General features: G+C 42.3%; 4 protein-coding genes and 1 long non-coding RNA gene across 10 annotated transcripts; 4 read left to right on the plus strand and 1 right to left on the minus strand.

Moving 5' to 3' along the window:
* Window positions 1–6,104: 6,104 nt before the first annotated feature.
* Window positions 6,105–30,430, plus strand: LOC135234607 (uncharacterized). Of its 3 annotated transcripts, XR_010324147.1 has the most exons (4): window positions 6,105–6,412; window positions 8,146–8,223; window positions 12,478–12,608; window positions 14,707–17,426. It is a non-coding gene; the product is annotated as an uncharacterized LOC135234607 (long non-coding RNA). The 3 variants fall into 3 exon arrangements; XR_010324149.1 differs by lacking the exons at window positions 6,105–6,412; window positions 14,707–17,426 and adding an exon at window positions 30,301–30,430 and having other exon boundaries at window positions 8,143–8,223; XR_010324148.1 differs by lacking the exons at window positions 6,105–6,412; window positions 14,707–17,426 and adding an exon at window positions 30,286–30,395 and having other exon boundaries at window positions 8,143–8,223.
* Window positions 6,591–30,500, minus strand: LOC135234606 (stathmin-3-like). 2 transcript variants are annotated; one of them, XM_064299384.1, is made up of 5 exons: window positions 30,366–30,500; window positions 12,383–12,478; window positions 11,281–11,459; window positions 8,026–8,217; window positions 6,591–7,548 (listed from the first exon to the last, which is right to left on the minus strand). In XM_064299384.1, exons 1-5 carry the CDS (start codon window positions 30,382–30,384, stop codon window positions 7,489–7,491), a joined length of 546 nt encoding a protein of 181 aa, XP_064155454.1. In that variant the 5' UTR covers window positions 30,385–30,500; the 3' UTR covers window positions 6,591–7,488. The 2 variants fall into 2 exon arrangements, with proteins under 2 accessions (XP_064155454.1, XP_064155453.1); XM_064299383.1 differs by having other exon boundaries at window positions 11,281–11,531.
* Window positions 30,501–42,605: 12,105 nt separating this feature from the next.
* rtel1 (regulator of telomere elongation helicase 1) lies at window positions 42,606–87,005 on the plus strand. Its single transcript, XM_064299386.1, has 33 exons — window positions 42,606–42,984; window positions 44,089–44,287; window positions 46,449–46,542; window positions 47,279–47,360; window positions 48,075–48,135; window positions 49,571–49,646; window positions 50,789–50,873; window positions 52,733–52,798; window positions 54,673–54,826; window positions 55,638–55,676; window positions 56,020–56,095; window positions 56,441–56,517; window positions 57,066–57,139; window positions 57,610–57,681; window positions 58,737–58,818; window positions 59,439–59,571; window positions 62,396–62,509; window positions 63,598–63,638; window positions 64,434–64,519; window positions 64,875–64,952; window positions 65,238–65,315; window positions 65,604–65,750; window positions 67,314–67,429; window positions 68,284–68,407; window positions 69,811–70,000; window positions 72,489–72,643; window positions 75,966–76,061; window positions 78,598–78,811; window positions 79,564–79,764; window positions 84,107–84,223; window positions 84,470–84,703; window positions 85,702–85,836; window positions 86,330–87,005. The coding sequence occupies exons 1-33, from the start codon at window positions 42,883–42,885 to the stop codon at window positions 86,398–86,400; spliced, it is 3,669 nt and encodes a 1,222-aa protein (XP_064155456.1). The 5' UTR covers window positions 42,606–42,882; the 3' UTR covers window positions 86,401–87,005.
* A 3,356-nt stretch (window positions 87,006–90,361) lies between these two features.
* Window positions 90,362–93,077, plus strand: LOC135234608 (tumor necrosis factor receptor superfamily member 6B-like). Its single transcript, XM_064299385.1, has 4 exons — window positions 90,362–90,462; window positions 90,933–91,320; window positions 91,715–91,909; window positions 92,079–93,077. Exons 1-4 carry the CDS (start codon window positions 90,454–90,456, stop codon window positions 92,348–92,350), a joined length of 864 nt encoding a protein of 287 aa, XP_064155455.1. The 5' UTR covers window positions 90,362–90,453; the 3' UTR covers window positions 92,351–93,077.
* An 8,110-nt stretch (window positions 93,078–101,187) lies between these two features.
* zgpat (zinc finger, CCCH-type with G patch domain) lies at window positions 101,188–114,298 on the plus strand. 3 transcript variants are annotated; one of them, XM_064299387.1, is made up of 7 exons: window positions 101,188–101,268; window positions 102,512–103,183; window positions 104,382–104,515; window positions 108,279–108,440; window positions 108,688–108,813; window positions 109,600–110,002; window positions 113,972–114,298. In XM_064299387.1, the coding sequence occupies exons 2-7, from the start codon at window positions 102,546–102,548 to the stop codon at window positions 114,108–114,110; spliced, it is 1,602 nt and encodes a 533-aa protein (XP_064155457.1). In that variant the 5' UTR covers window positions 101,188–101,268; window positions 102,512–102,545; the 3' UTR covers window positions 114,111–114,298. The 3 variants fall into 3 exon arrangements, with proteins under 3 accessions (XP_064155457.1, XP_064155460.1, XP_064155458.1); XM_064299390.1 differs by having other exon boundaries at window positions 101,194–101,268; window positions 102,515–103,183; XM_064299388.1 differs by lacking the exon at window positions 101,188–101,268 and adding an exon at window positions 101,403–101,870.
* The last annotated feature ends 12,957 nt before the right edge of the window (window positions 114,299–127,255 follow it).

Genomic DNA, 127,255 nt, shown 5'->3' on the forward strand with positions numbered 1-127,255 from the left:
CCTGAAACTCCAGAAAGTGAGCTTTCGAAATAATTATTTTTACGACTATCATTTATCTATGATCGAATATAAAATGATGTGTGAAATACTTTTTGTGTGTGTTCGCAGTCTCAATTGCAGCAGAGAGCAGAGATTGTATTGAATAAAATATGACTATGTCCCAGATTGATGTTATTAAAGTGAAATGGTAAAATCTTTATATTTATTTGAAAGAAATCTTGACAACTGAATGCCATATTGCTAAGAGAAATTATTCCAAAATAAAGTTGTGTTGTATAATTTGTATATACTGTATATCGTTATCCATCCATCCATTATCTATGCCCGTTTATCCTGGGCAGGGTCACGAGGGGTGCTGGAGACTATCCCAGCATGCACTGGGTGAAAGGTTTCACAGGTGTTTCTGATTAGTCAGGTGTGTTCAATTGATTCCTTAGTGCAGGTATGATAGGTTTTGCAGATGAAGGTCAAATAAGTCATTATGTAGTTGAGAATTAAAAAAAAAAAAAAAAAAAAAAAAAACAGCCAGTGACATTGGCCAAACCATAGGCTAACCAAAGTCAACTGTTTGTAACATCATTAAGAAGAAAGAGAGCATTGGTGAGCTCAGTAATCGTAAAGGGCCTGGTAGGTCAAGAAAGACCTCTCCAGTTAATGGCCGTGGAATTCTGATCATAATGAAGTCCTCGAAACTCCTGTTCGGCAGATCAGGAACACTCATCAAGAGGCAGGCATGGATGTGTCACTGACTACTGTCCACGGAAGACCTCCTTTGCTTACCAGTTTGTGATTTCTAAGCTCACCGTGGATCTCTCTCTTCTTAATTATGTTCCAAACAATTGGTTTTAGTTAGTCTGAGGTTTGGATGTCTCTGACTGTTTTTATTTCTATTTCTCAGCTACATATTGGCTTCCTTGACCTTCATCAGTTGAAGGTCAAGGAAGACCCTCATGTTGACAAATGCCAATTATAGACTCCAAAGTCAATCAAAAGTCTGGAATCAAAACTAGATACTGTAAGCTCTCTTATACCTGCACAAAGGACACAACTGAACACACCTGTCTAAACAGACACACCTATGACTGCATTTGTTCCAAACATTATGATGCCCTGAAATAGGGTGTTTGTGTAGAAAAAGCGCAAGAAAATAGTCACTTCAAAATACCTAAAGACTCACTGAATCAATTAGCTGTTGTGCATATCACTGCCCGTTATTACACTTCTGTCCAGAATCAAGACTGTGTGTGTGTGTCCATGTGTTTGTGTGCGTGTGTGTATGTGTGCGTACATGTGTTTGTGTGTGGGTGTGTGGCAGGGTGGGGGTGGGAGTGGGGGTGGGGGAGGGGGCAGTGCACATGAAAATAGGCCGCTGTATTTACTCTGAAGTTGTCTTTGAGCATGATAATTGAATTGAAGTTTCTTTGAACTACATTTTTAACAAGGCTATCTCAGAGAGGGCTTCAAAAGCTTTGGGGTTATTTATTTATTTGAAAATATATTAAAGAAACATTATAGGAATGCCCGCAAAAGCCAACAGGGACGTCTGGTCCTTTCATCAATAAGGGTGTCCCAGTTTTTAAGAAATAAGATGGTGTGTGCTGTCCTTGTAAACATGTTAATGATTTTCATACTAACATACACGGCTGAATAATGTAATATGATATTAAATTTAAAGGATGAGGGTATTTAAATATCCTACTATTCTTTAAAAATTCTGTAGGTATGCTACAGTTATATTATTACCTGCCAAGGTAATAATTTAACAGTTACAAACTTCATTAAAACTAAGAAAAGTACGGAGAGCAGCAGGTAACCTAACGTGTACTGTACAGCGCCATGTTCTGGTCCATTCGCTTCATCTGCTCAGCTGCAGGTCCTAAATTAAACATGGTATTAAACAATAGGGCTCCAACTAGTGGTGTAATTCAGAACACCACACAAGGGTCGCATTTTGGTTCCCCATCCCTGAACTAACGCACTGAGAGGAAAATTCTAGCGGTCACCCAATGCGTCAAGATTAACTTTTTTCTTAGCAACTTTTGATTAGATATTTCAGATCCCACTGTTTAAAAGGTTCAAGAATTTTACGTCATATAAGTTAACCAACAACTCAAAATGAACAGGACTGACCTCTGCGATTTTTTAAGTAAAGACTGATTGGAAATTAAATTCAGATAAAATAACTCTTTCTCACTCAAGGAAAACGTTAATTAAAAATGGGTCAGTGGAAGTAATTAAATATTATGCAACCATAACAATGTGGCATGTAATTTGCTTTGATAATTCAACTTAAACGCGTTTGTTGATTTGACACTGTAAAGCGATTTCGTTGTGGTGGGTTCTGCGTTTCCATGTTAAATTGTCAAAGGGTTTGAACGCCATCTAGTGGTTTAATTCAGCTCACTATTTCACTGTTACACAAAACTGATTCTAATATAACACAAAAATGTTTATCGATAAATCTGACATTATCTTCCCGATTAAAACTAAATATATATGTATGGTGTATTTGCCACATAAATGCGCCTTTAAAAATGCAAGGAATTGTAAAGCTTTTTATATCTGATCAAACTCTGCCTGTCCAGCACACCCAAGAGCACTGCAGCTGGACTGCAGTGACAATAGTGATTGTTTTACTGTCATGTCTACGGTGTTTTTTCTTTTGCTTGGGTCACGTGTCATTTGTTGCAATCTCCGCAATTACTCCCAACAAAATAAATAAATAAATAAATAATAAAAAGTAAATGGCCCGATGCCGTGGCAACGGCACAGGAACTAGGCTACGGAAAGATGAGGCAGTCCTGCAGAACACGTTCAGTATGCAAGAGAGCGTTATACACGTAGACAACATATGCTAGTGTTAAACCTACAGCAATTTATGCAGCATCAATAGAGAAGACGACTTAAAATCATTCAGGGTCTAATACAACCAAGGTCTGGAAAATTAGAAGCTTGAAAGGTGCAGTAGCCTAGGGCTACGCAATTTTCCCTATAAGATACGACTAATGACCACAACAAATAGTTTTTCTTTTTCTAACGACGAAGATTAAATTCGGCACCTCATATCGTGTTTATGTCGTCTAAATTCACAGTTTATACTTTTGCCTTGAGATCTGCGGTGGACAAAAGCTGCAACGAGGTCAGTAAATCAACTTGGACCTCCGGATGAACAGGTACTGAGGTCCCAAGGCCTTGCGAATGGCAGGTCTCGAAACAAATGAAACTATGGACCGGCACCCCAGAGGGCGAGTGGAACACACAGCAAGTTTGATGAGAAAAAAAAATAATGATGAGAATAATTGCGTGGTAAGTTTCTGAAAGGTTTCTGACTTTGGTGTTGATGCTGTCTAACTATCAAAGCTTGGGTGACATTCATTCGCAGGCAGATTCAGTTTTCATTTGCTGGAAGTTAGAAGCCTTTTTTGAAATGGTTCGTTTGAGTTGAATAATTTGACTTAGCTCTTTGAAGAAAGGATTTTGCAGTAAATTTACATGCTTGTTAAATAGATGAAAGCAAGTTGCAATGAATGACGAGTTTAACAAAAAATTCTTCCCTGTCTGCTTCAAACTGACAAACTCCCATTGCTCATTACAGAAGCACTCAATGGCCGCCCATTCAAGTTTGGGATTTTATTATAATAATAAAAAATCTATTATAAATCTATTATATATTTATGTATAAATAGTGAATAATCATGCATAAATAAACATAAATTATAGTGCTGAAAAAGCCTTGTTTTAACCCATTATAACTAAAGATGGAAAGCATTGGTTGTTAGAAATTGTTCAGGCTTCCCTCTGTATGAAAGCCCAATATTGCTACAGTTCATATGTCATCACACAAAATGTAAACTATTTCAATATGGTATTTACCCTTACGAAAAAATCACATGCTCAAAACCATGTGTCCAAAAACCACATGTGAACACTGAACATGTGAAGAGTACACATGTAGCTGTGAAAAAAATCCCATTTATAAGATGAGAGCAGGAAAAGGTAAACTATGCTATTAACATAACCTATGCTATTTCACATTACATTGTAGTTCATATATAAGTGACTCGTGAAAATGTCACGTGATTATATGTCATGTTTTCATTTTTGCTTGTGGAAATTTTATTTACATGTGAAATAGTTAAATTGACATGTGAAACTGTGACAGCCAATTTCATGTGATGTTTTCATAAGGGTACTGTGGGTATAATAGTACATTTGGGGTTTTTATGATGCCCCCATTCAAATATAAATATAAAAAAATAATAAATATTCCCCAAAAGGTTCCTACCTAATATATGCAGGATTTTTTTGTGCTATTAAGACAGCATACGTTCAACGACTGTAATCACAATCATAAATTCAAAATACAGAAATAACTGGTATTTGACCAACTTTATTGTTTTCTTCATGATCATTTTTATTCACAATAACATTTCCATGTTGATACTGAACTTCTGCTGTTGATACTGGTGAATTTTCCTAAAATATGGTTTGAACACATACAAGCTGTAACTGCATCATTGTTTATAGGTGTGATGTGATCAGAGGAGGGTGCTAACTGGAATAGCCTGAAAAATATGATACAGTGACAGTGTTTTCAGTACGGTGTTGAGAATCTTGTTGTTATATCCACACAGTTACTCAGGCCTGTCTGGCAGGGTTCTCTAGGCCAGCGGGAAATACAGCAGACAGCATGGAACGGCACAGACCTCACAAGGTTCCCCAAAAGCAAGGCCCTAACCTGTGTAACCATTACTATAGCGCACCCGAGCACAGAGCAAGAAAACTAGGGCACACACCGATGGACAAAGCAGGAATCCCCCCATGAGAACTCTAGTATAAGCCTGTGAAGGTATTTATACATTATGATCACAATATTGAGAGAGCTGTTACTATGGGAATGACCCTGGTGTATGACCCATAATGCCCACACATGGTATAAATTATCTAATCCTAGATGTTAACCCCACCTGCCACACACACAGATTGGTCACTGAAGCTATGCTGTGGATGTATGGAAAGTGCCGCAACTCAATGTAACCAGGGGGTGCTATTCATTTTCTGGTCTGATAACGCATTGTCAAAAATCACCATGAACCACAGTACTATTGAGGCACTGTCAAACACTGGCAAATATATTTTAAAAAGTGACATTCATATTCTGTGAATGGTTTTCCATAAGAACTATTTTCAGTCTTCATAAGGGCTATATAACACCTTTATGAGCATGACAAACAACATTCAGAAACAGTTATGCCATTCAACATGCATATGCAAATTATACTATGTCACTGTCCATATTATGAAACTGACTTGGAATGTGGTTTTTTAAATTATGTAAGGATCGTTACATAGTGCACCTAAAGTTACATGTGCTTTGACATGTAACTATTAGTGTAGGATATAATGTATAATGTGTGCAATTAAAGAGTACTAAAAGAGCTGCATTAAAATTATTTCACCATTCGTACTTTAATGTGATGTTGCTATGGGTTATTAAGCACATGACATTGTTTTTCAGTGCCTGTTATTAAAATTAATTTATTAAGTGCCCGTCCAAACGCAGAAAATACTTAACCTTTTTTTTTTTAGAAGCATTCGTGTAATTAATTTTCTGTGCCTGTCTCATTTGGCTAAAAGGCAGCCACCCGGAATTTACATTGGCTTCTATGAATTGCAAAAAATCATGTGCTAAGTTGGAGAAGTCGGCTACATTTAAAAAGGACGCTGTACTCTTTTCATCATTGCTAAGGCTTTGAGTGATTAGAGTCAGGGATAACTAGCTCAGCTAAACTTGCTCATTCAAAAGTGACGGAGTTGAAAATGGTTGGCGAAATAGTCGTCATAAATCTCCCGCAATTTATCCGGTGAGAGTTAGCAGACCTAGTCGTATGTCATGATACCCTCTGTATAACAGGCGTTGCATTGGATTGAAATAATGTATTAATTACATATCACATAATGAATCACTTAACATTCTTATAAAGCGTCGCTAAAGGCAGAATGCATCGTTTCTACAACCTCTTTTTTTTAGAATAAAATTGCCTGGAATGAGTGAGACAGAAGGCAGAGCCTCTCGCTTCTGAGATGTCTTTATCGAACCCGAGCAAGTTTGCCTCCTGTGTTCGGTTCATGTTTGCGTGAAAAGCTTGTCTGAACCATGTCTGAGTATGAACAAGAAAGTTTCAGTCGGCGGCAATTAAACAGCGCTGCGCTTTGCAGCTGGCGAGGAAGCATTCTGCACCCATCTACACCAATCGAATTCCAGAATTCCAACGCCCTGGTTCTTACTCTAGTCTAGCATATTAACTAACTAGTAAACTTGCCTTCGTTGCTGTGAAGACCGGAAACCTGCACTGCATTACAGGGTGTGTCGGAGCGTGTGGCCTCCCAGGGCGAGACACACATTCTAATGGTGAGAATAACCCCCGTCATTGCAGCCTAAACGATGTTGTGCTTCCAAAAGCGTGTGGAACAGTAGAACTCAGCAGCCTGTGAATGAAACGCTGTCTAAAAGACGTGAGACGCAGCGGAGCGGAAAAGCGATGACTGGGTGAATGAGCTGGCAGCGGAGAGGAGTCGTAGGCTTTAGCTTTCAAACAGTAATCCATACATTTATTAAAAGGTATTTACAGGGGTCACGTTAACGAGCTTCGAGTCATTGTTCAACTTCAAGCAAACACTCTTGTACAGATTCACATCTTGCAGGTTTTTTTTTTTTTTTTTTGCTCCTACGTTATACTACCTTTACTGCAGTAATAAGACAAATAAAAACTGGCCCACGCGCACGAATACATACGATCAGTTAATTATTGGAACAGACAGCTACGGTTATATTAAATGGCATGGCTTAACAATGGAACTTGAAAGCTTGTGTAAATGGAATAGTTATCGTCTGTGTGGTTGTGCTTCAGTCTACAATAAGTGGCGAATAAGAACTTCTGTGAATACTTCTTCATTCTAAATCTTGCCTTCATGTTTTGGCTTAAAGATTTGGCCACTAATCACAATTGATCTTAGCCTGACAATAACGTTCTGGCAATTTTCTTTTGATGAAACGCTTTGAAAAAGCCCTAAAGCATGTCTTTCCCATAAAAACAGTACTGACAAGTGTACACTTGCATATCAATATACGGTCCACCACACGGTTTGATTAACGTAGGAGTAATAGTTTATACATTTGAAGCATTGTGTTGTGTTTTAAGATCCAGTAAGCAAAGCAATGGAAACCTAAGGTTGAAAAATTCTGACATTATCAGAGTACAGAGAACCTTAAGAGAGTTCAGATCAGTATAGTGAATGGCGAATGACAGTTGGTGCGATAATCTACCTGGAAAACTCTACAGCATGACAAATGAGCCTAGTGGATGCAGAATGACATATGTATGACCTTGGATACGGAAAGTTTAAAAAAAGTTACATTTTTTTTTCTTTTTTAGCCAAAACTCTTCAGACACAGGTATCTCTCTGGGAAAATTGTAGAAAATGTCTTCAGCCGGAAAGATCTGCTTGCAGCTCCTTATTCCTGCGGACTTCAGCGGCATGTCTCTCCTGTTGGGGGGGTGGGGGGGGGGCGGCGGAGATGTATCAGGTTAAAGTTTCCTACTGGGAAATTCTGATAGCACCAATTAACTTATCAGTAGTTACTGTCTCTTGGTGTAGGCTTCATGAAACCAACAATAATAATTGTTAAAAAATGGATCCAGTCATTAGAACTGCTAAGAATTAGAACCATTCATTATAATTGCTGGGAACCCAGCACAGCCCTAACAGAAATGGCATTTACTGCAATATGTTGCAGTTAAAATATACCATTGAGATATTGAAACCCATAATAGATACAAAAAAGCACACTGCTGTGCATTAATTTATCACTATATTTTGCACAAGTCCACATATTTACACATCTGTGTGTATAAATGTATGCTGCTGTGTTCTGTTTTTCGTAAGGGGAAGACAAGCAAGGAGGGGTGGGATGGGACAGGTTAGGGTGGGGCGAGGTGGGATGGGGCGGGGCAGGGGCCTTGCCTTATCGCGCAGCCGCTGCTTGAGAGCGTTAAGGTGGGCCTCGCGGTTCTCCTTGCTGGTCTCCATCTTGTAGTTAAGCTTCTCTTCTGCCATCTTGCTGAAGTTGTTGTTCTCTTCCAGTGCCTTGTGCAGCACCTCCCTCTCGTGCTCCCTCTTCTCAGACAGCTGCTTCAAGATCTGGGCCTCCTGGAACTGCAGGTACACACACAAATGCACACGCACACACACACACACACACAAACATTTATCCACAAGGGTTTTTCTTAGCCTGTGGGACAGTGAGTCTTTGCTATGCTCTATTTTCCTCCATACTTTTTTTTATTATGATGATATCAATAATAATAATAATAATAATAATAAATATAGCTGCAAGCAGCGATACATGGGGCCCAGGCACACCGCCATTATTAAGCCTATTGTACTCTCGTGTATTTACAAATGTCATTGTGTTGATCTGAGATGTCAACACTGGTTATCCTTGAAAGTTTGGTTAAACATGCTGTCATCATTTTATGTCATTATCTTCATTGCATAGGGATATGTTAAATCCTTTGGGATTTATCGCCATTTTTGACACAAGTCAGGAGCGAATGCAAGTTGATTAGCTGACTGCCACTAAGTGTTTTGATGCAAGACTTTTTGTTTTACTTCAGCGCCTCCTATTGGTTGATTTTCAGGACATTTTGCTGGCTGCTATGAGATTGGAGGTAGAACTTTTGGGAGCCAGTACATTTGTACCAAAAAAAAGTGGTACTGGGATTTATTAGCTTCTTAGTAAAAATCTATGCCCACTTGCAGATTAATTCATTGTGAACACGCTTTTAAGCACAGCAACTTTATTTATATAATTTTTAAAGATATTTGCAAGAACATACTATAATTCAAGTTTCAAACCATCCAGGAGAAAGGTCTATTATGTGTTTTTTATTTATTTATTCAAAATAGTGGTAAATCCATAATCCTGGACTAATGGGTCCTTGAGGCAAATTTATTCTGCATGTAAAGCGGGATCTTGCGTCATTAGTTACTGGTCCCTGTGTCTAACAGACCAGGACTTATTGTTTAATTTGTGGAAATTCAGTTAACTGTTATAGCACACCCACAGGGCCGGTCGGCACCAATTTTGATGAGTAGTGGTTCGGAGGTACCATCTATCAGTGAGCCTGTTTGCATATGAATCAATGATGTGTAAGTCAGAGAAGTGACATGTTAACCAACAAAATTCAAAATGGCCACTCATTCAAGATGGCCGTGACCAAATCATACATAGACAAATTCATACTGATGAGATTGGTCAGAGTGGAAGGTTTAAAATGTCTACGTAAAAAAACTGATTTTTAGTAAAAAAATTAATTTTGAATTAATTCAAACTGAACTGGGCCAATTCTGCATTTTTCCCTGGATGGAGTTATAAATCAACCCATCAAGTGTCATCTCTTTATGTCAGACCTTTTGTTATTTATTAGCTTTGTTGTAAAAAGCCACACCCATATGCAAATTCATTGGATTCCTGTGCGCACATTAGGTGTAGCAGCTTCATTTATATGATTCTTAAAGATATTTTGATATTCGTAGATACTACACGCCATGTTCCATGCAAATAGGTCGGGCATTTTTGGTGTTAGTGTTTTTTTCATTTATTCACAATGGCGGAAAATGTACCCATCACAACTTTTCATAGAAAAGTTGTTCTTTGTCATGAGAGGCATTGATTGGTTTCACGTCTCTAGGGCGAACAGGGCAGCAGCCATGCCCTTTCAGATTTCATATTTTCAGCTGACTGCTATAGCACCAGAAAGTATCTAAGCAGCGTGAAAATCGCTCCTTCTGTAATGTCCGCAATCTTTGACCCTTGTGCAAAGTTTTGTAAAAAGTGCTGTTATGCTAGTCAGAAATGAGATATAATTGCTAATATAATAGAGTGCCAGCAGCATTGCTGCATGGCCCCTAATAATAACAACTTACAGTACAAATACAATAGGATTCCAGCACCTTTGCTGCTTGGCCCCCTAATAATAATAATAATAATAGTAATAATAATAATAATAATAATAATAATAATAATCTATCTCTCCATCATTGTCTCTATAGGTTAAGTGACAGCCTCATTTCTCCCAATAATTTCTAATGAGATTTCCTTGTTTGTTCTGCCTAATCCAATCCACTCTGGTGAGCATTATTAATTCCCTCTCAATTTCAAAAGTAATTGTTATGTGAGAATTTTTTTTTTTTTTTTTTTGAATGGTGCAGCAATGAAAGTGAATGGTTTAGAATAATAGAAGATAATAAAAGATAAATGCTTCATTCCTGGAATGGTACCTGCATTCTTATGGCAGGGCTGTCACCCCCCACCCCTCCCCCCCAACACCCTCTAACACGGGTGGTAATATGCTCCTGATTTTTATATTCAGAGCGGAAGGGGGAGGTGTGTGAGAGAACTGGGGTAATTGGTCTTCAATCTGTTCAATACCATGAAAATGTGCACTTAGCACATGCCATGAAATGATGCTTTTCATCATAATTCCCTGAACATCAAATAAGGGGTGCTGGAGTTTGGAGGGGGTGGAGGGTGGGGTGGGGGCTCTCTGTGATTATCATCAGATTCTGAAATTATTCCTTTTTTTTGCAATACCCTCATTCATATGTATGAGTGGTAGCATCTGAATATCTTAGAAATGAAAGCAGAGGGTCTGTTCTTCCCGTTCTCATTGTTCCCCCACACAGAATTCATGAAACGCTGTAAGCTGTCTAAATGGACTCTCCTTTCCTGCCTTTCATTTCTTCTTTTTTCTCTCCTCCTCTTATCTCTCCGTTTGCAATCCATCAGTAGGATGGGTCTATTGCTGCTGCCTGTGATGAGTCAGAAGCCATCTGGTCTGTGAGGAAAGCAGAACGGTGTCGATGTCGAGGGACTTTCACCATTCGCAGGGTTGTAGGGTTCAGGCAGACCACCACACAGCTAAAATGTACTCTGACGGAGTACATTTTACACTGGTAGTGTACATTTTGCAGCGGTAGCGTACATTTTATAATAGTAATGTACATTTTATTATGCTTGAGCGTTAAATGTGTAGGCTTGACCAGGATTGCTTCAGTCAATACTCAGCTCTATAAATGAGTAGAGCTTAAGCTGTGTGACTGGTGTACGGTTAGGGGTATCCGCCATGCAAGTAAACAGTGTCTGGCCTGTTGTGTCTCATGGTGTCGCCACTCCAGCGCTTTCACCCCCCCCCCCTCCTCCCCGCCCCCGCTTACCCTCCTGCGGTCCTCCGCAGCCTCCAGCCTCTTCTGGAGCTCGTACAGGGACATGTCCTTCTTCTTGGGGGGCGAGGTCAGCGGCAGGGGGCGATCGGGGGACAGGTCGGCGGGGGCTTTGAGGATCACCTCGAAGGACTGTCCCGAGAGGCGCTTGTTAATGGGCTTCACTTCCATGTCTGTTGAGGAGGACGAAGTCGTGGGGGTGGGGAGGGGTGAGACAAAAATAGAGATGGCACCCTCCCTTACACCTAGAGCAGTAAGGTTAGCCACTCAGACATGTATCACCGTACTTGGTCTCGTGCGGCAGTGTGGTGTGATGGTCAAGGGGTTGCAGGTTCAAATCCCCAGGTGAGATACTGCTGGTGTATCCTTGAGAAAGGCAGTGTGACTTTACCTGAATTGCTTCCATATATATCCAGCTATGTGAAGGGATAGTGATGCTGTGTGATTCGCTCGCGATAGAAACATCTGCCTCAGCAAATAAAAGCCCTTTAGTGTGATCTTTGTTACATTTTTTGGACACTAAGTTTGTGGTCTTATTGGACTGTTGTGTTGAAATGGTGGAACAGCTGTACCCCTATCCAGACCTTGACATGGTACCCTTTATTCTTCCAAGGTAATTATGGCTCTCCAGGTTAAGTAATGTAATTTTATTTGAATGGCCTCCATTTTAATTTCCTTCCCATTTCATCCTGTTAACACAGTGATAATCAATTCTGTTACCATCTCCATTTAAAGAATTAAATTTGATAACTACAACTATGTGTGGCGATTTTCATTAGCACAGAAAGCACAACCATTAGGCCTCTTTGTGTCATATTAAAGCAAACACATCTGTGATCTGCTTTTCTGTACCTCTGTGTATGGGAGGCAGTCAGGTTAATGGAATTATTAAATGTTGATGAGTAAAAATTTAAAAGGAGATGTGATTTTATCCTTAAATAAATATGGCAGTTGTCATGCCTTAAACGCAAATGCAAATGTAAATTGCAACAGCCGTAGCCGCATAAACTGGGTCAATTCGGTCACTCAGAGTGAAAGGCGTTTTGCACTTAGATTGAACCCCAGCCCCACGTGTCCGAGGGGGTGCAGTACTGACCTCCGTACTGGTAGGTGCTGTTGGGATGGGGCTGCGCTGTGAAGCAGGAGCAGATCAGAGACAGCACAGACATCTCCTTCATCTTCTCCTTGTAGGCTGAAAGAGAGAAGGCAGGCCGTGAGGATGAGGAAGGGCTCGTAGACGCTCGTCCCGTGAGTCACACAGCCCGACAGGCTCGCTGGAGCTCGGAATGTTGCGAGGGAACACACCAACAGCCTGGAAAACAGTGTGTACCAGCCAAAACGCCCTTTATTTAAAGCACTGTTCGGCCAATGTGTAGGCTTTGTAAATGTCACACACCAGTTTTCTTTTTGTCACTTATGTAGCATTGTGTTTCTTAATACAGCTTCCCTATTTTAGTGCCTGCTGCTTCTATTTTAATTCTGTCCCTTCACTCACCTACGTACCATTTCAAAGTTAACTCTACGGAAGGAAGCAAGTACAGATCAGAATACAGGCTATATTTAAAAAAAAATACATTACGTTAAACAATGAAACCATCAAGTAAATACAGCAGCACAGTGGTGACTACATGTATTATATTTACTAATGAATTCATGGTATGTAAATGAAGTCAATTGTTCCAGCACCTTATTGAATCCATGCCGTGAAGAATTCAAGCTGTTCTAGAGACAAAAGCTAACGCGTGCGGAGAACTATTTGTAAATGCAACAGATTATGAACTGATTGTCATTGTATTCATTAATATGTGATAGAAATAACATTGTAAGATAACATTAGCAAAACAGCCTAGTAGTACTTGTGTGCATAAAATAGAAGGCACTTTCTTAATAAGGTGATGCTTCGATGGAAACGTTGCTCCACCCACTACCGATGCACCCCAACAGGTACTGATGTGCCAACGCCTCCGGCCCCGGCACAGATTCTCTCTGAAACAGTGCGTCGCACCCTAATGCGCTATCAGTATTATTTCTGTGGTACAAGCACCGTGCAACTGGGTCATAAAAATGAACTAACTGTCCCAGACCTCTTGTCCCATCTGTGGGAGTAGTCTCCATCCATTTTGTGCGTTTAGGGAGTTAACGTCCAAATATGCCTGCCGCAGTTTGAAGATTAGCCTCTAACGATTATGTTACCTTCGGCCACATAATTGAAGCTGAGCCGCTCGGTACCTGAGAGTAATGGACACAGATTAAATTAACCGTGAGATTAATGTGATAAAAATTCACTTGCGTGTAGAAGATGTCCTTGAATGTGGGAGACACAGTCACAAATGTGCGTGAGGTGAAATGAAATGCAAAGACAGGATTTTATTTGGCTTTAGCGTTTGAACTGAAGAGAGAAAACCGACTCTTTCAGCTTGAGTCAGCTGAAACCTTGTTTCATATTGTATTTAAATACTAGATAACGACAAGTCCATAATAAGAACTCAAATTCATCCATAATTTTTTATTGTTTTATGATGTATTAAATTCAGTATCAAGTGACTGTACCAGCATAAAGTTTTTTTCATTATATAATTTTTGTCACTGAACCAAATACTGATGTTAGGAAAAACAAAAAAAGACATTATCGCTCCTTATGTGTTACCGTCCATGTTTGCCGAAAAAAAGGCGTAAAGATTAACCTTGTAGATAATGTGGAATGAAACTGACCTTTTAAATCCAATTCTCGGTTCTAAATCTATCTGCCCAAATGGAATCACCTTTTGAGGTCTCCTAATTGGTGAAGAAATCATTGGGCTCCAGCATCTTAGAATAAGTTCCTCATATATATTAATGCTAGCTTTTGTCCTGACCTTTGTAATGTGTCCCATTGTGATGAATCATTTGTAATGTGAAGTGCAAAGTTTAAAATGGAATTCTCCAAGGACTAGACACATTGGAGAAAACCCATTTTACTCAACATCCCCGAAAGAAGATCATTATTGTTTTTGTAAGTGCTATTGTGTGTTCTGAAAAACGAACACTTCAGCTAGCGCTTCAAAACATTTAAAATATGAATGAATATGAACATATAAATCTGTTTTATGTCTGTATATTCAAAATAGCCGATTGGCTGTGGAGAGAACTAATTACGGTCAGGGAAGTCTCCAGTCTTGCGTTAAAAAAAAAATCATTTTATCAGGCAGACGCACACGCGCGAGGCCGTTATCATTTTGCACGCCATGGGACCGTTTTGTACGCTGGAGGTGTCAATCCTACACAAAGGAAACATAAAATGGCGGAGAGCAGATAACGTCAGCCGTTAACGGCACGTGTTTGCCAGCCGTCTGTCGGGAAGAGCGGCTGACGCGTTTCCCGGAGCGTGTGAGATACGGATCCTTCCCTCTGTTATTTAATTTTTTTTTTTTTTTACTACAGGTGATAAAATACAAGCTGTTTGGACATGACTTGAGCAGGGCCTGCTCGTGAACCCCTTGGACCCCGAATGGAGCTCTGACGGGCCTCTCACTCCACGTGTCACAGTGAATGATCATTATACCAGACTGCGGCTGGTTAGCTGAGGTCAGGACTGGGCAGCGGTGCGGTGTGTCTAGACCTGGGTATTTATAAATAAAAGCCTTTTGGCCAGTGCTGATAAGAATTTAGCCTCTCCGCAATACCTCACCCTCCTGACGAAAAGCAATATCCGTCTGCTTGGTCTCATGGCCTTTAAAACTGTCAATATGATAATTAAAGCGAGAAGATTAAGGAGGTGAGAAGGTGGGGACGACGGGCAGATCTGAAGAATTTCATTAAAGGTAATTTAGATAAACCAGATGTGTGGAACAGCAGCAAGGTCACCCACTGAGTAAAAGGCCTTATGCCCCAGAAGTGCTAGATAGCACCACAGACTGGAAGAACCAGTGGTACTGAATTGGATTTGCAATTGCAGATGTTGCATCCAGAAGGAAGGGAACCAGAACGGAACCCTGCAGTACGTAGGACCGTAACCGACGGTGACCCGTTTTCACGAAACCGCGTCATTCCTCCGATCGAGCTTCAGAACTCGGCGAGCGCACGTATGTGCAAACGTCGCAGGGCAAACGTTCGATATTTCATCCCGTCGGTTCCCGTTTGATCTCCCCGTGGCGTTTTGTCATTTCCTGTGAGGGGGGGGATCGATGGCGACGAGGGGCAGAGGGCGCGGAGCGGAAATTAGCGCTGCGACCTCGAGGACCTCAGTTTGCAACGCCACGAGGGCCTTATCTTTGGGCGAACCTTCCGAGACGCATCGGCACATTTTTTTCTCGCCTAGCCAACATTTGTCTGGTTGGGTGACCCGCCACGGCCGCAGGAAGCCGTCTTTCATCCTTACGTTCCTTCGCCAAAGCCAAACCTGCGGCGAATGACCGCGGCGAGTACAGCGGCAATGTGTGATGTGCGCTTCCCATACCTACCGCTCCTGTGCTATGAGCACAGTGGAGCAGGCTGCTTCAGTATGGGAATGTGGGCTGTATTTTACACAATAGGCAAACCATGGTTAAAACACCAAAATATCAGTGCTGAGGAAGTGAAGGTCACGGGCCAGTTGTTTATTTTCTACCGGCCTCTTTAATATCCTGGCTCTGCCACACCGGGTCCACCCTCTGTGTCCCTGTTCCACAGCCTTTCAGTGCTCTTGCAATATTAATTACTACAGCCTGTTGAGGTGGATTGATTCTGTGTTGTTCACATACGAGTGGAAAGGACTTGCTAAGTAGCTGTTGTTTGGGGGAATGGCGAACAATGAGGCCAGGCTGTGGCTGGCTGTCCATTGAAACCTCTCAATTGTCTTCTTGGCCACCAACCCCGCTGTTGAAATGTCAGAGAGAAAAAACCTATTGATTAATTGATGCGCTCTGAGAAATATTGGCTTTCAGTTTGTTCAGGCCTGGGGATACTTGAATTCTCAGTGTCTAAATGATTTCAAATCCAGTAACCCTTTCTAAAGAATACCCATCCCCAAATTTTATCTAACAGGCCTGAAAGAAAAAAGAAAACAAAACCTGGAAGAAACACCATTTTGATTTCATAGCCACACTCACAGTCACTGGACAATGGATCAGTCTGCATGTGAAACAAAACATGCCTCCAATTACACCACTAAAGATCACTTGTCCTTTACAACTGCGCCCGTAATCATAGAACTAAAGGTCAGTCAACCTTTACCACAACTGCTCTCAGAAAATGGACTACTTTAATCAGGCGTAGACTCATGAATACGTGACAGGAACTCACTCTTTTCTGGCCATGCTAAGGTTTAGTGGACATGCAGGTGCTGTGCTTTTATTTAACACGCATATTATGTTAAATTTCCCATATTATTGAGAAATGAAAACAGTCAAATGTCCCCCATGCAGTAATACGCACAACTATTACCTTTAGAATTCCTATAGGTCGCAGCGTAGTTAGTAGCACTACAGCCCAACCTGCACGATCTTTCATTAAGCCTTTTAAAATGGCTGATCCCCTTTATCCCTTCATTCCAATTCTGGAAGCGAGTGAGGCAGATGAAAAGAAACAACCTATTTCAAATCTTAATGAGAGGTGAAAATGAAAGCCTTTTGATCGTTACCCTCCGTGAACACCAGAGCGCTTTAATGACCAATTTCATCCACAAATGGCTTGGGACTGACCTGCCAGGGCACCGCCCCTCCCCCCCCCCCTTCGACCTGTAAATGTGGACATTTTTACTCTCTCTTTCTGTCTCAGGTAAGTGAAAATTCACGAGGCATGATGTGCCTGAAACATAGGCCGACTGCTGTCGCACACCACATAAATAACCCTGAAAGTCACAATGCCAGTCCTGGAGCATATTAACCCACTTTAAATAGCATTTGAGATACCAGTGGTAGGAGCTGCAGGACAAAGTTAAGCACTTTCCCTGCCATTCTGAAGTATAGTGCATTTTTATCATCCTGCTGTGTTGCCCTATAACTTGTCTTAGTCTAAAGCATTCAGGACGCTATTGTATAGCCTTCATAAATGCCAGGGTTTTTTTTTTTTCTAGAATGGATCAACAGTAAGTCATGAGACCAAATGCAGAGCGGTGATTACTGGGAAATTTGTATTTTTTAAACCTTATTTATTTTCTTTCATGCACAGTTTGGCCACAATTTTTTTAAATCTTCAACAGAATTATACAAAAGCAATGTGATTCTGTCTCTATTTGAAATGAAAATGAAAATAACAGGTGATGAAGTAAAGGATAACATCATACTGTATACAGATTCTGCCGCTGTTGTAATTGCCTGTTTTCAGCATTTTAAATAAGATTATATGCCCTTGTCCCGTTCTTTATAAAACCCCCTGTGGTGATTAACATTTAAATGAAATTACTGGGTGATTTAAGTGCAAAGGAAGAAGAGGATAAGGGTAATGCCTATCTGGTGTTTCACCCAAGACGTTCTTTTGCGGGAGTTGAAAACTTTTTTTCAAAAATTGAGTTTGAATGAATCTCATCAGACAAATTTGTTTGAATTTTCTTCTGTCTGAATTAAAATAAAGAATATTAACATTTTACATATAAAAGTGCTGGACATGTTCAAGGTGATTATAAAATTTCCACCAGTAAGATACGTTAAACTGCTCAGTTATGTTGGTATGAACTAATACACATAGGCATCTGTCATGAGTATTAATTGTTTAACTCGATTATGTCTACATTTTTGTTTTATGTTATTATACCAAACATTTATTATACCAAAAAGAGAGATTGCATCAACGACCACATTAATCGTCCCACTCAGTCGATCCATAATCTATTCCAGTACTGTAGCTATCATTTTAACTATGGTCAATTAAAATGAAAAGAGTGTTCAAGTTGCATTAATTGTCATTCTTCTCATTAAAGATGGGTGTAAGAAGAAGAACATTATACAATACCTCAGGTACCACAATGCAATATTAGAACATCCATAGACAATTAAATATAGAAATAAATACAGGAATTAAAATAGTTGGGAAAGCCCTAAAATTAGCAGTCAGCCCTGCGCTGGGCTGCGCCATACGCATTCGAAGTTGTTTGAGCGGGCGGGTGGCGTGGGCATAATCAGATGGACCGGAAAACTGAGCTGCACCAAAAATGGAGCCTGCTTCCCGAGCTTGACTGACACACCCCCAGCAGCGACTCTCCTCCCACTTCGGAGCATGGTGAGTGAGGAAATCACCAAACGGCTCAGGCTCTTCAAAAAAATCCATGGCTAAAATGCTGTTTCGCCAGCGTGACGGCTCGCTACACACCACGAGCCGGCTGGAAAATTGAGCCCGTCGAATCAAACACAGAAGGTCTCAGCGAATTCCATTAAGAACCGTGGGTTCAGAGAGCGGCTGGCTGCTTCGTCCTGTCGAGGCAACGTGACAGCGCCAGGTATTGGATATGTGTTTAGATCTTCAAACCGACTGTCAAAGCAAAGCATCAGATTTCTTGCGTTTGTTCGGCCTCTCTGTGATCAGTTTCTCAGCTCTCGTCCAGAAATGGCACCACAGTCGCTGCCGTGCACGGGGTTTGCTTTTGGCCCTTAGCAAAGATTACAGTCGACCGCCGCACCCTCTTTCCTGGTTCCAAGAACATCGCAGATGTCTCTGGCTTTTGATGCCAGCCTCTTTACTCAAAGGCAATAGATCACATGGCGGTTTGCTATCAGAGCTTCCAAACACAGCCGTGCCGATTTTTACACAGTCGTAGCCGTCGGCTCGAATCTGACCTGCATTTCTTTTTAGAGATAGAGAATACCGCCACTTCTCAAGTCACAAAGCAAACAGCTTCTGTTCTGGCTGTCATTTCCATATTCATTGTAGCCTAACAAAATATATCATATAGAATGTGTAATTCTCACAGCAATCAATGGCGCTGATGAGGCATAACATGTATTTTAAATTTATCAGTGAAATATCTATTTTTCCATTTTAGGGATTAGTCACACAGCCACACTGTTGTATAGATATTTCCCGTTATAGAAAAATAACTTTTTCTATCACAAATGAGATCTCGGTATATTTAAAATACAAAGCATACACATGACATTGACAAATAGTTTTAATTTGGTAGCAGTTACAGACTGCTGTTTGAAATATTCATAAATAAGTATATTCATGAGTTTCATAAAGATACATAATTTCTACTGTTCTAGTCTTTAATGTGCACTGTACATAAGGAACACCTATCTGTTATTTTTTATGCCGTTCCACTCCTGATGCTTTATACTTCCCCAGGCTACCTCAAATTAGATATTGTAATAACCAAGGAAATTCCCCTATATTCTCTAGCAGAGAGTATTATTGCATATAAAAAATTTAAATAATTGTATATTTACTGAGGCAAATACATATTTAGCCTTCATGACTAATAAAAATGAATTATTGGTACGGTCGGGTAAAAGGCTGGTTTGTTCTGATTTATGAGGACAGATTTGATATGTTTCTGTAAGTGAGGGGTAGATAGCTTCTTCAGGCATCGTGTGTCTCATCTTCGTTATAAAGCCTGAACGCCAGTAAATCCTCAGGATAGGTCTCAATTTACCGCGAGTCAGCTTTTCTGCCGTGGAGAGGTGTCTTGGAATTGGATGGATGTGTGCTGGAAATGATAGATGTGCATACATTTGACCAGTGCAGACCACAGGCACAGGTGGCTGGAGAATGTTCCAGAAGGATCTTAAAGGGGGGTGGGCACACCTCTCAACAAAATCAAAACCTATCTTCCTCCTTCCCTTTTAAATGCTGGACTTCACTAAGGCCGTGTGATGTACACATTTCTGTTTTTCATAGCTTGGCTGGACTATGACGGCAGGTTAAATCTATTTTTCAGAACAGCCACATTCTAAATTATTAAACCTCCCCCTCCTCCTCCCCCATCCCCAAATCCAACCCCGCGCCACGCTCCCCTTAAGGCTTGTTAATTATTGAAAGGCTCTTATTCGGGAAAAGTACCTCCGGGGTCTGGCGCTCTTCCAGACTAAAAAAGACGAAGGAAGTGTGGATGGAGGAAGATGCAGAGCTGCATCTGTTTGTTGTGCAGCCAGCAGGATTGCATCCAGGTGTGCACGGAATTCTAGATCAATGGTTTAAAAATCCAGACGTCAGGGTGTGTCTCGTAGCGTAGCCTGCAGAGCGCTGTCCGAACGCTCGTAGCGCGCTGCGATGTCGGCTGCTCAAATCTAGCCGCGCGACCTTTGTTGCGTGGTTCTCCTACTTTCTTGCCCCCCCCCCATCCCCCATTCTTCCTGTCTCGTGTACATTGTCCTGTCTAATTGAGCTGACAAAGCCCTAAACCAAATATTTTTTAAATAATTCAATTGTTTCTGCAATATACATCGGAAGCGTGTGGGCGACTTTCATTATAAATGTTTTCTAGTTAAGGTCTGGACTGTGTAGATGGTCTTGATTCAGTATTTTCCTGTAACATAATTTTCCTGTAGCATTGTGTACTCTTACACTCCCAGGTGTCTCACACACAGAATTACAGTCAGAAAGGGCCGTTTGGGTGGCAATGCAGCGTTAGAATGTACACTGTTCCCCAACACACTACCCTGTTTAGACAAAGAGTACAGGGGGTTGCAGACACAAATATGGTGCAAATAAGTCAGAAAAGGGAGATATCACAATTTGCTGCTGAAACCATAGTGAGTCAGTCATTCTCCCCCCACTAAGCAAGGTTCCAAACAGTGATGCATTAAAATGCCTTTTAGTCTCATTGGACGTGAGAGGGCCCCTGAAGCAAATTTAATGTCTCTGGTCCCTGGATCCTCATACCATTCAGAGAATGAATCTGTCTGGTTTATTGTCAGAGTGTACAGAGACTCTTCTGCATTGCAGCTGTGGGTGGAGGCCAATCAGTACAGTCACTGTCTGCGGTGCTTATTCCCAGCTGCTGTTTGTGGTTCTGATTCCAGCAAAGCTGCTATCTATGGTGCTGATTCCTGCAAAGCTGCTATCTATGGTGCTGATTCCAGCAAAGCTGCTGTCTATGGTGCTGATTCCAGCAAAACTTCTGTCTATGGTTCTGATTCCGGCAAAGCTGCTATCTATGGGGCTTATTCCAGCAAAGCTGCTGTCTGTGGTGCTGATTCCAGCAAAGCTGCTGTCTATGGTGCTGATTCCCGAAAAAATGCTGTCTATGGTTCTGATTCCGGCAACGCTGCTATCTATCGTGCTGATTCCAGCACACCTGCTGCCAGCGATGCTGATTCCAGCACAGCTGCTGTCTGCAATGCTGATTCTACTTCTGCTGTCTATATTCTGACTGTAGCACTGATTCTTGTGGAAGGTAACTACTTTGTTTTGCAATGTACCGACTGCATGCAGACACACAAACACATACACACATGAAATGCACACACACTATATTCCACACTTTAGCAAGTCATGTACAGACATTCTAATCAGTGTCTTATACTGTATATGCACAGCGTTTAATAATGTAATTATACAACTGACAGATTGGAAAATTACCCCAGTCTAGTATGACATAATGCACTATTATAACCTTGGACATTTTTAAATGAAGCGTATCTGAAAACATTCTTGGCTCAATCACACTCACTTCTGTTCACTACATGTGTCTAGCATCATAAATATTTAATTACAATAAGTGACAAATTGCCAAAAACTGGAAATAGCTCCTTCACTAACCTTGTGGTATGGGATATAGAAGACAGGTGGATGATTTGGAAGAATAAACAAATTTGATGAGTTTGCTCTTTGGTATGGGAGTGAATAATTCTAGTCGTTATGTGTGTCTAGGAGGCAGTTCTATGTTGTCAATAAAGCTGTCGCTGACTGCTGTGAAATAAAATATCTTGTCTCTAATTACTATTATTTAACCGCTAAAGAAAGAGAATAAATAATTACAGCTACCAGAAGCTGGAATTTGAGGATTAGTTGTTGAATGATTATTAGGTAGTTCAGCGACTGTTTTGAATATAAAGCAGGTATTATTTTTATTTTCTTGTATAAGCTTTGAAAAGTAAGAATACCTAGCACTGAAGATAACATGCTTTTAAGCACCAAGTCTCTCTTTCCTGGCCAGGCGTACTACCTGCAGTTCAGTGCAATGCGACTTGCATTCCAGTTGCCAGGACTTCTGTTTAAGAGCCCGCATGTGGTCAGTATACCAACGGGGAGGCCTCGTCTAAAAACCTTTTAATGGTGCAACTACATCAAGGGTGTTACGTAGGACAGCAGCCAACCCCTCTGCCAGATCATCAGTAGACAAGGGGCTAGCTGAATCAAAATAGAGTATTGTTAGAGTCTAAGAATTCCTCACTACTTCAGGATGCGAGCTTCCATTTCAGTCTATGTAATATACATTTATTACACACAAAAACTGGGAGGCAAATGCAGCACAGCAAAACACGTCTCAATTCAAGTCGTGAATGCAGGCAGGTGTCCTGGAGAGCCGTAGTCCTGGACGGCCACATTGTCTGCAGGTTTAACTCCAGTCCTGGAGGGCTGCAGTATCTGCAGGTTTAACTCCAGTCCTGGAGGGCCACAGTATCTGCAGGTTTAACTCCAGTTCTGGAGGACTGCAGTGTCTGCAGGTTTAACTCCAGTCCTGGAGGACTGCAGTGTCAGCAGGTTTAACTCCAGTCCTGGAGGGCCACAGTATCTGTAGGTTTAACTCCAGTTCTGGAGGACTGCAGTGTCTGCAGGTTTAACTCCAGTCCTGGAGGGCCGCAGTGTCTGCAGGTTTAACTCCAGTCCTGGAGGACTGCAGTGTCTGCAGGTTTAACTCCAGTCCTGGAGGACTGCAGTGTCTGCAGGTTTAACTCCAGTCCTGGTGGGCCACAGTATCTGCAGGTTTAACTCCAGTTCTGGAGGACTGCAGTGTCTGCCCCAAGTATTTTGTTTCCTTTCAGTCAACAGCCCGTTCGGGCCTTGGAAACTAGGTGTTTGGACTCTAGCATATAAGTGGATATAATTAAGCGTGTAAGTACTAAAACACACCAAATAATAGCAGACACTTTATTTTTATCAACAAAGATAGTCTTAGCATAAAGTCATTTCAATAGTTTTGTAGTTTTTATAGTCAAAATGATTATTTTATTGATTCATTCTGTCTTCTGAAATAGATTTGGATACAGAAAGCATTAACCAAGCATGATTTCACAAATCTGTTTTATTTTGATAATGTTAAACCCCATAAAATGTTGCAGCCCAATGAAATATTATGGATTCTCCATATTCCCTCTGAAAGCACGAGTTTATCACTGTCGGCGTAAAATCTCCACAGGAGAAAGTGGTACAGATCTCCCTCGGTGGTTTACTGCCCTGTACATCTGCTTACAAAACACAGGAGATCTCCAGAACGCACACGGGACTAAACGCTGCAGGAACATCTGTCCCAGAAATGACTCTTCCCCATAAAAACGTAAAGACCGGAACCACAGACAGCAGTTTTGATTCATTAACTCTCTCTCTGCTCTGTTCCTGGTTCCTAAGCAGTAATGCCGCATGATATATGAGTGGGTCTCTTCTCTATTAGATTTGTCTCTCTCGAGTACTGTAGATGGAGTTGCTGACTGAGATCTACCACTGCAGTGGTCTGTTCACGCAGATGCACTGATCTGAATTCAGCAGCTGGCAGTGTGTTTCCATGCTAATCTTAGATATACAATATTTTTTCCCCTCCATTTTAGATATTTAGCAGCCTGTCTTACCCGGAGGAACTTACACTGATTATATTTTTACCGCATCTGCAGCCTCTAACACTTATCTACAGGGCTCTTCAATAATCCAAAATATCATATTTCAAATTAGATCTACCTTCTTTTAGTGACTCACTCACCGAACAGACATGAGTCCTTGTGATAACAATTTGATGTCAGTCCAACATGATTGAATCATTTGCATACCATTCTGGGTGTATAGCACAAAGTACTTGCAAACAGAGAAAAGGGCTGTTTATGTCTTATCTCCACCAGAAGGCCTTCCATACAGTTTTTAACATGTCTCATCGTGGCTTTTATATCTCAAATGATAATTTTGAAAGGATATTTGCTTATTTATTTGTCAGATGCTTTTTTCCAGAGTGTCTTAAAGGCATATAGGGCATGATACATTAAATATATTAGTTATTATACAAACTTATTATTATACAAAAGAATAATGATACAGTGAGTGTTGCAGATGGGTATAAATTACCATCCAAAATGCATAACAATTACCCTTGAGTGGCATAATTCCACCTTTTTAGAACATAAAGCCTACGAGTGTTGTTCAATAACAGTAACATTATCTTTGGTCAATGTGCATTACAGTAGTGTGTGTGAGAGAGGGGGGGGGAGGGAGGGAGGGAGATATATAAATAGAGAGATGATATAATAAATATTGAGCCATGTTACACATGATCAGAATTCATGTAAGGATTGAGAGATCAGTATTTAAGGATTTGTTAATTTAATCTCGAGCTATGGATGTCAATATCCTAGCTAGAGTGGATTATCTTTAAAGTCTATGAAGCAGATTTTGCTGTTAGCCCCCTCAACCCAGGGCTATTAGCCTTCTGAAGCCGACATATCGTTCTGTGGTAACCCATATGTTGTTTTGCAATATCTCAGTATATTTAATTTCAATATATTACAATATATTCTATTTATCTAAGGGAGGGAACCAATATCGCAAGATGTGCCACCTCATTTTAGATGTTTGCAATCAGCCAGCTTTGTTTTTTTATTTATGCTCAGGCTAATAAAATTGTCAAGTTATTGAAGCTGAGAAATCAAGCAACAACAGCACAGCTGGCTGTTTTTCATCAACACCTGTTCCACCTGCACAACTGTAAATATGAAAACAAGACATCATCGCTCAGCTCTAACAGAACCCTGCCTGATTGCGCCTTGATTTTAATCCGCCGAGCTATATTAGGTCCACATCAAATTATCCCCAAACAGAAGCTAATGATGTAAACTAATTTGCGATTTTTAACAGTAAATGAGGACCTCCGCGTGTCGTTACCGTTAAAAAGCCGACCTTAGTTTTCCTCCCCACGCTGAGTTCTCCCGGCCTGAGTCATTCCCTGTCACCGCAGTACTGTCACCGCATTCTGTTAGCGGTCAATAGCGGCCACTGAGCAGAAACGAGCAGGAAGTGCTTCTTACAGCACCTCACCATTTTGATGAGGTCATACATGGAAATGATGGACCTCCAAAATTTTGAGAGATGTTGACGTACCACATAAAAACATGATTAATTAAACAATTAAGCCAGAACATATTTTAGTCGGTTCTCCTCTGTTTCCCTTCAACACAAAAATCCTGTTCACACATTTTAACACTATTTCACATGGGTTTTTATGGAAGGCCACATTAAAATAGGGCATAAAACAATTGAAGGCAATTCATGATTTCTGTAATTATGCACTACATCAGGGCTGCCCGACCCTGTTTCTGAAGATCTATCATCCTCCAGGTTTTTATTTTCAACTCTAATTTGGCGCTCTTGATTCTACTAAATGCAACCTCATCAGCTGTCGAATGTGCTTTGTTAGGGCTGGAGTGGAAATGTCCAGGACGGTGGGTCTCTAGGAACGGGACTGGACATCTACACAAACTACTGCATCTGACTGGAGCTGCTCAGCGACCAGCCGCCCATAGACAATAGTTTGAAAGCGATGGCGGAGAGGGGAAAAAAAGGAGAGATCTTTCTCGTAATGGTTGAGTCACACCCAGAGACCGCGAGTACCGACGCAGTGACGTCACCCTGGCCCAGTTCCGTCTCCGTTCCCAGGCTTCTCGGCCGAAACGTTTGCCTGGGAGTGTATTAATCTTCCTCGGGCGAGCACGGAATCAGCTGACGGAACTCGCGGGGGACCGTCCGCTGGATTCAGAGGCGGACTCTTCCTCAGCGGGGAGGTTTGGGGGGGAGGAGGGAGGAGGTGCAGTGTTATTTCTTACCACTATCTCCTACCTCATACTCCGCTATCTCTGGGGCAACTGTCGGCATCGCGGCAAATGAACAAAAACCCCAATAACAAGGCCTTAGAGGAGTAATCCAATTTTCCTCTGCTCTCCCTGCAGTTCTTCCTCTACCCCTCTGAAATTCCCCTGACTCCCCCCCCCACCCCACCCCACCCCACACATCCCTCTCTCCTCCCCTCCCTCTTCCAACTCACTCCTTCCAACTAATTGTGTTTCCTCTGCAGAACTGGGTCATATTTCCCACACACACACACACGCATACGCTCACACACACACACGCATTTGTGCACACTCACACACACACACGCACGCAAGCACGCCCGCACTCATGCGCACATGTATTTACAATTTTCTTTCTCTCTCTCCCTGTTCCTCTGTTTCTCTCCTTCCCTATGTTATCTCCTCTCCCTTCTCTCTCTCTCTCCATCTCTCCCTGTGCAGCCACTCTTTTCATCTCTTCTCCCTCTTATGTTCTTCTGTCTCTCCTCCTCTCCTGCTATCTCTCCATCTCCCTCCATTGCCACCCCCCCCCTTCTCCCCCCTCTCTCTCTCTCAGGCCCAAGAGGAACTGTTTAATGCTGCCATTATTTCATCATCCCTTCACTCTCTCTCTCCATCTCTCTATCCCCCCACCCCTCCCCCCTCCTCTCTCTCCACTCCCACAGGTTTTGCTTTTCGCTCATTTCTCCCCTCCTCTCCCTCTGTTTTTTTTTCTTCTCCATCCCTGGCTCTAGCTGCAGACAGTCGCTTTCCCTGCACAGACATCCTCCTCTCTTTTATGTGCTGATGTGTCAGCGGAGCGCCTTGGCTTTTTCACAGAGGGGGAAACGAGTGCACCTCAGGGGCCTGGGGGGGGGGGGTGGCAAGGGGGGGCTGTCACCGTTAGCAACGCAGTCTTCCACTGCTGTCAGTATGGCAATTTCATGAACATTCCTGGAAAGTTGGGGGTAAATGTTCCCAGCATGCAAATGTCCCCTGATGTTATATTTCAATTACGAGGATTTCTTTTTTTTTTTTGGCTCAGAACTTGCTTGGAACAATTTATTCAGTTCCGAGACTGAGAACAAACAGGGCAATCTAACCAGAACATTCCCTGAGGTTCTTGAAGTGTTTTGTCTTAGCCGTGGTTGAGCAAGGGCGTGGTTCCAGTTGCCCAGGTAACACCAGGGGCAGTTAAGAGTAGCTTGATTGGGTGGACTATTATCTGGGTACCACCTTGCAAAGAGATGCATGGCTATAAGCTCCCCAGTGGGGTCAAAGGTCAGGCCAGCCCCCCAACAGCACGGCTTTGCCTTTGTGACCCTCACCCTCGGAAAGCAGCGCCGGAAGGTCAATGGAAGGTTAATGATATGCTGACATCCGCTGAGCTGCTTTCACCCTCAGACACCAGGTCAATCAATACAGCCAAATACATCCTCTCTTCTTCAAGGCTAAAAGCAACTGACTGTGCTTCAGTTGGATTTTCTGAGCAATTGTCTGTTCGTCTGGAAAGAATGTCTGTTTCTCCTTTTTGTGAGTTCAGACCGCCTTGTCTTTTGTGCAAGTGACAGTTGCCGATGCGTATGATTTTTAAAATCATAACACGCAGAATAATGTTGGCAGAATCATTGTTTAAAAGCGATGGAAGAATGCATATTCTGTTATTTTTCTTTTTGTTTGGTTTTTTACTCCCCTCCTCGATGTCATTGTGGTTCTTAGAGGAACAGCACTGGGCGTGGCCCAGATCTATTGTGTTTAAGTCATGTTTCTCTGTGCTTCTGGCAACACAAATATCCCAGAATGCTTTTCACCATGATTCATTTAGTGCACATAGTCTATCTGGTGCCAACTGACACTCAAATATCATAGAAATGCATTTCATGTTTCATATTTGGGGTACACCTTCTTTCTGTGAGAGACAGAATGCTAGAATGTGTTCAAGCACACCTCTGCCTGGTGCTTCCAGAGAAATAAAGATCCCACAATGCACTGCTCAATCCTGACTCATCCGTGAAACCCTGGGGTGCGTGTCTGTGTGTGTGTGTGTGTGCATGCATGCGTGTGTCAGAACAGTAAATTTCACTCCCACACAATGAGTTTTTTTTTTTTTCGCACCCAGTCTGACGGATCCTCGGATAACGGCAATCCTCCTGTTGCTTTGAGTTTGGAAGCCTGCCCTTCACACCCCTTTAAATATACCTCCTCTGTTCCCTTCATTTTTATCTTTCCTTGCTTTTGTCTTCGTACGCTTATTTCTTCTTCTATTCAGTAGTTATCGTAAATTCACATACTTCAATGTGTTTAAAATATTACCATTAGAATGTTACGGTCGAATATGTGACAATTAAATAAATGTCAAAATCATATAATGCCATTTAATTAATATATTACAAAATATATTTTAAAGTTACATACAATTGTGCTATGCACAACTGCCATATACAGCTTTGTAAAAAAAGGGAAAATAGATACAAATGTGATAAAATATATACCTTTTATCTTTTTATGTTTATTATTTATTTTTATTATTTTACATTTTTATTATGTTTCCATTTCTCCCATTTCATTTCTACCTCTCATTAATTTAGTCATTGTATGTGCCTTTCTCCATCTCCCTAACCTGTCCTGGTGCTGTGGGTGCGGGTGTGGACCCAGCTGCCTGCTGTCTGGCTGAGTGGGTGGGGTCGCTGGGCCTGTCTGTGTTGCCAGTGCCTGCCAGTGATTTTTCATCAGGCTAATTAAAGGAGACCCGCCTGGCAGACTGCACTGGAGTGTGGACCATCTGAGCACCGCTCTCTCTCTCTCTCTCTCTCTCTCTCTCTCTCTCTCTCTCTCTCTCTCTCTCTCTCTCTCTCTCTCTCTCTCTCTCCCCTCCTCTCTCTCTCTCTCTCTCTCTCTCTCTCTCTCTCCCTCTCTCTCTCTCTCCTCTCTCTCTCTCTCTCTCTCCCTCCCTCTCTCTCTGTCTCTCTTTTCTCTGTTTTAACGGCTATATTACAAGAATTACAGAACTGAGAAGGGAGGCTTTTGTATTAATATATTTCATATATATACATATACACATATATATGTTTTTCCACCCCCTCCCATCCCAGCACACACCCCTCCCTCCACCCCACCATCACACAACTCATTCACACACACCCAACTCAGACTAATATATACAATACAAGACAGGCAGTTATATCTCTCATTCTCCTCTCTACATCATGCTTTTTCTTATATTTCACTTTTTCCCCATTTCTCTCTTTTTTTGTATCTCTCAAACACACACACACACGCACGCACGCACACAGCAGCGAGCAGCAGGGCTCACGGCTGAACACGACCAATCCCCCTGAGCCATCACGTCATCGCCTCGCCGCGTAACTTCCAGAACCGTTTCAAGGAATCCTGCGCGCGGTCCCTCCGCAAAGCCGTATCCCGCGCGCGCTGCTTCCCAAGTCCAAAACCAACCCCGCCGCCGCCGCCACCGCCTCCTCCTTAACGACCGCCGCATCGGCAGCGTCCGCGTGAGAAACGCCCGCGTTCGCGGCTTTGAGTCCGCTCGACCGAGCCGGGATCTTACTGGCGCGGCCGTTTTTAACAGGAGAGAGCGGCAGCCATATCGAAGCTGACGTTTTTACGCCGCGTTCCACCTTGACTGCATTACCTCAGCGTCCGCAAGCGTCTGGCTGCGCTCCGTCACAGCACCTCGGGCAGGGAAAATTAACCCTTCCATGTCATGCGAGGGTAATTTCCAGTGGCTAGCTCCCTGTCACAAATAAATAATCTGCTTATATGTATGCTTTATTATACAGTATCATTATAAAGAGCAGACTAAATATTGCTCTCAAGATGGCTGCATATTAAATATGAAAGAACAGATTTGCGAAAAGGCTGGCATAGTCAAATTTGTCAAATGTCCTTTAGGGACACACAAGCATAAAGATATCAAAACTGTTTTGTGTATCATGCAAATATGCACATAATGTAATTGTAATAACTGAAATCAGAGAATTATGATCATATCATAATCTCAACCTGCAGCCAGAAACTGAATGTCATATAACTTGTGCATAACTGTAATTGCCTGCCGGACTTTCAGATTTTTCACCCTCAGAGCCTGCGCAGATTTCCAGCCTCGGCAGAAAATGGAGAAAATCCGTCTCTCATTCAGAGTCCTACCTGATACGGTGTTCGCCATGGCGACCGGCGGCTCGGAGCGGAGCGGAGCTGATGGGGGGAGAATCGCGGAGCGGGAGGAGCGGACGGGGCCGGCGGCTGGGTGCGTCTCCGCGTCTCTGCGGTGCCTGAGAGGTGGGAAACAATGAGGAGCCGGAGAGAGAGAGCGTTCCTTCGGCTCGGCGACGATTCTGCGCGCTAACCTGCCACAGACGGGGAGGGGAGGAGGGGGGAGGGGCTGGGCCGGCTGGGAGGGGGGGGGGGTGTTGGGGGGGAGGGGGGGGGCAGGGAGCCGAGCAGCGAACACACAGGCACACGGACCCGCCCACACACACCCAGCCCCCCTCCCCCCGCTCCGCATATTAATCGACAGATCACAGCCCTCCCTGTTACCTCCTTAACATCGCACAATGCGGCCAAGCTCTCTTAAGAGTGCATGCTTTTACTAAGGGCTGAGTGCTCTGAAGGGTGGGGGGTTGATGGCCTGTTGGTGGTCTGGGGGGGATGGGGGGGGGGCAGGGGGGACCACGCCCGTTTCTGTCATCCTCCAGGAGGCGGCTGCTCTTTAAATAGGGGGCACCGGGTCTACCCGCCGAACCGCCGCGCCTGCGTTTCTCACGCCTCACGCCGAAGACGGCAGATATTTCCCTGCGCTTGGCGTCGGGGTTAATTAGATTTAACGACCTGCCGCGTGCTGTCCCCAAGGGTGCGAGCAGAGCACGGCTCTCCAATTATAAAGGGCAGGAAGAGGCTAGTGTGTGCTGCTGCTGTCGCGGCGGGTGGCCTGGGAAAAGAGGACTAGGACTGCAGGGAGTTCAGAACTTTTTAAAACCCTTTCTGCTGTCAGGAGCCAAGGAGGTGACTGACAGCAGTGAGGCGGAGTGGGCTTGTTAGAAGAGAGGAGAAAGGAATGTGGGTTTGTTAGAAGAGGGGAGAAAGGGATGTGAGTTTGATGGAAGACAGGAGAAATAGATGTGAGTTTAATGGAAGAGAGGGGAAAGGGATGTGAGTTTGATGGAAGAGAGGAGAAACGGATGTGAGTTTGTCAGAAGAGAGGAGGAAGGGATGAGGTTTTTACATCTCTCCTGTCACACAGTGCTTCACTGCCCAGGCCAACCAAAAACACGGACTTACGGGGGGAAGAAAGAACTATTTCAGGTGCAGCATTCATCAACACACATGTACAATAGATTTTGGAGCCAGGCAGTGTAGTTATCAGCCGGTATAAATCAGTTGGTATAATTATCAGGCAGTATAGTTATCAGGCGATGTAGTTATCAGGCAGTGGTTATCAGGTGATGTAGTTATCCAGCAGTTATCAGGTGATATAGTTGTCAGACAGTATAGTTATGAGGTGGTATAATTATCAGGCAGTATAGTTATCAGGCGACGTAGTTATCAGGCAGTGGTTATCAGGTGATGTAGTTATCCAGCAGTTATCAGGTGATATAGTTATCAGACAGTATAGTTATGAGGTGGTATAATGATCAGGCAGTATAGTTATCAGGCCATGTAGTACAGTTATCATGTAGCATATTTATGGTCGGCTGTGGCGAGAGTTTCCTGACCGAGCTTGCTCTGCACATTTCATGCACAATGCTCATGTAACTGGCGTGCTAAATTGCTGAATCATCTGCAGTCAATCACAGTCGCGCGTAGCATGTAAGGTCACTGCAAACAGCCATTTCTAACACTCTTACGAAGTAAAAGAACTGCAGAACTGAGAGCTCTTCTTACTCATTTCCTGCTAAGGATTATAATATATCCCAGCCATCACACAAAAAATCCACCCAGTTGATATTCTTCCTTGCATTCCTGAAAGATGTGCAGGGAATCATAAATTTCCAGAAATTTCCGATTTCCTGCACATCTTTCATCTCAAGCCACAGCAGCCATATTTTTAACCTGCCTGGCAACTGTATCCAAAATGGCCACCCGCAAACTGAGGATGTGGTCTTGTGGACCATTGTGGTTTGTGAACTATGCCTGTATCGCACTGACATTTGGTGTTAGGCCTGGAAGCTTTCATACGTATATCGAGGGAAACCTAGAAAGCGTTCTCAGTAAATTTGCGAGGAACTGTGATGCAGACTGTTATAAAAAACCAAATCAATACACATTTCAGAATCTTCCCAAGTGAACTCGCCAACATGATGATAGAGTCAGATTTCCTTACAGGCGGAGATGCAGCGACTGCAGTAAGACCTGTAGGTAACTGGACACCTATGGCACAAAGCTCACAACAGAAACACAGGCACCGTCATCAGAACTCTAACAACTAGGCTGATGGAGAAGCAGGAATCAAATCTCTGTCAGCTGATTGGCCCTTTCTCTCTAAGCCAGCCTTGATAAAAAATTATTTCATCTGACTACATGCAGGTTTTAATATAATGCCTTCTTGTCCGGTGTCCTGCAAAGAACAATAAGAATGTTGTTGCGAGATTTGAGAGCTACTCACTTCTGACGAGGAAAAAATATAATCCAAATTGTAGAGGAAATAATCCGTTCTGAATTTAGAAGGACCGCAGTGGTAAGCACTCATTATTACGTGGAGTATGGAGAGAATTCACAATACATCAGTATAGAGCTTTCTCTGAAGCCCAGCAGCAAGCAGTCTGATATATATATATATATATTCTGTATTACATCAAAAGTATATACTTAACACATTCTACATTGTTACAGCTATGTACATGTTCTTCTTGTTCCCTCTGAGTCAGCTCTTAAGCAAAACATCTTCATCTTATCGTTGAAGATCAGACACAAACACACAAATGTAATTACTTAAAAATGATCTCTTAAGTGTACTCACTCTTCCACACTGCTCCTGACATTGCATTCTGCTATTTAATTAGTATGGCCCTGACAGTCTCCTTCTGATCATACCCAAGGTTACTCTACAATGATGATCACCATGGAAATAAGTCTGAATGCTTAATTGTGTACTTTTGTTGCTGAAGTCATAATGTCATATGCCGTCATAGACGTATTCTATAGAATATGTCTGTGTGAGTCTGTAGAAATCAATTATTAAATAAAACGAATCGGTCAATCAATCAATTAAATCAATCAACCTGGCATTGTGGCCTGTATTTTGAGTACTGATATTAGTGTCATCACAGCCTGCCGTTACAGCCATGGGTTCCTTCCTTTTATCTGTAGGACGCCGGTACAGAGGGTATCGATTTAAGCTCCCGATGAAAGCTTCCGGAAGCTTCTGCGGGCAGGTATAAGGCCAGCATGCACACGGCCAGCGTGTGTTTGCGTCCGACACGTCGTGACAGCAGCCATGCGGTTAGGGAATAGGGCCAGCCGCCTGAACGGCTGTCCGATCGAATCGCAGGTGGCGGGCCGATATGGTACCCTTGAGCAGGGCGGCTTGACCGGAATTGCTTCAATAAATTTCCCGCCGCGTCGTGCCTCTTCGCGCAAGCCTCTCTGGATGAGGCCGTCTGGACGAAACAAAACGGAATCCAGCGAGCAGCAGTGACACAGCCCCTTACGAGTGGTGACATGTGAGGTGTCATATTCTTCTGTCAGTGTGCTTTAATTCAGTCCTCCTTTCTGGAGAATTCCTGTTTAACTGTGTAGCGTGGATCCTCAAACATAGATTGTAATTAAGCAGAAAAAATACAAAATTAAAATAAAGAAAACAAGACGTCGGATTTAAGATACATACTAGGCCCACAAATAAATACACGTGTGCCAGTGTAGAAAGATGGTACGGTACAATTTCATCGTTTTCAGTGAGTTCTGAAGAGAATTTCAGATACTGTAAGTGTACAGCAGTACTATTGTAGAGCAGGTTTTAATCTAAAGCTTATTTCATGTTTCTGAAATGTGATTTCTGACTTTGCTCATAACAAGGTGCTGAAAGCCATAATGTGCTTTTTGCACGTGCTCGCCGCACAAAAATAAATAAATTCATTTTTAAAAAGCTGTGACGTGTGATTGTTAAAAAGAAAAAACAGGCAGCACTCTTTATCCATTAGCAAGGCAATTGCATCATGTGAGGCCTAATGCACTTACTGAGGTAGAGGAAAAAAAGAAACACACAAAGGAACATCTTAACACACCCCTAACGCAGATCCACAGGCCAGCGCCAGCCTTTTAATTCTGGGAATGGATGAATTCTGTACCGTCCTCATGGACTGAGTGTTATCTCTTAGGAATTAAAAATACCCCTTCGAACAGTGGCACGAATTTAAGCATTTACAAACTCTGTTGCTGTGCACGGAGGGTCGAGGCTGTAATGAGGTCTTTGAGTCTTTATGCATGACCTCACTTTCTGTATGGGTAACAACTGTAATAGAGACCATGGGAGTCTCATTCAGACTCACTCACTCACTCACTCACTCATGCAGGCAATGCTTGATTAAGATTTATAATAGCAAAAAGAAAGGAAGGAAGATTTATATTCATTTCACTGTTCAATATGATTGTATTTCCACCATTTCCAACTATTCCACCACATCAAAAAAAGACAAACAAGGTTTGTTAAATTAATTGGGAAACATACAACCCATTTGTGGCAGGGCTTGGTCTGGGTGAGGAAATCGCGGCAATCTGAGGCCATGCCTGCTGGTTAAGTGGGCACACGCACATGGGTCACACATTCTACAATACAATTTACAACACAATTTACAATACAATTTACAACACAATTTACAATGCAGTTTACACGGGGTTGCGTTAGCTAATCAGCCAGGATTTTGAAGTGTGCTTCTTTTCACAGCAGGTGTCTGAGACCAGAATCCGCGTGCCGAAAGAGAGAGCAAGTGAGATGAGAAACCATGCTATGAAGCTTTTGTTGTACTTTGGTTCGTTTTCATTATTTTAGCTTGTTATTTTTTTCCCCAGATCCCTTGAGGGTGAACGGAGAAGATTTACATTTATTTATTTGATTTCGTTCAAACAGCACGCTGTCTCTCTCCTTCTCTCTCTCAATAAAACACTGGTTAAAACTGGAATTACCATATCTCCATGTGCCCAGCTATTCTGTCCCTCCCTGGGGAGTCACCAGGCGTGTGACACCATTAATTAAATATTAAAATAAATATTGCTTGAAAAAAAAAAAAAAACTAGATGTAGAACTGGTTCTAACTCCTGTCATGGACCATGTTAATTGGCCAGCCATTGGATGCAGACTGCTACTGAGTTGGCATAAGTGCTTTTCTTTGTGATGCACTCAGTACTGTGGACTTCAAACATTGAGCCGTTTGCTTAACGTTATGTGCCACCAGTCTAGCCGAGTCAGAAAGCTCGTTGGAAGTTTGCCCATCACCATTTTTGTTTGGCTAACGGTCAGCTCTCTTAACAATGCAGACAATGCCCTTTGTTCTTATGGTCGCATTTTCGTCTGCATCTAACTAAAAAGTCCACGTAATTCCCCTTGAGGGTATGGTATCCTCCATTTTTTAACAGCAACCAGCACGATGTTAAAAATTTAATTACCCAGATGCTGATGATTTTTTTTTTTTTTTTGCCGCATCCCTTTTCCTGCATAACTCTGACTGCACTATGAAATTACAGCCTATATCTAAAATTAATTTGCGACTAAAGCATTACTTTACTGGCCAAATTAATATAATTGTGAATAGAGAATAGTACTGTTGCCTCACAGCAAGAAGGTACCGAGTTTGAATCCGGATCAAAGGGCTTTCTGTGTGGAGTTTCCATGTTCTCCTCATGTTCCACAGTCCAAAGACATTTGGAGAGGCTACAGTAACTGGAGACTCTAAATTCCCCGTAGGTTTGAGTGTGTGAGTGAATGGTGTGTGTGTGTCCTGCAATGGATTGGTGACCTTTTCCTGCCACTCCCCCAAACCCTAACCAGGAGTGAACGGTTTATATATTTTAGCAGTTTAGAAAATGGATGGAAGTTCATACTACATCTAGTAATAGTAAAACATAATTACAGTTTTTATAAAATTGCATTAAAATGTCACAATATGAAATGCCATTTAAAACACGTAAAATGATAAAAATTTGTTTACATAACCAATCAAGTGTGCGTGGAAACCGAAGGCCATGTGTTCCTACCTGTTTGTATTTTTTACACACCTCATACACAGACAGACATGACATGAGGAGGAACATTTCTTTCTACCTAGGACATGATTGTGCAACAGCACGGTTAGCCTGGCATAGTGTATCTGTTAGCCTGTGATGTGGTACATGATGAACACTAAAAAAGAGGTACCTCCATTTGAAGGAAAAGATGTGTCAATACAAACCTTCTGATCAAACAAAGACCAGACAGGTGCTGTGACCTCTTCTCCAGCACTGCTCATGAATAAAAATTGCTACTTGGTTTCTAAAGATCAGCATGGTGGTGGGGTTTATTTTAATCTAGTGTGTGTGTGTGTGTGTTTTTGTCTCTGGTCAGTCCTGTGTGTGTGTGTGTGTGTGTGTGTGTGTCTTTGTGCGTGTGAATTTGTACATTTGTTTTGTGCATATGCTTTTGGAAGTGTGAGTATGTATTTATGTTCATATGTGCGCACGCGTACAGGTGTGTGTGCATGTGTGTGCAAGCGCATTTGTTTGCAGGCCTGGGCGCTATTGTTAGTGTAAGATTTGACACACTTTTCACAAACTGCAGTTTCTCTTTTGACATACGGGCTACAGATCGCTAATGCATTTCTGGATCTTTCCTGAGGATGTTTTGATTTTGAAAAATGATGCCTTCGGACTGCCTTCTGGCCACTTACCTATTCCCATGCCTCGGCGTGATTTATGCCCTGAGCGAAACTCATCTTTGGTGGGCGAAAATCTGTAAACCAGCATCTTTCACTGGCCTTCCCTCCTGTCTGTGAAGAAAGTGTAATCTCTGTGTCATCAATCAAACAGATATTAAATGTCCTCCTGCCTTTTCCTGATTTTTTCAGTAAAAGTTTCCGAGTGAGGGCATGTCATTCAAAAACTTTCAGCCAATCAGTGAGCCTGAGTAGTGCGTTCGATTTTTTTTAAGGTGAAGTATGACAGCTATCTCTTTTGATTGGCATTGTTTATTGACAGGAAGACAGATGGACAATACAAAATAAAAAAATTTGGGCAAAGTCTAATTTTTCTGACATATTAAATCTTTTTACAAAGACATTATGGATTCTATGAGTATTGCACCCTTTTGTCAATAGTTGCAGATGTGCACTGATTCATAATCTTCAAGTCTAGACAAGTTTTACTTTCATTTCCTGCTTTGGGGATTCTTAACACTTAGTTGAGGCATTAGCACGTTTCAAATTAAACACAAACAATATGAGATTAGGACTTTCATGTATGCTCTTATAGAGGTGAAACTGACAAGATCAGAAACTTGCTAGACACTATGAAGGCAAAATACTGTTTATTGTCGCATTCAGATACTGCCATGTATTTTTAACCTAATATTACAGACATTAATGTAACAGACATTACTGACCCCGATTCAAAGCCCTGACCCTTGCCTACACTGCTGCCAACAGGACAGCCCCCATCTACTTGCAGGACATGACTCAATTCTATGTGCCTGCTCGACCACTCCGCTCTGCGGCAGCAGGGCGTCTTGTAACCCCTCCCACCCACCCAAAGGGATCACAGAGCTTCTCCACCCTAGCTCCCCAGTGGTGGAACGAACTCCCCGTCCCTCTCCGAACCTTCCCCTCACTATCCATCTTCCGCCGTGGCCTGAAGACTCATCTCTTCAGACTATACCTAGAATAACCACCACCACGCTGTATAAAAAATAAAAAAACCCTTTTTCCCTGTCACTTGTTACATGTTGCCCCATCCCTCATTTAAACTTATCCAATATGTAGATTAGCTGTTCTAGTTGGCTTTGAGATGTGAAACAGGAAAGTGCATTCTGTGAAATAGTGTATATCAAGATAGAATTGTAAACCTATGAAGGCAAATTGTTTATTGTCGCATTTTGTACTGCATGAATTTTGCCTAATATTACAGACATTAAAAAATTGCCAATATGTTGTAAATACATCTATTTTCACACCTATGTACAGTGAGATCTATATGTTTGGGACAAATAAATAATTTTTTTTTTTCTTGATTGGGCTCTGTACTTTACAATTTTAAATTTGCAATCAAACAATTCACACGTGATTAAATTCACAGGGTTTTTTTTCCAAGAGTATTTTTATATGTTTTTCTTTCCCCATGTAGAAATGACAGCACTTTTTAGACACAGTCCCTCACCTGGCTGGCTGCCCATTGGAAAGCAGCTTTAAATTTAAATAAAGAAACACTGTGATGGCTCACAGACTCTGGTGCCTTCAGTAAAGACAAAGTGAACCGAGACACTGAGCATTTTTCCAAGAACCAAAGGGCAAAGTACACTATTACTGGCACAGACTGCGGTAATGAATCGGAATGCCACACAGTGACTTTATTGAGTCAGCCAATCAGCGTTGACTTTTGGGGGTGACTTAGGGTGAGAGAGGGAAATAATTTACCCTCCTTACTTTAGAAAAATGATGGACAGGAGGTTATGACAATAAGATTACTGTCAGTTCTCTTCACTGGTAGCATCTCCTTAGATTAAGCTTCCACAATACAACTCACTCTAATAAATTACCACCAGCTGGAAATACATGAAAGCCATTTATTGAAATTTGATGGAATTTGGGTGCAATATTTAAAATAGGCAGAAACAAACTTTATACCCAGAAACCCCGGGGAAATCAGCAGAGGGTGAATGTTGAGCATATTGTTTGAGGGAAAGCTAGGTTACAGCAGAGTCCCATAGCACAGATTAAATTGCCCGTGGCATCATGTTATCCAAGGTCCCATTTCAGCACAATATATCTGCCCAGCATATTTCTGTCAGTACAATGTTTTCCTGATGGAGTGGAACCAAGTATTTTATATCTCATTATCCACCAGCCTACACTTAGCCTACCCTCAAAGTGAGACACATGCCTTCTTATGAATAATCTTTGTTCTACTGCCACAGAGGCTAATTTCCTCTCCTCTTCTTTTACTGTATCAGGCTGTATTTTAATGCACTGCACTGACAGCCACTGCTCACCTGAAAAGGAAGGAAATGCACTGAGCTGTGGATGACCCAGGAAGTGATTATTCTCTGTTAATCAACAGGAGTGGGGCTTGCAGCTGAGGAGTAATGGCGGTACATTTCATGTGTGCAGGAAACCAGATTGTAGCATTCATGTGATTACGGCTTCAATTGTGAGCACTGAATGTGAAAAAAATGTGTCCAATTTTGTTGAATTACTGTCTTGAAGGGTGAAAGGGTATTTTGAAAAAAGAGATCCACTTAGATCAGCTGTGACACTTGATCCCAAGAATCTGCTGATCTCCCACTCCCAGATATTACAGAGAGCTTATTTCTCACACTGACACGTGTGATGATGACACGTACTGGGAGATGGAAGACTGACAATTGAGTTCCACCAATCCGTCTGTGTTTCGGTTTCCATGGGAACGGTCGCCATTGACTACCTCTCTGATCTAGAACTGACTGTCGCCAGAAAGGGAGGCCCAGGGTCCAGCGGGGGATGGGTACATCCTTGATCCCCCAGGCATGTTCACAGGGGAGTTTGGTCTTCTCCACTGCATTGCTACAGCATAACAAAGGCAGTTTGATACCTGAAATTATAACTAGGCTGGCATAACTTTTTTTTTTCTTGGGGGCAGGTGCAATAGGTTAATATGATTCCACCCCTGCCCCCCACCATAATATCCCATGAGGGATAGAAATTCCTGACTTTCCTTGCATAAAACACCAGGCAGTTACTGGCTTTCTGATTCCCCCCTCATTTAATAAGGAAATATATTCATTTTATACACTTATTTTACCTGTGTAATCAGGGGGTTGCGTGTTAAAATCCACGTTGCAGTGCTACTGCTGCAGTATATACTGCCTGGCCAAAAAAAAAAGTCACAGTTTGGATTTTTTTGGACAGTGCCGGCTGTACAAGCCTCTGGAGGCAGTGTTATGATCTGGGGTTGCTACAGTTGGTCAGGTCTAGGCTCAGCAACGTTATGCGGCAATAAAATGAAGTCAGCTGAGTACCTGAATGTACTGAATGACCAGGTTATCCCATCAATGGATTTTTTCTTCCCTGACTGCACGTGCATATTCCAGGACAACAATGCCAAGATTCATCGGGCTCAAATTGTGAAAGAGTGGTTCTGGGAGCATGAGGAATCATTTTCACACATGAATTGGCAACCAGAGTCCTGACCTTAACCCCATTGAAAGTCTTTGGGATGTGCTGGAAAAGACTTTACGGAGTGGTTCGACTCTCCCGTCGTCAATGCAAGATCTCGGCCAAAAATTAATGCAATTCTGGACGAAAATAAATGTTGTGACGTTGTTGCATAAGATTGTCGAAACAATGCCACGATGAATGCGCGCCATAATCAAAGCTAAAGGCGGTCCAACTAAATATTAGAGTGTGCAACTTTTTTTTTTGGCCAGACAGTGTATATGTTAAGCAGGCAGGCCCATGTGACCTGAATTACTTCAGCCAGCTCCCAGCTATGTAAATGAATAATATATAAAGTGTTCGGGATGTAAGTCACTCTAGATAATGGTTTCTGCCAAATAAATAAAAATTATGATCTACCTACACTGTAAGGAGGTATAATCTGTGTGAGAAAAAATATGAACGACTGTCCATTTTAGTTCTCACACTAATATTAAAATGTCAAGGTGCTTTATGTTGTAATTTAAATGAATGGTGTAAGAAATAAATGTTCACTTTCACTTTTATTTTGTAATATAGAGTTTGATTTTATATCGTTCAGCCCACTTGCTCTGTGAATCATTTGATTTTATGATTGATTTATTCTTTAAACTCATCCTACCATTTTTATGGAAAACAGACTGACTTACGATCAGTGAAGCTGGGAGATAGTTTCTTTCTTTCCGTCTCATGCTGACTGAATCAAGTTATCTGTTTTTCAGTAAGTGGGAAAACTAATGGAGGAGTTTTTCTGGGGGTCGGTGCCAATGAAACAAAGGCGTTAATGAGAAAGAAAGGACAGAAAGAATCCATTACAGAAAGAAAGACTCCATTAAAGACTCCATCACGATTCCTGGAAGACAATAAAGCAGTGGGATTTAACCTGGACAGGCCGCGACCGGCGCTAATCCGTCAGGAGAGTCTGACGCCTGATCGCGGAAAGGTCCCGCTGAAGCAGGAGGGACCACGGGCGAGGCTGCCAGGGCCAAGCCGCTGGGCGGGAGGCAGAGGGGAAGCGAAGGTCAGAGTGTTTCTGCTTCGCTACGCCATATTACAACAAGCCATTGTCATCGGAAACGCAGGGATTCTTGAGGAAAAAGGTAACTGTTTATTTTAGTTTTTTGTCAGATATCTGAATGATTATGGTAACGAGCACTAATGGGTGCCACATGTCATGTTTTACAAACCACTCACTCTCAAAATTATGTCTAATGATCAATTAAGATAAGCCTATTAAATGCTGGCAATAGCTCTCTGTATTTAGTTTTTTACCGTGATTGTATTACTGAATTTTGCCACAATGTATAGTATGCAACTCATTAAAAATCAAAATGACACAGGGTGTATTAGGTAGTACATTGAATATATATTCAAACTGGGCTAGTGCACTAAAATTATACTATTTTCCACTGGAATCATTGGGGTTGGGTGAGTGCCACAGAGGTCAGAAAGTGAATAAATTGGCTAAATGAAAATGGTAAAAAGATAAAAGCCAAATGCTGTCAGGAGGCAGCTCCAATCTCAATATGTACCAAGGGAATTGGACCCATTTGTCTCAGGATGCGAGGAGAATAAATATTTGCTTCATGAGATTATAGTGCTGGTGCTCAATGTGTACTTACAAATTAAACTCAGTTCAAGAGAGCGAGAAGGTCAGTGTAATACCTACAGCATCAAATTCTACTCTTAATTTACAATTACATAGTAATAATAATAATAATTATAGTCTTACAGTGTCACTACTACCGCTTCTGCTAGTAATACTACTACTACTACTACTACTACTACTAATAATAATAATAATAATAATAATAATAATAATAATAATAATATGCCATTTTATACGGATGTGCTAATAATCTCGGATAATAGAGACTCGATTGGATAATGTAGACTGCAAAACAATCTTGATTTGGTTTTTCAGTGACAAATCTTCCATCAGCAGACCGACTCCATGGTGCGCAGAGCTGATCAATGTTTCATAAAATATTAATATTGAACAATAGGTGGGTGTTACGCGTCTGCGCGTCGTCAAACCCGGAAGTGGACGCATTGCTCATGTGCTGTAAAGCTGGAAACTCGCGAAGTGTGAACGGTTTGTGCGAGTGTAACATAGCATCTAACAAGTTGTCTGAAAGTTTACTATTAGTGGCTATAAATGCAGGGTAGAGTGCTACACTTATTCAGAGTTTTAAGGTGTTGCCAACTGGTATGCTAGTTTTGTCTGTAAAGGCCAAGTGATTGAAAACTCGCTCAATTTATTTCCCTCCAGATTCTCAAACTGTGGCTAATGCTAGCTAATATTGCTGTAAAGGAAGATGCCCCCGATTACTTTCAAAGGGGTAACTGTGGAGTTCCCTTTCGAACCTTATGAATGTCAAAAGGACTATATGACCAAGGTCATCGAGTGTCTGCAAAACGTAAGTTTGCTAGCCCCTCGGCCGTATACGAAGGTAATGTTTGCTGTAGGTGGCTAGCTAACGTACCAATGTTGAACTCCCAGACCTGCTAGCAAACTGCTGTTTTAACTTCTCTTTTTATATAATACACAATAGCTAACGCGCTACAAAGTGCTGCTATGCAATGCCGCCTTCAGTGTTTAAATATATAACGCTGTCTAGTATTGATTCCTAATGTTAGTTAAACAAATACTCTGAAAACGTGCATTTTCTCCTGGCAGCAAGTTTTTTGAACTGGTAACTAGTCGTCAAATTATGACTCCTGAAAACGCACCCGTGCTTTATTATTGCAGCAGTGTCCTGATTGACAGTCGGGGGGTTGGAATAGAATGAACGATCAATCTATTCTAGGTCGTTACTGCGTACAAATAATAGTGATCCATCTTGTCTAATTATATAACGTATATTGGGTACTAGGCCACGTTAAATCACTTGCGTTTTAAAATTAATAACTTAATATGTGTTTGAACTATGCAATACAACTTTATTTGTCCACACGGAAAGGAAAATTGCCTTTGGCTCACATGGCATGACATAGTACACAACAATACACAGAGTGTAAAATAAACACATACGGACACATAAGAAACACATAAGAGCATAAGAGATACAAATAAAAGATTAAGAACCTAACAGTATATGTATTACCCATAATCCATACGCATTTACTGCACCATAGGCCTTGGCTGATTTTTATTCTTAAGTGTGTTTTGTTTTGATCTCGAGAACTGAATAGTGCATTAGTAAAAACGTGTTGATGAGCTGGATTCCCTCAGGTGTAAGAGGCACATGCCCTTTTTGTCCTCATCAGGGGCATGTGATATCTACAGACAGATAGGAGTGGCAATAACGGATGTGAATGCTGGGCCAGTATCTTGCAAGCTTACTGTTTGGACAGGGATGTGGTACATTCTAGCCATGTGCCTGAAGTGTGCCTACCTACTTTAATTATTCTGTCAAGTTTGTTCTTATTTTGGAAAGAAAGGGCACTTCCCCCGTACTGTATGCAAAGGATATCCCACTGAAGGTTTTGTGTGTGTTTCTCTGTGTTGCCTTGTTTTTCAGAAGGTAAATGGGATTCTTGAGAGTCCAACCGGCACGGGTAAGACCCTCTGCCTGCTGTGTGCAACCCTTGCCTGGAGAGACTACTTCAAAGACACCATTTCGGCTCGGAAGATCGCAGAGAAACTGGGCGGGGAAGAGCTGTTTCCGGACAGACCCCTGTCGTCGTGGGGAACGGCTGCCACAGACGGCAACACGCCCAGTACGAAACTCACCCGACTGGCACCTACACTCCCCCCCTCCCTCCCCCCTCAGTGCGGTTATGCTGTAGCCATACCTGTAGATGTGACCTCTGTTGACACGCATTCTGGGAACTCTTCTGGGAAGGCTTTCCCCTAGATTTTGGAACATGGCTGCAGGGATTCACTTCCATTCAGCCCCAAGAGCATTAGTGAGGTCGGGCACTGATGTTGGGCGATAAGGCCTGGCTCGCAGTCAGCATTCTAATTCATCCCAGAGGCTAGGCCAGCCAGGTTCTTCCACACCAAGCTTGGCAAACCATTTCTGTTTGGACCACGCTTTTTTCTCAGGGGCATTGTCATGATGAAACGGGAAAGGGCCTTCTCCAAACTGTCGCCAAAAAGAGAAGAACGTAATTTGCCAGAATGTCATTGTTTTCTGTAGCATTGAGATTCCCCTTCACTGGAACTAAGGGGCATAGCCCAAACCACCATGAAAAACAGACCCTGAGTGTCCATTATTCCTCCTCCACCAAACTGTACAGTTTGTACAGTTCATTCCAGCAGGTAGCTTTCTTTTGGCATTTGCCAAACTCAGATTTCGTCAGACTGCCAGATAGTGAAGGATATTTCATCACTCCAGAGATTGCGTTTCCACTGCTACAGAGTCCAACTAATAGATTTCATCCGCAAAACGATTTGCACAACTCGCATAGCTGTAGCAACTGTAACAAGTGTGTGAAGTTTCAAAAAATCCACGGGCAGTTGCTGCTATGGAAACGAACACCAGTAGAATGCATTGATAGAACAGTACTTTCAATTGCTTTGGTCCATCACGGAAAGTGAGCCTGTAGCAGAACGCATTGTTCGGATGCATTGTGCTCAAATTGTATTAGGCGGTCTGAAATAATATAACGGGGTTGGGTTACAGTGTTGTCCGTTCTTTTTTTTTTCTCTTTAAAGTTTTTGTTGGGACATGTTGCTCATTGCAAGGTTTGAGTGTTTGATGAAGCACCTGTTATCACTGACAATGTTACCGTAACCGCGAAGGAGAGCTCTGCAAAAAATCTGTCAAAGTGCTGTCAAACATTTCATTACAACTGACAAGGACTGGAATCTTGATCCCAGCATGTTTTAGAGTCCACATTGTTGCGCTTTGTTTTTCCCAGCATTTGTCGGTATTGTTAAAATGCTACAGGCCTAGCCTATAGGCTACAAATCACACCGTAGGCTAAGATTGACAGATCCCTTCCAAAACTGATGAAATGTCACGGAAAGCACTAAAAAACACTTTCAGTGAACAGAAACAGATATTGATGTTGCCAAGAATGAATATTATATAGAAATTCAAAACAGTTTTAATCAGTTCAATCAGTTCTCATGCGGTTTATTGCCTTATTTTCTGTGATGTGCTCTGGAAAACGGATACTTTTGAAACGGATTACATTTTGTGTTAATTAATGGACCTAGTGCTCAGATCAATGAGCTTCCCTCGCGCTGAATGTGTGCAGCCCCGGGCACTGAAGCTTATATCTGTGTGTAAAATGAAGAACTCAAAGTCAAAGCAAGTGGAAACTGACATAACCTGCATTGTATTGAAATTATAAGTGGAGATTTATGGAACTTCATTTATGGAATCACATTTTCAATAATAATAGTTAATAGGTTGCATCAACAAGTAATGTTCATAGGGTTCTCCAGGACCAGGGTTGGGAAGCCCTGGATTGGAGGGTGGAGGATGGGGGGGTGGGGGGGGCTGTTTAAAATGGAAGGATTACGCTGTTTTTAAAGTAAGACTGATATTGTGCACCAGACAGCCGTTGACCTGCTGTTTTTTGATGGCTGCAGTCTGTGGAGCGCTGTACAACTTTCAGAATCTTGAGTAGTCGTCAGCCTGTTTGGGCTCTTTTTATTTAGAAGCCATATTAGAGACCCATCTGCAACAAGAACCTTTATGTGATAGAGTTGCACTTTTAGCACGTTTAATTTATTCCCCCCTTTTATGTGAAGCTCGGTTTAAGATGGGTTTTGTTGTTCCTCACTCAGTGGCGCACTAGGGTTCTGTATTTACGGTTAGCCCCTCAGCGTTAAATCGTGTTCTGCTATAAATAGCCTTCATTCTCACCTTTCGCAAACTATGGTTCCATGCAAAAGTTTTTTGCTGATAACTGTTTCTTTTTCCAGCGTATTACACGGACATCCCTAAGATTATCTACGCCACTCGGACCCATTCCCAGCTCACCCAGGTCGTCGGCGAGCTGAAGAACACTTCGTACAGGTAGGGGGCTGTCGCCAGCCGCGATTGGGCTGTCAGGGGGCCGCTCGCGAAATCTAATTTGCTCTCAGCACTGAGTTGTAAATCAAGGCATTTAATCAGCTTCTCGGCCATTGGCCGGTAGTCAAGAAGGCCACATGCGGTGAGACTGGCTGGCTTTGTAAAATAGTTTTTGCTTTCAGAGTTACAAAAAGTGTGCATTTTGCTGTTTAAAGGCATAGGGAAAATAGCACATTAAATTGGAAAATCCATTGTTATTTACATGGACTGGCCTTAGGGAAAACCGTACCTCCCGATAGCAATTTAAGGATTACGTTGTCAATTGCGGGTGCTTGATCGTGTTAAATTTAAGTATTTTTGGCTGTGGTGTAACACAACAACATCTCATGCACTTAGTGGGGGACCCGGGCTTTATGACCATAGAAGGGTCGCCTTTTTTCCCTACTACGCAATCTCTGGCTCCAGTTTGCTTTCGTTCATTTTTGATCATTTTTCATGATTAACACTACAATAATTAATTCAGTAAATACTCAGTACCATCCGATATAGTTCTCATCAGTGAAGCTAATAGGAGAGTAATGAAATCATCAGGCACTGCGTACTCCGTTAACTTTTTTCTACCTGCCACCCACTTGTTTAACTGTTTACTGGAGTGAGTTATTATGCTAGCAGTGCTGATGGTGAATTCTGCGAAAGCCCCGCCCCTCGTGTGATGCCATTGGCTGTCCCTTTCTCTCAGGCCGAAAGTGTGTGTACTGGGCTCCAGGGAGCAGCTCTGTATCAACCCTGATGTGATGAGGCAAGAGAGCAACCATATCAAGGTGCGTACCCACAGGGACACACACTCACTCACTCGTGCACACACACACACACACACACACACGTACACACAGCGCACTCACTCACCACAGACACTCACACGCCTCACACACACTCACAGACACTCACACGCTCACACACACACACACACACGCGCATGCTCACTCACATGCACACACAGACATGTTCACACTCACACACAAACACACATTCACTCACTCACTCTTACACACACATTCACGCACACATGCTCGCTCGCTCAAAAAAGCACACATTCACACTCACTGGCTCTCTTCGATTTGTATGTTGCTATTGATGTTTATTGTGCTATTGTGGTAGCATTTAACCAAATATAACTTGATTAGTTTTCATTGTAAAGTTATGTTTTAAATGATGCCTTTTTAAAATTCTGTCATGCTCAGAAAAACCAGTCTTCAGGTTTGCCGTTGCACCAGAATTCCCATCATGCAATTTGCCAAGATGTCATAGATTTTGCAATGCGCAGTGGGAGCTTGAGGCAAGGGAAACTGAAATGGCTGGGTACTCTAAAGCTTACAAATACCAAACAAACTGTTTGGTAATGCACCCCTAGGACATGGACACTTTGGGATCTGGGGTTGTCTGTACCTCAAAATACAAATGAATACAATTGTGGTTATACAGAGCTCTGCATGAGGAGGAATAGCTGGACTTCACTGTTGTATTTTTCTTTTCAGGTTCATATGTGTAGAGCAAAGGTGTCAACGCGCTCCTGCATCTTCTACAACAATGTTGAAGGTAGGCAACCAACAGCAAGAACCTCAGGAACCGCCTATTGTCGTTCCCTAGAATGATTATTGATGGGCAGTCTTTCTTGGAGAGGTGACCCGTTTGATCTTTCCTTACCAAATTTTCACATTGTCCACGGGCCACACTTGACTTTGAACGAAGTGAAGATCATTTCCCATAGACGTTCAGCCCCACGTCTGTGGTTGTTTATGGAGGGTGTGAGATCACCAACTCAAAACGCAGCGCCCATCATCGCTAGTTTTATTTTAGCTGCTTTGGTCATGCAAGTTGTTGACGTTAGCCTGATGCTTGTTCTCAGCAGACACAAACAAACAGTCTAATATGCAGGTCGATATATTGCCATTCAGAGACTTAAACGAGAAAACTTTAATGATCTTGTATGAAATAAACTTGTGTATTAATTTATAAAGACAAACCATGCTTAACCAAGTAATCTGAATACATCCCTCTGAATGATAGTATTTTTTTCCAAGACCAAATATCTCATTTGGATGAAGTGCAGTACTTCAGAAAGAGAATGATTTTTCATTAGTGATGTAATACTTTTTGCCTATAAATATTTTCCAGTATTTATAGTGTTTCCTCCCATATTTTCCTGGGAAACATCTGTGTTTGTCCACTCATCCTCTCATCCACTCATCCTCTTCCTGTGCTCCACGGACATGCTTGGGTTACTCAGCATTAACATCTGTGCTGTCTAACCTTAAAGACATGAGAAACTGCATGCCACAGCCGCACTACAGACAGAGTGGACCTATCTTTATGAGCGTTTGACTACGACCATGTTTTTTCATCAGTTGTGGATATCACAAGATTTCGAGGGTGACAACTCAAAGTCACTTTAGTTTTATGTTACTAAGTCATTTCTCAAGGTATTTATTTGTACACGCATTCTGTATGCAGAAACAGTGGAATATGAGTTTTGAAGTGAAGGGGGAAAAACTGATGTCATTTTTCATCATCTGCTTTGTCGCATTCTGACAAATAAATGCACTGAAGAAAATAAGAGTGTACTTGTTAAAACACCGTGGCTTACCAGTAATGTGACTACAGCACCTTGGGGAATTATGTGCGATCCGACTGGCAATTTTTCAGTATTCCATAAGAATAAATGTTCCCAAGCAGTACCTGGGTCGCTGCCTGCCTGTACATTGTGCTTGCAGGTGCATTTTGTGCTTTCTTTAATGTGCCGTCTGAGCAGCTAGCGCATTTATTATGGGGTGCAGACCAGGGTTGGGGACCCCAGTAGACCCTGCATCCCTCCAGGACCAGCATTGCGTACCCCCAGTCTATATTTACGCATTGGGTGGCATGTGGTTTTCTGAAACATTTTGCCCCCTGAACTCTGAAAAGGCATATTTCACATTAATGCAGCATTGCGGTAACTCTGCAGTGAGATGTAAATGGTCTAATCTTGTTTCAGAGAAGAGCACCGACAAGGAACTTGCGAACTCGATCATGGACGTCGAAGACCTTGTGAAGTTTGGGAACAAGGGGAGGTTTGTATGCGATGATGCTGTGGTGGGTGGGGTTTAGAAGTTTAGACTGAGGGAGTGCTGGGGAGAAGTGTATGGAGCTCTCTGGAACTGCTGTTTCAAAATGGGAGCATAGAGTCTGCAGACATCCCCTCTGCAGACATGTCCTCAACTATGTTACCAAAGTGGAATGGAGTATGTAAATCCTTTGCCTTGGAAAGCTGCGCTAAATATTGAAAACAAACTCACTTTGCTTGCTTTCTTGTCATGTCATGTAAAATAGTTCTAAGGGGTTTTCTGATGAGGAGAGTGAACTAAAGATAAGCTTCTCGCGCAGTAATTCCTCTGCTGCAGTAATCCTCCTCGCTGAGTTACTCATGCCTGCTGCTTTAACCATCTGCTACAGCTATACTCCTCTCTCTGTGCAGTTAATTCCCTTGGTTACCGCTCTCAGCTGCAGCTACACGCCCTCTGGCTACAGCGAACCCGCCCTCGCTGCCTGTAACCTCTCTGGCAGAACCCATCACTGTCAGTTGCTCACTTGCTGCAGTTAACTCGCCTCTCTAGCTGCAGTTACTTCCTTCTGCTAGTTAACCCGCCTTCTGCTACAGTTAACCCAGCCCTCTACCTTACCCGCCTTGCAGTTTCTTTGTCATGTTACCCTCTATGCTAAGTTATTCTGTGAGTTAAGTTGCTATAGTAACCGCTTCTCTGCTGCAGTTAACTCCTCCTCTCTGCTGCAGTTAACTCCTCCTCTCTGCTGCAGTTAACTCCTCCTCTCTGCTGCTGTTAACCCCACCTCTCTGCTACAGTTAACTCCTCCCGCCTCTCTGCTGCAGTTAACTCCTCCTCTCTGCTGCAGTTAACTCCTCCTCTCTGCTGCTGTTAACCCCGCCTATCTGCTGCAGTTAACTCCTCCTCTCTTCTGAAGTTAACCCCGCCTCTCTGCTGCAGTTAACTCCTCCTCTCTGCTGCAGTTAACCCCGCCTCTCTGCTGCAGTTAACCCCGCCTCTCTGGTGCAGTTAACCCCGCCTCTCTGCTACAGTTAACCCCGCCTCTCTGCTGCAGTTAACCCCGCCTCTCTGCTGCAGTTAACCCCGCCTCTCTGCTGCAGTTAACTCCTCCTCTCTTCTGAAGTTAACCCTGCCTCTCTGCTGTTTTCCAGGGTCTGCCCATACTATCTGTCTCGAAACCTGAAGCAGCAGGCTGACATCATATTCATGCCCTATAACTACCTCCTGGATCATAAGGTCAGCCTCCGTTTTTAAACCCATCCTCAGCTTTTCCGGTGGTGGCAAATTTTTTCATGTGAGAAACAGCCTCATTGCGCTTTTGCCTTTGCTGCAGCGGGGCTATGCTCAGCGCTAATGACGTCAGAACGTTGACTCATTGTTGAGAGAGGGTGTCAGCTGGCTTAATGGAAGATTTTAGTCATACCCGTGAGGCCTTCCTCTGATTGGTGCGCGTTTGCTCCAGCCTGGCGTCCAATGGGGCTCACTCCTGTGTGGGTCTGGGGATTGATGCAGATCTTTCAATCTAACTGATAGACCCCTGTCCTGTTTTGTGCTGCAGGCAGGCCCGGCCCGTGGTATAGGCGGTATAGGCGAATGCTAGGGGCGCCGTCCATCCATAGGGGCGCCCCAAACGAGGGAAGAATAAAAAATTCAAAATTTTAAACTTTTACTAATACTACTATTTCGAAATATTACAAAAATATCCCACAACAGCAGAACTACATAGCCTATTAAATAGGCCCTATTTTCTGGTTTGCCCACAGCACCCCCCTCCCCTTTCTTCCAGTTCAGGTTTTTTTTTCTTCCAGTCCAGTTTTTTTTTTCCAGTCCAGGTTTTTTTTTCTTCCAGTCCAGTTTTTTTTTTCCAGTCCAGGTTTTTTTTTTCCAGTCCTGGTTTTTTTTTCATCCAGTCCAGGTTTTTTTTTTCTTCCAGTCAAGTTTTTTTTTCATCCAGTCCAGGTTTTGTTTTCTTCCAGTCCAGTTTTTTTAAAGGAGTACCATGGTGGTTGAACGTGACACTTCCCAGTTGTCTTCAGGCAACAACAAAACAAATGTGCATAATTTTTTTATTCTTCAGTCATTTCAATGTACTTTAAAACGTATTTCTCTAAGCCTAAATTTCCCACTATAAAAATTCACCCGAACCGTCTGGGCGTGGTAATGAGAACCGTCAGTTAGCTATGATTGACAGACCGTGCCCCGTTACCATAGCTACCCCCATGATACGCTCTCTCTTTTGGAGACTGAATTTTCACAAGCTAGCTAGCTTAGCAGTATATCAAGTATCGATAGATAGCTAAGGTAAGGACGTTGACTTATATCCAATTATAATAGCAAGCTAACGTTATCGATAACATTGCCATATGAAAGCAAACCTCCTAGCTAGCCAACGTTAGCTAGCTAGCTAAATGAATATAACCAGAAATAATCTAAAGGCACTCTAATATAAGTGAACCTAACGTTAGTCAAATATTTGCATTGTCTGAACAGCAGGACGGTGTGTCCTGTCCAGATTTATTTACGGGGCGTGGAAATGGGAGTGGTTACTATATTCGTGACGTAGAAAAATGACAACTTTCTCAACCGGTTGAAAATAGGACGATGAATTTAAAACGCATATTTCTCAAAAAATACAGAACGGACATATTTAATACTTTGCTCATTGTGTTTCTTCAATGCCTCTTGTGCAAATAGCACATAAAACCGAGAAAGTGTGAAAATCACCATGGTACTCTTTTAATCCAGTCCAGGTTTTTTTTTTTCTTCCAGTCCAGGTTTTTTTTTTTTTTCTTCCAGTCCAGTTTTTTTTTATTCCAGTCCAGGTTTTTTAAAATCTTTTTTTTTTTTACCTCGCAACAAGTTATTTCTCAGTAAAGGGACACCTCGGCCTTTTAACAGTTGTAAAATCAACTCACTACAAAATCCAGCATTCTAAAGCAGTTCAAGGGGAGGCACCACCGTCAAAAACGATGATTTTGGTTCCATATGCCAATTTTGATATTTTTTTGGATATTTTGCTTCTATAACTTCTGTAGTAGGCTTTGTGTGGCTGTATCTGCAGACCTTGTGACTGAAGTGTTTTTTCCTCTCTGCAGAGCCGCAAAGCGCACAGTATTGAGCTGAATGGGGCCGTGATCATTTTTGATGAGGCTCACAACGTGGTAAGCATCTGCAGTCCTCAGTACACACAATACACGGACACAGACACACACGCGCACACACACACACACTGTACACGCACGCACGCACACACACGCGCGCACACACACACACTGTACACGCACGCACGCACACACGTGCACATACTTGTACACACGCATGTGAACACGCACACAGACACATGTACACACACACACACACACACACAAATACACATGTACACACACACACACCGACGTGCACGCAGGCACACAGGGGGCATGGCTGTGCAGGGATGTCCCCTGGTGGGCGTGGTCCAAGGCCAGACAGTAGGGCGCCGTGGAGGGCCTACTGTGTACGTCTGAGGCGCGGTCTCCATGGGAACGCGTTTATCTTTCCCCACAGCATGCATTAGCCAGGGAGCGCCTGCCGCCCGTCTGGATAGAGACTACAGATGAGCTCAGCGGGGAGCCCTGGAACACACCCACCCCCCCACGCACGCAGCATACACATGTCCCATCTCTTTCTCAGAATCTCTTTCTCTCGGTTTCTCTCCCTCTTTCAAATCTCTTTCTGTTTCTCTCTGTTGTTCAGATCTTTCTCTCAGTTTCTCTCCCTCTTTTAAATCTCTTTCTCTTTCATGTGTATTTTATCTTTTTTCAGATCTGTTTCTGTTTCATTTTTTTCCAGTTTCTCTTGTCTGTCATATCACTTGTTTCGCTTTCAAGTCTTACATCTCATATCTCTCTCTATCCCTGTCACGCACACCCACTCCCGTGCAGACTCATTTCATAACCAGTCTCTCTCTCGCTCTCGCTCTCTTTCAGTCTCATACAGACACACACACACACACACACACACACACACACACGCTCTTTGTGATTTCTCCTGAGGGCCTGGTTTGTGCTTTAAGGCGTCACCCCCCCCCATCTGTCTGGCTCTCTTTCTCTCTCTAGGGAGCAGCTTGAAAGGGGCGCTGTGATTTCCCGTTTTCCGAGCCCCAAATCCCTGGCTCTCCCCAGTTTTACATCATAACCAGCACCTAGCTGACTGCTGATTTGCTACCTTTATACAGGATTTGGCTACGTCTGGGCTGCATGTGTTGCTTTCAGCCTGCTCTGCGTGTAGAAATGTGTTCATGTGGAGTGAAATGACCATTTCAGCAGTGTAAGATGTTCAGTTCTGCAGTATGTGCGGACTACAGTACTGGCGTTTTATAGTTGAACTGTTGCGTTTCCCGTAAGAAGTAGGGTTGTGTTCATGAAGCTGAGCCTGGGGCCCAGCCCCGCCTCCACCTCCCGGTTTGGATTTCTCTAGGCAGCTGTGAGTGCGCCAAGGTGGGCCCGCCCGCGGCCACATTGGGGCAATGTGTCACAGCGCTCAGAGCGCCAGGGTTCCGCCCCGCTTTACGAGCCCCTTCAGCGAGTGGAATAAACCTGTCTGTTGATTTCTTCAAAATTTAAATATCATCCAGACAGGTTGGCTGTAAAACTGTCTAAGAATTTTAAAAAATGGCACTCTGAGATCTATTCCAAGTCAGTTTGATAAATAGAAAAGGCTGAGATTTTAGTCAGTGGACTTTCATCAGAACATTCTCATGAAAACTAAAATGTTAAATGAGTGGATAGTTTCAGGTATATTCTGCCCATAGACGGCATCGCCGTCTGTAAATTTTAATTTGGCCGTAATCACTATAACGCAGAAGCTCTGGACACGTAGGTAAAGCCACACAACAGTAAACCTAAAGGTTGCAGGTTCGATTCCCAGGTAGGACACTGTCATTGTTCCCTTGAGCAAGGTATGTAAAAAGTTCTGGAGAAGAGCGTCTGCTAAGTGCCTGCAACCTCTCGTCTGAGAAGGGAAACCGAACAAACACTCTAGCTCGGTCTCTTCACAGGAGAAAATGTGCGAGGAATCCACCTCCTTCGATCTGACGCCCTACGACATGACGACCGCCATCAAAGCGGTGGACAACCTCTTGGTAGAGCAGGCAAGGGATGCTGGGAAGGAAGGGGTGAACGAGGACTTCAACGTGGACTCTCTGAACTCGGGTAAGTCCACCTCCGAGCCGAGGAGCAGCAATTAAGGGGAACAACAGTGGCATTTCATTGCTGGGAAACTCAGGGAAAGAGTTTTGTTGGACGTACCAAGAACATGCAGTTGAACCATGTCGTGGCTGTTGGCCAAGAAAATAGTTAGAGGGGAAGTGCTTCAGAGGCTGAGCAGCAGAGGTGCGGCCTCGGTGTACACATGGCGTAGCCCACACCTGACCTGGTAAAAACATGACTACACAATGGCAGTTTTGTTAAATAGGACCACCTATTCCTCAGAGATCTGAGTCTGAGGGTTTATTGATTTTTTTTTTTCTTCTGGTGTTTGCGGAGGTGCTCGTGAATTCTGCTGTTAATACTTGAGGGAAACTGTGGTTACCTTGTCTGACTCTTCCGTCCAGATTTATGCTTTACGGGGTATTGTTGACGTGTTCCTGGAATTATTATTTGTGGTCATTGAGTAATTCAATACACACGTGATTGACTGCAGCACCGAAGGACTTTTCACCCATGAAAGGAATTCAAGGCTATTTCCAGAAACAGTCTGCCCCCCCCCCCCCCCTTGTTCCTGACACAGTCGGTGTAAACATCTCAATAAAAAACACGAAGGTCGTGAAACTAGCCAGTTTTTACTTGTGCCAATAAAACACAGGCGTCAAACATTAAACACCCAAAATATGTCAACATGTCACCTCAGCTTCTAGTAAAGTGAAAACGCAGACTAGTTTGGTGTGTATACTGTTACATGCACAACCTTTTCACTTTTCAAGGTTGTTGCATTTTAAAGTTGTTTTTTTTTCCCCCCCTCCAGGTTTGAAATTGGACATTACGTCTATCGCAAAAATAAAACGTAAGTTTCCTCTCAAAAACAAACGGCAGTTGTGTGTTCTTCCATCTGCAATGTCATGTTAAATTTGTAAAAGAGGTATGAAAATTGAGCCAATGGCAGTCAGGACACTGCTGTTGTAGCTGTTAGCGGCATTCTTTATATGCTTAACTCAAGTTTACCAGGTCATGCAGTGGACGCACAAACCCTTCGGGTGTTCAAGTCCAGCCTTGATTTTAGTGCTAAATACACGTTAGCCTGTAGCTAAATGACCAGTCTAGCTGGGCTGAATGACCTGTTGTCCTTTTATTGTTCTTTAATGAACGTGGGCAGTTTAGAGCAGATTTGTTTTGCGATGGCCTTTCAGAAATCCTCCTGGACCTGGAGGCTGCTATCGATTCCTTTGAAATTCCTGATGGCAAAGGGGTGACCAAGCCTGGGAGGTGAGTGAGTTAACGCCTTGTTCCCCAGGCCTGAATCGTCCTCTGGTGGGAGTTCCTCTGAAACGTCCTCTGGGGGAAGTTCCACTGAAACGCCCTCTGTTGCGCATAACACGTCTGGCTGTTGCTCGATATGTACCGCACACAGGACACGTCTAGGCGGTGCTCTATAGATGTCGCAGACATACTGTAACATGGGAATTTGGGTCTTACTGATGCTATCAGTTTGACTGATTGTTTACATTGCTATATCTGGTTGATTTTTTTATTGTTGTTATCCTCTTCATATATAATGAAGATCTTTTCTTTTTTTTGTTTCTGTGTTTTCTGTCCATCTCTCCACCTCAGCTTCATATACGAGCTGTTCCAGAGGGCCCAGCTCACCTTCGTCACCAAGGCGGCCATCTTGGAAGCTCTGGAACAGATCTGCTATTGCAGACTGTGCATTCACTTCGTCTCAGCATCCTGTTTACTCGGCCTCAGGATTGTTATATAATTATTGTTTTATGACACGTCGTATACGTCTGCCCAATCATTTCAGCTGTTTTGCATAATAAATATATACGAAACCAGTTATCCACCAGAGAACATAAACCTCTGAGCTGTATTAAAAGCACAGTTGTGGTTCTGGGGGTTATACGCACAAAATAACATGCAGTAAATGTGTGCCGTCCGATCCGTTTTAAAACTAAAATGCAAGTAGCCCGTTCATTTTTAAAGTGGTTAATAGAGTTTTGACTAAAACGGTTCAGTGTCTCTGATGTCCTGAGTGAAATGTTTTCCGAAGCTGGGCTGTCTGTCCTGGGAGGGACTCGGCACACAACCAATCCCAGCCGCCTACCCACCGGCATCCTGCGAGTCGGCACCGCGTCGGTCCGCCCGCGGCAAGGCCGTTCCCCAGCCGTTTTGGTAAACCGGTATGGATGCCCCTCCTCTGACGGGGAAACTGTGCCGCCGATGGCCACTGATTTTTTTACTCTGTTCGTTTCAGGGCCTGGAATTTTCCACAACACGTCCGGATTGCAGAAGTTAGCGGACATCATTGAGGTGGGACACGCACTGTAGTTTATACAATATATACTGTAGTTTATGCAGCATGTCATTTTAATAACGAATCACCTCATAACGATGTGATGCTTTAATGATAATGGAAGATGAAACAATGTGAGGAGAATGCTGTTCAGCACATCTAGAACATGACAACATCAGATTATATAATGAGGAGAGCAGGCCATTCAGCTCGTCTAGAAAATGACAACATGCGAATACATAATGAGGAGAACAGGCCAATCAGCCCATCTAGAACATGACAACATCAGAATATATAATGAGGAGAGCAGGCCATTCAGCTCGTCTAGAACATGACAACATACGAATACATAATGAGGAGAACAGGCCAATCAGCCCATCTGGAACATGACAACATCAGAATATATAATGAGGAGAGCAGGCCATTCAGCTCCTGAGGCCTGTCACTGACCTGCGCCGACCTCGTGCGTGTCCTTTCTGTTTCACAGCTGGTGTTCTGCGCAGAGCCACCAGAGGGCAGTGCTGGAAAGCACATTGCAGACAACACTAAAGAGTTCAAGGTGAGCTCAGGCGCTGCACTCGGTTTCAAATGCTGGGAAACGACTCCCAGGGATTCCCGCCCAAAACTGTTTCACGGTTCCCAACAAATATAATGATGGGAAAATGGGAAACGTGTTTTCGTTGGCGTATGCCAGTGCTGCTATTTTAGTGGGTGTGTGTAATTACGTTTCTTCAGAACGACCACAGCTTTCGTTTGACGTTACATCCCTGGAGGCTGAGAGAGTTGTCTGTCTGCGGGCCGTTCGTTACAAGGACCAGAAATCAATTTTGTGCAGGAATTTGTCGATGCATTCTGCGTCTTGAAAACACGTTTCTAACGGGGAAAACGAGGAGGCATGTTTTAATTAGGGAGATACTGGTTTTTATGATTTGGCACTGTCTGTTTTATTAAATAATAAGCTAAAGTCTGTTTTGCGGCTATTACAGGCTGTTTCGTTATATTTGAATTTTTGCATGGGTCTAGCTAAAATGTCTTATAGGCAATAGCCTATTAATTTAGTTATAATCCAAGAGCGCTTAAACCTTAGTGTAGGAATTTGATTCGCTAAGCAAGTAATACCAGTATGATATTGTTCTGTTGAGTCTGTGGGGTATTATTCAGCCCAAAATGAAAATCGAAAATTGTGATTTGAATTGATTTGAATAATTTTTTAGAGCAGTTGAGCGAGCGTAAGTGATTTGCTCACTGTGTCAGCCTGCAATGCCTACTATAGAGTACTGCTCAGACATGCTAATCTCCCAGTGACTCAAAGCATGATGGGAAGTGGAATTGGACTGAATGAAATAGTTTCGCTTGGCTTTCCATTAAACTCACAGTTCAGTCGGCCCTTTTCACACAAGCTTTATTTCCCAGGATCACATTTCTGGTATTACCTGATCTTTTCTCAGAGATACTCATGGTTATGACAGCGTGCAGAAAAAACAATGGGTTCAGAATGAAAGCAATGAAAGCCCTTCAGTTCGGAATGACCTCACGCTGCAGGAATGTTTTTTGTTTTTTTCCCTCCCTCGCTGTGTCACGTCCGTATTTCTTGAGCACATTCTGTCTTAATAGGTTCACATCCACCGGGACACCAGCCACAATCGGAAAAAACAAGCCGTGGACGTGTGGGCCTCATCGTCCTCGAAGAAACAAGGTGCTCAGATGAATGCATCTGCTTCCTGTTTCCCCCCCCCCCCCCCCATTACTCCTGTACGATGTGTGTAAGTGTGTAATGCAGATTTCAAAGCACGGCTAGATTTTTTGCTGGTCCATCCCAATCTAATTGTCCTAATCCTAATCCTTCCATTTTGAAACATGCCCTTTGGAAAAATAATTGCTAGTGAATTACTTTGTTCCCCCCCCCCCTCCCCCAAGCACACATCCACTTTTAGGTTCCTTGATTTTTTTTTTTTACCAGACTGAACATTGATTTTATTTGCTACTTTTCCATTGGTACTACCCATCAGATAAATTTCTTCTATAATTTTACATGTTGGTAACTGTGTACCGTTCCTGGTGAATACGGAATAATCCCAAACATTCAACCTTGTATATACAAAAGACATAATCCCAATTAATCCCACACAGGCAACCTGGTATATTCAAAATGTAATCCCATTTAATCCCTCATTCAACCTTGTATGTTCAAAACGTATAATCCCCTGTAGTCTGACCACAGGATGTATGAAGGTGGGGCCTTAACAGGGGGGTGGGTCCTGGGTCCTGAGCAGGGGGGTGGGGCCTCATCTGACCCCAGAGTGTTTTCTCCTGCAGGGAACATCCTGAGTTACTGGTGCTTTTGCCCCGGGTTCAGCATGAAGGAGCTGGTGCGCCAGGGGGTCCGGAGCATCATCCTGACCAGCGGCACCCTCTCGCCCCTCTCCTCCTTCACCTCCGAAATGCAGATGTCAGTGCTGCTACTGCCCTTTCCAGCCGAGCCGTTAAAAGTCAGATCTCTCTCACTCCCTCTGTCTTGCTCTTTCGCTCTCTGTCTCTCTCTCCCTCTCTGTCTATCTCATTTTCTCGCTCCCTCTGTCTCTCTCCCACTGTCTGTCTCTGTCTCTCTCCGTCTCTCTCGCTACCTCTGTATCTGTCTCCCTCACTCTCTTGCTCCCCCTCTTGCTCCCTCTGTCACTCACTCACTGTCTGTCTCGCTCTCGTTCCCTGTCTCTCTCTCCCTTTGCCTCTCTCTCTCCAGAGCAACTGGCACAACTTTTTACACAACTTTTTTCTCTGTCTTTCTCTCTGTCTTTCTCTCTGTCTCTCGTTTTCCTTCTGTCTTTCCATCCCTTGCTGTTTCCTGCCCCAAATCACTCTTTCTCTCCTCTATTTTGTTGTTTTAATTTTGAATAAATTAGATTTTTATGTAAAATGATGCAGAAATACTGTAAAGCGGAAAGGTCCTGAAAACCTAAATGAAAACAGGAAGTGGAATTGAAATTGAAATATTAATAAACACATATAAAATATAAAACATATATAATAAAATAATAATAACAACATGTAGTATAAAGAAAATAATGTTGGTCTGCATTCTCTGTAATTGAAGGGGGAAAAAGATAAAGATGGGTTTGCGTGACAAGTCTTGGGTTAGCCAGCTGAACTTTGGACCAAAGAAACACGATATAATACCAGAGAAAACACAATATTGTTGACTCATACATGGGGAGTTTCCTATTCCCACCTGTTTGTTTCTATAATTGAGTAGTAGCATATTCATTTTGGATGGCGACCTTAATGTTTTGTAATGTTTTGGTCATTTATGACTAGGGCAATCAGCTTGTCTCCACCATGTGACCTGCAGGGATGTAATCTTATTTTTAATAATCCTCCATCCTCCAGGGGTTTCCATAGACTCTCCCAACAGCACAATCAAGTGACTAATTGTGCAATTAATTTTTAATGGAGACATTTATAAAAAACAGTTAGTTGATCTAATATGGGGAGAGTCAGGAAGGAAAGTGAGCATGGGTGGAAGTTTAAATGCTATGTAAAGCATGTCTTTGAGCCAGTGGTCTTCACTCCTGGTTTTGGACAGCCACAGGGCTTTCGTTGTTACTCAGCACTTGAGCAGCACGGCAATTGATCAGGTAAAGCAGTTGATTACTCAGCTATCTCGGGTCACCTGGTTTATTGGAGCGGGCTCAGTCACTGATCTTCAGGAAAAAAACAAAACCCGCAGACTCTGTGGCTCTCATTTTTATTGTGGGTATTTCCCACTGCTTCTAACAAACCTAACATGCCCCTTAACATTTAAAGGATAATAAAAACTAGATCATGTTTTTGTTTGAGTTTCGCAAACTTGCACTGCCACTCAAACGTGAAAAGGTTATGTTTGTTTTGCCCAGAGCCAGGCCCACACCCGTGGAGTAGAAGTAGGTGAAAACTTGACATTGTCATCAGTGCTTAAGCAGTGGCAATTACATTGTCAGCTTAGATTATTGAGGCGGTGCAAACAGGAGGATTTATTGTGAAGGGCCTTGGCAGAAACGTACGCTATTGCGGAAGATTGAAAATACCAATGCGAGGGGAGATAACGAGGGGAGTCGAGCCGGCGGCCCTGTTCATGGCACGCGAACGCACGCGTCTGATCTCGGCCTCGTTCCCGATGACTAACGCGCCGTCGTCTCGCCCGAGACAAGACCTAAAACCGCCGTAATCCGATAAGCCTGCAGATATCGTCAGAGCTCACCTGACACATCTGATATGTCTCTCTCTCTCTCTCTCTCTCAATTTCAATTTCAATTTCAAAGTGCTTTATTGGCATGACAAATATAGGCACTTGTGTTGCCAAAGCAGTGGTTATAACATACAACTATATACAATTAAACCGTTATATAAAAAATAAATAAAATAAAAAAATAAAAATAAAAAAATATATACAAAAATATCAGTAAGTGATGTTAGGTGTGTGTGTGTGTGTGTCTGACTATCTGTGTGTTATGTGCATGAGTGAATATTATGTGTCTGCTTGTACGTGTGTATGCTGTGTGTAAATGTGTGCATGAGGTGGTCACACATTGTCCCTCAGAGTATGGCAAGAGAACACAAATTGTGCTGCTAATATGCAGCAGCCTTTTTCTTCTCCTAATAGGTAGGGTAATCTATCGTCATTGGGTATATCATTGAATTGGGGACATTTCTGGATTATTTTTTGGTAGAATTTTTGGCGAATTTGGTCAAATTTTGTGCATTCCATTAGGAAGTGTTTTTCCGTTTCAATTTGGTTGCCTTTGCATTGTTGGCACAATCTATTTTCTTTGGCAACCATGATTGTCTGTGCCTGCCAGTTTCTATGGCTAAGTGGTGCTCGCTGAGTCTGTACCTCGTCAAGGTGGTTCTCAGTTTTTTGTCAGTAACTGTGGTCAGGTAGTTCGCTACAGCATACTGTCTTTTTAGGGCCAAATAACATTTCATTTTACTTTGCAATTTTGTTTTAGTTTCCCAGTAGGTTATATAATTCTGTTTCAGCTGTGTTGCAATTTGGTTTATTCTAATTATGTTTGTAGTTTTGTTCTGATCCTGAGCAGGTGAGGTGTTAGTGTGTGTTAGTGTATGTGGGGAACTAAGGCTCAGGACCAGCTGAGTGAGGGGATTGTTTGCTTTGCTCAACTCTTGGTATTGCAGGGCTTTGTATTGATGTGAGTGGGGGTCACTTTGTTTTAGGTGCTTCCTCTCTCTCTCTCTCTCTCTTTTCTCTCTTCTCCTTGCGTTGTGGGCGTTCTTTTCAGACCTTTCCCGGTGCGTTTGGAGAACCCGCACGTAATCCAGCGAGACCAGATCTTCGTCAGCGTCGTCGACAGAGGGCCCGATGGCGTGCAGCTGAGCTCGGCCTTCGATCGGAGGTGCGCGTCAGGCGGCGCCGCCGCGGCTCCCGCCTTCGCGGGATTTTCCCGCCTCGGCCGGAGACGAAAGGCGGAGAGCAGGCCCGATGTCTTGGGTTTGCCTTGTCACTCGAAACCGTTTTTTTTTTCCCCCTCACCCAGCATTGATTTCCCTGCCGCTTTTTGTTACTTAATATTTCAACTTGTATTGTGTTTACTAAAAGTTGCCGGGAAACAGAAATAACACAGGTGCGTTGCAAATGTAACCTCTTTGTCCAAATGCCAAATCTGGCTAGCCCTTAACAATTTAGGACTTTATGACTCCTCGTGTGAGCATCACAGGGACTTGGAAAATAGCTTAAATGAAGCAAGAGACTTGTACCATTAAGAATACTAACTTATATATGGTATGTATTATTTCACATTCATAATTTAGGTAGAAATTAAGTGCCACAAATGCAATTATCTTGGCAAAAATACAATAATGAAGTTGTTCTCCTAATAATGTCCCCACATTATATACAATAAAATAATATTCCACAGTCAGAAAAGGTTTGACTATGTTCTAGCTTCGTGGTAAACCAAACATCAAACCTGACCGAGCCACTTGCAGTGCATTGTGGGGAACATACCTCTACTAATTATAATATTGGGGATTAATATTTGAAACATGTCTGTCTTAACCTTGCACGTGGCACCAATTATGTAGGTGGAGTGGTATAACCGCACTAAATAATCAGTCTCATAAAATGAACCATGAAATTGGGTTTAGAGTTAATAATTAAAATGACCAGTACTAATTGTCCAATATAATTAATGATGGCACTTAGAATCTATCTCAGGACACTGGCCACTAGGGGGCTTGCGCGAAGCGGGTAAGGCTGAAGGCTACAAGCAGTATTTGCCAGAGTGGTACTAGAAAGAGTACATACTAATGCAACCCCACACATCCTTTTAGAAACCCCTGAATCTGGTTCTTCCTGAACGTGGCATGCCCTGTTAGGGAGTCTCCTTGTGCTCTCCATTACAGCTGGAGTTAAGTCAGTGCCTATTTACCTCGGAACTGTGGCCTTGCGCGGTTTCAGTGAAAATGTGTTCTTTTCTTCTAGGTTTGTTCCTGAAAACATGGCTTCGCTGGGCAATACCATCGGTAAGACGTGACCTACGGCGTTTTTTCTTTTCCTGCTCCCGCGGTGAACACGTTTCTTTTGTTCGCCTGACCACTTACGCCAGTTATGAGCTGGAAAGTGTCCACGTATGTCTGTGGTTTGAATTCACTGGAAAAGCCGTTCATGCGTACCACCGCAGCTTATGTTACTCTGCCCACACCAGGATTCAGCCCTGAAACCCTACGGGCCTTTCCAATAAAGACAATTAGGTAAGCTTGGGTAAACCGCTGACTAGACCCTGATGTGTTGTACTGCACATATTTCCTGGCAGTGTCCTCCCCTCATTTTCCCACCAGACCTCGCTTACCGGCAGCAAAAACATCACGTACAAATGCCCTCTCGTAGGAAACCATTCTATACCGCCCCCTGCTGTCCACCATTCACCAGCTCTCTGCGTTGATGAAATGTGCAATCGCGCGTGATACCAAATACTCACGATAATTGTAATTTGATTCTTTTTCGTGAGAGAGAGAAGTGTCTGATCAGTTGGAGCAGCTTCTGTTTGTGTGGCGCTCTGCCATTTGGCAAAGAAACTTTCCGGTTAGATCCCGGACAAGACGTGTGGCGCGGTTTGCCGGGTGACTCTTGGTCATGTGATTCTCCTGTACGGGGTCCGAGCCCCATCATGCCACTTTCTCAGCTGTGGCCCTTTCTCCTATCCTCTCTAACTGTCTGAATGTGGGGGGGCGCTTCTTATATTTAAGAAAATTACATCCTGTTCTTTAAGTTTAAAACCTCATGTTTATTGTTCTGTCCTTTTTATTTTCCTCCCACAGTAAATTTGGGACGGGTTGTTCCCCACGGCCTACTGGTGTTCTTCCCCTCTTATCCAGTGATGGATAAGACCATCGAATTCTGGAGGGTAATTAGCTTCCAAGAATTTGAATTAACAGGGCAACGTTTCGGTCTCAAAGACCTGCAGCTGGCATCATCAGGATGCCTGAAGTAGGTCATTGCGACCGAAACGTCACGTCGTTATTTCAAATTCTTGGGAGCTTTTAGTTTTGGTGTGTGGATATCTTTTCCATTTCATAGTTTGCCTTTTTTTTTTTAATCCAGCGCCTGAACCCAACTTGGGCTGGACGTGCACACAAATATCTTTCCATTGTAATTAGCTGTGTTTTTAATGCTATGTGAATGTAGCCGTCAGCTAGAGTCGGGGCGCGGCTCTGTCGCAGCCCTACCCTAGCGAGCGCTCTTTGCCCTTGTCCCCGCAGGCTAACGGGCACGCTGACCGAATAGAGAAACTGAAACCCATGTTTGTGGAGCCGCGAGGCAAGGGGACCTTCACTGAGGTTAGCACAGCATATATTTTTCATGTCTTTGTGTCATAGTGGGTACTTTCTTTATTGCTGTTTATCATTTCCTCCTCGCATACTATGCTGCAGAAGAAATTGGCCCATGGGGATAATTATGACTCTATATAACTAGCGGTGCTGCAGCCGTTAGCCTTTGCTTGCACGCTAATCACTGAAGGTGCTGTAATGGCTCTCCATGGGGCATTCCGTCTGTTGACATTACTCGTAGGCAAAATCCACCATTTGTGGGATGTAATGTTTCTCTCTTGTCCTGCGGTTTAGGTGATGGATGCTTATTATAGTAAAGTTGATGATCGTGAAACGAAAGGAGGCAGTTTCTTTGCAGTATGCAGAGGAAAGGTGAGCCTTTCCGTTTCTCCTCTTTAACGTTTATATTTCACACTGCTGTCCTGGCTGTACGACGTTGTCAATGTGTGCATTTGATTTGATATTTAGTACTGCTTGTCCTGATTATCTGCTGTTTGCACAGTTGGATGTATAAACTTTATTACATCATTTTCAGATGTGTGTGTGTGTTTGTCACATGACGTGACATCATACTGTTACATCCACTGTGGGGGACGCTTCTCACCAAGTAGATGGTGGTTTAAATCAGCCTGGAAAACTAGTAATTTCCTGTTTTCTCAGGCCAGCGAAGGGCTGGACTTCGCGGACACCTACGGCCGTGGTGTTGTCATCACCGGCCTGCCGTTCCCGCCCATGATGGACCCGAAAGTCATTCTGAAGATGCAGTACCTCGACGAAATGTGCAGAAAGGCTCTGGGTGGAGTCAGGGTAAAGAGTGATTTACTTTGGACTTGCCCCCTTACTGTTTGTCCTTCATCATCATCATCATCATCATCAGCATCAGCATCATCATTATTATTATTAGGTGCTGGGGCCCTATTTTTTTCTTTCGATTTGTATTATTTTTCTGCCCTAAAAGTGTTTGCACAGCAAAAACTACATCGTAGAGAAACCAAATTTGGCAGGTAGGTTCACATTCCCACCCACTACTCAGGATAAAAAAATGAAAAATAAGAACTTAGATAGTGGTGCTGTAAGACAAAGCTATCGTTTTTGGGCTATAACTTTTGAACCGTTTGGCTTTATTCTCAAGATTATTCTTTCCTCAGATTCCCTGATTCATAACAAGCACTTTCCATAAGGACCCACAAAGTGCGCCATATTGGATTTTCTGCAGCATTTTTACCTTTTTTGAAAAATGCTTTCAAAAAACGCTTCTTCTACAGATTTGCACAAATTGGTGTATAGGCCTGATTCTCACAAAAATTGATACCTATCACCGTGAAGAAGGTTCAAGGAGGTGCATAAAATTTGGTTTTGCTTTGTCAATAAGATAATAATACCATTACTTATGAACAAAATTACCGATCTGCTTGAAATTTGCTGTTTCCAAAAAGTGTTGCCTCCAATATTGTAGTAGCCTGCAAAACTTTCTGAAAATTGGCCAATAGGAGGCGATAAATAAAAAAAATAAAAAGTTACATCAAAACACTCAACGCTGCAGTAAGCTGACAACTTGCATTTCAGCCGGGCTTATGATAAGAATGCTTATAAATCCCAAAGCATTTCACATAGTCCTATGCAATGAACATAATGACAAAATATGGTGACATATTTCACCAAACTTTCAAGGATGACCAATGTTGACATCTGAGATAGACACAATAACATTTGGATATACACATACACAGGGCATAAAACACTAACATGCAATGCTATTCGAATTTTGGACGAACAGGCCTCCGTGTCCCCAGTTGCTAATGCAATTAAATAATTACTGATAACATTCAGCATTTCCTACAGGAAGTGTACTGTTATCAAGTATACTGGAAGTATGCTTCTTTATTTCCAGAGATAGGATAACTGCTCATTTAGCCATCAGCAGCTTGATTCATGTGAATTTAACTGATTCTTGAGTAAGTTTTCAAATTCAAGTCACATTTTTTGAAATAGGCGTGCTGTTCTGTTTTTTTGTCTTGGTTACAGTATTCCTTTCTTCATTGTCATAAAAATTTAAATAGGTTGTTTTAAAGTCCAGTTTTAATTTCAAAGTGAAAATCACTGATGGATACTTGTCTGTTATGGGCTTCCTTTCCGGCACAGACAGTGGATGTCCGCGTCTCTTTTTAGAATTTGATTGTAGTTACGGTTACCATGCAGGAAGGTTACCATGGCAGTGACATTTTGCCTCGTCAGTTTTATTGAGCCATTTGACAGCACCTGTTGTGCCGCTTCATTCCAGATAAGTCTCCTTTCCACTAGACGTGGGTTGAAGTCATTGTGTGTTTGCGTGCGGTTGGTAAATGTCTTTGCGTGCGTGTGGGTGTTCAGTATTTGTCCGGGCAGGAGTGGTACCGACAGCAGGCGTCCCGGGCAGTGAACCAAGCCATCGGCAGGGTGATCCGGCATTGCAGCGATTACGGGGCCATTTTCCTGTGCGATCACAGGTCAGGACCCCTCTGAACGCCCTCCACCCGTCCCCCCCCCCCCCCCCGCTTCCCCTAACCCAGCTCCACCTCCGCTCACTACCGCCACCTCCACCCGCACACTACCGCACTCTCCACAGGTGCTCGCTGCCGAAACCTCCCTCCCCCCTCGCTCGCTGCTGCAACCCCCGCAGGCTCCGACTTACCACAACCTCCACAGGTGCTCACTACCGCAGTACTGGGCCAGGGCCCGATCTCTCTGTTTTAATGCAACCCTATCACGGCAAACTTACAAGCGCATGATTGCGTTAAGAACAATTAGTGGCCCGGCTTTTCAATCGCATAGCAGCAGGACTTGGTTTTGCTTTGTTTCTCAGCCCGTTTTCTGTTACACTCTTCATCATCGAATCAAGTCATCCATTTTTTAATAGTTATAAATAAAATATATAATAAAACCCATGCTATGATTATTCAGTATTTTTGAAAATCCTGAAAGCAAAATGCTTCGATAACCACCTACAGGAAAATATGACTATTAGAAATAAAAATGGAGTCAAGAATAGTTATTTGTCATTTTGGAAAAATGTGAATCATGTAATCAACATGAATTGACATTTTAACCAATCAGCAGTGTGACTGTTTAGAGCCGATCAGAAGCAAACTGCAAGCGAATATTCAAACGGGATGGATGCGTTGTGTCACACCGGCTCTGTAAGGGTTGCTATGAGGATGGTCATTGCCTCAAATTGTGTAACTGATTGCCTTGAGAAGTTTATGAAATTGTGGGACGCTGATGATGATTAGCCGAGCGGTAAGGGTTGCTGTCTGCTGTCGCTGGAAAAATGAACGCCTTTCCTCTGAAATTTTTCGCTCAGGTTTAAGAGTGCCGATGCTCGCTCTCAGCTGCCTTCGTGGGTGAAGCCGCACCTCCGTTCGGACGAGAAGTTCGGAAACGTGGTCCGCGACGTCGCGCAGTTCTTCAGAGTCGCTCAGAAACTGGTACGTAATGTTTCCGTAGATTCGTCGGTGACTAATGTGATGGGTAGCGCACTGTTTTTATTCCATGAAAAGCCCTTAAGATAACACCCAATGTTAAAGGGTTTCAGCAGTCCCCAGCATCAACATTTCCGGGCTGTTTTCCTATGACTCACGTGTACTGTGTTTTGAAAGAGGAAGAACAAAGGAGCAGATGGCTATTTTTTTGCGTGTAGTAGACAAAATCTTAACAAATGCAGAAACAGATCGTCGACAGATATTCCCGCAAGTCAGTGACATCTCAACTCACACTGCTTTGAATTTCTGATCGCACGACAGGCTGTATGAACCGTATTAGGCAGTAGGCTGCTTTCTTCATTACTCAGCAGGACGTCTGGTGTGCAGGATCTTTCCTGGCTCAAAGTAGGGCATGGTGGTGACTTGACTGTGACTGCGGTTGGTCTGCCCCCTTGCCTCCCTGTCTCTCTCTATATTTAGCTACATTTAGAATGTAAGGTTCTGTAACGACTTCTAGAGGTCACCATGTGCATTGAGATGCGGGCTATAAAACCATGAAACACGTGGCAAAATGTTACATTTTTTGAAAGTTTACCCAAGTGGCCGAATTAGGGGGGAAATATAGCCTATACCAGTGGTCTCCAACCCTGGTCCTGGAGAGCTACGGGATCTGCTGGTTTTCATAGTGACTCTGCATGAATCAATTAGAGCAGTTGATTACGCACATAACTCAACTCACCTGGTGTCTTGGGTCTCAATTGGGTGCTGATTTTAAGGTGAAAACAAAAACCAGCAGACGCTGTAGCTCTCCAGGACCAGGGTTGGAGACCACTGGCCTATACTGAAGGATTATCATATTGTAGGGGGTCATTGTACAGGAGTAGTGATATTTGGAATTTCAACATGTCTTGAAATGCATCTCATTTTTGTCACTCAGAGAGTGGTCAATGTGTGGAATAGCTTGCCTGGACATGTAGTGGCAGGAGGCAGAAACACTGGGGGTATTCAAGGACCGGCTTGATACAGTGTTAGATACTATCTAGCTTTTAGGTAAACTAAGCATTAAGTACAGTTTAGTGGTAGGAATAGACGAGCAGTGTTGGGCTGAATGGCCTGTTCTCGTCTTACGTTATGTTATGTTATGTAATATTAACCTTTTATAACTGAATGAAAAAGCCACTTGGGTGGCCCAACCAAGGCATTTCAATGCAGGAAAAACCGTGGCGCGACTAATAAGTCACGTTGGACTTCTGGTTGAGTGACTAATATACAGATGAAAAGGAAACCCCTGTGAGGTGTTACTGGTTTGTTGGCTTGCTGTAGGTTAACCCCGGTTATGGCTTACTTGGACACATTTCACAAGCATGAAGTGCGTGGGTCTGAGCTCAGTGTACATCCATGTTGCGCAGAGACCCCCACCGGAGAAGAAGGCCGTGGCGGCCGGCCGCGGGGCCGCGTGGTCCTCGGAAGCCGGGGCCTCCAGCAGCGGGTCCCCCAGTGGTGGGTCCCACCGGCCCTGCCCTACTCTTCTCAGCTCTTTCATGCCCAAGGCCAAAGCTCTGGACTCCCACGTCCCCAGCCTGAAGAAACGCAGGCTCGGTAAGTACCTCCAGTATATGCACTTCCCCTAGTGTGTACCCCGAGTATAAGCGCTTCCCCCATTAGGTACCCCCATATTAAGCACACCCCCTAATGTGTACCCCCAGTTTAAATGCAGCCTTGTGGGGGTACCCTGAGTTTAATTGCATCCCCTAGTGTGTACCTCAAGTTTAAGCGTCTCCCCGAGTAGATATCCCCGATTTAAGTGCAGCCCCCAGTAGGTACCCCAGTTTAAGCGCATCCCACAGTAGGTGCCCCCCATTTTAAGTGCAGCCCCAGTAGGTACCTTGAGTTTAAGCACAGCCCCCAGTAGGTACTCCAGTTTAAGCACAGCCTCCAGTAGGTACCCCAGTTTAAGCACAGCCCCCAGTAGGTACCCCAGTTTAAGCACAGCCCCCTGTAGGTACCTCAGTTTAAGCACAGCTGGCAGTAAGTACTCCCAGTTTAAACGCAGCCCCCAAAGTGTACCCCAAGTTTAAGCACAGCCCCCAGTAGGTACCCCCTGTATAAGCGCCGCCCCCACTGTGTACAAACATACAATCAGATTTAATTATTGACTGTGCTTACGTTTCCACAAAAGAACAGTCTTATCTGAGTTTTTTTCTTCGATACAAATCAACGTGAGTTTGGAGACCTATGTAAAGGCATACGCAGAAGAGATGTCTATTTAGAGTGTTTGATATTTATGCAAAGTCAATTTCAGTAGTTACTTTAAAAACGAAATGTTTTTCAATATAAGTATTATTAATATTATATCAATTTTAAATAGGATGTTGATTTAACTACATTAAATCAACTAACATATTCTAAATAACCTCACATTTTTCACTAGTTTTTATTTATTAGTTTTCCATTTTCATTTCAGTTTAGTTTTAGTTTTAAGTGCAGATTTGCTGGTTTTTGCTGCTAGGGTTGGGTCTGTTTCCGGTTTTGCTGGTCCAGTCAAGTGTACAAGCTTAAACCGGTTTGATTTTATGCGAACTGACTGAACCGGCATTTGTCATTATGGCAAATTAAAAAGTAGCCTACATCAGCAATATGTGCCGACGGTGCTAAATCCAACTTGTATTGCATTAGTCATAAGCAATATGACAATGTGATTAACATAATATTGTTTGTTTATACAATGGCTTGGCTGAATACTCGATTCTGATTGGTCCAAGGATGGGCATTAATTCTCAGTTAAGGGACACCTCGGCCTTTTAACAGTTCTAAAATCAATGCGCTTCAAAATCCAGCATTCTAAAGCAGTTAAAACAGCAACATTATTCTTTCGATTTTGAATTGTTGTTACGTACCCTTCCCGTTCCAATGTCCAATTTCGCAATTGATGGCAACGTTGAATCACGGTGCTAGTCACTGGCTTTATTTAGGGTTGCCAGATGTCCCACAAAATTACGGAATCGTCCCTCATTTGGACAGTAGAATAAGCATTCCGTATTTTACTTGTGGCTACCGGACGCATTTTCCTTTGTATCTTTGTCAACGATTGCATTTATAGTAACCGCTGTTCTGAATATAATAAAGCATGCCGTGAGACCATTTTTGCCTAAAACCCAGCTGAATTTTAATATTGGCTAGGTGACAAGTGACAGCAAACCTATCATAAAGCTAGCTGGCATTCAAGCCCGATTCTTGGGAAAACGCTATGTCTGCATGACCGCACCATTATAAAAAGCACAACAGAGCCATGGAAATGAATTTGATTGAGTTATGGTTTCATGCAGTTTTCTTAAATAATGCAATGACAAAAATGACCAAAATTGGTGTTAATTGTATGGTATAAAAATAGAAGGAACTATTTTTTCCTGATAGAATTGTTGTTTTCATAAATTAACGACTAGAGTTTTTGCTTAACAACGGTGCAAATAGAACTACCAACGAGAGTTTTGCTTGACAACGGTAAAATAATATGCCCAAATGGCTGTGGAAGAATATTTCAATTTCAGCTGATTAAGTCGATAAAAATCAATAAATATTAAAGTAACCTTATTGGTAACCCGTTGTATAAGTGGAATAACGTGCGACACCTAGTGGTAAAATGTGGTAGTACCGGTCCGGTCCCGTTTTTGGCTTAATATCAAACCGGTTTGAATATTTTTACATCGGCCCAACCCTATTTGCTGCTTTTGGACTACTCGGCTAATTGTGCATTGCAGAGAGAGCATGTCTTTAGGGACTCGAAATCTAGCCCTGAAATTATCCTCCATTACGACTGACGTTAAATACTCCAGCGTTTTTCCCGAAGACCTGGCAGCTTATCGTTTCTAACACCCACCTTAGGCAGAGAATGTGACACAGTGCCCCCTAGTGGACCATGTGAACAGCACGTAGAGTAGTGTCAGTGTGACACAGTGCCCTCTGGTGGACGAGGTCAGCAGCACATAGAATAGCATCAATGCGGCACAGTGCCCCCTGGTATACAACAAGGGCACGGCGCAGGGCAGCGGTTCTCCTGCTCCCACTTAGCGCTCGCGCTCTTGTTAAGACGACCAGGCGACGGGGGGCGGAACGGCCCGGCTCTGCATCCAGTACGAGGCGGATATGGACGACCGGAGGAAGCCGACAGGTCTCCTGGACGCCCTGGAGGACAGCGACAGGACCAGGCGGGACGACAGGGACCACCTGCCGGGCGAGGAGAAGGTGGGAGCTTTATTAGCACTTCGTTCTCCGTGTGTATTTTTTTCACTTTATTGAGACCGAGGGGAGTCGGAGAGGGTTGCGGAGAGAGGTGCCATCACAGTACAGTAAGCGCCGTGGTGGGGGATCAAACCCTGTGTAAAATACAATAAAATGATACGGTTTATGGTTGCCTTTTATAGAAAATCCTCCCCCCCTTTCATTTGCAAACGAGTACGTGGTGATGTCATAAATATGCAAACGGCGGTATGACATCATTTAGGGTCTTCTAGTGAGTTTTTGAGCTGTGTTAGCTACTTTGCGTGGGGAGAGTGGCAGCACTGCCCTGTATTCTGGACTGCTAACGGTCTCTGTTTTATTTTGGGTAAGCTTAGTGTTTGCTACTAGACCCCCTGCCTTGACGGTCACCAACACAAAGCCAATTTTTTAAATTTCTCCCCTGGGTTTCACTGTACAAATTTTTTTTTACCAAGCTAGATGGAAATTTGTACACTGACCGATAATAATGTTTTTCTTTTAAAAAAAAATGCGAATACATTTATGGTCTTATGTTCATATTTTTTAATAATTATTTTGAACTATATAATGCATATAATGGTATGTGTTTAGAAGTTGTATAACCTAACAAGGTGCCTTTCACTAAGAAACCCAGTTTAACAGGTTGAAACCGAACAGCTGCAGGTGTGCTCTAGGAATGTAATAACTTTGGGAATGTGGAAACGTTAATTAATTTTGCATGCCTCTTCCCTCTGGCACTGTCCCGTAATTTCCCGTAATGAGTCCTTTCCTTTCACTTTCAATTGTGGTTCAGCGTAGATAGAAACCTGTGGTGTTTACCAACACGCACATCTGCGTTCGGACGTCACTCGGAGCAGAGTCCGAATCGAAACCGTCTGACCTCCCCGCTACGCGCGCCTCGAGTCACTTCCTCCTCATAACCGTAAATAGCCTGTAATAAAAATCCCTGTTGGGTTGGTCAGGGCGTTCTGGGACTGCGTTTACAGGAAGTGCAGAGCGTTTTTCCTGAAACGTTGCCGAGATCTTCCCAGCAGAGCGATGATAACGTTAGGTACACGCAGGTCTTTGAACCTTTCACAGATAGCTCGCAGTCTACCTTAAGTTCCTGTCCAAACTTTGCATGTACACCAAGCCCAGATTGTGGAATCTAATTTTGGAGCCAGGAAACCCCAGAAATTCCAGTCTATGTCAAGAAGGAAAATAAATTTCCTGCTTGGCGAAATTTGTGATTCCTGTTTCAATGCGTGTTACCACTCAGGTGCGTGTGTGCTGTTGCCTTGCATTCATTAAACCGTGGTGTCTTTAACCAGATACACGTTTCTTTGGGACATTTTCAAATTATTCATTTTATTATTATTTGCACATCACAAGTGATTTAAAAGCACAGCTGCTAACCCTCAACCGTGTAACATGACATTTTATTTAGCCCCTCGGCAGAAAGACACGGAAGTGTCAGCCGTCTCGGTTTTTAGAGTGTCACCTTTGAGAAGCAGACAGTATAATAACCCGCTCTGTCTAACCATAGGAATGTGTCTGCTCTTTATCCCTGATTCCCCCCTCCACAAACATAAAAAGGAAACTCCCTGCGACAGGGATACAAAAAGTGTTCTGGAATTTTCTTTCAGAGTCACCGTGCGGCTACTGACGCACAAAGATCACGTTCCTTTTGATTTCAAGTGCAGTCTGTGGCATTTAATTCAAAACACTGGTTGAAAATGTCTGTGTAGATAATGGCTGTTGAGGCCTGATAGTTGTCCAGATCTACATTTTTAGTTTCAAGTGGAAACCAACGCGGTGCGATTTTGTTCCATGGAAATTATACTCCTGTTGTTGAAAGTAGGAGTAAACTTACGGGTTTTTTTAGATATTCTGTAGCCTGAGCTTGATTGCCTCCTAACATATTCATGTCTAGTCTCTTTATAAACTAGTCAGAACCATGGATCTTTTGATAATGGTGTCAATTCTTATCCCTGCTCCCAACAACATGAGGCAACTTTTATATGTACATTTGTTTGCGTTCAGATGAAACGGTCCTTGTGTGACCTCGCTCTCCATCTTACTCAATCAGTGTAGCCACATCTGCACCCCCTCTCCCTCTCAGCTATTTCCCCCTCTTCTCTTTGAACGACATTAAAATTCTCTTTACTTATCATCAATTTTTGGGTACTTAACATTAGGCCATTAACATCTGTTGCAGAGACATTCTGGGGTTGATCTGGTTTTCTTGTACTTCTGAAGAACAAGCTGTTGATTGGTATTTTCTTTCAAGAATTTCTTCTGTGGCTGTACAGTGCCTTCGGAAAGTATTCAGACCCCTTCACTTTTTCCACATTTTGTTACGTTACAGCCTTATTCTAAAATGGATTACATTCATTTTTATTCTCATGAATCTACACACAATACCCCATAATGACATAATGACAACAGGTTTTTAGAAATTTTTGCAGGGGTCTGAATACTTTCTGAAAACACTGTAACTTGTCTGTCTGTATCAGTAATTGTTTTTTCTCTTAAGGTAGTTAACCGTTGTATACTTGTTGAAACTTAAATCTCTTAATTTTAATCAGGTTGTGTGTTGTACATTTTGATAACGGTTGATCCAACAAGTTGCTATGCCTGTTAACACATTTGCCAATTTAATTGATAATTGGTATCTTTTATAATAATTTTCTAATCAAGTACATTTATTTTACATGTTGGATAAGTAAGGGGTTTTATCTGTTGATACACTTCTATTATTCAACAGTTAAAAACCCCTCACTTTCCACTTTATCCAGAGTGCCGGATGTTAAATGGGGCTGTTAGCTGTTAAAACTGCTGGGTTCAGGAATTAAACCCATTTTACTTAAGCCTCGCTTCTCTGACCGAAGTGAATAAAATTTTTTTTGTTCAGTAATTTTATACTGCGCAGCTAAGGTCACTGAGCCAATGATCCTTTTCATTTGACTCATTATTACCTGCCATTATTACTATTATAATTTTGTGCTGGGATATTAATAGAGTCAACGTTGTTCATGCTTTGTAAATGTCGTTTTTCACGCTAGCCAACATTCTTGTAGCATGTTGGCACTTGCCCCACTATAGCTACTACACAAAAGGCCTCGTTCCAGAATTTTCCCACCCGAAAAAAGAATGCTCGTGTCATGGGAATGCCATCTCCAGCCGCCGAGGCGCTGTTTGCAATGCGCCCCACGTGGAGGATTACGCGCGTGTAACGAACCTGCGAAGCGGCACGTTTCGCAACCCAGGTCATGGGTTTTTTTGTTTGTTTTTTTTGTTTTGGTTGGGCTGGCTTCCTTCTGCACAGGCGAGCCGGCTGTCCACCCTCTCCCTGCAGCATGACAAACGGCTGGACGACGAATCGCGGGGCGGAAGGCGCAAAATCCGATTGGTCCAGGAGCCGGTAAGCGCGCGGAGGTCCCCTGCTGGAGGCCTGTTCCGTAAATGTCTTTCCCCCCCCACCCACTCGTGTTCCCTGTGAAAACGTCACGCGCTTGTTGCTTGAGGCACAGCGTGGTCGTTTCTTTGTCAGTGTTTCTTCCCAAAAAGACTAGTGACACATGACACTTAAGGGAAGAACTGAGGCAGTCCTGGTGATTGACCTCCCCTGTTAAGTGGCTTTTTTTGATTTAAGAAGTTCCTCTTTTTGCCTTTCTCAGGAAGCTTCAGTGGTGGAGGAAAATGTTCTCTTTTAGAGAATGCTGTTCTGGTAACAACTTCAAATTAGCAATGCTCAGTGGCAAAAGCACATCCTTCTAGAATAATGAAGTGGTAAAGCGAGTTTTTTTTAGGGTTACATTTACATTTTTAGCCATTTAACCGACACCCTTTCTAGAATGACTTGCACAGTATACGTTCCTACACACAATCCCATTATTGCAGCTGGATCTTTAATGAAAGTGCTCAGAAACCTGTAATATCAAAGAGGGGAATTTAAGTGATAGAAATGATCCGCAGAGTGGTGACAGTTAGTCAGTCCAGGTATAGTCTGAAGAGATGCGTCTTCAGCCCATGGCGGAAGATAGGCAATGAGGGAGTGCTTTGTAGAAGATCAGGGAGAGCTAGGGTGGCGAACTTCCTTCTACAAAATCAACAGTATTAGCTCATTTTCCTGTTCCTGTTGCATCTGTCCCAGTGGTCTACCAGTTTGCTTAAAGTCTTGGAAACAATGTGTATGGATTGCTTGTTGCATGGTTCACCAGCAAGCATCCTTACTCACTCTGGAACACTCTGGAGTCCTTAAATTCTCTCAGGTTAGTCTTTTGGACAGCGCTGATGTCATACGTGTATTTTTCGGGTACCAAAACTTGACTTGCTTATGTTGCTTATGTTGCAGGCATTTAGCAGATGCTCTTATCCAGAGCGACTTACACAACTCTGCAGTTATACAGAGGCATAACTGATTTACATTCATCATTTTGTGAACTTTTTTTAACCCTCCAAGATCCAGCGTTTTCAGGCACCCTAGAGACACCATTTTTGCCAAATATCAATTTGGAACAACATTTCCCAGTTCTGTGCTAATTTTTAGCAACATAGCCTATTTGTTGTGAGAACTTTTCAACTGTTACACAGTGCTTACAGCACACACCACATGCTTGAAGTAGAGAAATTACCACCAATATTTTTTTTATTGGGATGCCAAATGTGTGCAGTACATGCAAACAATCAATTTAAGTACAAAAAAACAATGTATGTCTTTGAGACCATTTTGACCAGCATTGGGAGTCCCAGTCATGTGTGAATTTGCAGGCGATATGCTAAAACTGGTGTCTGTAATTATGAGCATTTTACAGTGGCTTGTAGTTTATTTAATGCTTGTATAATTGCTGTTGGTCACCCCCCTACCCCACTCCCCCTTTTAAAATACAGAAATGATAGTATTAGCCCTCCATTTTACAATAGTTGTAGTGCATTTTCAGCTTGTGTCATTGTGTTAGGTAGTTGGAGGGTGACCAACACTCCCCCCTCCCCTTTGCAAACTTAATGTTTCTGACTCTTTGGAGAATTTTGATCGCTAGTTATCAAAAACATTTTGATAAGACCCATAAAGGTGACCAGAGGTCAATGCCTCTGAGTAGGCCATATCTCCTCAATGCAATGTTTTGTTCAAACTTGACTTGTTATTGGATGGTACAGAACACTTCTCAAGAGTGACTGGTCATCCCTTTTTTGTACCTTCTTGTCCAGACAGGAAATAAGCAGATCTCCTTAGTGCTTTGTTTAATTGCAATAAAACTTAAGATATGTGTTAGGGATAAAAACACAGAGCATCTCGGCATGCTCTGTTGGACCCTTCCATTAGCAGCACCATGTGGCTACATTTAATAACATTCACACAACCTTTTCCTCTATTGCTGCGGAACCTTCGCTAATTTGTCACTCTCTTCATCCAGGGTTGGATACTTGTAGAACTTGCAAGGGGTGCTGTTATGCTTAGCACCCGTAATTGCTGCTTGAAGCCATATTACTTTTAGCTGTTAAGTTATAGGTTTTGCTAAAATAACTGAATTGTGAAAAAACTTTCTCAGAGAGTGTGGCTTTAAGTTCTTTTTTTTTTTTTGTCGGGGTAGAATCATTAATTAGTATTATTGTGTTAAACGTGTGGTAAATTACATGATGGGCAGGTGAGTTAGTACCTGTTAATGGAAATGAGGTGGACAATGTATTTTTGAGAAACAAGTCGAGAACTCTTAGCTCTTCTCATATGGACTTGGTAGGGGTACCCCAGGGTCAGTACTTGGTCTCCTTCAATTTTGTTGATTAGCAAACTGTCAACAGCCAAGCGGGTTTATTGAAGTGACCTTTAAAATTTCAGTGACATTGAAACACTGAAATGCTTTTTAAATGTTCCCTGTGTGGGTGTGTGTGCGCCAGAGAATAATTTTGCTTTATTCCGAAGGTCACGTCGACAATGCTGTTTTTGTATCTTCCCTCAGAACAAAATGCTTCCTCAAAGTTCTCAAGAGGAAACCAAAGCAGAAAAGGCCAAATTGCTTATTGCGGCAATGAAGCGGTCACTAAGTCAGGTGAACTCCCACAAAATCCTGGAGGCCCTGCAGACCTACAAGAGGACGGACGACCTGGACCAGCTTCTGCTGGTGTTGGTGGAGCTGTTCACGAAAGATGCAAACACTCACATCCTTCTGAGAGGTGAGTGTCAGTTCCACGCAAAGCAGAAGTGAGATGACCAAAGAGAGGAAGTGACTTGCCTTCCACCCCTTTGTGACACATTCAAAGTTCGGGTAAAAGTCATTTGCACATTGCTAGGCTTTGGAGATTTTTTATAAACACTAGATATGTAGCTTACTCTCCCAATGAGATAATAATTATGATAATTAGATATTTTGTTAAATTAGGGGTTCCCAGACTCCCTTGTTTTCATTCCAGAGACAATTGCAACCCCTGAATTGTAACAAATTAATTGTTTAACTCTGTCGAGTTAGTATCTATTTTATGTCTATCTATGGATTTACCCTCAAGGCCGCAAATTAACTTGCCATGTTCACATCCCTGGATTTTCCACCAGTCAGATCAGCTGGTGGCCGGGCTGCCAGGTGCCCCAGTCCTATCACAGATATGGGTTTCTGTGTGCGATGGGCCCCATGGGCCGACACCAGGTCCTGAATCAGCCGCTTGTTGTGTGGAGTTATTGCCACATGGCTTTGTCATGGGGTGGAGGGGGATGCTGCTGTTGGGCCATTCCATCTGTGGGTGAATTGTAGTCCTGTGTCGGGCACGACTGTGACAGGCTCCATGTGGCTGACACACACTGACTGGATGATACACACGACTCGCTAACTGTTCCACTGAGGAGGCGGCTCCCGCCACCCTCAACAGCAGTAACAGTGTTTGACCACTAGAAGGCGAAAAGTAATCTCCGCTGTTTTAAACTGTCCTTTCAGAGTTCTACCAGTTCATTCAGCCTCACCACAAGAAGCGGTATGATGAGACGTGCCGGGAGCTGACTGGGATTGGGTGTGGCTACAAGCCGGAGCACTCTCTGTCCAAAGCGCAGAAGGACAAGCTAATGCATCAGAGTGATACCAGTGTACTTATCAGGAGCGTGCACGTCTCTGACACGCCCTCTTATGAGGAGCGTGCAGGTAAGTGACACACCTTCTTATCAGGAGTCATTTTAATTTCTATATAGACTGTACTTGACATCAAAAGTTAGATGCACTGTGAATATCATTTGAATATCATCCTCTATTTGCAATCTTTGTTAATCAAATCAGATCGGAGCCTTTCTTATACATACAATGCAGGAATGTCCACCAGTGAAAAGATTCTGGCAGGATGTTGGAAAGTATGTGTTCCAACATATTGGTTCACTTTGGTTCACTGGTTTTAAACATTGATACAGATGAGATATTCTGCATACCATAGAAATTACTTTGGCAAACAGGATCCACTGTTGTTAAAAAACAAGCACAAAACCGTCCAGACCCACGGCGTACCTGTACAAAGTGTCATGAGTAAAACTTTTAATATATAGCTAGCTAGCTATGGCATGTCCTCACCTCTGTAACGTTATTTGTTGTCCTCCGTGTGTCCATACATCTGTATGGGTGGTATGCGCTAACTAGGTTAACCCCTTAGCGCACAAGCCAAATCTTGCCAATCCTTGCCCATACGTACCCTATTTAAGGCTTTATAATTCCAGATGTGAACACCACAGATACTTGAAAAATGGCTTAAATGAAGCAAGACATCTGTACAATTTACAATAATAACGCAGATTAGTTTATATTCATAATTTTGGAAGAAATAAAGTGCCACAGATGCAATTTTTTTGACAAAAAATCAAAAATGAATTTGCACTTTTTAAGTTTGCAATGAAGTACTGAGAGATTGCATATATACAGCATATTAAACTATACATGTGCTAGATCAAAAACTTCTTGACCACAAGTTCATAAAATCTAAGGGTGGATATGTAGAACTACTATAGAGGTATGAAGCAAAAACTAAGCAGTGTACCCAGCGTCTCCAAATCTATCCAAAATGCCTAAATTATGCATTGCTGTAAATCACAACATATTTGCGTATTTCACTACAGATCAACTGTTTTAACTCAAGAAAATCACTGTTGCAAAATTTTCCAGTGGGAATTACAAGCTTTCAGTCAGTACAGTGGCCTGAAATATCTAGGGGTCCAGAAACATATCCAAAATCTCTCCAAATATGAATAAAATGCTTTTTGTCCATTATAAAGTTTTAAGATGAGACATTGCTATCAGATTAAAAAATAATGCTAAAATATTGTCACACAATGCAGTACAGTACCTAAATGTGTAATAATTAACTCTTGTGTGTATTTCTATACTCTGTACTCTGGTATGTTTTCTTGTATGGGGATGGGACGACATGAAAACAATTTTCAACCGTCTGCCACGTTTTGGCAATGTTCCAACTCTCACGTCGTCACTGTTGCATGCTTCACAAAAACTATTGTGAAATATCCACATTATATAACACCACTAACCTATTTAAAGATACTCAATTTCAAAAATAACTTATATAACCAAAATATTTTGAGCAGTAATACTTACACAGCAATGATGAAATTTCATCTATGTTCGGCAGATGGAGACAGAGACAGTGTCAATGATACTGTTCTATTCGCTTCTGTTTTGCTCCAGAAAACGATGTCAGCTAGCTATGTCCAGAAGTCCTCAATAATAATAGTATTTTCCAAGAAATTACGAAATATCGTTAACCACGTTTTGTTAGGTGCAGTGTATTTGTCTGCTAACAGAGTGAATGCGTAAGTGAATGCGATGCTAAGAATATTTTCTGTTGCGCTGACCTATAAAACGCTATTCCAAAAGCGGAATTAGACATGTTATACATTGTCAGAAAGCTTATACTCTCACCTACTGAATTAATGAATTGTCAATCAAGCCAGACGGTACTAAAAAGGGCGACGACAGGTAAACAACAGGTGTGGTATTATGCACAGCTATTTTGGAAGATACCCAGGCGTCACAAATGCGTGTATATTTCCCAAACCGATTGTCCAAGACAATATATGACCACACAGTCTCAAAAGGGACATCTCTACACGTAAAACCAACAGCAAGGTTGTATATTTATTCAATATCTAGTCCCAGATATTGACTGTAGAATGACATGGTATCATTTTTAAAAACTTTTTCTCGTTTATTTCGTTATTCAGTGAGCAGCGTTTTCACTGCTGTATAGGCATATCTTAGGGCTATTGTCAGGTTTATCTTGTTGCTATGACGGAATACGATTTTTTTTAGTGGTAAAATAATATTTTTATGAATGCCAAGATAGAAAATATTGTCCATTATGTCATGGGTGGGGGGTGTAGTTGTCGATGAAACTGCAGGGAGGGGGTGCGTGTTAAATGGACGACCAGAGCGACAATGGTGGGGCTGCGAAACTCCATTTTCAGCATAGTTGTCGTGTATCGTCTACTAATGAAACTAAAACAATGCGTTTCTGTTTTTAACTCACACTTTGGTTGCAGTAGCACCGAATGTCTGAGTTGGGTAATCTCGGCACGCCGGCGGCTTTGAGCCGGGGTGCCGAGATTACAATAGGGGCTTTGCGCTAAGAGGTTAACTAAAGATGGCATAATGCTACCATGTTAGCTAACGTTAGGAGATAAAACTGCTTAAAAATGTTGTGCCGTTCGAAGTGGTGGTTTTGGGAGATGCACCTGTGCATGCGTCCTACTAAACGTCCCTCAAAGGTCGTCCATGAGTGAGTGAGTGACTGACCACAATTTGCCATGCAAAGGTCGCCCGTGAGTGATTGAGTGAGTGTCCACAATTTTCCATGCATAGCCCACGGCAGCAGGCAGTCCTGCGTGCCATGGGAAAAATGTTAACAGTTCGTCGGAAACCACCTCATACTCTGTCCAATCAAGGAGGGAAAGAACTCTTAATAGAGGTTTTAGGAATGTAACTTGTAATCTTTTTGCTAAACTTGTAAGGGAAACCCAGGACTTAGTCACGGGCCTGCACAGCAGCTGTTCTTTGAGCAAAATTATTTATATCATAATTGTCACATTATTCTGTCTTCCACAGTAAACACAATCTTTATAACCGGACTGCCTTTAATAGTTTAGGTATTACCGCCCTTTAAGATTTTATTTGGTGGATAATTGGGGTGGTGGGGAGGGAGGGGATGGAAGGGGTGCCTCGATGATGAATATTAAAATTTGGGGGGGGGGGTGGCCTAGGTTTTTTTTTTTCTACCTCACCAGATATGTTAAAAAAGGGTGGTTGGTGCTGGATAGAGAGTTTAGGGAGGAAAGGAATTTATTTAGAATTTAAAATAGTCTTATGAGTATGTTTGGGATAGGATCCCCCTCAGGGTGATATGAAATGAATATTAATCTATGAATGAATGTAATTATTTTGTATGTGTTTTTTCTGACTTTTTCTTCTACTCTTACTAAGCCTATATTTGAAATGGTATGATATTGTTCCCTGTTATTTTTCTGTTCAGTTATCTTGTAACTTCTCACTGCATAATGCTCTTTATTTAATTTTTGCCATTATTATTATTATTATCTATTTATTTATTGTATGCTTTGGATTAAGGTACCTGCCTTTGATTACTGAGGGTGTTATCACTTACAGTAGTCCTTTTAAAGTCTGAACCAGTTTGCTGTCTTGTCACATCGTATTGGTCCGGTTCGTTTCACACGAGCAAATATCAGACCATTTATGGTTCTCCTTCGGCGTTCCCCTTCGCAGCGCTGCCCGAGAATAAAAAGTCCTTTATGGAGCGCACTGGCGGGTGCACATTCCTGGGATCGCTCGTAAGTGAGCCGCGGCCTCCGGCAGCTCTCCAGCGATCTGCCAATCGGCTGACGCACAGGGAGTGACTCACCGTATCATTCTGTGACAAAGCAATATGCGTGACTGCCGTCTTACCCAGATATACGACTCAGCACGCCGTGGTGTGTGAGGAGGGACGGGGGCGTCATGATGCATGATGACAAGTCAGATTTACTACAACCGAGAGGTTGTGTACTCACTGTGGTTTACATTTCTGTCTTGCTCTCTCTCTCTTTCGCTCTCGCTGTAGTAAACTGCATGCCTGGTTACACACACACACACACACACACACACACCCCCCCCTAATTTCTTTTTATTAATAGAAACTCGTGTGCTTTGCAGCGCTGCAGGGCTTGAAACTGAACAGTCTTGAATCGGACTTGGTTTCCCAGCGACCTGCGTTTCTCTCGGACCCTGTTGACACGGTCTTGAGGGTGGCCCCAGTGGTTTTGTACCAAAAATACTCTTCTGTGCTTTTCCCCCAGTTGGTTAGCTGCGCGTAGAAAAACAAAATCTAATCTCATGTAACCTGCTTGCAATGTGTCTCGGTAAGTTTTCTGTCCATTTTGGACAACCTTTGATCCATTTTGAATGACAGCGACCTCGTCTTCTGTTTCTGGCTTTGCAGCGAAGGCCGAAAAGCAGACCTCCCTCGCTGCCCCCGCGTCCTCCCATGATCAGCTGAACACCAGCGCCTTCCTGAACAAAGGAGGCTCCCACCTTTTTCATCTCGGCACCAGCACTGGTGAGTCTTTTTACGCACAGGGACATACCCAGCGGCCTTGTCGTCAGTAACTGAAAACTGAAGGAGAAAATGTAGAAAAAGAAAGAAAAAAAAAAAACTTTTGAAAATTTGAAAATGCTGACTGGGCAACTGGACAGTATCCAGAGCACCTGGTGTTTTGTCATGTGACCACCTGTATAAACAAGCGCACATGCGATAATGTTTTCACACACCTGTGGGGCATGCTTTGATTTTTGCACCTTCCAGCAAACGGCGAGCCGCCATCTCGGAAGACGGTCGTCACGCCTGGCCAACCTATGCAGAAGAGCAAAGTCTATTCTGCATTTATCGCCGACGTCAAGAATGCATTCGGAACGGAAAAGTTTAAACGGCTGTTAATGGCAGTTCAGGAGTACAAAAATACAGACAATTATGAAAGCATGGTCTCGGAGGTCGTGAGTTTGTTCACGGAGAGATCGGAAGGTTTTTCTCTTCTTAGAAGTAAGTACTCTGCCTACTTTGATCTGCCATTTCTGAAGGCCTAGGTTTTGCATGAAGACACCGTCAGTATCCGAAACTTGGAGCCATGTTTGGTTTTTGAATTTTGGAGTCTCATATTGTCAGAGAAGAAATTTCTAGAACTAGAGTGCTTCAGGAGGAAAAGCTGGAATATTGTGATTCATTTGTGAATTTGATTTGAGAACGCTTTTATCCAAATGCCTTCCATTACCAGTTATTCAGGGGAGATTATTGTACTCAGTCAGTGGTAACACTTTAGAATAAGGTCGCATGAATTGGCATTAAATAATGTCATTGTTACCTGCTTACTGAAAAGTTCATCTGTACAGCTTTGTTAATGTATTTGTACATCATTTATTCATGTTAGCAATTGCATTAGTTAATGCCAGTTCATACTGGGATTAAAAAACAGTTAATGTATTTGTTAATGGTTAATTATGAGGTTATCCTATGTTTTCATAATGTATAAATAATCATGTTACAACTACTTCAGTTAATGTATTTGTTAACTGGTAACTAGATTTAATGCGTAATTAATGCATTTGTACATCATTAACTCATGTTAACAACTACATTAGTTAATGCCAATTCATGTGACGTTATTGTAAAGTGTTACCCAACAAATTAGTCCAATTTACTCCATTCACTCGAAATTCAATACTGCAGATATGAGCTACAGGTAAGGAGTAGAACTGTCAGTAGACTAAAAAAACATTCCAAACAGGAGGTCGTAGGTTTGAAAAATGTATTGTATTATGCTTATGTAGTAGCTGCTGCTCTTTTAAACATACTAAAGACCATTGTGTCTGGTCAGTTGGAGAGTCCAGCCCCGTCGTTTACTGCATGGAAAAGACTCCATAGTGAAAGGCATATAAATGTGTACCGGAGCCCATGGGACAGGCGCTGCGGTCCCAGAACAGGAAGTGAGGCATGGGCGGGCGTCGTCTGAGGTGATGATTTCGGGGGCCCTGTCTCCACAGCCTTCTCCATGTTCGTGCGGCCTCAGCACAAGGAGCGCTTCCTCAGGATGGTAGAGGACCTATCGGGGGGGGGCACAGCCTCGCCCTCCCGAGCTCCAGCAGCCGAGGACCCCCAGGTGCGCCTGGAAGCGCCAGGTAATACCCCCCCCCCCCCCCGTTAACCCACTGACGCATAGAACCCCTCCCGCTACCCACTAACTCACTAATTGCCTACATTACAGGCATTTAGCAGACGCTCAACCTGTGACCTTTAGGTTACAAGACCAGCTCCTTAGCCATTATACTACAATGCCACCCCAATATGCTGCCTACATACAGTATGTTTCTGTGTCCCCTACAAACATGTTGGGTATGCAGTGGTCCCAGAAACACTACCATTGTAAAACCCGAAAGCCTGTTGAATGCTCCACAAAGTTCTACCCCTACTCTCTGGTAGGTCTGAAGATTACGTGATCGACATAACGGCCCTTAGAGCAGCCTTGCTCTGTGTGTGAACAGATGCAGGATACATTGCGTTACGGTGTTTAGCATCGGTGCGACGGACAACCCGCATTAGCCATGTTTTGCTTTCCCGTGGCTACTGAGGAAAATTCGATTAAGCCGTCGGGCGTCTGTCGGCCTCTTTCAGGTTCCAGCGAGACGTCAGCGAGAGGACAAAGCAAGATCTCCGCCTTCTTCTCTTCCAGTCAGAGAAAGTAGGCGTCGCCACCGTCACGCCGCGCCGCACAGCCAAGAGTTCCCCGCCTGGAAAGTTTGTCCGTCCTGCTCCCAATGTGTCAACATTTCCAGGACCTCCCGGCCTCGCCTGTAACAGAAACAGAAACCGGGGGGGGGGGGTGGCGGCTTTTCTTCTAAGCGGGTGTAGGCTCAATGCAGACACAGAAGTTTTGTTTTGCAAGCCAAGGATTTTCCTTTTTGGATGGCGCAAGATGTATGGAACGCACCCTCCACCCGGCACCTCTGTGACTGGCCGCCCGGCCGGTTCTTTCAGTACTGGACGACGGTGCACGACTACCCTTTAAGGAAAACCGGGAATTCAAGTTCACCTTTAGCAAGAAACTGCATTTTGCTGGATGTGATGAATGACTATGAGAATGGGTCAGGGTTCTGTCTAAAAACGAGAATGTTAACATTACAGTGCTGGCGTAGGAAAGGGCACGCAAATTATTATAATTTTTTTTTCATTCAGTATTTGCTTTGTTACAATTTGTGAAAATAACCAGCTTGGAATACTGTTTAAAGAAAATATTTCAAATGGTAAAAATGTTCAAACTTGATATTAAAATTATTTTCTATAAAGGTAAGCTTTTTGTTTGCTACAGAAAAATTGAATCCCACGTGGACCAATTCAATGGCATACCTTGTCAAAACTTGTTTACGGGTTGGGAAAGTGTCGCATTGACTGAATGGTGAAGGAGAATTAGTAACTGTTTTGACGGCAGTGATTATTATTGTTGTTATTAGTAGTAGCAGTAGTACTAATAGTTGTAGTGTTAATATTAGTATTGCAATTGCCAGACGAGCAAAATATAGAAAAGAATGGTGTGTTCAGCCCATTCAGACTTTGCATTTACATTTATTGTGTTAAGCAGCGGTGGGCAGGAGGGCCATGTCCATTTGTGCGTTGCAGTTACTGACATTTCTGGGCAGGTTCATGAATCCCAACTGAAGACTGTTCTTGTGTCCCCATATGAACCTCCCCAATGTGTTCATTTTCTACGGTTCCAGACGAACCAGCTTTGTTGCTAAATATCTGCATGAACCAGGGTAACGGGTGCAAGAACATGAATGCAAACGGATCCTAGAGGAACAGCCTTGCCCACCTCTGATCCAAAGCGAATTTAGCACTATGTCAAGGCTTGTCTTGACAACGCCAAGGGTCTTAGCCTCTACTGCATGACCAGACGAGCTCGCACAACATTTCTATCAAATTTTAACCAGGTTTATGGAGAGTTGTGAGGCTGTTGATTTCTTTGGAATTTTAAAAGAAAACACAGTCAATTAAATAAACCTACAAACAAACCAGGCTCTAAAACTTTTCCAAAACAGCTAACAACTAGCATACAATGAGATTGTGCCACTTTGGGAATTTTGGAATTCCACACATTTCCCGTACTGGTTCGTTTCATTGACTTCTGTTTCTGTCTGGAAGGAAATAATCTCGGCCGTACATGGAATGCAAAGATGGTATTGAAACCTGATTGGTGACCAATGATTGTTGCATCATTTGGTACCGCTACGTTCGTTTAAATGCTCAGGAAGTGACAAAATATAATAATAATAACAATCGTAATGATCATTAATAATAATAATAATAATAATAATAATAATAATAATAATAAGTTATTTATATAGCACCTTTCGTTCAACACATGCCACCCTCAATGCTTTACACGAAGGTTAAAACAAAAGCACGATTGACGAAAATACGGATTACGCACAATAAGATGATATAAAAAAGAAAATCCATGAAATCTGAATTCCCGTTGAAGTGACACGAGTGCATGCGTGTTAAATATGTGTATGTATTAAGAGTACTTTAAAAATAAATTATCAATTGTTAAGAAGCTATATTGAAAAGATAAATATTTAGCTGGGGCTTAAGTGTCCACTGAGTGCACCTCCCTAAAAGCCCTGAGCAGGCTTTTCCAGGGTCTGGGTGCATGATTTAAGATGGCTGCTTCCTCAATCTTATTTTATTTTATTTTTTTGGCCCTGTGGTATTGAGAGGTCAGTGAGTCAGCATCAGATGACCCGAGCGCTCATGCAGGGGCATAAGGAACCCAGGGAATCTGCGATATACGCGGGGCTTTAGCCTAGGTGCTTTCTAGACGAGCGGAAGAACTTTGAGGTCTGTCCTGGATGCCACCGGAAGCCAGTTTAGGGAAAACCAGAGTGATGAGCTCTGCTTTTTTTTTTCTTTTTGGTGACGAGACCGTGTGTTCTGTGTAAGCTGTAGCCTATTAATAGATTTTTTTTTTTTTTTTGGGGGGGGGGGGGGTCACTTTTTGTGTGATGCAAAACTTTGAGAATCAGAGTCTAAATGGCCCCCAGGCTTGTTGCTTCTGGTTTGACCTGGGGGGTAAAATCCCCCAGCTTAAAGAGAAGTGCAGCCAAGTAAACGAATTTCAGTTTTGTCCTAATTTAGCTTCAGACAGTTACTGCTCAACCAATTGTTGATGGCAGATACCTAGGGAAACGAAGAACTGCAAAGCTGACATTAGCCCTGTCCAATAAACTGAGTCATTAAACAGCCGTGTTTTACGCGTAATTTAAGAACGGACATTATTATGTAAGGGAAGAGTGTTATGGGGTTTTCCCCTGTGTCTTAAGAGCATCGTTAAAAATGTTGACCTTTATACGTGGTGCACAGTCACGCAACTTGTAAAATGACTCATTTTATAATAGGTTTTAAGATCATTTTTATATACTTACACATTACATTACATTACATTACAGGCATTTGGCAGACGCTCTTATCCAGAGCGACGTACAACAAAGTGTATAACCATAACCAGGAACAAGTATGACGAAACCCCTAGAGAGAAGTACCGGTCCAAGTACAGGGAACAACCGCATAGTTCAACTTGGACCCTGGTGGTTAAACTGATTAACACTAACAACGAGAACGGCAACAACGCAATCTATGGAAAAATAAAAAATAAATAAAAATACAAGTAGTCGTTAAGACTGGCGCATCAACTAAGTCACCTATTAAACAGCTGCCTAGTTACACCCCTAAGTTTAGTCATTTACAGGGGGGGGAAGGGAGGGATGGGGAGAGGTGCAGCCTGAAGAGGTGGGTCTTCAGTGGGGTGACGTGGTTTAATTGACTGTTTATGTAGCAGCTGTGCAGTTTAATGCATAATTAATATTATCAGAATCAGAATCAGAATCGGGTTTATTGCCAAGTAGGTTTACACATACAAGGAATTTGTTTTGGTCAGGTGGTGCGTAACAGTGAACATAAAATAAGATAATAATATGTCTTGAACTCTGAGCACTAACGGTTGTAAATTGATTTCCAGTTAAATTAAGCTTGTGAAACATAGTCTACCTGTATTTCCTTTACAGTCTGGAATATTTGTTGCTTTATATTTTTCTCGGTAACTGTGTAACATAGACTACTTGCGCAGGAAATATCATACAATAGATTCATATTTAGTTTATGTATTCTGACTTTAAAATTCCGTTTGTCTTTTGGTACTGTAGTCAAGGCGTATTGGCCACCCCACTGTGACAGTATCTTATACCCGTCTATTGTGCCTTGCGGGAGTTTTTCCGTGTTTCTTGTTTACCTTAACGCAGGGATCCTTAATTTTATCCTGAAAGTGTGGGTGCCGGCTTTTGTTCCAACCAAGCAGTAATACACCCGATCGTGCTTATCAAGGTCCTTAGCAAAGGCTCTTATGATTGATTAGTAGAATCAAGTGTGTTACAGCTTGGTTGGAACAAAAGCCTGCACCCACAGTGGCGCTTTTTGTATAAGAGTAAGGACCGCTGCCTTAACGATAAAAACAAAAGTACCACTGCTAAAATGATTACACTGTAGAACATGTACATTTATCCTGTAGACATCCCGTGCCTTCCCAACGAGTTCCATTATAAGTTTTACTGTATATGTAAACAATTGCCTTCAGCCCACGTGTGCTGAGTAAGAATGACAGTGCGATGACGCGATAATTCCAATATCGTCCTGCGCTTTATATAACAGCCCTTGCAATGGGGAATGAAGACCTGCGTCGGTAAGACATGAATACAGTAAGTAGCCTTTGTACATTGGTTTTAATACGGGGCGTTATCGCCGTATTCAACCCCTTTTCATGTTAAAATATGCCCTTTTGAGTTTACTTTTAAAGCCATTCCAAGTCAGATGCATGCTAGCAGTTGCTCATTTAATTTCTTGCGAATATTTTCCCACAAAATTAGTTTTATGTAGACTAAGATGTAGGTGAAAATGGGATTTTATTTGCAACATTTACGAACGTAGTAACACCCATTTGGACGGGTTTTCTTTGTACAGAATTTGTACTATATAGACTAAGATGTAGGTAAGTAAAGGGGGTAGGCTATGTTATTTGCAACATTTTCTAACGTAGATTAACATGTATTAACTTGTTTCTATACAGTTGGGTATGCGAATTTTGCGTCAAGAATACATGTTGCCCAAAAAAATGTAACATTTGTGTATGTTCGTACAGATCGTAATTTTACCGCATCTCTTCATTCAGCAGGTGGTAATTGTCCTTGCTGCTTTGGCCTTTGCGCCGTGTAATAGCAACGAACTGCAAGCGCCAGTTTACAAGTGGACAGATGACGTGACGGGAGTTCCCGTGACGTGTGACAAGTGTCCCCCTGGAACTCACGTGGTGAAGCACTGCACAAAGAAAAGGCCAACAGAGTGTGGCGCATGCCCAGACCGGCATTACACTGAATTCTGGAATTACATAGAGCGATGCAGATATTGTAATGTTTTCTGCATGGAGGACCAATTCGAAAAATCACCCTGTAACGCAACACACAATAGGGTGTGCGAGTGTAAATCTGGACATTATTTTAATCAAGGATTTTGCATGAAGCACAGCACTTGTCCTCCCGGTGAAGGCGTACATGTGACTGGTAAGTTATACCCCATAACCATTCTCGTACACTCACTGCAAAACCTACTACATTCATTTAGATATAGGTAGTTTGAACCTCTCTTTGGTGATTTTTACGTGCCTTGTAAAATATGTAAACTTATTCCGTCGGTTTCGGGTTTTTTTGTTTCGTAATTTTTTTATTTCTTGTTACTTGCGATTCCGTTTGATTTTAGTTTTTGCACTATGTTTGAAAGCAGTTGCAGTATATTAATATGCTCGTTTGTGCTTATGATGAAGGCTATAGCGGTAAAGGCTACAGTGTATTTAATCATTTAGCAATGGGTTCCTTCAGACGCCTTTAGCTAAGGTTTATACAAAGACCTTGAATGAAATGAATGAGTGATCCTACTATTTATTTTTATTCCACGAAGGTACAGCGGAGGCCGACGTCAAATGTGTCCCGTGTGAGGAGGGCTACTTTTCGTCCGAGTACTCGAGCATAGAACCATGTCAGAAACATTCTCGGTGCAAAGACCACGAGAGAGCCATTCCCGGCCACGCGAAACGGGACACGTTTTGTACGTTGTGCAAGCCTCGCAGCTGTGACCTTTCAGGCTCTTCCGAAGGTGAGATTTTGGCTTAATTCTGTGGTCAGTCAATATATCATCTCATCTATCTCATTTATTCGTTTATTTATCTGCTATTTACAATTGTTAACACACCGTTCTCAAACAGTAATGGCACATGTCGTATTGGAGAATGATAATGTCATGTGGAAATCTTTTCTCCGTACAGATCAGGCTGTGTGTGACAGGGCTGTGATGGACTACGTCTCCCAATATCCTCTCCATCTCAAGAAACGCAGACGACTTGAAAACACAATGAGAAGGATAGCCAAGGAGAAGGGCAAAAATGTGCCCCTAGTGAACATGTTCCTGACTATTCAGGAGAGCCGCAAAGATCAGCCATTTGCCTGTATAATGGTAGACATCTTGAAAAAATCTTATTTATTTAATTTGGAATGTAAAGTCAAGAAATTTTTCCTAGGCGAGGAAGAGGAATGTTAACGTGGTTACTTGTTTGAGTGTTGCTCATTGAACAGCAGTGACAGGGGATGTTATAGCTAAGAATTAGCCTGTGTTTGTATCAAGGTTGTTGTATTATTTTGTTTGGTGTACGTTTTGAGTAAGTACGACAACAAGCCAGAATTCCATCAGTCAAGTATCAAACTGTGTGAAAGCTTTTTATTTTCATTTTTTAAATTTTTGTAAAGTGCTGTGTCACCTTCATTTTTTTATTTTTGTAAAGTGCTGTGTCACCTTGGATAATCTTGTCCAGAGTAAAAAAATCAATGCAGTCAGAATGGTGGAGGCATGGTTTGCTATGCAAACGTAGCTTGCTGGTATGACCCGTATGTGTATGAATAAATAAACTGAGTGCCATTGGGCTAGGTTATGCTTTCTGTTATGGGTCTTACTCAGTAAGTAATCCTGTCATATTTAGCTGGCGCTTTCACTATGAACACTTTTCCCATGTTTAACTTATTGAAATGAGGTTGTTTTATGTCAATTCTGTTTTGTTTTTGTTCACGTAATGAGGTCACCTAACAGTTACTAATTTATTAACCTTTGTTGTAACATACATCTGTCTGTGAATATTTATGCTGCAATATAGACTTTGAAATATATGTTTAGAAGGAAATTAGATAGTGTAGTCCTGAATATAATGCAAAAGCAAATCACACTCTGACACCATGTAAAAAATACCAAATAAATTGTTTTTTTTCATAACACATTCAGTAACTACTTGTCCAGTCTGTAATAATAATATATTCTGTTTTTATCTAACAAAATATTATTTCAATATTCTACTTAAAAGATGGATCAAGTGTAGGCTACTGCCAAGAGAAACCTAAGCTGGTGCTAAAAAATAAGAAACTTAATTCTAATACCTAAGACTTGTGAGGCAAGAAGAATGTTATTTTTTAAAAAGAAACATTGAGGATTAGTCTGAAGGGGTGAATGGGTTTATAGAGGTTTTTGGAAAAAGTGGCAGTGAATCTCCCTTCTGACCGTTTGCGGGAGGTCGTCCCTCCATTAGGAAATGAGGGCAGTGAAGAGCCAGGGTCTTTTTGAAGAGCAGCCTACAGGAGCTCATAGAGAAGGGAGAACCAGTTGGTGAGAGGATGGTGAATAAAAAGGTTCAGCTGGAGTGTGTTGGGGTCATCATTGTCTGAAGATGGGAAGGGGCAGTGCCGTTCGTAGCTTGGTATGTCAGTGTGAGAATGTTGAATGCAGCCACTGAAAGCCAGTGAAGGTTATTATTTATTATTATTAATTACATTTATATAGCACTTTTCCAAATGCTCAAAGTGCTTTACAGTGAAGGGGAACTCACCTCACCCACCATCAATGTGTTCAAAAGTGACATGACCTATTGGCACATGCAGGTGGAAGACCAGGTAGACAGCAGCATTCAGGGTATGTTTCAGTGGTCCGATGACACAGGTCACAAACTGGCCAGTCAGGCTTTATAATAGTCCAGATGTGAAGTTGCGAGGGCTTGTACAAGTAATTGTGTGTGCAGCCTCTTTAGTGAGGAAGTGGTGGATTCTCCTGATGTTGTTAAAGGAGGGAGTGCAGGATTGGGCATTTACAGCAATCAGTCCCGTGATGCCAATTTGACAGAAATGATCAGCAAACCTGCCCCAACTGTCTTGGAACATTTCATTCCAAAGTTCTGATACAGAAAAAAAAAACATTCCAGCCATGTTTGCACACAAACTTAATGGTTTGTTATCTTTTAGTCAAAAAATAAATCAATAAATAAATAGACATGGAGTACATGTGCCAAATACATTGCGAAAATGTTCCGAATGAAAGCTTTGAAACAGTAGATTTGTTTGACACTGATAACGTTCCTGGCATTCATGACCTTGAACTGTTTTTAAGGGAATCGGGTGAAAAGACCAAACTAGCCAACATCCCAAGGTCATTTCTGCAGTTTCCTTTTCTTCAGTTTTCCTCGTTAGTTATATATAATGTTCCAGGGGACACTGGACAAATATGTTCAGGGAATTCTGTAAGAGAGAAAAATTTAGGTTTATGGTTAGGGTTACATGGCTGGTTTGCATCACTAATCTTTGTGCAACACAGCCCTGGTTATTCTCTACTGAAGAGTACCTAAACTCAGTTGCATGAATTGTTCTTATCGTATGTTTACCTCTCTCAGTAGATTTGCTCACTGGTTTTTTTTTTTTGGTTTCAAATTTTTTTAAATACCTTGAGGAAGAGATTTTTGGCTATATAGATGTCACCCATCCAGAGATATTATGTATAACTGGCCTCTGTTAGGCATCCTTGACTTCAGTCTCACAAATTCATGGAGGAAGTTGCAGGAATGTAGCATTCTTAGCATCTCCAAATTTGGAGAACGTTTTTTAATGGAAAAAATAACTGCTATAATAAAATGTATATTATTGTTTTGTACCATACTGAACCACAGACTAATTCCAGAAATAATGATGTGATTGTATTAAAATCTGTCTGGTTTCTAGAGATCTTTAAATTTTAAATTAAATCTTTTTAAAGAAGAAAAATAAGTGTGGATTAATTTAACATACTTTTCATTTCTTTTGTGGTTAATTAGAAAGAAGGCTTGTTTTGAGTGTATATCTTTATGTCTGGTACCTTATCTTAGTTTACGAGCTGCCCAACATATAGTTTGGGCATGTTGTCAAATATGTAACCTCCCATGTTCAATTAGTTCCCTTAGAAAAAGATTTATTCTTGTTCCCTATCTCTTTGGAAAAACTGTAAGCTTCTCTGTCTGTATAGAAGGTATAAAACTTGTTGAGTATGCTGCAGATTTTCAGAGAACTACACAGGACTGCAGACTCTATTTCTTTGCATGATATCATGTATTAAGACTTAAGACTTATGTATACACACACACAAACAAGCATATGCAAACACATTGCTGAATTAATTGAATTGAATTTTCTGTTTGGACTTGCCTTTAAAAATGTAATTGAGAAACCAGGCCATTAACAAACATGGGAAAACTGTAGCAGTAAGCCCCCAGGTTTTATTTGGGTTTTTCAATACAGCCTGTCCAAATGACTAAGCCCAGACATAATCTGTGGTCTTTTTTTTCCTTCTTTTTTTTGGGGGGGGGGGGCTCTGCACTGTTTCAGGTGGAAAATTCTCATTCTCTTAATCTGTGGCTTGGTATCACATCCCAGGTGTGTGTGCTCACTCCACCAGTAGTGTTGATATGGCAGAGGCTACTCTGCAGGTAGTTTTTCAAATGTTACTCCCAATACTGTCAATCATCAAGTTTCAGGCTTAACTTTTCTTGTGGAACATTGATATTCGGTAGCTAGCTACCCAAATATAGCTATATAAATAGCCATCTCTGTGATATCAAATTTGTCGAATGATTATCAATTTCAGCCAACTTTATGAATTCTGAATGAATACAGGACTTCAGATGCTCCAGCAGCATCTGCCCCCTGAGGTAGGCTAATCCATGAGTGCTGCCAGACAGGACAGAATAACACTCCCCATCCTTTTTAAAACCGTTGGTGAACTAATTTGCCCTGTCTCTGGCTGTAGTCTTCATTGATAAATGCTTCTTTAGCTCAGTTGTAAATCTAATTCTTGATATTATTGTTTGTTTTCTGCCATATTTATACGAAGAACTAGCTCACAACTGTCACACAGACATGGGAGAGAGGTTGTGTTAACTTTGTGAAAGACCTGCAACATTTTACAACTGAATTCCGCAGAGCTCTCGTCAGAATTCTGCCTGCACAGATTCCGTGCGTGTAGATTCCATGCAGGCCTGCAAATGACTCAGCTATAAACATCATTCTTCACAGGGTACAGGTTTTACATTAGCCTACCTAATTTGGGGCTATCAAGCTTAAATACGTGTTATTACGTCAGACTTTCCAAATGACTCGCACATAAACGTCATAACCATTCATTCTCATTATATACCACAAGCAGGCATGACAAGCTCAAGACCTAACTATTTCTAACTATTTAATAAAGGCATGTTTTTCCAAGCGGTGTGTCCAAATACAGTAAACCATTTGTGTGTTGTTCCACTGCAATGTTCACCACAATCATGTTGAAATGCTAAACCAAGGCCCTGACTCACTGTGATTATAAAATGTTCTGGTACTTTGTGGAAATCACTCTTGTTGTCCTTGTTCTACAGTAGTGCATTCACCCTGTTATCTGAAACAAATTCCCACAGACATGACTGCCTGTAACCAGCTATGTAATCACCACGGTTTGGTTCTCCAATTTGTCATTCACAATAAGGTTTTCCCCAGTCTGTATCCTGACCTCATGAGCAAAAATGCTTGACTGATCCTAGATCAGCACTCATTCCTGGAAATGCTTTATGAATACAGGCCTTGATCTTGAACACCCCGAGATCCTCTGCTAATAATATGCGTTTGGGCAAGCTATCCCATGTATTACCGACTTTCGCTGAGAAACAAATTGTTCCTGATATCAGTCTGAATATTATTAACTAATTTCCACCTGTGTTCCCTGTGTCTCAATGGACAGATCTCAACTCGATATCACCTGTGGTATTCACATGTTTTAAATCAGCCATTTACAAATAGAATCATTAAGTGCATGTTCCTTTATTAGAGACAGACCCCAACCAGGCAAATTTGGGTCTATCACTGATAAAGATAAATAGTTTCTCTGGCAGTCTGCATGTAAACAGGTTCCTAGGATGGTGACCATAACCTAGCTAAGGAACACTGTGTGCATGAATACACAGTCAGTCCTCCTTTGTTTTGGTCCACCACCTGACCAAAACAAATTTCTCAATAGTTTTGGGAAAAGCTGGTGTCCCTCATAGATAAGCCATTATTTGAAGGCCAGTTCCAAGTTCAACATGTACTGGAGTTACTTGTAGCATGACAGCATAGAGCAAACAAACATATTCAACCACTAGGACACATTGCTCAAAAATGAAGCAACACATGTTTTTGTGACTGTGGTGTGTGGTGTAGGGTGGCTTTCATGGAAGTGGGTAACACACTCAATGCTTCATGACGTTGTAATGGTCTAAAACGTTTTCTTAATAATATGACTCTGTTTTCTTCTTACTGTAATCATGGCAGTTTACAGTATGCATTGACCACTATTCTCATTTGGGAATTCTGTTGAAATAAACCTTTTGGGATGTACATGTAAATTACTGTGGGTAGAAGATCTGTTAAGTGCTTTTATGTAGATGGCATCATTGGTTTTATTTATGGTTTCATAGTTCTGGCACAAATATAAAGCTTATTCAAAACCACATAACTGAATGTCTAATACAATATAATGTATGAATTATGAAATCTTTGGGCTCATACTGAAAAGTTGCCTTTTTGGATATAAGTGGTTTTTGTTTTTTTTTTTGTTTTTTTACCACATTGAAAATATGCAGTATTCATCCTGATTCAGGATTGGGGCTATATGGGATTCTTAAAGTACAGCAAAAGTAAAATAAATCACATTTTTCCTGTTTTTTTTCTTCTTATCTCTTTCAGATTTAGCCTAAATATAGAATTTCCCAAAAGATTGATGTTAAAATGCTTTTCATACATGCTAAATAAACCCTTTAGTTAATATTTTCTGATTTTATTTGAGAAATCTCAAAATGTACAGGCCATGTATGTTATATTATATTTAACTTATCCATTTCAGAAGCAAATATTTTTTTAAATAAAAATGTTTTATTTAAATCTTACACCTTTATTTCAAAAATAAATATTTATATTTAGTTTATAATTTAAATCATAGTTTAAATCAAGATTTCTTTTAACATTTTTTGCCACAAGTCTGTTAAAACAATTTTACTATTAAATATTTATTTGTATCTTAAATCTTGGGTTCCAAATTAAATATTTTAGCTTATATCTTAAATATTAGTTTTTTTATTAAAAGCATGATTAAACATTTAACTTAATATGTAGTTTATCACAAATCTTGTTTAAAATTTTAAATATTTAGCCAAAAATAAATATTTATATATTAAAGATAAGATATAAATATTTAAATTAGAATGTAAGATTTAAGATTAAAAAATGTATTTTTAGCTAAATATTAACATTTTTAACCAAGATCATCACCATGCATCACTAAAGGCATTAGTTCATTAGGAATTAGGTACTATTAGGGATCTGTGTTTATCACTATCTAGCAAGCCCCTCTGGTCACATGTTACATGCAAAAAAAAAATGTTTTTAAATAAAAAAATACATAAAACCTTCAGGACCACTGCTATGTCATCATTCAATATGTGTAACTTAACATTTTTTAGGAATTGAGTTCCATCCAACCATTATCTAATCTGCTTATTCCTGGTCAGGGTTGTGGGCGGGCTGGAGTCTACCCAAGCATGCACTGGACGAGACCCCCTGGACAGGTTACTGCAGGGCACAGCCACCATTCACTCACACTTGTGACCTAACCTGCATGTCTAAACCCTGCATGACTTAACCTGCAACATTCAACAACATGGAAACTCCACACAGGTTCAAACCCAGCTGTTTGTCTTGCTATAACTATGACAGAGCCCAGCCGGAAAGCATTTTGTAGTATGTGGAGTTCTGTGGTGATACTGAATCTTAGGAAATACGTTAAGGCTCTTATTTAGCTGCCTTTGTTTTTTGATCTGAACATTTGCTGGAAATGTATGTTTTTCAGTCTATTCTTTGTGTGTATTTGAGCCATGGAGAGCTTCTTCTGGTGCATGAAAGGGGAAATGCCAGTAATGAAATAAAAATGCTTTCTATTTTTCCACCACACATAGTGTCAGCTCACCGGTTCTTTTTACATTATACACAAATGAGTGTACGAACAGCCACCCTAGGAACTGCATTTTTAAATTTTCAGATGACACTGCGATCCTCAGCCTACTGCACAAGGACACAAGTCCTTCAGCCTACTTCACTGAAATAGAGAGTTTTGTGCAGTGGTGTGATGCCAACAATCTCATTTTAAATGTAAGAAAAACTGAGGAGATGGTTCTGGACCCTAGGTCAGTGGGGGATCATAGTCCAGTGGTCATACTTGATGAACCAGTTTAATCAGGTCTGCTCCTATAAGTACCTTGGCCTTCACTTGGACAACACCTTTAGCTGGAAGGCTCATGTTGAAAGTTTGTGTTCTCATTTACAGCAGAGATGTTTTTTACTTTTTACACAGACTCATGGTGCATGGGGTGGATCAGAGGTTTATGTTTTTATTCTATCGGACTGTATTAGAGAGCATACTCAGGTATGGGATGTCAGCATGGTATGGCAATCTCACTTTACAGTTAAAATCTAAGCTTGCTCGTCTTGTACAGATTGCCATGAAGGTTATGGGGAGGAATGAACACCAGACCCTCCAGTCAATACATGAGCAGTCTGTTCTCAGTCAAGCATAGAGAATATTGTCTGATCCATCTCATATTCTCCACGCCGAGTATGAGCTCTTACCCTCTGGCAGATGATATAGAGTACCCCAATGTAAACTCAACCATTTTAAAAACTCATTTGTGCCTACCTCACTGGTTGTGCAATATGTGCAATATGTTTAATATGTGCAATATGTGTAATGTGCAATAAGTGTAATTTGTGTTTCTGATTTGCTTATGTTGTTTGTTTTTATTATTACTACTATGGAGGCAGCTATATGTGTGCAGCATTTGAGTCCAAGACAAATGTCCCCACGGGGACAATAAAGTATATTGTATTGTATTGTATAGTGTAGAGACACACTGTGCTGTTCTGCAATCAGTTGAAGGCCCTGGTCACCTTCATGAATGAAAATCCATGTCTGGAAGCAGCCCAGATGAAATACCCAAGAATATCAGAATATTTCCATTAAATTGTTTTTAAGGTGTTTTGATTCGATAAATAGATTTTGTCTATGTGCTTTTGCTCACTAAAAATGGGTTATTTGGATATTGCAGCAATCACACTGTTTTTTAGCCTAAGTATTTATTCACAATTCCAGTTAGATATTCAATATAATGAAGTATTTCTGCCCATCGCAACTGTAAATTGGCTTTTTTGTTTATTGGGATATTACGCCCTCTACTGTTGTATACACATCATGACATGCCAACAATAATATGTGGCATCAGTTATGCCCAACTGAAATAGTCTATGTAGATTGCATCAGGTAACCAGTAAAAATAATAGGTCAGTTTTATATATATATATATATATATATGTGTGTATATATATATATGTGTGTGTGTGTGTGTTTTCTTTTGCCCAACTTTTTTTTCAACAGCGGAAGAAGTGCTATATGCTATTCAACCAGTGCTAATTAGTACCAATAATTGAATCTGATATTAAGCTTGTACAATTTGTTATATTATTATGTTTACGTCTTTATACAATTGATACAGAGATACATTTTATCAAATCAAAGGGGCACATTTGGCAATTGTGACGAAAAGAGGCAGGAGCTAAGGTGGCCAGAGCCTGAGGGGGTGCAATACAATTGCAAAATGTATCACACCAAGAATCTTGTTCAAACTTTCTAATTAGTGGGTTTGGCTACTTCAGCCACACCCATTGCTAACAGGTGCATAAAATGAAGCATACAGCCTCATGCAATCTCCATGGACAAATGCAGGCAGTAGAATGGGTCATACTGAAAAGCTCAGTGACTTTCAATTTGCTGTTTTAGCAGCAAAGGGGTACCAACTCCATATTACTGCCCATGGACTAGGAATGAGATGTTCAACAAGCACATATATGTGTGTGATGTTTGGGTGTCCACACGCTTTTGGCCATGTAGTTTATGTGCATATTGCAGTTTTTGCGCACAATACTACAAATATTACTGTTACATTTTTACTTTTATTGTGAAACTTCCCGCTCTTGCGCTAACCGGAAGTCATTTTCTAGCTTCATTTTCCTATGTGGCTCACAAATAACGAGCAGAGCACAGACAAATCAATGAAGGTAAATAAGTTGTCTGGCTAAATGTTGTTTATTTTAAATGGTCACGTAGCCAGCTGATCGCCGACAAAGTACAGTACGATTATTTGAGTCCGGTTTATACGATATTTGACTTCAGATAATTCATAGGCTACATTTCAGTAGTTTATGTTGAATTAGCTAGTGGTTTGTCAAAACAGGTACCAGAAAGGATAACGATAGCTAGCTAAATGCTTTGGGTTGCTGTGTGTTTAGAATAGTTACCCTAACGAGTGAAAACTAATACTGTTGTTCGCCATAGCTATTTCATGATAGACTGGTTCTCTAGCTAACTAGCTATCCTTTGGACGAAGGTATCGATAACCATCAGATTTAGATTTTGCCAGTTCGCAGCTCAGTTAATAAGATAGCAGCTTTGTCGTGAGCTGGCTAGATAATGTTAGACCAGTGGGTGGTAGATGGAGAGCCTAACGTAAAATAGTAGTAACTGTAGTTAAAAAGGCCATGGTGTTTACCTTAATTATTATAACTTAAATTGGTTGTGCCAATTGGTGCACAATTCGTAACTTGCAAACAAAAACAGCTGAGAACCTCGGACTTAGAGACTCACTGTCACTAGCCTCTCTGTAAGCTTTTATTCCCTCCTGTCCTTCCATACATAATTACAACCTCTGAATTTCAAAATTAAAGAATGTTTGCTGCCTGCTCTCTGTAAAGTAAGATGGTGAAGCCAAAAAGCAGGATTGTTCAGTCATTTATTTGGAGAAGGTAACATGGGCAGAGTGGAAAATGGGCTGCATTTTGAAAAAATTGATTCATTTATAGACTTCCAGGTAAAATCTGTGGAGTCTGCTGAAAGGGTGGACACCTGTACAACTGCTTATTACCTAGTTTGTTATTCAACTGATTTGTGAATCCATGGAGCTTTTAGCACAGTGTCAGCATATAATAATAATAATAATAATAATAAACTTTATTTATATAGTACATTTGGAACACAGTGGCATTCAATTTGATTTACAGAAAAAAGTGATGGAAGTAAAAAAGAGGACAAAAAAACAGGAGACTGTATATAAACTAACTGCAAAATAAATTGCTTAATAAAGAATACTTAGGACAATAAAATGGCAGGAAATATTTTTAAATGAAAAAGATAAAATAAATATGAAAAATAAGCATGTGTATGCTTATATAAAATGTTGCGATGGGTCAGAATAACCACATCACTTATGTTTGTCACTAAGTCCTGAACGCTGTGCTTTTCCAGCAGACTCCTAGATGCTGACCCGCCGCTCTTCGCCATGGACGAGGGCAGTTTGGAAGCGGCCATTGAAACCTACAATGCCCAGCTGCAGCAGGTGGAGACCGCCCTGGGGGCGGGGCTGGACCCCTCCCAGCAGTCGGACCTGCTCCAGCTGAAGGAGGACCTGCGGCAGCTGATCGAGCTCACCGAGTCCAGCCTGGTGTCGGTGAAAAAGAGCCGGCTCCTGGCGAGCCTGGAGGACGGGGCGGCGGCGCTGGCCCTGCCGCCGGCGGGGAGGTCCGCCGAGGGCGGCCCGGACGATGACGAGTTCGCCGCCTTTTACTCGGAACTGGGAGAGCCGGCCGCCGGCGGCGCCGGCCTGTCTCGCGGTCCCGGGCAGCGGCCTGCTCGGAGCCCGACGCTGACCGGGGAGGCCAAGGACGGCGAGGAAGAAGAGGAGGAGGAGGAGGAGGAGGAGGAGGAGAACGAAGACGCGCTGAGCGGGATGAAGGTCCGAGCGCCGTACCGCAGCGCCTGGGGCACGCTGGAGTACCATAACGCCATGGTGGTGGGGGCCGAGGACTCTGACGGGACCGAGTCCCGCGTGAGGGTGCTGTACATTCACCCCACGCACAAATCCATGAAGCCCTGCCCCTACTTCCTGGAGGACAAGTGCCGCTTCATGGAGAACTGCAGGTAGAGTCTGCGCGCTTCGGCTCTTGAAACGTCCGTCACGTCGCGTGTGTGTAGTCCCGTGTTACACGAGGTTCCCTCAGCGGATGGGTTACAGTGCGGTGTCGATCACAGGCTCTTTTGAACCAATCAGAAAGCTTTTCTTTACAGCAAGCCACAATTAGGCCTATAGGTTGAAAGGTTTGAGCTGCTGATAGAAAATGGGAACTCTTCCATGTTTAGTGAAGCCTGCGTTAGCAGGACGTGAGTGGAGCTGAGGTTTACTGAAGCACATTTCTTTTTCCATTCTTCAGCTTGCTGCTAAATCCTTTAAAGGCCTTCTCTTGTTTGTTTCGAGTTTTAATAAATACTAGCTTGTGTTGTCTGACATATCCCAATTAAGCTGGTAAAATATGAAATGTGTAAAACATGACATTTTGCCATGTGTGCTCCCTGAAAAAATCCAATGGACAAAACAAGGCAGTTAGTTTTGGCAAAAACTGATGCAGAATTCTGGATTTCAACTGAAGCAGCCAATCATTGATTGATTTATATTTGCATAACCGCTCCCACGCACATCTTAACCTTGAACGTTATCAGTGAGCTACCTACAAGCAGAGCGTAAGCAAAACGTCAAGTGTTGCTGGTAGTGACTTTAGGTGTGCTATTATTTGTTGCAGTCAGCTAAGCGCACTTTACACGGCCTTCCGAACGAGTGGAGCGTAAGGCTCAGTTTAGATTTCAGGGTCACATCCTGGCAAAAGTGAGCCCCCATTTGCCGGGGTGCTCCTCTCATTTTGTCACGGAGCACTTCTGAAACGAAGCCCAGTGCGACACTGGCTTCACAGTGAGGCTGGTGTCAAAAAGAGGGGGTCCTGACTCTGGCTCAAACGCATAGGCTACTGCTTATTTATGGGCTCCATGCTCATTTTTAGAGTAGGAGTTGTGTAGGCAGGGAATGGGAGGGGCTCTGCTGTCATTCCTGGTCAGATAACCAATCAAGGCAGAGTATGTGGAAAAAAAACGTGCAACACCCAAAACGGCCTGTTCAGCTAAAAAAAAATGTTTTTTTTTTCTTTTAAAAAAACTTGTTTGGTTAGAATAATATAAAATTGACGAAAAACAGAATAATTGCACGCCGCTTTGGATAAAAGCGTCTGCCGAATAAATGTAATGTAAATTGCAAAGAAGGAGCTCCAGCCGGTGATTCTCCCTCTGACAGGTTCTCCCACGGCGAGGTGGTGGCCGTGTCGGAGCTGAGGCCGTTCCAGGACGCGGACCTGAGCAACCTTCAGGAAGGTTCCGCCTGTCTGGCCCGGCACGAGGACGGCATCTGGTACCCCGCCAAAATAACGGGTTCGCAATCCCCGCCCCTTTCCTCCGTCTACACGTCAAAAACCCACGTTATCTACGCGGTGTCAAGCTCAGCGTTCCCCAGACTGATAAACGGCTAATTTCGCAGCATCTCAAGTCTACCGTTTCATTTCTGGGCTTCCTTGGTCCTTGAAGAGTCCTTGAGGATATTTGTCGACTGCTCGGTTATCCCACTGGTCACAGTCAGGGAATATTGCCAAATTTTTAAAGAAGTACGTCCGTATGTCTTGCTAACTCATTAGCAGTTTGTCTCTTCCTGTCACTTCTGGAAGTGTCAGGCTGTTTTTTTTTGGGAGGGGTGTGAAGGGGGATGGGCGTGGCGTGTCTCAAATCACCTCCTCTGTGACATTACAGGTGCATGACTGGCATTTAGCAGTCACTCTTAGACAGAGTGACTTGCATTTTTACATAGTATCCATTTATATAGCTGGATATATAATTAAGCTATTTAGATTACAAGGGTACAATGGCTCAAGGGCACAATGCTAGTGTCCTAACCTGCATCGTTTAGGTTACAAGGTGTAGGAATGTCTCAACAAAAATGATGGTGTTGAAGATAAAGATAACAAACGACAGAGTCAGGAGCTCCTTTATATAATTTAATAATACGACCGGTCGAGAAGAGGTACAAGTACAGTCTTCATTACATTACATTACATTATAGGTTCTTAGCAGACGCTCTTATCCAGAGCGACTTACAACAAGTGCATTACAAAACTCAGAGACAAGCGCTTTACAACATTCCTGCAAGAGAGCTACAATAGGTATAACTTTGCAAAAAGTGTGAATTGTACACCCTATTTTTTTTTTTTTTTTTTTTTTTTTTTTTTTTTTAGAAAAAAAATGTTAGAGGGTAGTGGGGGGTGATGAGGTGAGATGTAGCTTGAAGAGGTGAGTCTTCAGTCTACGTTTGAAGACGGCCAGGGTCTCTGCTGTTCTGACTTGCACAGGAAGGTCATTCCACCACCGTGGGGCTAGAACAGACAGGAGGCGTGACCGGGTGCTGGTGCGAGCCGGGGCAGGGATCAGGCGACATGTGGCAGCAGAACGGAGAGGTCTAGCTGGGGTGTAGGGTCTGATGAGTTGACGTAGATAGGGAGGGGCTGACCCCCTGGCTGCTTTGAAGGCAAGCACTAATGTTTTAAATTTGATGCGAGCCATCACGGGAGCCAGTGGAGGGTGGTGAGCAGGGGGTAACGTGGGAATGTCTGGGGAGGTTGAAGACCAGACGCGCTGCTGCGTTCTGGATGAGTTGCAGGGGTCTGATAGATGATGCTGGGAGGCCAGCAAGCAGGGAGTTACAGTAGTCCAGGCGGGACAGGACCACTGCCTGGACGAGGAGTTGGGTCGAGTAAGTTGTGAGGAAGGGGCGGATCCTCCGGATGTTATACAGGAAGAACCTGCATGAACGTGTCACTGCTGAAATGTGCTCGGTGAGGGACAGTCTGTTGTCCATCACCACGCCAAGGTTTCTAGTTGAGGGTGATGGTGTGAGGATGGTATTACCTAGGGAGATAGAGAGATCAGAGAGAGGGGAGTTAGAGCCGGAATATAAATGAGCTCTGTCTTACCTGGATTGAGCTTGAGATGGTGGCGGACCATCCAGCTCTGAATATCACTCAGGCAGGCAGTGATCGCGGCTGAGACCTGTGTGTCAGAGGGTGGGAAGGAGAGAAACAGTTGTGTGTCATCAGCATAGCAATGGTAAGACATACCATGAGCTGTGATGACAGGGCCAAGGGACTGGGTGTAGAGAGAGAAGAGGAGAGGACCAAGGACCGAGCCCTGTGGGACTCCGGTGATGAGGGGTGTGGCGCAGATACTTTACCAGCCCAGGCTACCTGGAAGGAGCGATCTGAGAGGTAAGACTCAATCCAATTGAGGACTGTGCCACAGATCCCCATTGCAGATAGGGAGGACAGGAGGGTGGGGTGGTCGACTGTGTCGAAGGCTGCCGATAGGTCCAGAAGTAATAAGACGGAGGAGAGGGAGGCTGCTCGGGCTGCGTGGAGAGCTTCGTTGACAGAGAGGAGTGCGGTCTCTGTCGAGTGGCCTGGTCTGAATCCAGACTGATGGGGATCGAGGAGCTCATTCTGTGAAAGAAACACAGAGAGTTGATTTGATGCAGCACGTTCAATGGTTTTTGACAGAAATGGAAGGAGAGATACCGGTCTGTAGTTCCCAATGATGGAGGGGTCTAGTGTGGTCTTTTTCAGGAGGGGGAGATGAGGGCCTTCTAGAAGGTTGACGGGAAGCAGCCGGATGTCAGGGAGGAGTTAACCAGGGAGGTGATGAATGGGAGAATCTCGGGTGAGATTGCCTGGAGGAGTGGTGAGGGAATGGGGTCAAGGGCACAGGTTGTGGGGCGATGGGAAAGTAGGAGTTGTGAAACCTCAGAATCGGTGAGGGAGAGAAGTCGGAGAAACAAGGGGAAATGGTGAGGGAGGGGAGAGTACAGGTTGAGGGGTGGGGAGTTGGGAGCCAGTGACCGTAAGCAGAGGAGTGGAGAGACAAGGGAGGGGAGCATAGGGTGAGGTGGAGTGCAGAAGGAGTTGCGGATGACTGCAATCTTCTCGTCAAAGAAGGTTGCAAAGTCGTCAGCAGTGAGCGAGGACTGAGGGCGTGCAGATGGCTGGCTGAGGAGAGAGGAAAAGACAGAAAACAGTTTCCGAGGGTTAGAACGGTAGTTATGGATTTTGGTTTGATAGTAGTTTACCTTGGCAGCAGTCACCGTGGAGGAGAACGCTGCAAGGAGGGATTGGTAGGCAGAGAGGTCTGAAGCATCTCTGGATGTCCTCCACTTCCTCTCTGCTGCTTCCTCTCTTCAAAATGATAAAGTCCAATACATGAGTTTACATAGTTTTCAGAGACAAGGAACTGTTGTTTCAGCCTATGAGATTCATGTATTCACCATATGCAAAGATTCCATTTACTAGCCAGTCGTAAGTTTGGATCAAGGAGTCCGTACTAAGACTGACCATGTGGGCCTAGAGGTTCTTTAATCCCCTGAAGCACTTGATTTATACCACAGCTGGAGTCTATCTCCTCTAGCTTACATTCCAACAGAGACGTGGCATGGGATGAAACAGCGTACACTTATATACAGCCTTGAAAAGTACACTTTCAGAAGTATGTTTATCAAGTTACCATAAGATTTATGTGATATTTCATATAATTGCTTATATACAGGGCCGGCCCGTGGCATAAACGGTCTATGCAGTCGTTTAGGGCCACAGCCGATGGGGGGCACATAATCCAATGTGTATCTAAGGGAAATAACGTTATTTTCGTATTTGCGTTATTCATCCCCTATCGCGGAACTAGTGGTATAAATTTTAAACGGAATGGCAACAGAGCATTTTATAACAATGTAATGTAAGAAGGATTTGACCTAGTGAACCCCCCCCAAACCCCCGCTCGACAGAATCCAACAGCACCCCACCCCCCGGACAGATTTGCTTAGGGCCGCCAAAACCCTAGGGCCGGCCCTGCTTATATAACATTTTCAGTAAGTGAACTTTTTAAATCATAACCCAGCAAAGGCCAGTTTCGTAACTACGATATTACACCGATACCTTGCCTCTGACCAGAAGAGCGCTTCATGAAGTTAGCGCTTCATGGTTAAAAAAAATTCGCTGGCTAATTGAAAATTTCAAAATGTAGTCCGCCATTCCCTTATTCCCACTTGGCGAAACACCAACCCGCGTAAGAGGCGTTTTCTGAGCTGCTTTCCTCGCCCCCGCAGATATGGAGGACGGTTACTACACGCTGAAGTTCGACTCGCTCCTTCAGAGGACCGCCGTGGTGGAGGCGGACGGAGTCATCCCCCCGTTGCGGCAGGACGACCCGTCCTCCTCGGAGTCCGAAGACGACGATGACTTCGGGGAGTACACGGCTTACGCTAAAGGTACCCCCCGGGTCCTCAGAGCTGTCGTGGGAATAGTTTTGCCCGCTGGTTGGGCGAAGGTAGAGTGGGAAGGAGTTGGAGGTTAGAAGGAGCTGTTTTGTGTTTTATCAGAAACATTTCCTGAACCCCCTTTTCACCACACGGTCGCTTCACCCATATAGGTGTATAAAGCCTCACTCTCCTGCTTTCTGGTTGCCAGATATGTTACTAAATCCACATTAATGGCCTGTCCTCTCTGACCCGGCAGTTCTGGACTCCACGGAAACGGAGGATTGGACCCCGTCCTGCAGTTCCAGTTTCGCTGGATGGGAGGCGCACACACGTGGCATCGGCTCCAAGCTGATGGTCAAAATGGGCTACGAATTTGGGAAAGGTAAGGGTGCAATCCCCCATTAACAGAGGTGTCAGACCTTAACAATGGAGGGAAACCTTCAACAGAGGAGTTAATGTAAGACCTCAACAGGGGAGGTGTGAGATCTTAACAAACATGCTACACCTCAACAAAGGTGCAACACCTTAGCAAAGACTTTGTTAAACCCCCTTTGTGCAGATGCCAAATCTTCCCAATCCTCGCCAAGATCAGAGCATCACAGAGGCATGGAAAAACACTTATACCATTTACAGCACTTACTTAGATTAGTTTATATTCATAATTTGTGTGTATAAATCAAGTGCCACAAATGCAAGGTTTTCCCCGTTCACTCATAGGTCTCCTATATGGATAGATGGGGCAAGGCAGAATGTCTACCCTCTGAAGCAATGCAGGACTAATATTACTGTTATGTTAAGGGTAGATGCCCTGCTTTGCCTATAGCCTTTCCAGAGCAGTCATGTCACATAATCCCTGTGGCTTCATTGCCAGGGAAAGAGAATTTAAGAGAGCCACCCGGCTGAACGAGTGGCTGCAAGTCCGCCTGTTGAGCTGCATATGGACTGTCTTCCTCTGACTCCTGTCTGTGTGAGCCGTACTTGTGAACTGTAATTTGACAAGAAGCTGACATTGCCTGCTTCAGATGCGGGACCACATGTTTGTCACACATTGATGGCAGACGTTGAAATTAGCTTTGCAGCATGACCACGATATAGAGATTCTTCGAGCGGGCTGCTGTTGTCGTGGGACGCCCTTGCTGATGAGGCCGCTCCCCTTCTCCTCTGTCAGGGTTGGGGCGGAGCTTGGAGGGGCGGGTGGAGCCGGTGATGGCCGTGGTCCTGCCCAAGGGGAAGTCCCTGGACCAGTGCGCCGAGATGAACCAGAAGAAGGGCCGGAAGAGGCCGGGGAAGGGGGAGGGGTCGAAGGCCAGGCGGAAAGGCAGGAGGCCCGGCCCCGCCCACCGGGGGCGGGCCAACGTCTTCGACTTCCTGAACAGCAAGCTGGGCGACAGGGAGCGGAACGCCGAGGCCGACGCCCGCCCCGCGCCGCGGAACAGCAAGGACGCGTACAGGGGGGGCGAGAGCGCCAAACGCTCCCTCAACGTGCGGCTCTTCCAGGCCACCGAGCGGGTGGCTCAGACCGAGCGGGAGATCGAGCGCCTCACCCAGGCGCTGGCCAGGCAAGCGGGGAGGTGAGTTCAGCCTCTGCGCGATGCACACTGATATGGCATGGTGCGTATTGCTGTTCTGTGTGTATGTGTGTGTGTACTGTGGGTTGGATAAATGGTTTCTGTTTGTATGTATGTATGTATCTAAGTACTGTATGTATGTATGTGTGTACTGTGGGTTGGATAAATGGTTTCTGTTTGTATGTATGTATGTATGTATCTAAGTACTGTATGTATGTATGTGTGTACTGTGGGTTGGGTAAAATGGTTTCTGTTTGTATGTAGGTATGTTGGGTAAACTGGTATCATGTCCTATATAAACTGTGCTGCTGCTCGACTTGCCAGGTCTCTTAATGAAGAGATTTTAACCTCACTGAGACACTAACCTCTTAAATAAAGGATAAGTAAATTAGTAAAAAAAAAAAAACAAAGCCTTGATAATTCACAGATTCAGGTGAATCTCTGACTAAGAAAGTACTTTTCCGTTTAAATTACAAGAAGGTGAGTGGTCTGGTGTCACAATTTCAAATACATTTTTGCGCAAAACTTGCTCGATTTTGAAGTTAGCAGGTCATGGTTGAGCCAGCTATTATCAGGCTAAATCAAAGATCTGTAATATACTTCTATTGACACGTAAAAGTATATTGTGTTACTAGAATATCCATTTGTTTCGTAATTTTCAATATAGATGTGGTTGCGTGATATTTCATGCTCCTGAATTTGGCAATGATTGGTCAGTCACTTCAACAGTAACACTAGATTAATAGAAAAATGTATTCCTTGATAAACCAAATAAACACTTTCACAGGCTTTTAATTTTATTCATTTTAATTTTATTACACAGCATCTCTAGTGCATTCAGAGCCAGTCCAGAAGGTGCCTTATGGTCAGTGTGCTGTATGAATTTGACCACAGGGGGGCAGCAAAGAGTTATATTTTAACTCGAGTTTGAACAAGGCACCTTTCAAATGGTGAACTTACTGGCCATGATTAACAGGAATGAAAGGCGCTAGACCACATCCCATCTCAAGGGCTTCCCCCAGGTATTAATAGCATAGGTGCTGTGCTTCCACTGAATTCACAAGTTCTCCTTCACAGAAAAATCAATACAATTTCAGACTGACTAAGCAGGGCTGTAAACTGTACAAATCTAGTTGCATATGCGATTAAAAAATGTACCCACGACTTCCGTGACAAACACCCAGCCAGAGAAATAATTATTCTTCTGGAAGAAATAAAGGACAACCATAGAACCTCCCACACAACAATTTCATCCCATACCGGCAATAGCCAAGCATCTTGCCACACTGTCTCCCATCTGGATCACTGTCTCCCATTTCAATTAACAGTTGCCACCGCAGCCGCAATATGACTATCTGCATTTTTGTCGTACGCTGCATATGCTCTTATGGTGCATCTGAAGATGCATCAGTTTCCCCACATCCAGTGAAGATATTCGGTGCAAACTTTTTGAAACTTTGCCTTTTAAGTTTCAGGCAGTTAGTCAGCAGTCACATTTGTTATTGCGTAATTAGCTGTAGCCTTTGTAAATAAGACGTTAATTTCATGCAGATTGCACACACACCAACATACCCTCGTCAGGCTGCAATTTCCACTGTGAGTTTCACTCACGTACATCTGGCCCTCAGGGTTTACTTGGTGTATTTGATATCGTCCCTTTTATTGTATTAGATCTTAATTTCGATGGCGCTGCTTTTTGAAATTAAGTTATTTTCGTAATTGAAAATAGTTAATCTTAAGATTATGATCATAACAATGATGTTAAAATGTGCCCCAGGTCAAAAGTATTTTGTTATTAGCCTAAAATGGTTGTGATTTATTTGTTCATTGAAGGACAGATACAATCACAAGGAAAAACCTGATACTCCTCTTAAGAGCTGGTTAGTGTTGAATCAGTATGGGGGAGTACGAGGCCCACTTACGGAGTGGCCTATATGCTTGGATACTGCTGGCCCAGATGTACAGTAACTACATGCAGTGATACAGTAAAAACTTCATAGAAAACATTTTTTTTATAGAAGTTAAGGTTTGTGCTACAAATTTTCTCTACGCTGCAAATTTTTTGCCCTTCCTAGCACCAGGGCTACCGACAAAAAAAGTTCATTTACAGCCCTGCTCAGGTCTCCATAATCTTATGTCGAAGCATTCAATAAATGTCTGCTATTCAACAAAATTAGCATGGTGTAGTCACGAGTCAGGTGTGAGGTGTACCATGTGAATACCACGGCTTGCTGCCTCACACTGCTGCTGCTTAACCTTTGAGGCACCTCTCCTACACTAACTACTTTCCTGGGGGAAACCCTGTATTTCAGACTTCCGTTATTCAGATTTATAATGAAGGCCTTAAGGCCCAATTCCACCCGGAGCGATAACCATGAAACATCTATGAAGTTATAAAATAGTTCCGGGTCAAATGAATTAATGTGTCAGCACTAAAAGTAAATATTGAGCTTGAAAAATAATGAAAGAAATGTTTCCGCTCTCTCAGGGATTTTTTAGGAAACTTCTCCCGATGGCCAAGTGTCTAACCAGGCCGTAGCATTTGTGTGTCTTGATTGACAGGTGAGAACAACAGTTCAAGCCTTCTCTGGCGCGATAGCTAGGGAACAATATTTAATTTATCGCCATAGTAACAGTGTTCGTTCCCAGTGCAAAAGGGTCTTTAGCTTGGTTATTATTAGACACATGGCTCGTTTTGGTTGTTGAGGACATCTCTGAACACAGCACACTTCTCTAACAAGCATTAGAATGTAGGCTTGAACAGAAATGCAAAATTCAGCTTCAGAAAGTAAAAGTCCTCCCCCGTATTTTGTTTCTATCATCTGGATTTGCTAATTAGCATAATTATTCTGGCAGGAGGCAGAACTAATTAATGAAATCAACTGGCTGAGTTCATGGGTGGCAGAAACACATGGCACGACTTTTACTTTCTGACCCCTGGACTTTACACCTCAGGTGACTTCAGTGGAGGTTACTTGCATTGATCATGATGTAAGAGAGTTTTGACCTCTGTAATGCCAGCAAGTGCAAGCTCCAAGTTGCAGTACTAAAGATTGTGATGGTAATGGTTTAAATGTGCATGGTTTAAGTGTGTCTCCTCTGTCAGACACTTTCACTAGTCGGATTTTCCTGGAATCACGTTGTGGTTGAATATTTGTGAACAGAAACAAACTCATACTGAGTCTCTCGCTGAGAGAGTTTTCACCCTCAGGTGTGTAGTACATGGATTCTCATTAGACTTGTCAGAGAAAAGGTATTGCTTTCCAGTCTGTTTCCAGAGAGCTTTGAGCTGATAATGTAACAGTGCCAAAAATTATTATTATTTTCATTGCATAATTGCATGTCACATCTGCTTATGTAGTGGGGGATACGGTTCCAGTGGTGGCTTGCGTGGGATTTGAACCTGAATCCTCCTTGCTAACTCCAGTCCTGGAGGGCCGCAGTGTCTGCAGGTTTAACTCCAGTGCTGGAGGGACACAATGTAGTTTTGCTTTCTTTGTGCTGGTGTTTTTCTTTTGAGAACTTTCAACAGTTGGGACTCTGCTGATTCTACCCATTAGTCTATAATCAAATAAGAGAAATACGTAACCTCTTGCTAAACGAATCATTTGCCATAAAGCACACTACAGAAAATGAAAGAATGAGTTGATCTCACTGATTGAATTCCTGGGATATGAACGTGGAATATTTATTCCTCATATTATACACAGCTGGTGCACAGCATGTCATACATTTCTGACATAATGTGGCCATAAGTGGGTAAATGGGTAGACATTTAAAAGTATCTAATTAAGAATAATTAAAAACCTTTCATGGTTCAGGGGTTATTCGGGGGCCCCTAGACCAAATTTGAGAGCCCCCAGTAAAGGTCCGCAACTGTGGAGGTTGCTTCCGTTAGTGTTGGCGCTGGTTTGAGGGGCGGGGTCTGCGTAGCGAGCGCGCTCAGACGAGGCCCGTTTTGGTTCTCCTCAGGGACAGCGCCATGGCGACGCAGCTGGAGGAGAAGCTGGCGGCGGCCAGGAACCAGCTGACCCAGCTGAAGGCCCAGGAGCTCCGCGCCCAGCAGGAGCAGCGCAAGGCCGACACGCACAAGAAGATGACCGAGTTCTGACCGCGCCGGCAGCTGCATTCTGACCGCGTCCCGACCGCGCCGACCGATGCGCATCTGCACCCGGCCTCCACCTTTTAGGCTCTCTTTCATTTGTTAATTCAGTTTTATTTTTTCTGTTTTTTATTTTTTCCTCTTGTGTGAAGGCATGTTACTGTCCAGGTAAATAAAAAATAATTATGGATTTCAAAGTGGATTTGAACCCCCCCCCAACACACACACACACAGACACACACACTCTCTTGGCATTCTCAGTTGTATTTATCAGCACCTACTGCCTGTTAGACTCTCTTATTCCAGTCAGCAGAAACCCTCCTATTCCAGGGTCATACTTCAATCTTGACTTCAATCAAAACCATCTTTAATTGATTAGTTGGAGCAAATGTTTTAGCACCGGCTGCAATTGTCCTTTAATGATTAGGGTGGTCATAAATCACTTATTGGGAGGGATGGCCTTGTGGATTTAATAGGCTTTATGGGCAATATGTCAATAGTACACCTGTACCCATATTCGAGGTTTATGTGCTGATGAATTTGTAAATGGTAGGTCACATATTGTTCGCTGCCATGTTGGACAGTTTCAAAAAATGAAAACTAACTCTTGAACGCTCATGTCCATAGCACCAAGCAAACAGCCCGTTTCATATTCTGAATACAGTAGAGCCTCAGAGTCACGGAGGGACTGGCCAACTTAATGTGGTATGAACCCGTGAGTAACTGGGGTGGTTATGACTTTTCTATATATATGGCTCTTCATTATCCCTGATTCACAAAGGGATCACAGTTATGCCAAAACTTGTAAAATTTCCACTCATGAAAAAAAATGGTGACCACACACAAATGAGCCTGTCTTGCCAGTATTGCTAGCCTGCAGAATTCTGTGTGGAGAAATGAATGAACAGTATTTGATTTAAAGAAGGATCGGAACAAAATCAAACCGCTTTTAAAAAGAGAAAGATAGCCAGTCACTGAAAAGAAATGTATGGTTCAGAAATTCAAAGTAACCTATTTAAAGAAAAAAAAAATAGGTTACTGTCATACAAGTAACAATTCAAATTAATAAATTATTAATATTATTAAATTCTATGTAAGTTTCCACCAGTTCTGAGTGAATGACCTCCATTCCAGATGCCTTTGTGTCTTGTGGTATAGCTGTATTCATCTCTGTGTAGCAAAACATGGCTGCCAAGTCAGTCATCATGGGCACTTCTTTGTTCTGTGCCATTAATGGCCAACCTCACGGGAACCAATCAGATTCCTGTGTCAGATAACTTGTCCACATACAACCATGATACCAATTGATAAGGACTTTACTGCCCTCTCATGGGTCTTTTTTTAGTTTTAAATGACTCCACACAAAGGCCTGGCAGACACAACGCATTAATATCACCTTTTTATGAAACACGTTTTTCCTCATTCTGTCTTACTGCATCAGAGCCTGTCAATGGTTGTATTGAGGTCCAATAATTTCTACAGAAGTATAATCTATACTGCTAGTAATTATTGCTAGTACTTATAGCCTGTTCTTATAACAGACTGAATCTTGGCAGTGATGTTTAGTTTACTTTTTTTTAAAGTCCATTTCAATCCAGAAATATCCTTCCCACGACCCTGCCCAGGATAAGCGGGTATATATAATGGATGGATGGATGAAATGTCCTTCTTCCAAAAACAATACTGGCCACCAGACATATTTTTAAAGAAGTGGTTAGAATGCAACATAATGAATTGTATTTATTAGTTTATTTGTTGGGGGCAGTGCAACAGGCTTATAAGACTGTCAAAAGTAAAAACCAGAAGCAGACATGCTGCATCTAGGTTCCAATACTAATGGTCTGTTCAGCATCTTCACAGTCACCATCCCTGCTATTGTTTGAGTTCTGAACCACTTTACAAAAATAAGATGGGCTGGTTAATTATGGTCTATAGTGTTAACCTAACATATTAAAAATGATATCTTATTCTACTGAGATGTGATTGGGAGATTTGACTTTTTTTGCCAATTTTTGGGTAATGTTTAACTTCTGATTAGGTCCTCATTTTGTTTCTGATTTATAATATATGAAGTACTGAACTTGAATTAATTAAACATAGAGCCTACACCCACACTGCTAATGCCACGATCATAGCATCACTGCTAGGAAAATGTTAAAATTACAAAAACGTACTGGCAACAATTAGACAGAAAGTTCATGTAATTAATTTAACAGAAAAGTTACTGTAGATTTAGTTACTGTACAAGAGCTTTCACCATGCTGTATAATGAAATATAGTACTTTACTGTACTGGCATTGTCAGTGTTGAATGTAGTCTACCAGAGTGTCAAGAAAAAGTTTGGATGAATATGGGGTGGGCGGGAAAGACCTGCCTACATCCCATTCGTCACATTTCTGCCTCATTGCTCACCTATCAGCGTAATCTTTTGTGTCTTTCGTTTTTCGGGAAGAATTTCAAGGGTCCGGCCTATAGGGTTACGTTTTAATCGCCAGGTACGAAAGTTTGCTTTCATGTTTCTGCCTCCTGTGAAATTTAATTTTCTTTCCAGACCTGGACGGTCAAGGCAGAGATCTTTTGAAGAGTTTGAAATGCAGACAGTACCTTCGCCTCCCTCCCATGATATTCCGATAGTTTCTAGTGTTTTATTGTTCTTTTTCTCCCTTTTTTAATAATGGATTTTAGACGTCCCCGTGAGTACAATGGAGTTGTTTTACGCCCGCCGTTACGCCTATGTTCATTGAATCTTCAGATTTGGAAAGAAACAGCCTCCCCACTTTTTAGCTTTTGATGTCACTTTGAAAACGACTGTTAGGTGGCAAATCATACCCTGGGCCTGCTTTTAATGAAGGGAGTAAGACTGTGGTTTTCCTTTGGCAGGTAGGCCAACGAGACAAGTCTGCGCCCATGCCCATTTTCGCTATTCCAAAAAGCTGCGTAAACTCAGCAAGTTTCAAATTCATCGTTGATGTAGCAAATGGATACGTGTGATCACAAGCTGCGTAGCCTACTTACATTTCAGTTCTAATTAGACCTCAGGAATAAAAGCGATCTCTCGTGTACACGCCATTTAGCTTTGAGACAGAGCAATGGCCTGCAGTCGAGTGAAATAGTGTATTCCATTTCATTTCTGCGCAGATACGCAGCATCGACAGAATGTGACCGCATGCATTAGACTCTTTAATAGTTTCCTCTTTGAAAATACCGCTTCCCCCGTTGGCTGGTTACTGCTCCTCCCGAGATGTGCCATGTGCGAGTGTAAAATTATTGAAATTAGTGAATTTAAACAAAAACTATGCAACTCTCCGATCGTTGTTCAATATGTGATTATGTCACACAGCCGCCATCTTCAATATTGCCCTTTTAAAAATGGCATATGCACACCAATTAATCGTTTTAAATGCAGAAATACTCAAGACGATGTGTTAATTTTCCACAGTAATTTTTCTAAAGTTACAGCTAGGTTGGGAAATATTTAACTGAATTCGTAAAGGTATTCCTGAAAATTTGAGATACTATGAACTTGGACGCTGGCGCTGTCGATGCATTAATGCGGGTTGTTTAGAGGCCATTCCTGATAAAAGATGCCAATGTTGCGGGAAAACAACGATATTCTTGCTTCCATATGATTAAAGGGACCCCGTTACTGTATTACTGTAAAAATCAAACACCTGCCCACGGCTGCCCTTAAGCGGATGCAGAGTAAACTAATAAAATCCATGCCTTATGCCTTTTATTATAAATTTGAAATACGGAATGTAATTTAACGATTAACGATTTAATGATGAACGGTTATACTACAGATGCTACTCACGTACAATGATATCCATCAGAAGTGTCGCAGTTTTGGGACATAGCCTACAGCAGAGAGACAAGTAGTCATGATTAAATGAATGAATGAATGAATGAATAAATAGCTGCTCCACTGTGCTGAGGTGGGCCTTGTTACTTCAATTACGTGATTTGCATTCGTTTTGTTATTTACATAGCTATAGCTAATATTGAATAGTCTATTAGCTAACACCGTGAAAGCTGTTGCAATTACACAATGACGTCGAATTTTTCAGGAAAGGCAAATAGTGAGGAATAATTTTTATATTATCCATCGATTATTTCTTGCAGTGCAGTGAAAGGTATATGCCCCCTTCCTGATTTCATCTTTTATTGCATATTTGTCACTCTAAATGGTTGCAGATCTTTAGACAATATATGTGTATATATATGTAATATTGGACAAAGGAGTAAACACAAAACACATGTTTGTGCTTTGCTACCTTGGGACCTGGATGGCTTGCCATTATTGAATGAATCATGAATTTACTCTGTAACAGAAAATTCTGAAGGAGAATGATCGGTCATCTGTCCATGAGCTGAAGCCGAAACGTAATCAGATTATACAGCAAGACAATGATCCAAACACAGAAAGAAGTCCACATCTGAATGGCTCAAAGGAAAGAAAATAAAAGTTTTGGAGTGGCCTGGGCAAATTCCTGAATTGAACCCAGTGGATATGCTGTGGCAGGACCTGAAACCAGCAGTTCATGCTCGAAAACCTACCAATTTGTCTGAATTAAAGCAAAATTCATCCACAACGATGTGAAAGGCTGATATCAAATTATAGGAAGTGTCAATTTGCCATTATTTGACATTATTGCTGCTAAAGGTGGTGCAACCAGTTCAGTTTTAATGAGGGCAATTACCTTTTCACATGGGTGAAGAAATATGAAATATGAATGTAAAAAAGGTTTTGTGTTTACTCCGTTTCTCTTTGTGTAATATTATATTTTGTATGAAGATCTGAAACCATGCAGTGTGAAAAATATGTAGGCCTAATGACAGACAAATCAAGAAGGGGACAAATGCTTTTTCACGGCAGTGGAAGTCGAGCACAATAACTCGGCTGGCTGGAATATTACGCCCACGGCCCAAAGTGTTTAGTTAGATTACGTAGACTACTTTCTTAGACAAGGAAAGGGCATTTTACCTGGAACCTGTAGACAGTGTAATGGCTGTCACAGCTGTTCCACTCTCCCCCTTTAATTGAGCTGTCAGCAGCAGCCGCCTCAAAATGAACGCCTCCCGCAGCGCTGCAGTCACTCTCTTCAGATGCAGATGAAGGTGGCAGCCCAATATTATCGTACATAATTAAATAAAAATGAGTTTATAAGCAATATAAACTCTTGACAAAATTCAGTATTTTTTTAACAGTGTCAAAGTGGTTGGCTCCCTCTGCTTAGCCTGTGCTCGCTCAGAGACATTTGAAGAGCGTTCTGATGTTCCTGACGCGGTCTGTTCGTGTTCCTGGCCATCGAGGTCCATTGGTAGACATTTCATTGGTCGATATTCCCCAACATGCAACTCTGCACGGTATGTCCGGCATTGACATTTTTCCTCACTAGCCGCATTTAGTCCAACCACTGGAGCATATTCAGAAGAAAGCTAAAAAAAAAAAAGTGATTCTATTTAAATCTGAGAAATTATGCTTTTGGGTAATTCCGGGGAAGGTGGCTCCTTTTCAATCTTGAGCAATGACCATTGGTATAATTCTGAGGGGAAAAAACACAAACCATCATTATGAAAATAAGGGACAAAGTGTCAATTTTTGCTCCACTTTTGGACTACCCATGTCCATAACCGCGGGAAGTAGGGGTGCTAAGGGTGCTGCAGCACCCCTGCCCCCAGGTTCAGCCCCCCCCCCCCCCCCCCCAAAAAAAAAACACATTGCATATTGCATATTTAAGATAAATACATTTATTTATTTTAAACTGACAAATCATTTTTTATTTCATTTTTATTATTATCGCTAGCAGCGAGCGTGACTGTCCGGTCATTGGCTATGGCTAGCACAAGCGGCCAAAACCAGACTTCGTTTTTGAAGCTCATTTCCTGGTGTTGTAGTTCCTGGTTGCTCACTAGCGCCACTACGGATGGCTCCAGTATAGATGTTTTCATATCCGGTTTCCATGTAAGTCTATGGTACAAATGCGATCAAAATACAAAGTCAATAATTTTTTCTCACAAGAACAAATACTCATAATAGGTGTATTTTATTCGTCTTATGACTGTCCATGGGTCGATTTCATGATTTATTGCGTCATTTGGGCACAGTGCCAATATTTGTTCTGGACCAATGAGGTACAGCTTGCGTCACTTCCTGATTACTGCGGATGACTAAGCTACAGTAGGGGCTACAGTCTATGGTCACTGGGGTGGGAGGTGGCGCCTCTTGGCCTTGACATTGTGGCTCCGACCATGGTCCACCTGTGCGAAGTCAGAAAATGTAGGCATCCCATTTCGTAGTGATTTCATTATGGCGTGTGCTATTTACAGCTGCAGTAGACGACCATAAAATAATCATCCTCCAAAGTTTTTCGGTAGGCAAGTCATTTTTACTATTTCCTTTAGCCTACTTAACCAAATAATTCGTTGGCAGAAAGCGTAATCAGCTTGCTATATTTGGTAGTCCAGTAGCCTATGTTAAAACTTCGCAACTTCGGCTACCAAGCTATTTGACTAGCTAGCTAACCCTAACCGGCAAATATTCAATCTGTCAAACGTGTTTGACGGCTTGTCAGTCGTGTACATTCCGTAAATGTCTACCTGGGCCATGCTTCACGCATGTGGCAAAGCTACTATAATCCCGATTTTGGGATAAACATTGCAAAATTTTCAGTTTCACGAAGCGAATTAAGAGTCTTAAGGTTTATTTGCTGAATAACATACAACACAACACACAATGAAATCACACACACACAATTTAACGAAATTAACCATCTTTGTAAGACTGGCATTTAGAAAGGAACATGTTTTTAACATTTAAGAGACCGACAAGAGCATTTAAGACAGTGGTTCTCAGAATCGGTCCTGGGGGCTCCTTGCGTATATTGGCTTTTCTCCATTGGTTTTGATGATTTACAAGAAAGAAAATAGCATAATAATAATTAGAAATTCAATGTACATTATTTTTGTCTTCATGCACCAGGTGGAAAACTTGCTCTACAAATTGCGTTGTCATATTTACACGCCTGCAGATCAGTTATTAAAATACTTGGTAGATTTGTTAATCACCAGTGACAGTGTTAATTTTTATTCGGTAGAAAGTGACTTGCGAACGATCGGTCAGCTAGCGTCACCCAGCAAGTGAACACCAAAAACGGCGATGGAGTAGCTAGTAGCAGTTACTGGCTCATTAACTGACTGTGGCGAAAACCTACGACGATAACTTGCTCGGTTAACAGCAGGTCTACCAGACAGTTATATGAAAATTAGCCTAGTCAAATCACCAGTAGCCTACACATCTCTGATTGATTGACTATCAGTGTAGTCGATGTTCTTCCCCTGTGGTTCAAAAAATAGCCTAATAATAATTAGAAATTCAATGTACATTATTTTTGTCTTCATGCACCACGTCACAGTGGCTTTGTCCATATTTTTTTACAGTCTCTGGACTGGACTCAAAAAAAAAGAAAAAACCTGGACTGGATTTTTAAAAAAAAACTGGAATGGACTTTAAAAAAAAAACCTGGACTGGATTTTTGAAAAAACTGGACTGGACTCAAAAATAAAAAACCTGGACTGGATTTTTGAAAAAAAACTGGACTGGACTCGGAAAAAAAAACCTGGACTGGATTTTTGAAAAAAAACTGGACTGGACTCCCAAAAAAAAAACCTGGACTGGATTTTTGAAAAAAACTGGACTGGACTCCCAAAAAAAAAAACCTGGACTGGATTTTTGAAAAAAAAACTGGACTGGACTCCCAAAAAAAAAACCTGGACTGGATTTTTGAAAAACACTGGACTGGACTCCCAAAAAAAAAACCTGGACTGGATTTTTGAAAAAAACTGGACTGGACTCCCAAAAAAAAACCTGGACTGGATTTTTGAAAAAAACTGGACTGGACTCCCAAAAAAAAACCTGGACTGGATTTTTGAAAAAAAACTGGACTGGACTCCCAAAAAAAAACCTGGACTGGATTTTTGAAAAAAACTGGACTGGACTCAGGGGATAAAAAACCTGGACTGGATTTTTGAAAAAAACTGGACTGGACCAAGCGGCCAAAACCTTCGTTTTTGAAGCTCATTTCCTGGTCTTGTTGTTCCTGGTTGCTCACTAGCGCCACTACGGTTGGCTCCAGTATAGGTATTTTCATATCCGGTTTCCATGTAAGTCTACGGTACAAATGCGGTCAAAATACAAAGTCAATCATTTTTTCTCATGAGTACAAAGAGTCACAATGTGTATTTTATTCGTCTTATGACTGTCCATGACTTGCGAACGATCGGTCAGCTAGCGTCACCCAGCAAGTGAACACCAAAAACGGCGATGGAGTAGCTAGTAGCAGTTACTGGCTCATTAACTGACTGTGGCGAAAACCTACGACGATAACTTGCTCGGTTAACAGCAGGTCTACCAGACAGTTATATGAAAATTAGCCTAGTCAAATCACCAATAGCCTACACATCTCTGATTGATTGACTACCAGTGTAGTCGATGTTCTTCCCCTGTGGTTCATATTGCTAATGCGTGAGCTAACCACGGATAGCCTACCTAGCTCACTGGCAAGCTGATATGCTAGCTAAGCATATTCGTTTTGCTGAGAAACATAAATTGAAGATAACTGAACATAATTGTATTATTAATGTCATACATATAACGTGATTACATGGCACAGTACAGTCACGGATGGAAATTAAACTCCGTAAACATTTGATAATATATTTTAAAACATAACGGCAGACAGTCAGCTAGCCTCAAGTTCGTTCTGCAATCGTTCGTTCAGGTTGATGAGCTTTTCCGCACCGGACTGTCAATCACATTGTAAAAATCACAAGACCGCTTAACTCATATGGTTTTGGCTCCAAATCGAGAAAATGGGCGCGCCCGCCATTGAGCTTCAAAACGTGTTTTAGAGACCCACGGAGAGTCAATGGGTGACGTCACAGTAGCTTTGTCCATATTTTTTACAGTCTCTGGGCTAGCATCAAGGTGTGTTGTTGAACTTGTTGAACTTTTGACCTCTTGAACTCTCGCAAAAAAACTCGCGCGAGCTTGCTTGTTACAGTGGACCTGTGCTAAGCTTCTGTAATTCTTCCATGGTGCTACCTTCAATAATACATCCACGGGTGCTACGCACGCAGTTTAGCTAACGTTAGTTACTCTTATACATGATGGCAAAACGCCCAAAATCCACGGAACATTTATTTATAAAAAACAAAACAAAAAAGGTGAAACCGGAACCCCTGCCGGTGATGCAGTAGCAGCTGTTGTGAGTAACGTTACATCTACTTCGGTCCAAAGAATTAGCAACAACTCAACGCTATCGTCGATGCTATTTCAAGCACAGATGATAGCAGCACAGCCAACGTTAGCTGCAATGATTCTGCAGACTACAATGACAGACACGCGTCTCAAACCTGGCAATCCTTCAGATTGAAAAGGCTCATACGATCAACATCAAAAGTAATTCAAAAGTTTGCAGCAACCAAGAAGGAAGCTCCAGTTTACCATCTAGGGCTAAGGTTGATTTATTATTTTGCTTGCTTGGAAGTTTTGTTATTCCTTGGCTTTGAGTTGTTTCTATTCAGTCATATTTTAGACCTGCGATAATATTGAACATGGTTGACATAGTAGCTACGCGGACAGTGACATGCACTGGTGCCCGTGATATTGATGTTATTGTGCGGTCTACAGCGACGTTGTGTGTGCATTGTCATGGGTGACGACTCGACGCAATGCCAGTGTGTTCATCCTGATTATTAAAGTACATTCTTAACTGTGCCGTTTTCATATTGTCATACTGTTTGGCTGACATGGGGCTGTCAAGATGTGATTTACAATGTTGCATGGCGCCTACAGTACAGCCTCCGACCCTTTACTGCGCTGTTTATGCTGATATTTTTCGTCGTGATGTTCTGACTTCAGACTTGGCCACCGCTGACTGATTTGTCTAAAATGGCCTATGGTTACAGTCACTGTATGCAGTCAGCTAGCTATCTAGCTAATGTTGTGGGGGTGGGGGGGTGAGGTGTCCGTCGAGTCGACAGCGCAGCAGGGGTCTCTATAGGCATTCCAATGGCACAGTCAGTGGCTAATCATACAATTGAGTTTCTAAATGAGACACAATTACTTGATCCAATATGGTACTCACTGATCCTGGAGAGCTGCAGGGTTTGCTGGCTTTAGTTATTACTCAGCACTTGAGTACCACAGCAAATCAGTTGATTACACAGTTAACTCGGGTCATCTGGTTTGTTGGGTCTGAAAACCAGCAGACTCTGGCTCTCCAGGCCAGTGTTGAGTATCACTGCAGTAAGAAGTAAGCAGGTCTTTGTTTTAGCCCAGCATTAGGGCACCTGATTCTACTTGATTCAAGACTAAAGTCTTGATTTAAGACTGTGATTAGTTAATTAGTTAAATAGAAAAAGTAATTAAATTTGATTCAACTTTTTTGTGCAATGTTATGTAACTGCTGTCATTTTTAAAATATGGGCATTTCCCGCTGTTTCTAACCAAACCTAGCATACCCCTGTACAAAATGCTGTAGCATGTCCTCAGTTGTGAATAATCAAACTGAATTAAACACATGAGTGTCACTTGTAAACATTGCTTTCAATCGTCCAGAGTGACTTACTGTGACACCCTCATCTCCAACCCCTCTGCTGAGGCCATCGCCACACCCCTGTCTCCACCCTCCTCTGCTGCACTCCATCTGCACCTGTTCCCCATTATCAACTGCACCTGTTTCTTATCTCAAGGACTGATTGCTCTCCATTTATATTCCCTCAGTTTGTTACTTTTCCCCTGGTAGTATTGTGCTGTTTCCTGTGTGGTGGACTCTGAGTCCACAGGGTTTTTTATTTTTTTATGTGTGTTTATATATCCTAATTAAATAGCACATTTTTGGCACTACTTCCATCCTTTCTCTTTTGAATTGAACTCTTTCCCCCCCCACTGATTTATTGTTTTTGCCTCTGCTGCACTTTTCATAGATAAATAAAACTGCACCTGCAAGTCCATATTGTGTTATGGAAGAGTCATTACACTTTCAAAATAATACTTTATTTTAGTAAATTTTAACTATTTTATCAAGCAAGTCTCAATAAGACTGGAGTCTCTTTTTCAGGACTGTCCTGTTTACAAAAGATTCACAAGCAACAATACAACTAGGAAAAAAATACAAAATGCAACAGAAGTGGTTAAATGGCAGAAAAGCAAAACCAACAATATGAAACGTATGCAGTCCTCTATATCCAAGTTTTCCACAAACGGCTTGAATTTCCGTAAGGACACCAAAGTGTCTGGTCTTGGAGAACGTTGGTGCTCGTTCCACATGTGTGGTGCATAAAGGCTAAAACCATTTTTTTCTAACACGGAAACAGTAAACGGAACCACTAAGGTTATCCACTGCTGAGATCGGATGGCATAGTTTGTATTTTCAAATGTTAAAAGTGAGGTTATTTGTGATGTAGCTGTTTTTCGATAAATAACTTTTTTTGTTTTTTCTCTTTCTCAGGGTAGCCAGAGATAGCCAGCCAACATAGTATAGTTTAGTATAGATTACGATATGTACTAATTATCTACCCAATGATGAAAAGGAGGGCATTTAGCAGTTTTAAAGTGGTACCAGATGCATGCATACAAATTATATTTATGTCGTCTACAACTGATAAAAATACGGATCATATAGGCCTAATTATTTTCAAATAATTTGTATGGTACGTTTTACTAAGAACTGTCACAAAGAGGCTTGACAAAGTAGATAAAATAAAATAGAGTAAGAAACAGAGCACTACTGTTAAAAGTGAAACATCATTTATTCGTATAAAGGAAGCCTAGTTTTGTTCTTAGCTTTAGTAAGGTTATCTTTGTTAATTTTAAAAGAAAGTTTATCGTCTTAAGTTTCAAGATTGTTGGAGATAATTCATTCAATTTGAAGGCCATTCAAGATATATAATTCCTGGTCTTCAGGACAATTGATTCGGTCATGTAGAATAGCATAAATTTATTTTTATCTGCATTCAGAAAAGGTCTAAGTGCCTTTTGCATTGCAATAAAAGCTTGCTGGGGGTTTGATAGAGCCTTCATCATAGAGGAGACAACAGCATACAGTACCTTATCGGCATAAAAGTGCATTTTGCAAATGCTTACATGAAAACCGATGTCATTAGTATACGATGTCTGTGTCTGACATAGATCTGATTTCTTGTGGAATTGGGGAGAGGGGGTGGATAATTACGTTTCATATATTTAACTGTTTTAAAATTTTTTGCTGAATTCCTAACACCGTCACACAAAGATATCAGAGATACATCACATTTGGCCTTCCTAGTCGAGGCCACACACCTGTTTCTTAATTGTCTGAAAGATTAACATCGCATCATGCTCTATGGCATGTATGAAAATGCTGAGCAGGCCAAGTTGTCTTCAATTTTGGATCAAGACGGCAAGAGGAAAAGATCTAAGTGACTTTGAAAGATGGTTCATTATTGGGGCATGGATGGCAAGCTTCATTCACAAAGACTGATGGTGTATTAGTGTAATATTTAAGGAAAAACATAAGAGCAACTGTTACTCAGGTGACTGAGAACGTCAATGCAGGATGCTATGCACCAATGCCTTGGTCATAAAAATTCCTAAAATTTATTTTAGTAAAAATACAGAGGTGGGAGTTACTCTTTTGTATAAGATATACATGCTATCCAGCCGTGAACACAAAAACACTGGTCTGCTTGTTTGTATGATTTCCGATAGAGTTGGTTTGGTTGAATTTCTTCTCTGAGGATGCTTTGGTTTAGTTGGTTTATGAACTGATAATTTAAGGTTATGGAAAATTTATTGTAGCTTATCAGACGTTGGGGATAACCAATAATGAACCATTCTGAAGATGCATACTTGGATAAAAGATCACATAAATTATCCAGTGCACAAGAGTGAGCAGGAGGGGGGCAATGAACTCCCACTAACGTAAATTGAGAATAATTTCCAAGACTTATGCTTAAGGCTAAACATTCAAATTGCTTTGGGACTGAGGTTGAAATCAATACAGAGACATTAAAACTATTTTTCACAAAGATGACAACACCTCCTCCTCTTCCTTCTCTGTCTGACCTGAAAATATTAGGCTACAGCCTGGCAGAGCAATATGAGTCTGAAA

The sequence above is a fragment of the Anguilla rostrata genome, chromosome 11 (genome assembly GCF_018555375.3).
Source record: "Anguilla rostrata isolate EN2019 chromosome 11, ASM1855537v3, whole genome shotgun sequence".
In the NCBI taxonomy this organism is placed as follows: domain Eukaryota; kingdom Metazoa; phylum Chordata; class Actinopteri; order Anguilliformes; family Anguillidae; genus Anguilla; species Anguilla rostrata.

Bases quoted from the DNA above. Each gene is read 5' to 3' on its own strand.
- LOC135234606 (XM_064299383.1), bottom strand. The intron at 11,532-12,382 runs GTCAGTACTGCA...TTACTGCTCTAG, and splicing joins CAGCACCTACCAGTACGGAG to GTGTAAGGGAGGGTGCCATC. The intron at 7,549-8,025 runs GCAAGGCCCCTG...CCCCCCCAACAG, and splicing joins AGCAGCGGCTGCGCGATAAG to GAGAGACATGCCGCTGAAGT.
- rtel1 (XM_064299386.1), top strand. From the start codon at position 42,883: ATGCCCCCGATTACTTTCAAAGGGGTAACTGTGGAGTTCCCTTTCGAA. The intron at 62,510-63,597 runs GTGCGCGTCAGG...CTTTTCTTCTAG, and splicing joins AGCTCGGCCTTCGATCGGAG to GTTTGTTCCTGAAAACATGG. The intron at 64,953-65,237 runs GTTAGCACAGCA...CCTGCGGTTTAG, and splicing joins GCAAGGGGACCTTCACTGAG to GTGATGGATGCTTATTATAG.
- LOC135234608 (XM_064299385.1), top strand. The intron at 91,321-91,714 runs GTAAGTTATACC...TATTCCACGAAG, and splicing joins TGAAGGCGTACATGTGACTG to GTACAGCGGAGGCCGACGTC. The intron at 91,910-92,078 runs GTGAGATTTTGG...TTCTCCGTACAG, and splicing joins CCTTTCAGGCTCTTCCGAAG to ATCAGGCTGTGTGTGACAGG.
- zgpat (XM_064299387.1), top strand. From the start codon at position 102,546: ATGGACGAGGGCAGTTTGGAAGCGGCCATTGAAACCTACAATGCCCAG. The intron at 103,184-104,381 runs GTAGAGTCTGCG...TCCCTCTGACAG, and splicing joins CGCTTCATGGAGAACTGCAG to GTTCTCCCACGGCGAGGTGG. The intron at 110,003-113,971 runs GTGAGTTCAGCC...GGTTCTCCTCAG, and splicing joins CTGGCCAGGCAAGCGGGGAG to GGACAGCGCCATGGCGACGC.